This window comes from Bubalus kerabau, chromosome 11 (assembly GCF_029407905.1).
Source record: "Bubalus kerabau isolate K-KA32 ecotype Philippines breed swamp buffalo chromosome 11, PCC_UOA_SB_1v2, whole genome shotgun sequence".
In the NCBI taxonomy this organism is placed as follows: domain Eukaryota; kingdom Metazoa; phylum Chordata; class Mammalia; order Artiodactyla; family Bovidae; genus Bubalus; species Bubalus kerabau.
The window spans coordinates 13,305,056-13,429,858 of NC_073634.1; the positions used below are offsets into that span (position 1 = coordinate 13,305,056).

The window sequence follows — 124,803 nt, forward strand, 5'->3', positions numbered from 1 at the left end:
TTGCCATTAATTTTTATATTTATATTTGGTTAGGTATATTCAGATATAATTGATGTCCATAAGGATTGTTTTTGATCTGTACTGCTGAATCCACCTGTCCGCATACCATCAGAGGAGTTAATAGAAATGTAAGGCAAAAGAAGTAATTGAGCAATTTTATCTCCCTTTTTAAATTGCCATAATATTTGAGATGGCATTATAATTTGAATTTCTCCCTTATAATCGGAATCAAATACTCTAGGGTGAACAGTAATTTCTTTAGAAGTCAGACTAGATTGGCCAAGTAAAAGACCAAAGGTTTGTGGGGGTAGGGGTCCAAAAAGTCTGGTAGGTATTTTGGAAGGGATTACTTGAGGAAACAGGAGAAAATCATTTAAGGCTGGTATATCCATGGCAGCACTGCCGGATGTTGAGGGTTTGAGGGAAAAGATGGAGTTTGTCCCTGGTTTTTATTGATGGGGAGCTGGGGAATCCCCAGGTTGGAGTTTTTCAAAATAAGCTTTCCTTCAACATCATATTTAGACTGACATTCCCGGGCCCAATGTATCCCCTTATGGCAACGAGGGCAAATTCCTGGAGGTTTTCTAACAGTTTTAATTTTTTCTGTGTGTTTTTTTAGGACAATCTTTTTTTTTTTTTTTTTAATGTGTCTTATCCCCATAGGTAAAGCATCTGTCATTCCCCTTTTTAAAGGCAGCAGCCATTGTTTCAGCTAGTATTTGCATTTTTTTAGTTTCTGATCTTAAATTGCGACAAGCCTTCAAATAGTCAATAGTAGCCCCAGTGTCACGAATTGGAGCGATAGCTCTTTGACGTTCCTGATTTGCATTCTCATAGCAAGCAGTTTTTCTAGCTGCCTTTTGGCTTTTCCTCCCATAACACTATGGGAAATGGCAACTTTCAATCTAGCTAAAAAACCAGCATAGGCTTCATTAGGTCCTTGAAATATATAAGTGTAACTGTCTTCAGGTTTTATTGACTTCTAACATTCCAGGGGGAAATACGATGTTGGGGTTTACCCACATCCATAGGTTGGGCTCAAAATATGGACCATCTTTGTCAGAATTGGGTGGCTCAATTCTTCGGAGTTTATATTTGGCAAGGTTTTGTTCGGCTAAGGGCAGGTGTGACGTGGTGAAGGTTAGAAAGAATTCGTTTTCCATGTCTGTCTAGTAACTCATAAAGCTTTTGTCGTGAAGGAGAATGAGTAGAAAGTTTTTTCTTACAAATGTGAGTGTGTGTTAAAGGATTATCATTGTCATTTTAAAAAGTATTGTTAGCCTTAGTGTCAAAAAGAGCCTCAGAAGAGTCATTGTTAGAGCCGTTTTGTCCTTGAGTTGAGAGGACTTTCACTTTGGCGCCTGTTGTAAGAGGAGGAGGAGCAGTTTGGGCAACTGGAGCAGTGCTGGTGGGAAAATTCTAAAATATTTTATGTTGTTCTAATTGGGCCTTTTGTAAAGTTTTATCATCTAATTCATAGTCATGTTACAAGTGTTTTGCCTGTTGTCGAATATCAGGGGTCTAACATTTTTTTGGAAAGGTAAAAATCATGGCTTTCATGAGGGTCCATAAGGGCCAGAAATCTATTGGAATATTTTTTCCCTGTCTTGCGGCTCGTTTAACATTCTCTCTAATCTGGTTCCAAATCTTTAAATCAAAATTGCTTTCATCAGGGAACCAGGGATTATGTTCAATTACCGTTTGGAGACAAGCCTCTAATTGCTGACGCAAACCCAAAAGTCCTTGAATTTTAAATAAATAATGAATAGAAAAATGGTGGGGCTTTCCAGCCGTTTGTCCCATAACCCCACACTTACTGACCTCAGTAGGTCCACAGTCACTCCGCCCGCTTGCCAAGGGCGTACTCCAGGTCCCTTTTTTGGGCACCACTTGCTATGATCTTCACAGACCGGAACCTGGGGACAGGAGTCGACGAAAAGAAGGTGAAGAAAAGAAGGACGCGGGGGACCCAAGTCTCTAGTGGAACAAGGGTACTTTATTCATGGCAGTATGTGCTTATATATTGTTGTACAAGGAAGCTTTAGGCAGAAAAATAAAGTTGAATAAAAAACACCGAAACCAGATGCTTAACAACAGTAACTAAGGGAATAACAATAGTCACAGGCCCAGAAGACAATCCATGTATTGGAAATAGGAATATGACTAAGCAGTTTTACAGAAAAGTAAAAAGGTTACTGAAAGGAATCCATGTATGTGTTCTGCCTCATGACTTCAGTCCTGAGAACTGCATGCAGCTCTGCTTGTTCCTTTTTTCCAGGAACTGATAACCCTTGAGAAACAGAAGGGTTTCAGAAGACCCTTGAGAAACAGAAAACAACATACAGGATTCCTTAAAATTAAATGTTCCCTGACAAGTATCATATCTTTCTGCCTTTTCATACTGTTCATGGGGTTCTTAAGGCAAGAATGCTGAAATGGTTTGCCAATCTCTTCTCCAGTGGACCACGTTTTGTCAGATCTCTCCACTATGACTTGTGGCCATCTTTTGTGGCCCTACACAGCATGACTCATAGTTTCATTGAGTTAGACAAGGTTGTGATCCATGTGATCAGTTTGGTTAGTTTTCTGTGATTGTGGCTTTCATTCTGTCTACCCTCTGATGGATGAGGATAAGAGGCTTGTGGAAACTTCCTAGTGGGAGGAACTGGGGAGGAAGTGGGTAGGTGGGAGGAAGAGGCTGTGGGTACAACTGAGTCTTGCTCTGGTGGGCAGGGCCATACTCAGTAAATCTTTAATCTAATATTCTGCTGATTGGTGGGGCTGTATTCCCTCCCTGTAGTGTGGCCTGAGGTCAAACTATGGTGGGGTAATGGCAACATCCTTCAAAAGGACTTATGCCTGCACACAGCTCCCAGGACTGTTGTAGTCAGTGCCCCAACACTGTGGCAGGCCACTGTCAACCCACACCTCCGCCGGAGACTCCTGGACACTCACAGGCAAGTCTGGCTCAGTCTCTTGTGGGGTTACTGCTCCTGGGTCCTGGTGCAAACAAGGTTTAATTGTGCCTTCCAAGAGTCTGTTTCCCTGGGGTGGGGGGGGGTGGGCGGGCGGTTCTGAGTCCTTTTACTGGATCTGCAGGTTGGGAAATCTGTTGTAGGCCCTAGAACTTTTGCAACAGTGTGAGAAATTCTTTGCTATAATTGTTCTCCAGTTTGTGGGTCATCTGCTTGGCAGTTATATGGTGACGTACCGGGGTCCAGCCCCGGTTGGATCCAGGGATTCCCTCAGGATGACGGTGTCAGCGATTTAAAGGGATAGCATCAGTGGAGAGAATCAGAGGCCTAATTATAATTGGTTTATGTGGGAAATCAATATACCGCCACGCTCCAATTACTTTGGCCTGAAGAAAGAGTAGAGACAAAAGGAAAGAAAAGGAGACAAGAAAGAACGACACGGGGAGACCGAGCTTAGTGAGCAGGGTCCATAGCTTTATTTTTACCAGGGGCTTTTATACCTCAAGTTGTACATAGAAGATAATGGGGGATGCAAAGTCATGTAAAGTCAGCAGACCATAATCATTATCGCAAATACGAAGGCTTTGGGTGATTTACATCATCTTCTGGTCAGGAAACCTGCTAAAATTTTTCTTCTGATAAGAATTAGTCAACCAGAAAAACTTATTTTCTCCAAAGGTGACTTTTCTTAGAGTTTAGTACCACTCCCCAAAAGCACTAGACAGAGTTGCATTCCTATAGGGCAAGAGTGTCGTGGGGGTAATCAAGGGAAGAATTTATTAGCTTAGGGGTCTAGGGTTATTATTAACATTAAAGCTTCTACTTATATTTCTTATATATCAACTATAGTAATCAATACACTCCCAGGAACACAGTGGGTAAGAAATATGGAAACTTGGCAGCAGGCATTAACTCAACAAAGAAATCTTCTTTCAGTTCTATTTTAACAGTTTTCTAACTCCCCGAGAGGCTCTGCATTGTTAGAATAACTAAGTCTCCTTGTGCCTCACGTGGCTGGGAGGCCGTAAACAATCACATGTGTAGCTGCAAGAGTCCGGAAACCTGTTAGGCAGGTTAGAAGGCTTTCTGAGGGGAACACAATTGGAACACACCTTATAATACCCTGGAGACTTATTAACTAGAGCTCTAAGTTGCTTTTCTTACAGATAAAAATGGTTGGGGATAGCCGCTCATGACTGTCAGAGGAGTTGGTGAAAGTCATGAAGCAGTAAAACAGACAGGCTCAGGATTTGGGGTAGATGCTCAGGCAGGCCCAGAGGGGCACCCCTCGAGTTCTGGCTCTCCTTGCCCACCAGAACTCTCCCACATGACCTTGTCATGGGTGGGGACTCCCGTGCTGGCTCCAGGCAGTGACACTAATGCTGATCTCCTCCAAGAGGACTTATGCCACACGCCTTGTCTCCCAGATCTGCTGCAGCCAGAGCCCCTCTCCGTGTGGCAGATCACTGCTGATCCATGCCTCCAGAGGAGACACTCAAACACTCACAGGCAGGTCTGGCTTAATCTCTCGTGAGGGTCACTGCTCCTTTCCCTCAATTCTGGTGCACACAAGGTTTTGCTTGTGCCCTCCAAGTGTCTCTGGTAGGTCTGAGATTTGATTTTAAATGCGACTGCACCCCTCCTACAGTCTTGTTGTGGCGTCTCCTTTGCCCTTGGACATGGGGCGTCTTTTTTTGGTGGGCTCGAGCATTCTCATGTTGATGGTTTTCAGCAGCTAGTTGCAATTTTGGTGTTCTCGCTGGAGAGGATGAATGCATATCCTTCTACTCCACCATCTTGACAGTGAAAATAGGCAAAACCGGGAAAGGAGTACATCAGGGCTGTATATTATCACCCTACTTATTTAACTTATATGCAGAATACATCATGCAAATTGCCAGGCTGGATGAAACACAAACTGGAGTCAAGATTGCTGGGAGAAATATCAATAACCTCAGATATGCAGATGACACCACCCTCATAGCAGAAAGCAAAGAAGAACTAAAGAGCCTTTTGATGAAGGTAGAAAAGGAGAGTGAAAAAGTAGGCTTAAAACTCAATATTCACAAAACGAAGATCATGGCATCCAGTCCCATCACTTCATGGCAAATAGATGGGGAAACAATGGAAACAGTGACAGACTGTATTTTCTTGGGCTCCAAAATCACTGCAGATGGTGCCTGAAGCCACGAAATTAAAAGACACTTGCTCCTTGAAAGAAAGGCTATGATAAGCCTACACAGCATATTAAAAAGCAGAAACATCACTTTTCAACAAAGGTCGATCTGGTCAAAGCTATGGTTTTTCCAGTAGTCAGGTATGGATGTGTGAGTTGAACCATAAAGAAGGCTGAATGCTGACAAATTGATGCTTTTGAGCTGTGGTGTTGGAGAAGACTTTTGGGAGAGTCCCTTGGACTGCAAGATCAAACCAGCCAACCTAAAGGAAATCAACCCTGAATATTTATTAGAGGACTGATGCTAAAGCTGAAGCTCCAATACTTTGGCCACCTGATGCGAAGAGCCAATTCATCAGAAAAGACCCTGACAATTAAAGGCAGGAGAAGGGGATGACAGAGGATGAGATGGTTGGATGGCATCACTGACTCCTTGGACATCAGTTTGAGCAAGCTCTGGGAGATGCTGAAGGACAGGGAAGCCTGGTGTGCTGCAGTCCATGGGGTCTCAAAGAGTCAGACACGACTGAGTGAACAACAACAACAACAGCAACAGCAATAAAAACAAGGGAGTTATAGTGTCATCAGAATTGTTTCTCTACTTTCCTTTGATGTATTCCTCCACAGGTTAGGTGGGATTAGCCCTCAAGTTCATCAGCTTCACAATGCCAGAATCAGAACAAGGCAGTGTTTTTGGATGGCTCAAGTGGAAATGTCCTGGGAAGAATTCTGATTAGCCCAAATTTGAGCATGGGGTCATCTCTGAATCAATATCTGTGACTGGGGACTGGGAAGCATTTAATTGGCCAACCTAGGTCACATGACCTTTCCCTTTTGTGACTGGAGGCATTCTTTGTGGAAAAGAAGATTTGTTACTCAGCTTCTCTTTACTCCTCAGCTATGCCTGAGGAGGAAGATATCAACTTTCAAAAAAATCACAAACCTATAGGAGCTACCAGTACACATTAGTGGAAAACCAACTCTGCTTATAATTTTTGGTAACATTAACACATATTTTTATTTATTATGTACTGGGGTCCAGGCCCAGTTGGATCCAGGGATTCCCTCGGGAGGAAGGCGGTGGTGACTGAGAGAAATAGAGAAAGACATAAGGAAAGAATTTTGCAGTTAAGAAAATAGAGGAGAGAAAAGAGGCTGATATTCCTTGGTTTACGCAGAAAGCCAATAAAGCCCCAGCATGGGACTTACTCTGTTCACGTAGGCCGCAGGCACCCTCTCAAATAGCGGAAGGTGCCCCACCTTAAGCACCTTCTCGAGTAGGTCTTAGAAGCCCAGGCAGGAAAGTGAACGCAGAGAGCCCTTGCACTCCATGGAATCAGCCTGAATAGGAAAAGGAAAGAGAAAGAACGACATGGGGAGACCAAGCTTCGGTGACCAAGGCCCGCACTTTATTTTCCAAAGTAGTTTTTATATCTTAAGTTGTGCATAGAGGATAATGTGTGTGGGGGCGGGGGGGCGGCGGGGGGTGGTGTGTAGAGTCATGCAAGGTCAGCAGTCCTTGATCTTTATCGAAGCCAGGCTTTCTTTCTGCAAACTTATCATATGCAAAAGCTTTAGGTGATTTACATCATCTCCTGGCCAGGAGGCCTGCTAACATTTTATGACCCTTTCTTCAGAAAACTTATTTTTCTCTAAAGGTGATTATTCTAAAGTCAGGCACCACCCTCCGAAAGCGTTAAAGTTGCATTCCTATAGGGCAAAAGTGGTGGGCTATAACAAGAAAAGAATTAACTTAGGGGTCCAAGGTTACAAACATTAAAGCTACTACTTATATTTCTATACACCAACTATATTAATCAATACACTCCCAGGGACACAGTAGGTAAGGGATATGGAAACTTGGCAGCAAGCATTAGCTCAACAAAGAAATCCTCTACTAGTTCTATTCTAACGATTTTAACTCTGAGAAGCTCTGCATTGTTGGAATATCTTAAGCTTCCCATGCCTCTTGTGGTTGGGAGGCTGTGAATCTGAACAAACCTGTCAGGCAAGCTAGAAAGTCATCAGAGAGGTTTGAATTGAAACACTCCTATTATGCCCAGGAGACTTATTAACTAGAGTTTTAAGTTGATTTTCTTACAGAGAAAGGTGGTCGGGCATAGTCCCCCGTTAATGTCAGCAGAGTTGGTGAAAGTTGTGAAATAGTAAAACAGACAGACTGGTTTTGGGGTAGACACTCAGGCAGGCCCAGAGGAGCACCCCTCGAGTTCTGGCTCGCCTTGCCCACCAGAACTCTCCCACATGACCTTGTCATGGGTGGGGACTTCTGTGCTGGCTCCCGGCAAGTATTTATACTGACTTGCATAATGTACAATGATTGCTTTTCCCTTCTACAACTCTTTATTTTTGATAGAACATTGGTATCCTCTCAAAATATTCAAACACATCCAGAATATTGATTGTTCTAAGGATTCCCTTGGAGAAGGCAATGGCAACCCACTCCAGTACTCTTGCCTGGAAAATCCCATGGACAGGGGAGCCTGGTGGGCTGCAGTCCATGGGGTCGCAAAGAGTTGGACACTACTGAGTGACTTCACTTCCCTCATTTCACTTACTTCATACTTTATCACTGGAGAAGGAAATGGCAACCCACTCCAATATTCTTGCCTGGAGAATCCCATGGATGGAGGAGCATGGCGGGCCATGGTCCATGGGGTCTCAGAGAGTCGGACACTACTGAAGTGACTAAGCACGCACACAGGCAAGGATTCCCTTGGAGGCATTGTGTCCAGAGCCTGACCTAAGATACACCTGTTCCTCCCTGTACTGCTGCTTTCTTATTCTTTAAAAGTTCCAGGTTTGTTGCATTCTGCTTTTCATTTTGTCATGGATATGATGTTTTTCTCTAGTCCACTTGAATATGTTAATTGTATGGTTTTTTAATGGTTCTTTGGCTGCTTGCAGTGTTCCTATTTACTTGGACCTTTTCTTTTCCTGTTTGTTTTGGTCTGTGTCATTCTGGTGATTCGGCTGGCCATCATAATTTGGAGTAGAGCGGCTAAACAGTTGTTTGACAGCCTGAAGTTCTTGAATGATAGACTAAAGATGGGCAATTGGGTGGCAACTGGGGGCTTACCATTTTGTAGGAGATCTCCAGAATGGCAGAATCTTTAAGTCCTCCAACCTCCTCTCTGGAGTGTGTAATCTTCATTAGTATTCTAGGAGTCAAGTATTCAGAGGGCTGAGTGGCTAATGATCTTTAAGTAAATCCTTTTTTACCCCCAGTGAAATCACTCCTTCTTGCTCTCAGTTATTCGAGGGCCTTCTGAGCTAACCTTTCCATCTTCTGGGGTAGGGGAACCATTCTAGGAGACTGAACTTAGGGGAGAGATCTGAGGATTAAACTTAGTCCTTATGAAGATTTTCAACCAACCTTCCTGTTTTCAGCCGCATCCTTTATCCTGGTCTTCAGATATATTGACTGCCTCCAACTCCCCTTTCCTTTGAACAATTTTGTATAAGTTAAAGACTATGTAATACTTGATGGTTCAGGTAAAGCATTACAAAAAAAACTGTCTTCTTCTGGTGTTTATTTTTCTTCTAATTATAGAGCATTTTCAAACAATAAAAATAGAAAAAATAATAGATAAAATTATTTAAATAGAAAAAATAATATGATGATCCTTTTGTACCTACAAAGCTTTCAATAATACTTTTCAAAAGGCAGCATAACCGTTTCAATTAGTGTTGTTGTTGTTTAGTTACTAAATCATGTCTGATTCTTTTGTGACCCCTTAGACTATACCCTGCCAGACTCCTCTGTCCATGGGATTTCACAGGCAAGAATACTGGAGTGGGTAGTCATTTCCTTCTCCAGGGAATCTTTCCAACCAAGGATCAAACTCATATCTCCTGCATTGGCAGGCAGATTCTTTACCACTGAGCCACCAGAGAAGCACTTTCAATTAATGGTTACTGGTTAATTCAGGTTTTCTAATTCTTTAAAGTTATTTGATTATTTCCATTATTTTTCTAATCAAGTATCTATTTATTAGCCTTGTGTCTAAAAGCTTGTGTCTAGTTCCAGAAACTGTTTCAGACAGTCTGGGTTTGAATCCCTGTTCCCCCATTTAAGCAGTCAATAGAGCTCTCTGTGCCTCAGTTTACTCATCTGTAAAATGGGAATAATAATGTTACTTATTTCATAGCAAAGATTCAAGTAATTCATATATGCAGAGCAGAGCATTTAAAACAGTGCCTAGCATATTGTAACAGTAGTTGCTATTATTATCTAAGTTAAATATATTGGCATGAAATTTTTCAAGGCATTCACTTATAATTTTTAAATTCTCTACTATACTTGTAGTTACATCCTTTTTTCATTCCAAATTATGTTTACTTATGAATATTCTTCTTGATTAGTCTTGCATGATTTGCCTATTTTAATAATCTTTTCAAATAATTGCCTTCAGATTTATTAACCATCTCTATGCTTGTTTTCTATTTCATAATTTTTGCTTTCATCTTTTATATTAACATTCTGCTTTCTTTTCTATCTTATTCTTTTTGTAGGTTCTTTGGTTAAATGCTTATCATATTTATTTTCCTTCTACTCTGCTCTCTCCCTCTTTCTTTCCTTTCTTCCTTCTTTCTCACTCTAAGTATATTATACCCCACAAGTTTCAAGTTGTAATTGTTCACTTCTAAATATGAAATAATTTCCATTGTGATTTTCTATAAAATCCATCATTAGAGATTATTTTAGTTTCCACATATATGTATGTATAATACATTTATTATATATACATTTATAAATAAACATTTATTTATATATACAATCATTCTTTGGTATCTGTGGAGGATTTGTTTTAGGCTCACATCCTCCATACCAAAATCTATGATGCTTAAGTACCTTATATGAAATAACATAGTATTTGTATATAAACCATTTTCCTGTATGCTTTAAATCATCTCTAGATTACTTATAATATCTAACAATGTAAATACTAAGTAAAAAATTATAAATACAATGTAAATGTTATGTAAATAGTTGCTAGTGCATGACAGATTCAAATTCATGATTTGTGGAATTTATGAATGCAGAATCCACAGATAATATGTATAGTTTTTTGAGGGTTGTTTTTGTTATCTTATTAATACTATATAAGTATGATACAGATTCTTTAAAATTTACTAAAGGAGGTCTTTAGTAAAGGTCTTTCCCAAGACCTAGTTTATGTGCTCTCTTTGTGTGCTCTTTGTAAATATTCCATTTGTACTTTAAAAAGCACACCTCTTTTTTCAAGTACAAATGGAATATTCCCTAACATATGGCTTCCCTGATAGCTCAGTTGGTAAAGAATCTGCCTGCAATGAAGGAGACCCTGGTTCGATTCCTGGGTTGGGAAGATCCCCTAGAGAAAGGAAAGGCTACCCACTCTAGTATTTTGGTCTGGAGAATTCCATGGACCGTATAGTCCATGGGGTCACAAAGAGTCAGACACAACTGAGCGACTTTCACTTTCACTTTCCCCAACATACATATATTTGAGGTTCCTCAATTTGTTTATATGTTTTTTTTGTCTTAATTTTTTTCATCTGCTCTAAGGTCTTCCACTGTATGAATTTGACCATTTCTCCTTGAAATTATACCTTTTTATGTTGTGTACATTTTGAGGTTGTGTTCATCTTTTACTTTGTAGATATGAAGGTGGAGGAGGAAGAGGCTGGGGTAGGGAAGCTGGACTACAGGAGGCGATGTCAGGATCAGGAAGGTAAGTAAGGTCACTGTGAGAAATTGATGCAAATTCTCAGAGGGTCTAGACTTTCCTTGGATATCTTTATAACAGCCCCTTCAGTTGGGGGAAACTACAGAGCTTATCCCTTTCCCCTGACCCACCCATAGTGTCTACCCTAGATCTGGTGGGACTAGCTTTAACCATATCTTAAAGGGACCATGTGGTCAGGTTGGAGACCGGTAACTTGGATTTTGCTAGGATTATGGCATAGCTTCCCCAATATAAAATCAAACTTGATTTTACAAGCTCTACAAATCATACAAAATGCCAAATATCAACATTTTATAGATTTAAAAAATAGCAGCTCAGTTAAAACCAGTGAAAGAGGGTATTGAGTGGTGATATTTTTGTTGCTCCAGAATTTCTTACCCAGAGACCCTAAGTATCCTACATTCTACAGAAAAGCAGCCACAGAGTTTATAAAGAGGCACTACCCCAACCGTTTTGGAAGGAGATAGCAATCTTCCTGTCCAGCTTGATGCTCCCTGAGCTGCTGTTGATGGAGAAGAATGTGGTGAGGAGCTGGCACTGTCGTGAGCCAAACTACAAGATGTTCACAGGGAGAGAACAGGTCCTATGAGCAAAGAAAGAAGCTTTGGAGTGGGTTAGTGATTCCCTACAGTTCACCAGCTGAACAGCCACATTCTGATGGTTATCGTAGGAAAAATAAGACAAGTTAGATCCAGGGCAAAAACAAAATATGTCCCTGACAGCTATCTCCCCTGATTTTTTTAAAAAGGGTGCTCTTTGCAGTTTTCATATCATGTTCCCATTCACCATTCTATTCTGCCTTCTCAAAAACCATGCCTAGTTAGTAGAGAAAGAATTTTTATTCCTGCAGTTTCGGTGAGAACACTGAGTCCCAGATGCGCATGGTCATACAGAAAGGGAAGAACAAGCCAGGGAGCACCCAGGCCAGCTAACACTGGGTAAAGGCCTTTCTGATACATCTGCTGTTTCCCATTTCCATTCCTGGCCTCAGGGTGGAGAATACAATCTCATCATTGAAAGAATCAAGAATGCTAAACCTTTAGAATAGAACTGCCTGCCTGCCTACTAAGTCACTTCAGTTGTGTCCGACTCTGTGCGACCCTTTGGACTATAGCCCACCAGTTTCCTCTCTCCATGGGATACTCCAGGCAAGAATACTGGAGTGGGTTGCCATTTCCTTCTCTAGGGGATCTTTCCAACCCAGGGATCAAACCTGTGTCTCTTTGTGTCCTGCGTTGGCAGGTGGGTTCTTTATCATCAGCGCCACCTAGAGTAGAACTGCTGCTGCTGCTGCTAAGTCGCTTCAGTCGTGTCCAACTCTGTGCAAAACCCCATAGACGGTAGCCCACCAGGCTCCCCCGTCCCTGGGATTCTCCAGGCAAGAACACTGGAGTGGGTTGCCATTTCCTTCTCCAATGCATAAAAGTGAAAAGTGAAAGTGAAGTCGCTCAGTCATGTTCGACTTTTAGCGACCCCATGGACTGCAGCCTACCAGGCTCCTCTGTCCATGGGATTTTCCAGGCAAGAGTACTGGAGTGGGTCGCCATTGCCTTCTCCGAGAGTAGAACTGCTTACCTCTAAATATTGATATTCGTGGCTTACCTCAAATTCTAGCTTTGCTCAGGCTTAGGGTGGGGGACAGAAGGAAGGAAAAGCATCAGTCATTCTGATACTGGTTCACTAGGAAGTGAGGCTGCACTTCATAAAAATGTCTACCTCACATTTCTCATTAACCCCATTAACCCAAGGGAGACTGAGGATCCAGAAGAGCAAGCAAGGATGTGGTGGGGTGAGCTGGAATTCTAAAGAGATCTGGACACTAACATCCAGGTAACCTTACTCTCCAGTGCCTAGGAATGCACCTGCCAGAATAGGCACACACAAAATCTGCTTAGCAGAATGGACACCCAACATGTCTCTAAAAGGTTTAGACATGCTTCTTCAAGGTTCAGCTTCATGTGGTTTCACTGTGACATGTGCAGTCAGTGATGCCCAAGCATCTGGTATGTCAATTTCAGGAATTTGAATCAAGAGGTAGCCTCTCCTCCAGAAAAAAACTAACAAACAGCAACAATAGAAAAAAAAAAAAAACAAAGTTAATGTAGAGCTTGATGTAAGAACACAAAGTCTAATTTCTCAGTCTGCCACAGTCTTTCAAATTTTAATTGTTGGGCTTCCCTGGTGGCTCAGAGTGTAAAGCATCCGCCTGCAATGAGGGTGACCTAGGTTCGATCCCTGGGTCAGGAAGATACCCTGGAGAAGGAAATGACAACCCACTCCAGTATTCTTGCCTGGAGAATCCCGTGGACGGAGGAGCTTGGTAGGCTGCAGTCCATGGGGTTGCAAAGAGTCAGACACAACTGAGCGACTTCACTTTCTTCCTTTCTTGTTTTCTTTCTTGGGCCTCAAAAATAGTCATGATGATCAATAGTTGCTGATCAGCCCTAGGGAAAACTTCTATCACAAATTAATCAATGTGATATGCCACATTAATGAAATGAAGAATAAAAATTATATGGTCATCTCAATTCATGATTAAAAAAAAATTACTCAACAAACTGGTTATAGAGGGAATGTATCTCAATATAATAAAGGCCGCATATGACAAGCCCATACCTAGCAAAAGAAACTGTCAACAAAACAATAAGTCAACCTATGGAGTAGGAGAAAATATTTGCAAATCATATATCTGATAAAGGGTTAAGTCTAAAATATATAAAGATCTTATAAAACTCATTTACAAAAAAAAAAGACTACTCCATTTTAAAAAAATGGGAAGAAGGACTTCCCGGGTGGTCCAGTGGTTAAGAGACTGCCTTGCAATGCAGGGGATACTGGTTTGATCCCTGGTCCAGGAAGATCCCAAGTTGCCATGGAGCAACTAAGCCTGTGCACCACAACTATTGAGCCTGTACTACACAACAAGAGAAACCATTGCAATGAGAAGCCCGCACACTGCAGAGAAGAGTAGCCCCTGCTCACTGCAAATAGAGAAAGCCTGTGTGCAGCAATGAAGACCCAGTGCAGCCAAAAATAACTAACTAAATAAATAATTTTTTTTAATGGGAAGAAGAACTGAATAGAATTCATTCCAAAGAAAACATACAAATGGTCAACAGGTACATGAAAACGTGCTCAACATCATTAATCATCAGGGAAATACAAACTAAAACCACAAAGATATATCACTTCCCAACTGTTGGATGGCTATCACCTAAGACAAGGGATAACAAATGCTGGCAAGGATATGGAGAAAAGGAAACCATTTTGCATCATTAGTGGGAATGCAAATTGGTGCAGACACTGTGGAGATTCCTCAAAAAATTAGTAACAGAAATACTGTATGATCCAGCAATTCTACTTCTGGATATATATTCAAAGGAAATGAAGTCATTATCTTGAAAATGTATCTGTACTCTCATGTTCATTGCAGCATTATTTATAATAGTCAAGACATGGAAATAGCTTGTGTCCGTCAGCAATTGAATGTTTAAAGAAAATGTGATATACACATGAATATTATTCAGCTATTAAAAAAAAAAGAAATCTTGTCATTTGCAACATGAATGGACCTTGAAAGTATTACGCTATGTGAAATAAGTCAGAGAGACAAATACTCTATGATTTCCCTTACATATGGAATCTAAAAATCCAGACATAGAAACAGAGAACAGGTTGGTGGTTGCCAGAGGCCGGGGGTGGAAGGTGGGGAATTGGGTGAAGGTGGTCAAAAGGCACAAACTTTTAGTTATAAGATATCTGAATGTAATGTGCAGTTATGGTGGCTGTAGTTAATAATACCGTATTATATGCTTGAAAGTTGCTAAGAGACTAAATTTTGAAAGTTCTTATCACAAGAAAAAAATTCATAACTTTGTGTGGTGATGGATGTTGACTGAACTTATTGTTGTGGTTGTCATTTTGCAGATATACATATATCAAATCATTATATTATACACCTTAATATAATATTATATGTCAATCATATCCAAATTTAAAAATAATAATAGGGGAAACTGTGGAGGTGGCAGTATGGTTGAACTTAAGTACATGGAACTTAATGTACTATCTGCTCAATTATTCTGTAAATCTAAAATTGTAATAAAGAGAAAGTGAAAGTGAAGTTGCTCAGTCATGTCCAACTCTTTGCCACCCCGTGGTCTGTAGCCTACCAGGCTCCTCCATCCATGGGATTCTCCAGGGAAGAATACTGGAGTGGGTTGCCATTTCCTTCTCCAGGAGATCTTCCCGACCCAAGGATCAAACCCGGGTCTCCCGCATTGCGGGCAGACGCTTTACACTCTGAGACACCAGGGAAGCCCAACAACTAAAATTTTTAAATTGTACTAAAAAGCAAAAAATGGGCCAAAGAACTAAACAGACATTTCTCCAAAGAAGACATACAGATGGCTAACAAACACATGAGAAGATGCTCAACATCACTCATTATCAGAGAAATGTAAATCAAAACCACAATGAGGTACCATTTTATGCCAGTCAGAATGGCTGCTATCCAAAAGTCTACAAGCAATAAATGCTGGAGAGGATGTAGAGAAAAGGGAACCCTCTTACCCTGTTGGTGGGAATGCAAACTAGAACAGCCACTATGGAGAACCTTAAAAAACTGGAAATAGAACTACCTTATGACCCAGCAATCCCACTGCTGGGTATACACACCTAGGAAACCAGAATTGAAAGAGACATGTGTACCCCAGTGTTCATCGCAGCACTGTTTATAATAGCCAGGACATGGAAGCAACCTAGATGTCCATCAGCAGATGAATGGATAAGAAAGCTCTGGTACATATACACAATGGAGTATTACTCAGCCATTAAAAAGAATACATTTGAATCAGTTCTAATGAGGTGGATGAAACTGGAGCCTATTATACAGACTGAAGTAAGCCAGAAAGAGAAACACCAATACAGTATACTAACGCATATATATGGAATTTAGAAAGATGGTAACAATAACCCTGTGTATGAGACAGCAAAAGAGACACTGATGTATAGAACAGTCTTATGGACTCTGTGAGAGAGGGAGAGGGTGGGAAGATTTGGAGAATGGCATTGAAACATGTAAAATATCATGTATGAAACGAGTTGCCAGTCCAGGTTCGATGCACGATACTGGATGCTTGGGGCTGGTGCATTGGGACTACCCAGAGGGATGGAATGGGGAGGGAGGAGGGAGGAGGGTTCAGGATGGGGAACACATGTATACCTGTGGTGGATTCATTTGGATATTTGGCAAAACTAATACAATTATGTAAAGTTTAAAAATAAAATAAAAAAAAAAAAAAAGGAAGCTGTGGTACATATACACAATGGAGTATTACTCAGCCATTAAAAAGAATACATTTGAATCAGTTCTAATGAGGTGGATGAAACTGGAGCCTATTATACAGAGTGAAGTAAGCCAGAAAGAAAAATACCAATACAGTATACTAATGCATATATATGGAATTTAGAAATACGGTAATGCTAACCCTGTATGCAAGACAGCAAAAGAGACACAGATGTATAGAACAGTCTTTTGGACTCTGTGGGAGAGGGCGAGGGTGGGATGATTTGGGAGAATGGCATTGAAACATGTGTAATATCATATGTGAAATGAATCGCCAGTCCAGGTTCAATGCAGGATACAAGATGCTCGGGGCTGGTGCACTGGGATGACCCAGAGGGATGGTATGGGGAGGGAGGTGGGAGTGGGGCTCAGGATGAGGAACACGTGTTCACCCGTGGCAGATTCATGTTGATGTATGGCAAAACCAATACAATATTGTAAAGTAATTAGCCTCCAATTAAAATAAATAAATTTATAATAAAAAATTAAAAAAACATTTTAAAAAGCTATTAATTATTTTTAAAATTGTTGACCAACTCAAGACAATATAGATGAAAAACTGATAGTAGAAGGTCTTTCTGGAGAGCTGAGAGGATTCCAGTTGCCTCTTTGAGCACAGATTTAGTGGTGGCTTCTTAGTGGAATTCTGAATTAGGGTCCTTGCTAGCTCTTGAAAATTCTAGCTTACAAAATCATTTTTGAGAAATTCTTGATAACTCGCTTCTCTGATAAGTAGTAGTTCACATGGTCCTTGGTTGTTAGTGAAAATGGCCTTGATGGAAATGCATATGGTTTTCACATTAACAATCAAAGCTGAGACTTGGCATTTTGGACTAAATCTGTGACCTGCTAAAGGCCTCTCTCCTGGCCCATGTGTCATAAATCATATGTAATTATTGCTGCTCTGGACTAGCAAGAATGGGGAGATGGGAGTCATGCTCATTCTGAAAGAATTCTAACTATAGGCCCAAAGGTCCCCCTTCCAGCAACTGCTGAGTTGGTTCAGAATTGGAATTCGGTCAAGCCCAGTGGCCCCGTCCAGGAATCCCATGTCTTCTAATCTTTTCCGGTGGCCTCAGCTCTTTGTAACTGGAGGATATTAAGGAGAAATGCCAGCTTTCAGTCACTCTGCCTACCCTCTCTTTTATTCTGTGCCCACAGACTGCCGTTCCATTCACATCGGGCTTTCCGTTCCCAGTTACCCTCACAGGAAAAGAGACCAGAAGGGACAGCTTCCAGGCCTGCAAAAGGCCCACTGGGGCTTGCGGCCAGACAAGCCGCAGCAGGGGCTGGCCAGTGCGTGCAGCAGCGTGGACCGTGTCAGCAAGACACGTGAGTTTGGGGAACATTCTGGGAACCATCTGCTGGGGGGTCCAGACAGGGCAGGGCAGGGGAGGGGGACTCGCAGGAGAATGTGAGGAATGCCCTCGTGGCTCAGGCCTCTAGGCCCCTCTGCTCTGCTGCCACAGCAGACCAGCCCCTGCTCAGAGAGTCCCTTCAGTCAGGCTGAGCCCCTGTCATCTCTGGTAACTCTGAGACCTCCGCTCTGGCACATTCCACCTTGATTTCATGGTTTAATTCTCAGAATTATTTCCTGTTTCTAAATTCCTAAGGGCAAATTTCCAGCCGCCCTAAGAACCAATAACAAACATGACTGGTGAGAGGTGTTGTGCTCAGTAAATCGAATTCTTTGTTGCATTACCTCCACCCTCTCTCTTCACCTGAGCTTGAAGGAATGGTCTGAAATTGTCTGGGCGCTCTGCACCACAGTTTCCAGAGGCCTGGAGGCTTTCTCCCAGGTCAGCAGAGCCCCTGAGGCATGCCTCTGCTGCTGCAGGAATCAGTTCTGGGCTTGTTAAAAAGCAGTTTTTTGTTCCTTTCTGTGGAAAGAAAAATATCAATCTTGAGAGGAGTGAAAAGACTAGAGCACAGCTGCTGTGACGTTTTATCCTTTTGTGTCTTCCCTGGTTCTAGGGATATGATTTCACCTGCCGCACATCCCAAATCTGTGAAATAAATAGCATCTACTTGGTTTCTACTACACATTTCCATGGTCTTGAACAAAGCAAAATGAGTTATCTTACCATCTGAACCTTCAAAGGGATGTCAGGCAGTAGCAGCCTCTTAACATTCCTGTAGCAGACTGTGACATACACTCGGGCAAAGACCATTTGAGTCACCCCCATCCCATCACGGCCCTGAACAACTGCGGTTATTGGCACCAAGTCTACCAAGGCCTATGACTTCTCCTGTGCCCATGTGGGAGAGGGGTTAACGGGGAGTCCTTTGGCGGTGTCTAATGTAAGAAATGAGCTCTGATACACACATACACACAAACATGCATACACATACATATTTGGGAGTTGGCATATCTGAGACCCAAAGAAGGGCAAGCCTGATAGGGAGGCCTGCTCCCCAGGTTGGGTCTGGATGCCTCTCACTCACTTTCTGGAGCATTTCCCTGTCACCCCAGAACATTCAGGGATGGAGTCACCCTTTAAAAGTGGAGTCTGCTGGGTCCTTCCTCAGTCAGGAAAGAGGAAAGTGGGTTAGAGCTGGTACTCTCTGCAAATGGTATATATTGATGCAACATGGTACTTCACAGAAGTGGTCATGAATGGTGGATTTTGTGTTGTTTGGTTGGTTTCTGGTTGAGTTAAGGGGACACTGGTTTTAACTGGAAACCAAAAGGAAGAGAAAGGAGAATCCTTTGGTACATTTGCACATTCAGTCCATTCCCTTCAGCCTGCTGTCCCCATGCATGGCACATGGCATGGCTGTGGAACAGGGGAGACAGTGGGAAGGCATAGGAAGACAGGAAATTTCAGGCCACGTCTTCCAAGCTTGAGTAAAGTAAGAACTTCTTTTAAAGGGAAAATAACTTATTGTAGACTCATGAAAGTGCTTTTGTATATTTGTAGAGCCCCAAGGGACCATAAAAATCCTAGTTTGAGAAATAATATATTAACTCATTAAGGCTTTCTTCCATAAAATATCTTAGAATTTTGAATTATAACATGTTTTATCCTTATAGCTAATAAAATAAATCTTTTAAAGATTATCTTCAAAATGGAAACACGAACTTTAAAAATTCTGATAGAACCCACCTACGCCTAAGAATACTTTCCAGGCCCCAGTTACAGACATTCTTGATTTAAGGGGGCCACAAAGCCTGCAAGCAAAGTCAACAACCACAGTGAATTTTCACCCATGGCAGCTGAACTTGTTCCAGCCATTTGTTAGGGGTGGTAGAGGTCCACCCCTCTGTCCTTCACTTTTTCCAAATCAGAGGGGGCATTGTGTGTGTAATGCAAATATAAACCCTGCTCTATGAGATTCCCGGGTCAGTGACAGTGACCTGAGGAACGGAAAACAAAACAGTGCCCAAATCATTGTACTGCATCATCTAGATAATTGCCTGAATCTGCCACTTTTCTTTGCTGCAGGGCAACTGACCAGATGTGTTTTTCCTCTCTGAGTGCCTTGTCTATTCTGTGAATCCATTCAGACAGCCCAGGCAGGCATTCCAGCTGGCCACAAAGTCCAAGAGGACCTAGCTTTACAGAAGAGAGGAATTGTACAGAATGGGGTCAGGGGGTAGACCAGGCACAGTGGCTAGACATAGCTAAGCCTGTGTAGTTGAAGGATTGATAGGTGACTCCTTCAGTTCCTGCCTCACAAAACAACAGGAATCCAGCAAGATGATGTGTGTGCAAGAGATGTATACCGTGAAATGGTATTTCATAATAATTTTGTTAACTAAATGTGTCACATTAATAAAAATGAGATATTATTATCCTCATCTTCAGATTGGGAAATCAAGGTTCAAAGAGATGTAGTGTGGTACAGCAGGAATCAGTGAAGCTAGACGTTGAAAACATCAGTAGACTCCAAAACCCGTGTGTGCCTCTTCCACTACACTTCTGCCCTTTGTAAGTCATCACCAGTCAGTCATGACCAGCTGGACATGGGCTAAGAATTATATTTTTTCAAGCAGCCAAACTACCTTATGATGAAAGGGATAGGTAGATAGTAGTTACCCCATAATATAATATGCCATAGCATAGGATTATTTGCCCCACCTCCACCCCTTCCTCCAATATGAATATTATTTTGGCCACCCCTTCCTCCAGTTTTGACTCTAGCAGAACATATACAGGGAATAGAACCATCAAGCTGTGGTGAGAATCAGTAAAAGCCATGCTTCCTTCCCTTGAAAGAATGCATTCTCTGGCTCTGAGAGCCTCTGGAGAAGCTATTAGGAGCAAGAGGGTAAAGAGCAGCTGTAGAAACATGACTGCTCTTTGGCTCTTCTTGGCTGGTGCTAAGAACTGGAGCCAAGATCTAAGAGAAAGGAAACGGGCCAAGCCCAGCCTGGTGTGTAGGCTCTGGGGCCTCAGTGCCTTCATCTGCAGAATGGAAGATTGGTGTCGCGTGAGAAACTGTTGCCGTTTGCCTGGGATAGAGGGCTTTCCCAGGACAAGGGACACGGAACTGTCAGTGCTAAAGTCGGTCAGTTCAAAGAAAGTCAGGATGTTGGTCACGCTGAGCTGTGAGCTCCTAGATAGAATAAAAACAGACCCAAAGTCCTTCACATGGCGCATGGTACATTACAGGCACTTGACATATGTTACTTCAATTGATTTGTGTTAACCCAGTTTAAAAGCAAGGAGCCCAGATCTTTTTTCCTTTATGAGTAGGCCTCTAGTTTGGCTGTTCTCACTGGTACTGAGAAGCTAATGAGATCCTTCTGGTGGGAGGGGTGTGAAAAAGTATTAAGGTCGTCTTCTACTTGCCAAGCACTGAACAACTCTAGAGTCACTGAAAGATCAAAACCACCAAGATGAGCAGTAGGGGAGAAAGCGGCTGTTTTCTCCCCAGGTGTTTGAGCCTCGTGTGACTTCAAGGCTTTAGGACCAAAAATAGATTTCATATGGTCTTTCCCATTTCTGATAAGGAAGGTGTGAGGGTTGGGACAGAGAACAAATTTATCTCTAAAGCATCTCCTCCACTAAGGGACTCCTGAGACAGGCTTTGTTTCCAACATAGGAACAAAGACAATTGGATTTCTTTTATTTCCTGGAATTATCAACATATACAACATTCAAACAAACAAAAACCCCTATTGGAAGAGAATCCTGAGTTAGTGAACTTTACACCTTAAGGGGAAATTAAGGTTGAAAGTTCAAGTTTGCAAGTGAACCAATTAAAGTTCTGATAAATATAAAGTTATTAGGGCTTTCCTGGTGGCTCAGTGGTAAAGAATCCGCCTGCCAGTGTGGGTGACATGGGTTCGATCCTTGATCCGGGAAGATCCCGCATGCCATGGAGCAACTAAACCCATGTGCACAACTATTAAGCCCGTGCTCCAGAGCCCGAGGGCTACAACTACTGTGCTCACACGCCACAGCTTCCGAAGCCCAAGCGCCCTAGAGCCTGTGCTCCACAACCAGAGAGGCCATCGCGATGAGAAGCCCGCCACTGCAGCTAGAGAGTCGCCCCTGCTCACTGCAACTAGAGAACGCCGTGCAGCAAAAAAAAATTATATATATATAAAGTTATTATAACACATATGTTACTTGGATTTACCTTATTCCTTGAGAGTTAGCGTCCTCGCCTCTGCCTAAACTTCTGTGAGTTTCCAGAGGTGTCCAGTCCCAGTAGCACTCCTGCTGCAAGACCTGCGTGCTGGGCTCACAGTCTCACCGTGTCTCACTTCTTGTGCCTGTTCTCTGTTCTCACCTCCAGGCAAGCCACAGCTCAGGAATGGGGTTCAGTCCTCCTTTGGTCTCCCCCAAATGGGTCACATACCACATATAAGTGAGGAGCAGGCTTTCTTGAGGTTCAGAACCATAGAGCCTTTTCACCTTGCAGAGATACACAGTTTTTAAAGAGAGATACTAAATATTTGGGCTTCCCTTGTGGCTCAGCTGGTAAAGAATCTGCCTGCAATGTGGAAGACCTAGGTTCGATCCCTGGGTTGGGAAGAGCCCCTGGAGAAGGGAAAGGCTACCCACTCCAGTATTCTGGCCTGGAAAATTCCTTGGACTGTATAGTCCATGGGGTCTCAAAGAGTCGGACACAACTGGGTGACTTTCACTTCACTCACTAAATATTCCCTTTCTTAAAAATCCCCTTGTCACTTGAAATTTCCTACTGGCTGCTTTTCTCTACCATATTTTTGGCAACTCCCACCTCACCCCCACTGTGCCTCACCAGTCCCATCACATCTCCTGATTCTCTTCAGCCACCTCCAGCCCAGCTTCTCCCCTCCCTCTCAGTACATACACTCACTCCCCTCACCCACTTTTTGGTCACATCTGTTTCCCTCTGCCCCACCTCAGCTCACCACCCACTTCTGCACAGCTAAAGACACACAGAGTTGGATACAACTGAGTGACGGAGCACACACACAAACACACAACCTATTAACTAAAGTTAATACAGTCTCACAAAGTCTGTCTCGTCTAAGTTTAGCCCTTTAGCTAGACTTAACATTCTTTTATAACTCTTAAACTTGCAGTTTTTGAGAAGGAGTACAGAAGAAAATCTCCATGCCCTAGAATTTCGTATAAGGGAGACTCATGATTAAAAAAGTAATTTGATCACAAGTATCAGAACCTCCTGGAGAGGGAAATGCAACCCACTCCAGTAGTCTTGCCTGGGAAATCCCATGGACAAAGGAGCCTGGCAGGTTACAGTCCATGGGGTCTTGAAAGACTCAGACATGACTTAGCGACTCAACAACAACAATCAGAAACCTACTTGAGCTGTCTTGAGCAAGGAGGGAGTGAGGGAGAGTAACAGTTTATACTACATGAATAAAGGAGTTTCTCACAGTCCCAAAAGAACAACCAACCAGGCTCAGCAGGAGGATGAACACCCTCAGTCCCCTCCCTGAGACTCGTGGCCTTCCCCCTGCCTCTTCTGTAAGTCTGCTTTCTTTCTCGCTGTGTGTAGCCTTTACTGCCTCTCCGCGCCATCAGCTTTCAGTTTATATGCTCCTTGCATTAGGAAACACCCAGCTATCTCAGAAACCAAATTCAAAATTTCCAGGCTTGAGTCAGGTGTCCAATGAACTGTTCCTGGTTCAAATAACCACGGCCAAGAGGCACAGTTCAAGTACTCCACAGACATAGCCACAGAGCGTCATCCCTTGGGTGAGGGAGTGTATGGGCCAGCAGATGACCCGAAGCTACTGATGGGATGATTCCCGTAAACACTACAGGTTCGCAAATTCTCTTCCCTGCCTTCCCAGAGAGCACATTTTGAGTTTATGGACTGCTCTCTAGGAAAAAAAGAAAAAAAAAAAACCCTACTGTCCATGAAACTAGGACTTGGGGCCTTCCTGCCTTCTCTTGAAGACCGCCTCAGATGAATGCAGGCATGACTTTGAAGCCCCCCGTTTCTGTCTCTCCCACTCCTCAGAACTTGGGGGCCTTGAACTGTTCTTGATCCCCTTTGTTGCTGTTGTTCAGTTGCTCAGTCGTGTCCAATTCTTTGTGACCCCATGGACCACAGCACACCAGGCTTCCCTGTCCATCACCAACTCCCAGAGCTTGCTCAAATTCATGTTCATTGAGTCGGTGATGCCATCCAACCATCTCTTCCTCTGTCATCCCCTTCTCCTCCTGCCTTCAATTTTTCCCAGCCTCAGGGTCTTTTCTAATGAGTCAGCTCTTCGCCAAAGTATTGGAGCTTCAGCTTCAGCATCAGTCCTTCCAGTAAATATTCAGGGTTAATTTCCTTTCAGATTGATTGGTTGGATCTCCTTGCAGTCCAAGGGACTCTCAAGAGTCTTCTCCAACACCACAGTTCGAAAGCATCAATTCTTCGGTGCTCAGACTTCTTTATGGTCCAAATCTCACATCCATACATGACTACTGGAAAAGCCATACCCAGCTCCATTTCCTTGTTCACGGCTTCTTTCTGCTGAGGCTGGTCCCTGCTGATATACTCATGAGTGTTAAGCAGTGAAATTCATTCACCTGGAGAATGTTTATTGAATGCCCATGCTGTGAACCCTTTTCTGGGGCCAGTAACACAAAGCAAGACAGACCTTGACCTCACTAAGGTGGGTGTCCAGTGACTCATGTGGAGCCTGGGAGAGAGTGCTTCTGAGAAGACTTTGAGCTGAGGACCCCAGGCCCTCACACTGACTTCCTGGTGGTCTTAAACACCTCCTGGGTCTTCTAGGAGTTGAATACCTGCAGGTTGCAGTCCAGTTGCAATCCAGGTGATTTTGTGCTTTGCTCAACTAACTGGACAGGTACCCACCTCCCTGCCATCAGTAAAAGCACAATTCTCTTTGCTTCTTTTTGTGTGTTTCCTCAAGCTTGGTCCTGCCAAAGTTGGATTTCTCCCAGAAACTGCTAGTTTAGTCCACTTGGGCCATCACTGTGTAACTGTTGCTGTGAGCTCTCGACCAGAGGGGCTCTTATCTGCAGCCTCTCTCATTTGGGGATGAATTTGCGTGTGGGACGTGGAGTGCATTGGAGATGCAGTGAAACCCTGAGGCATGAACCCAGCACATCACTAGTTTTCTGTGGACCCGAGGGAAGGAAGATGGGGAGGGGTAGCATGGGAGTAGTAGTGTTCAGAAGTGAGAAGGATTGAGCTCTTGGAATGTTATGAGGGAGGAAAATGTCAGACCTGTTGGTGACATCAATCATAGCAATGTTTACTGGGTGACTGGCATATGCCAAGCACTGTGCCAATCATGTCACATACATCATCTCATTTGATGGTCACCATAATCCAGTAAAGCAGGGGTGACTATTCTCACTTTATAGATGGAGAAACTAAGGCTCAGTCTGCTGAATGCTTTGCCAAGATCCCACTGCCAGTAATTATCAGAGTCGGGAGTTGAACCCAGGTCTGAGCTCTTAAAGCACCACACGAATAAAGAGAATCCTCTGGCGTCCTTGGTGATCTCTCTGTGGGTGTTCCTCTGGGGTTTCGAGATCAGACACAGCCGCTGACTCAGTGTGGCGTGCAAGGTCTGCCCAGCGGTGTTCAGAAGGAAATGGGCTGGTGCCAGCCACAGTGCAGTACAAACAGTAGCCTGAGACCCTTTAGGGGCCCATCTCCTCACTGCCCTGCCCTGCCAAGGAGCCCGCCAAAGCAGGAACTCCTTGGTGGTGGCACTTGCTTGGGGCGTCCGACCTAACCACACAGCCCTGAGCCTCTGCTGCTATGTTCTCGGGTTTAAAGTGGGCACGCTTGATCTTTGAGTCTCGGCCTGAAGATGTGGTAAGGGAGCCAGTGGCAGAGGCAGGGGGTTTGGGGGTTGCAGTGCTGGGTGAGGGTGTCAGCAAACTGCTCTCCTCTAGGCTCCCCTAATTAGGGGCCCAGTTGGGCCTTCTGTGCTATAAACCAGTTCTCAGATTTCTCATCCGTGAAGTGTTTGGATTCAACCACCGCTCAGCTTTCTCCCAGGTCTGAGACTTGGCAAACTCAGGGTTCAGAGCTTCTTGGAGCAGCAGCCACTCATGACCTCTAATCAACCTTGGCACATTCTAAGTACTCAGTAAGTACTTGTTGAACTGAACCCAGGAGATTAGGAGTTTCTCAGCAGAGCAAAATAATTCCCCAGGGGGGTTCACCACTTACCCTGAATGACCAGTTCCCCTGTCCATGGGCTCTCAGAAAACACCCACCAAGTGATATTTGGCATTTTGTCTTGGAAGCAGACTTAGATGGAAAGGATCAGGAGTTGGGGAAGGGGAGAAACCAGCTTCAGGGGACATTATTGACCAAGGGCAGTTGCTGTGAAACCTGAGACCCCACAGCACCTCTCCTCATACCACCCCACCTCCACCCTGGGGCTGGAGGACTGAGAGAGGCTGGGCCAGGACCTGCTCCAGCCAGCTCACCTGCAGCCAAGGCCCTAAGGAAGTTCCGGGGAGTCTCAAGGAAAATCCTACCTCTGCCTTTATAAAGGGGCCTGAGGAGAGGTGCCCGGGCTCCCCTAGGGCCCCCAGGCTTGGCGGGAAGGGCTCATGGGGGAGGGGGCAAAAGGGCAGTCCTGCCAGGCCTCTCGGCGCCTGCAGGTGCCACCCCCCTGCTGCTGTGGAGACCTGGCTGCCTGCGAGAGGTTCTGCTCGGCCACCGAGACCTTCTCTCCCCAGTGCATCTGAAAACCTTAGGGTCTTTCCTCTCTTGCTCACTGCTCACTTGCTCTCTCTCTGTCTCTCTCTCGGTCTCTCTCTCTGTCTCACACACACACACACAATTCTCCTATACTCGGAGGATCTTTAATGCACTCTGGATAGTTTTTCCTCTCACGTTTACTACATCTTCTCACATAACGCTCTCCCCACTTCCCCAGTCTTTCACATATTCCTTCTCTCTCTCTCCCTGTCCCTCCCTCTCTCTCTCCCTTTGCCTCTCCCTCTTCTCCTCTCCCCTCACTTCCCCTGGTGCTTAACTGGAAACAAAAGTGAGTTTGTTGAGCCCTGCTGGTGGGGAAGAGGAGCCAGCGGCAGCAGCCAGGGTGGCAGCAGTGGAAACAGGCTGGGGCCAGAGGCAGTGTCCACAGCCGGAGACCCCAGCGCCCAGCTCTTCCGGGCAACAGGTAATGCTTCAGACAGAGCTGGCTCAGGCGTCCTGCTCTTTGTCCTGTCTCATCCTTTCATACCAGCTCCACTTATCTGCCTTCTAATTTGGCCTTGAAGGGGGAGGGGGATTGAAGATTTAGGGAATGGCAGGCACAAAAGGTCCAAGGAGTCACGTGCTCTCCTCCTCAGAGAACTGTGTGTGGTCTGATGTGGCTGAAATCCAGGACATGTGGGGTCAAGCAAGGGTAGCTGAAGTTAGAATATACAGGGTCCAGGGTGGCTGGGGTGTCTGGATGAGGAATGTGACAGAACCTACCCAGGCAGGTTTGGGCCAGATCCATGATGGATGTTTTGAGCCATGTCATAGACCCTACGCTTTAGATCCTAGAGAGCTATTGACTATTTTTCACCTGAAGAGTAACATGACCAAATATACATTTGAAGAAAGTAGTAGTTGAACTTTCATACCACGGAGAACTGGTTTACCCTTTCAGAATAAAGCAGTCCTAGCCTTCTCCCAATTTAAGGAAAAAATAAGGTTATTTGTTCAACTGTTAAATTTTCTTCTATAAAATTTCTGTAAACCTTTGATGCCCGCCAACAAGTATCAATAATCAATAAAGAGGATGTAAGTTTAAAGTAGTAGAAAAATTCAGAAGTAAAAAATCATTTAAGTAAATTCAGTTCTTTAAGCTACATACAGATAAATTGGTAGTATTTTCTGCTAGTAAAATTATTTCTAACTCATATGCACAATATTTTATGGTGCTGCCCCCCTGCCCCAGAATACCATGACTCCCAGGAGTGTGCCAAAGGAGCAGGTTTGAAATGCCTTTAAAGCTAACTCTCCTGCTATCTAGGGCACGGGATGGATGGGGCAACCAGAGACAGTGGGAGCAGTAGGTGGTTCTTGTGCTGACAGGAATATGAGACAATAAAAACCTGAATAAAGGTGGTGGCAATGGTGGGGAAAGGGAAGGGAGCCAAAAAAATAGTCAGGAAGTGAGTGAAAGAAGTTAGTGTCTGATTAGACATGGATGATGAGAGACAGGAGGCTTCAAGAGTGAGCCCCAAATTTCTCCTCTAGATGGCTGGATAGCTAGGGGCACCATTAATCAAAACAGAGGAGGATAAGGCTGGGGTGACAGAAGAAGAGAGGCAGAGCTATTTTGAATATGTTGAGGCTGACTTGAGAAGACTGCCAAACTCCCAGATGGAGCAGTACAGTTCGCCGTTGGAAACGCTCAGTACAGTTAGGACCTAGAGACGCTGGTGACCTTGGTTATAGGATGATGCCAGAAAGAATATGAGATGGTCCAGGAAGAGTGTAGAAAGAGGGGAGACAAGAAGGCCAAGGAGGAATCCTGAGGAAGATCAAGATTTAAGTGAGACATGCAAGAGGTGCCAGGTAAGGACATTGAGAAGGAGTCCTCAAAGAGATAGGAAAAAATATCTAGAAAGTACTGCCTTAAAGCAACCAAGAGCATTTCAGTTCAGAGGATGCAGTCAGCATCACTGATATCCCAGAGAGATAAGCCAGACCATAGCTTCAGAGTGCTGTTGATTATTTTATTTTTATTGACTTACTGATTTGAGAATGAGACAAAAAGAGAGACCTGAGAACAGAGTTAAACTTGGGTGCTTAGCATAAATGAGATTAGCAGGGTACAGTAGGGAGTAGTAGGGACTGTGGCAAACGAAAATGCACATGCTTATCTGTCACCAGCTCGAGCTGATTGTTGCCAAGTAGAAATACGGGCACTGTCACCAGGGTGTCTGGATTTTCAAGAAAGGTCTCTAGATTTTTGCATGAAACCTCATAATTCTTTATGTTAGCAACAATTAAAAAAAAACTATTATAGTCTATGAGAGCTGAATTAAACACATCTTTGTGCTGCCAGTTTAAAATCTCTGCCTTAGTCAACGTCCTTAGTGTGGTGGGGATGAACCAGTTGCAGCATATTGGGAAGTGATTGGTAAGGAGGAAGGAGAGACCTTCCTCCTTAGTGAGTGTTAACCACCTCTTCAAGAAGTTCAGGTGAGAGAAGGGAAAAAGAGAACAGGATCAGGTAGGAAGAGCTGTTTACAGGCTGAGAGGAAAAGGGTGGAGGAGAGAAGGTGAAGACCCAGGTAAGGAAAGGCTGGTTGAATAAATAAGAATCCAGTAGAAGGGAACAGATAGGGCCAGAGATGGGCTAGAGGAAGAATTCTTTTGTTCAGAGAGAGACTGCAGCAATGGTAAGGACACAGAAGGACTGGAAGGGAGGTAGTTGATGGATTTCATGCCTGGAGGCCTTATTTTCTAGGTGAAGTGGGGTAGGAGATGCATCAAGAGGCTTGCTTAGAGGGACATGGGAAAGGACACTGACGAGAATGAATGGAAGTGACTGTACTTCTGAGACCTGGTAACAGTGGGAACCCTCGTTTGTACAGCTGGGTGGTTTTATGCAGAGGGGCTCATGAGCCTGGGTGCTAGCGCTGATGGCAAGGGGAATTAGCACCTGTTATATTCCAGGCCCTGTGTCTTGTGTATTATTCTCCCTATCTGATTTATTGGGACAACAACCTTGTTCGCTCAGATTGAATTCACTCCTGAGTAAGTAGCACCTCTGAGATTCACACTGACATCTAGCTAGATTGAAAACCCAGCGGGCGCCTTGCATCCACCATACCATTGTGTACCACGCTGCCTCTCCCTGCACCCCAGGACACACCTGCAGAGGTCAAGACTGGGCCAATTAGTTCTTGTTTGGGCATCAGCTGTCTGGTGTTACTGGAAAGTCAAAGAGTAAGAGGGTAGAGTCTGTGATGAAACAGTAGCTAAAATTATTGACTGTTGGGAGTCAATGGGGAAATAAGGGAGGGCCAAATGGGATGATAAACTGAGGAAACAGAGAAGCTTGGAGGGAGAGAAAGACTTGATGAAGCCCAAAGACAGTCAAAAGCAGAGACATTACTTTGCCTGCAAAGGTCCATATAGTCAAAGATACTGTTTTTCCAGTAGTCGTGTACAGATGTGACAGTTGGATCATAAAGAAGGCAGAGTGCCAAAGAATTGATGCTTTTGAAATGTGGTGCTGGAGAAGACTCTTGAGAGTCTCTCAGACTGCAAGGAGATCAGTCAATCCTAAAGGAAATCAACCCTGAATATTCATTGGAAGGACTGGTGCTGAAGCTGAACCTCCAATACTTTGGCCACCTGATGCAAAGAGACTAAAGAGACTCTTTAGAAAAGACCCTCATGCTGGCAAAAATTGAGGGCAGGAAGACAAGGGGGTGGCCAAGGATGAGATGGTTGGATGGCATCACTGACTTAACGGATATGAGTTTGAGCAAGCTCCAGTAGTTGGTGAAGGACAGGGAAGCCTGGTGTGCTGCAGTCCATGGGGTCACAAAGAGTCGGACATGACTGAGCAATTGAACAGCAACAGCAAAAGAGAGTCAGTGAGAGACTGAACCAGGGCAGAGGCAATGGAATTGGTGAGGAAGAAAAGGATTCTCAAAAACTTTTAATACAGCAATGGAGCTGAGAGAAAGAGGTGGGATGAGAATGATCCAGGGTGTCTACCTATGCAGTTGGGTAGATGGCCATGCTTTTGATGTCACATGATATGTGTCTCTGGCTCTGGCTTACCATGCTCTGGGTACCCTGACCAGCACGCTCTACCTCAGACCTTAGGCGTACTCTCAGCACTTGTAGAAGTGGCTCATTCTCATTTTTCAAGTCACAGGTCAAATATACCCTCCTCAGAGAAGCCTTTCTTGATCTTGCTATCTAATGTAGCTTCATGGTCTTTTCTTTTTTTTTTTCAGAACACTTATCACTGCCTGCAATGACTGTTTATAGATTTGTTTACTTGTTTATTGTCTGTATCTGCCACTGGAGAGGCTCAGGAGATCAAGGATATCTGGGCCTTCTTCACAGCTTTGCTTCCTTGCACCTAGACCAGTGCCTTACACATAGTAGACATTCATTAAATATTAAGCGAGAGAAAGAAGGAAGGGAGGGAGCATGGGAGAGAAGGAGACAGGGAAGACTGGAGAAGTATGTTTGGGGAAGGGTATGTGTTCTGTGTTTGAGTGCTGACCTGAGGTGCCTGAGAGACCCCCAGAAGGCAACACCCCCTGGGCAGCTGGAAAGCAGACTGGAAGGTCAGGGACAGACTGTCATCTTGCCCGTGAAGAAGGTGGGCCCACACGGCACACAGGTGCAAGCACATCCTTTCACAGGGCTGATCGCCCCTTTAAGGCCAGTGTGGGAGGTGACTCTTTGGGGCCCAGTGGAAAAGGGATCCCTCCATTATTCTGAAGTTGGGACAGAGTTTTTCTCACCTCCTTATCTGTTCTGTTCCCTATCCTTACTGCTGCCCTGGCTTTGGCCATTTTCCATCTTTCTTCAGTGTCGACTACAAGTCCCTGGAGTCTGAATACGTACTAAATCCTCTCATCTCTTTTATCTGGGAGAATATCCCACCCACATCCACCCACATCCAACTCTAGCTTCACCCAGAAGGTGGACTTAGTCTTACTGAATAGGAAATACTTTCCCCTTGCCCTTGGCTCCTGCTCCATTTCAAGGGCCTCCACCTCCCATAGGGCACTCAGCAGAGCTTGCTGCCCTCCTTTTGCAGGGTCTCCAGCTGCTGAGCAGCTCCAGGACATCCTGGGGGAGGAAGATGAGGCTCCCAACCCCACCCTCTTCACAGAGATGGACACTCTGCAGCATGATGGAGACCAGATGGAGTGGAAGGAGTCAGCCAGGTGAGTCCCTCCCTGGAGGGCGGCAGAGGGGGGCTTCCCACGGCAATCTGCCTGGGCCCAGGCTGAGCTGACCAGGGGCACCTTGAGTCCTGCCAGGGCACTGCCTGGCCCCCAGAGACCCAACTACCTGCCTTTCCTTGGTGTCCAGAATTGGTGTGGACACTAAGGAGCAAACAGAAACGTATGACTGTTTCATCCTTGAAGAAATGAAAATCCAGGTGGGAAAGTAGAACAGACACCCGTGAAACCATGAGAGAATAACACAAGGGCATATGTCTTTTCACGTCAAACTAAATGTTGTGAAAGGGAGAACACCAAGCAGGCTGGGATAGATGCAAGTGCTGCCTGGAGGAAGGTGAATGTGTCCTGGGAAAAATCCAGTTGGGCGCTCCAGTGGGCACTGAAGCAAAGGGACTTGGTAGAGTTTGCGGCAGGACAAGCAGAGTGGACCTATAGAGGCGCATGGGGATCAGAAGGAGCTGTGTGTCGGGGCGACAGAAGAGAGAGCAGAGCCAGACGGCTGGAGGGGACCCACACAGTGAAGTCACGGGAGCCAGCAGAGAATCAGGGTAAGGAATAGTGCTGACCGTGCCCCGTGCCTGGGGCACAAAGGCATCTGAACTAGATCGATAAGCAATGCCAAATGCTGCCCAGGGCCCAGGGAGAAGGCAGGATATAGGAAGGGGCAGCAGGAAGGGCTGGCAAGAAGAGGAGGAGCCCTGGGACAGAAGTTGAGAGTCTGGAAGACAGAATATAACAACATTCTCCAACTTTTTTGTACTAATGCCCCCACACCCAAATTTGTAATTAAAATTAACTTTGCTCAAATAGAATTAAATAATTTTTCCTAATGAGAGAAATGCAATGCTAAGAAATTATATTTTTTCAGGTAGGGTTGAGCTTTGGAGCCCTACAAACAATATTTTAAACTTTTTTGCTCTCCTAAGCATGCATTTTTGCCCCCTGGGGCTGATATTGCCCCAGTTGAGAATGCCTGGACTTACTGCCAGCTGTGCCCAAGGTGGCTCTGCCTGGGGGCCACCACAGCACCCAGAACCTGGCAGCTGCCCCAATCAGAGCCTGGGCCCCATCCTCATCTACCAAACTCACTCACCTCAGTAGTTGTTCTATAGAACGAAGAGCAGATTTTGATATTGCCAAGCTTCACCCCCTCAAGTCTTTCCTGGGAGGAAAAAGAGGCCATTGAGTGACTAGCAAATTCCTGCAGGCCTCAGAAGCATTGAATTCCTAGCCTCATGGCTGGGCCCAATCCCTGTCAGGAAGGTATGGAGCCTCTTCTTATCAGCCCATTCAAGGAGCCCTTACGACATGCTAACAATTCACAGGCTCCTCTCATTCAATCTGCACAATAACCCTGGGGAGGCAGGAAATATTATTATCCTTATTTCATAGTTGAGGATAGTGAGATTAATAGTCAGATCAATGCAAGAGTCAGAGCATGCAGGTAGCCAAGTCTGGATGCCAGTCCAAGGCTGTCTGAGTCTCCAACTTGAGTGCATAGGCGCTTCTTCATGTTTTTCCCATTTTCCCAGCCACCTCTCTCCCCTTCCTTCAACTTCTAGGGACTCTGTTCTGATTTCCAGGGGAGGACTTAAGTCTGGAGGGAATTTGACTGCTGTGAGAGATAAACAGGGACAGCCACAGAGCCCAGGACATCCATCTGGGGCTGATAAGTGAGGGGAGGATATTTCAAATGCCCAGGGCCCAGTGTGGGCTACTGTGGCTTAATGCCTCTGAAGGACTTATAACTCCCTGGGCAAATGCCTTTCTTGTCCAAAGTGGGGCATATTGAGAGAACAAAAGTTGAGAAAGGCCTTCTCCAATGCCCAGTAGGAAGAGGGTGACTTCTCCCCATCCTGGGCAAGGTGTGCATTCAGAACCCCTGGCAGGCCCCCATGAGTGCCTGTCACTCGCACACACAGAACCTTTTCTGAGAAGGCCTGGGGCCCTCAGACACATGGCTGTTGCCATAGATGAGATACCCAGTTTCTAATCTGAGTGTGGAGCCTTAGAGCCTTGCACACTATAGACCCTGAAAGGAAAGTGATAAACTGTAGATAATGATGTTTGTGGAAGAAGGCCCCTTATGAAATATAAAGGGGCCTGACATTGCCGTCTGCAATGGGTGTGGGTGTTTCTCCACAGGCAGCTTTCCAAGGACAGTATTTGAAGAGACTTGAGAAGGACCCCCAGTATAACCCGAGCAGCTCCTCACACCCACAGTGAGAGGAACCTGGAGGCAGGAGGAAGTCTAACAGCTGAACCCAGTGCCAGGCTGATGGAAAGAGTAACATCTTGCGGGTCATTTTTGAGGAAGGAAGAATTCAGGGGAGAACCACTCAGTCCTCCTTATCTTGAGCTCCTTTCTCCACCCTTCTTGCCATTCCCTTCTCCAGGGGATCTTCTCTGTCCAAAGATCAAACCTGCGTCTCCCACATTGCAGGCAGATTCTTTCCCATCTCTCCAGCTCACCCTGGCTGGTTTGCAGCTCACTCTTGGAGGTCTGGGCAGAAGGCCTCTGCAGAGGTCAGAGACAAGATTTGGTTGCTGGCCAGCCAGTCCAACTTGGCCTGGACAGCGGTACTAGAGGCTCCTCCTGGCAGACTGCAACAGGAGAGGTGTGTGGGGGCCTGTGAGGGGCCTGTCACCCCCACCAGAGAATGGCAAGAATTGCCCTCAGCTGACAGGCTGTGCAATCTACTCAGGAAAGCCAGAGGTCTCAGAAGTTTTCAGAATCTAAGAACCAGCAAATCCCAGTGGGTTCTGAGCCTCCTTGGAATAACAGGAGAAAATGATAGGAGGCAGGAACAACCCCTCCCATGGACACTCAGACCCTGAGAGGGTTGCAGGTCTGTACCCACATCAAAGAGATTGGGGGAGGGCACCCTTTAACAAAAGTATTTAATTTGTTGGGAGAGTGCTTGCTTTATTGAGTTAGGAGATTAACAGATGAAAATCTCAAATCCGCAAGGAATTTTCCCCAGCACTGCTTTCTGGGGGTTATTAATTTAGGGGGATGTTTTGGGCCCTTAGAGAAGGAATCACCACTGGACAGATTTAAACGGCTTTTTGAGCTCCGCTGAGCCTGGTCCCTGTGTGGATGGTTGGGAGTGTGCATGTGGGCGTCATTTCTAACATGATCAATGCTGGTAGGTCAGGCTGTTAATAAAATAGATTTTTATTAAGTTTGTCTCTTTAGGGTTCCCGGGAGGGGAGTGCAGCTGGCTCTTTGCTGATACTGACCTTGCCTGAAGGGAGGGTTGGATGGGTGGGGTTGGGGGGACTCCCTCACTGTGAGCAAACAGTTTACCCAGGATTCTGTTGTCTCTCAAGCTTGGATCCGCCTGGCCGCAGGGGAGGAAGGGAAGGAGGATGATCTGAGCTGGAAGCCAGGCAGCGCGTGGAGGGGCTTTTGGGGTTACTCAAAAAATAGACATTGGAGCCTTCCCTGCACTCTGAAAGCGAACTCCAGATCCAAGTTGCCTCTGACCTCAACTCAGCAGACCTGAGCTGAACTTGCCAGAATGTTCTTATAAGGCACATACGCTTTGAAAATATTCCTGCCATGATCAGGAAAAGGCAGAAAGAGGGGCAGGAGAAGTAGGTCGGCTTAGTTGCGTCAGACCAAATCAGTACATTTTCAAAAGCCCTGAATGGTTCTCCACACACAGGCAGAAATGCTTTCTCACTCTGTACCTGATGGAAAAGGAAGCCTGAATTTTTTTTCAACCCTGAAACTGCTCCTGCTTACAGCCTTGTAGAATGTTCTCCTAACATCATCTGCCCTCTTCGTCTGCACCTCAGTCCTCTGGTCTAGCCACTCACCTGGAATCACCCTTAAAGGGCCTAAGATGCCCTCTCTATGTAGAAAGCAGAGGAGGGAGCTGAAAGTTCTTAGCGCAGATATCAACAAATGTCACTCATTCATTCAACTACTATTTAGTAAGCATTTACTGTAAGACATGAGCCACATGCTTAGAGGTCCAAAAAACATGGCAGATGCCATGCCTGTTCACTCAGACTCTCAGTCTAATGGAGCCCGCAGGTAAATAACTAGACACTTGGTGATGGGGTGCTAAGAAAGTGCAGTGTAGGGGCGCCTAACCCAGACAGGAGGGATCAAGGCAGGCGTACAGGAAGAAAAGCTGTTCACATAGACCCCTGAAGGGCGAGCCAACGCTGGCCAAGAGAGGGCACAGAACGGGGACGAGGCCCCCGGAACAGGCGGAGCAGAAACAGGGCAGAAGTTCCCCGTAGCTGCCCTAGATAGAGTGGGTAATGATGCGGCCCCTGTGCAGACCATGTTGTGGAGTTTGCACTTGATGCTGAGAACTTTGGAGGACCACTGTGGGGTTTGGGCTGGGAGAGGGACAAAACTGTCTGCTTGAGAGAGATCACTCAGGCTTCAGTGCGAGGCAAGCCTGGGCTGGTTAGGAGGCTGGTCCGGGGAGAAGTGATGAGCTGATGAGGTGAGGTGGTTCCCATCTGAATCAAGATGTTGACAATGGAAATAGAAGGTGTGAACTTGAGACACATTTTTTGATATATATGTGTGTGTGTGTGTGTGTGTGTATATATATATATATCTGCATTTCCTTTTAAATATACTTTATTTAAAGCAGTTTTAGATTCACAGAAAAATCGAGCAGAAGGTAGAGTTCCCATGTGTCCCCTGCCCCTACATATTCATAGCCTCCCCCATTATCAACATCCTCCACCAGAGTGGTGCATTTGTCTCTGCTGATGAACCTTGCTGTTGTTCAGTCACTAAGTCATGTCCGACTCCTTGCAACCACATGGACTGCAGCACACCAGGCTCCTCTGTCCTCCACCATCTCTTGGAGCTTGCTCAAATTCAGTCCATTGAGTCAGTGGTGTTTTCTAACCATCTCATCCTCTACTTCCCCATTCTACTTTTGGCTTCAATCTTTCCCAGCATCAGGGTCTTTTTCAAGGAGTCAGTTCTTCACATCACGTGGCCAAGATATTGGAGTTTCAGCTTCAGCATCAGTCCTTCCAATGAATATTCAGGGTTGATTTCCTTTTGGATTGACTGGTTTGATCTCCTTGCAGTCCAAGGGACTCTGGTCTTCTTGAAAATGCAATTCAAAAGCATCAGTTCTTTGACATGCAGCCTTCTTTATGGTCCAACCCTCATATCTGTACGTAACTACTGGAAAAACCAGTAGCTTTGTTGCTTTTTAATACTCTGTCTAGATTTGTCGCAAATTTCTTTCCAAGGAGCAAGTGTCTTTAAATTTCATGGCTGCAGTTAGCATCTGCAATGACTTTGGAGACCAAGAAAATAAAACCTGTCACTTTTTCCCCTTCTATTTGCCACTAAGTGATGAGACCAGATGCCATGATTAATGCTGAGTTTCAAGCCAGCTTTTCCACTCTCCTCTTTCATCCTCAAGAGACTCTTTGGTTGCTCTTCACTTTCTGCCATTAAAGTGGTATCATCTGCCTATCTGAAGTTGTTGATATATTTTTGATGAACCTAAATGGACATCATTACCACCCAAAGTCCATAGTTTACATTGGGGTTCATATCTGTTACTGTACTTTCTATGGATTTGGATAAACGTGTGGTGACATGTATCCACCATTTTACTATCACATGAGGTAGTTTCACTGCCCTAAAAATTACCCATGTTCTGCCTATTCATCCCCTTTTCCTTCTTAATTTTTGGCAACCACTGGTCTTTTTATTGGATTTGAAACATATCTTAATAGGACTTAATGACAGATGGCATGTGGGAGAGAAGGATAATCAAGGAGATGCTCAGGTTTCCAGCTTGAGCAAGTTGTTAACTCATGGTCTCAATTTAGGAAATACAAGAGGAATAGTAAGGTTTTGTTCTGTTGGGTGTTTTCTTTTCTTTAGGGGAGGTTGGTGATGAGTTCCATTTTGAACATGTTATGTGTGAGGAAACTCCAAGTGGAGATGTCCAGCAGATCACCATGTAGACACAGAGGTCTGGAGTTCAGTAGAGAAGCATAGGTTTGTGAGTCATCAGAATCTAAATGGAAATCAAAAGAAAGGATAAGGTTGTCCCCAATGTCTATGAAGTGAGGAGAGCACCCGGGACAGAACCCCCAGGAACAGTAATATTTGAGATGGGCACAGAAAGCAGAACCCACAATGGAGACTGAGAAGGAGCAGCCAGAGAGGTCGGAGGGTGAATGAGAAGAATGAGAAGAGTGAATGAGAAGAATGCTGTGACCAGGAAACAGGGGCAAGATGGAGGAGTGGCCAAAAAGTGGTGGGAGAACTGCAGAGTACCCATCGGATGAAGAGACATGGGGCCAGTCTCAGGGGAGGGGATGGGGACAGAGGGTGGAGAAGAGTCAGGAGGACCAAGGCAGGTTCTTTTGGATGGTTCTTCTAATGTGCTTGTCTGTGAAGGACAGGAGGCTGTCAAGGCGAACATGGGATCACGGAGGCTTTTGTTATTTGAGAGAGATCGGAGCATATTACATGCTGACAGAAAGGGTCCAGATGAAGGAGAGTGGTTTAAAGATTCAAGAAGCAGAGAGGACGTGCAGAATGGAAGGCTCAGGGCCCAGGGCACAGTTTGGGAGCTCCCCGCATCAGGAAGCCCGCTCTGGCCCCTATGACAGGCCTGAAGGTGCAGAGAGCTGAGCAGTTGCAGCAAGGTTTGGGGGCTCTGGGCAGGTATGGAGAGTTCTGAGCTGATGATTCCCAAACTATCTCTCATGTGGAGAGCAGAGTAGAAGAGCTGACTGGAGGAGTTGCAGGTTGCCACGTGGTCCTGAGGCAGGTAAGTAGCTCCAGACACTGGCTATAGTGGAGCCACTGCATGGAGATTTATGGTCAGAGGAAAGATTTTTAAGACTGTTTGACTCTGACTTGATGCTTATCTCCTGGTCTGAATAATCATACTATTCATCATTATCAAGCTACTTTCAGTAGCTCAATAGATACATCCAATATCTAACATGGTCCTTCCTTCTCTCTCTACTAGACGAACACTGATATCTGATGCTTATGCTATGAAGTGAAGTGAATGTGAAAGTTGCTCAGTCATGTCTGACTCTTTGCAACCTCATGGACTACACAGTTCATAGAATTCTCCAGGCCAGAATACTGAAGTGGGTAGCCTTTCCCTTCTCCAGGGTATCTTCCCAACCCAGGGATTGAACCCAAGCCTCCCACATAGAAGGTGGATTCTTTACCAGCAGAGACACAAGGGAAGCCCAAGAATACTGGAGTGGGTAGCCTATCCCTTCTCCAGCAGATCTTCCCATCCCAGGAATCAAACTGGGGTCTCCTGCACTGCAATTGGATTCTTTACCAACTGAGCTATCAGGGAAGGACTAGCTGGGAAAAGTGATTTTTTTTTCTTCCAGTTTTATTGAGATATAACTGACATATAAGTTTAGGATATAACTGACTGAAAAAGTTTAAGGTATAGAGCATATTGATTTGATTTACATGCATCATGAAATCATGATCACAGTAAGTTTAGTGAACAACAATCATCTCATAAAAATTAAAGAAATAGAAGAAAAAAATTTTCTTGTGATGAGAGCTCAGGATTTACTCTCTTAACAACTTTCATATGTAACATACAGCAGTGTTAATTACCTTTATCATGTTTACATTACATCCCTAGTACTTACTTATAACTGGAAGTTTGTATTTTGACTGCTTTTATCCAATTCTCCCTATTTCCCCCACCCCCTACCTCTGGTAGCTCCAAATCTGATCACTTTTACTATAAGTTTGTTTGTTTGTTTATATAGTTTTTTTAAAATTGTTTGTCTGTGATGGGTCTTCGTTGCTGCATGTTGGCTTTCTCTAGTTGCGGTGTGCAGACTTCTCATCGTGGTGGCTTCTCCTGTTGCAGAACACAGGTTGTAGGTGCATGGGCTTCAGTATTTGGGGCTCGCAGGCTCTAGAACACTGGCTCAGTAGTTGCTCTGAGGTATGTGGGATCTTCCTGGACCAGGGATCGAACCTGTGTCCCTCGCATTGCGAGGTGGATTTTAACCAGTAGACCACCAGGGAAACCCCTGTTTGTTTGTTTTGCTGCAAAAAGCATTATTATTTCAACTTGGTCCAAGGCATGAGAGAGGGCTCCAGGGTGTTAAAAGTCTGCTTAGTGGCTGCAGAGAGGGGCTTCAGGCAGCCCCAATATTAGGGGGGCACCTCAAAGGCCACTGGTCCCCAGAGGCTCCTGGTTGTGCTTGAGGGTGAGCCTTTCCAATAGATAGATATTCACCCAACCCAGCCTGGGGACCAGACAGCCTGCGGAGGTGGGTCAGGTGGTCACCCATCTTTCTTGATGAGTTTCATCTCCTCACCTAGGAAGTGGTTCTCCAGGAAGTCACAGATGTGGGAGTCTACATGGGCAGAAACCAGGCCATGCTGATCCAAAAGGGCCTGGCTCAGATTCTGCTCTAAGAGAAGGGTGGCTTCCTTAGCATCCTGGATTTTACCTCACTTATCTTGAGAGGCTTCTGCATGTTCAGGAAGAGGGCGTGGCTGCCACTCTGGTTTTACATTTTCAAGAGACACTGTGCACCCTGGCACTTCTCCTCGACCATCTCATGAAAAAAGCAGCCCATACCCTCCAGAACCACATCAGTCATGGTCAAAATAGAAGCCCAGAGAGAAGTAGGTGTAGGAGGCCCACAGATGCATGTTGACCGGGCAGTTGATGTGGCCTCCATCTCAGTGGAATAATTCTGACAAATCTGGGAGCTCATAGTTGATCAGTAATAAACAGTTCAGCTCAAAAAACAGTGGCTGGTCCCAGTGATTGTGTACAGCTGAGTGGCTGATTCCGAAGGCTGCGACTGGAAAAAGGGTTGGAGGGTGGTTGGAGGCTGGAGCAAGGGGCATCCCTGGGTCTGTTTCCTCCAAGCACTGTTGAAGCAAGAGAGATCCGCGGGGCTGCAAAGCGTACTTCCTGTTTGTTTTTGAAGTATAATTGACTTGCAATACTATATTAGTTCCTGTTACACAACATAGAGATTCAATATTTTTATGCATTTCAAAATATATAGATAAATCTAGTTGCCAGCTATCACCACACAAAATTATTATATAGATTTTGTCTATATTCCCCACACTTTACATCTGTGACTCATTTATTTTGCAACTGGAAATTTGTACCTCAATCTCTTTCACCTATTTCTCTTTCCTTCACCCTCCTCTCCTCTGGCAATAACCTCTTTGTTCTCTGTATCTATGACTCTGAATCTGTTTTTTATGTCTGTTCATTTTTTTATTAATAGATTCCATATATAAATGAAATCATACAGTATTTGTCTCTCTCTAACTTATTTCACTTAATATAAAATCCTCAGGTTGTTGTTCACTTAACATAAAATCCTCTGCCATGTTGTCACAAATGGCAAGATTTCATTATTTTTTATGGCTGAATAATATTCCACATAAATGGACTATCTATCTATATATATATATATATTTTATCCATTTATCTGTTGATGGACACTTAATGGCACCCCACTCCAGTACTCTTGGCTGGAAAATCCATGGACGGAGCAGTCTGGTAGGCTGCAGTCCATGGGGTTGCTAAGAGTCGGGCATGACTGAACGATTTCACTTTCACTTTTCACTTTCATGCATTGGAGAAGGAAATGGCAACCCGCTCCAGTGTCCTTTCCTGGAGAATCCCAGGGACAGAGGAGCCTAGTGGGCTGCCGTCTATGGGGTTGCACAGAGTTGGACACGACTGCAGTGACTTAGCAGCAGCAGCAGCAGGTTACTTCCATATCCTGGCTATTGTAAATAATGCTGTAATGAACATAGGGTTGCATATATCTTTTCTAATTAGTGTTTTTATTTCTTCAGATAGATACAAGGAGGGAAGAACTGATTTTATATGCATCAGATCCTGGACCAAGTCAGGTTCCCCCAGGCATTAGAGGTCCCGATTCTAGCCAGCACTCTCACCTGTGAGCTGTGTGAACACAAGATGGGGGGCTATGCTAGGCGCATTCATCCCCCAGGAACTTAGTGATCACTTACAGTTAACATAGCCAGGGCAGGTTTGTATGAGGCCCAGCAGACCAGAAGGAGCTACCTTCAAAGAGCCTGTAGTCACGTTGGGGATGCACCAGTGCATATCCATAGGGAGAGTGAAGCAAGACCTCACACAGTGGTCTGAGGATGGCAAGATTGGATTAGCTGGCCAGTGAGTGTGGTACTAAGTCTAGTTCAGTGAGCAGAGAGGGCTAGGACTCTTCTTGGATAGGGCATGACTGGCTGGCTGCCCCTTAGAATTCCTGGAAGTTGGTCAGCTGGAAGGACCACCTCCTCTCAACAAGGACATCCTTGGTCAGCTTCCACAAGTTAGAGCTGTCAGGATGAGATAAACCCCACCACCAGACTGTTACATGCCAAGACTCCAGTTGATCTACCTATATATATATATATATATATTTTTTTTTTTTACCCATTTGTTGTTGTTCAATACTGTCATGTCTGACTCTTTGTGACCCCATGGATTACAGAAGGCTCCTCTGTCCTCCATTATCTCCCAGAGTTTACTCATATTCATGTCCATTGAGTTGATGCTATCCAACCATCTCATCCTCTGCTACTCCCTTCTCCTTTTGCCTTCCATCTTTCCGAGTATCTAGGTCTTTTCCAATGAGTCAGATCTTCACATCAGGTGGCCAAAGTATTGGAGCTTCAGCTTCAGTTCTTCTAATGAATATTCAGGGCTGATTTCCTTTAGGATTGATTGATTGGATCTCCTTGCTGTCCAAAGGACTCTCAAGAGTCTTCTCCAACACCACAGTTCAAAAGCATCAATTCTTTGGCACTCAGCCTTCTTTATGACCCAACTCTCACATCTGTACATTACTGGAAAAGCCATAGCTTTGACTATAGGGACCTTTGTTGGCAAAATGATGTCTCTGCTTTTTAATACACTGTCTAGGTTTTGTATTACATATATAAATTACATATGTATTCAGTTCAGTTCAGTTCAGTTGCTCAGTCATGTCTGACTCTTTACAATCCCATGGACCACAGCACGCCAGGCCTCCCTGTCCATCACCAACTCCCAGAGTTCACCCAGATGGAGTTTGGACAGAGTTCATCACCGTCCATCGAGTTGGTGATGCCATCCAGCCATCTCATCCTCTGTCGTCCCCTTCTCCTCCTGCCCCCAATCCCTCCCAGCATCAGGGTCTTTTCCAGTGAGTCAGCTCTTCACATGAGGTGGCCAAAGTACTGGAGTTTCAGCTTTAGCATCATTCCTTCCAAAGAACACCCAGGACTGATCTCCTTTAGAATGGACTGGTTGGATCTCCTTGCAGTCCAAGGGACTCTCAAGAGTCTTCTCCAACACCACAGTTCAAAAGCATCAATTCTTCAGCGCTCAGCTTTCTTCACAGTCCAACTTTCACATCCATACATGACCACTAGAAAAACCATAGCCTTGACTAGATGGCCATATACAAATTATATATACATATATCTATCTAAAGTTTTTATGAAAAATTTCAAACACAAAAGTAGAGAAAATAGGGTAATAGTGAACCCCCATGTATCCATCATTCAGCTTCATCAGTGATTAATATTTAGTCTCCAAAAGCAAAATATTTTGTTTGCTTTTAGGGATTTTGTTTTGTTGCTTATTTTTGCTGGAATGTTTTAAACAAAACCCCAGATGTTGTAAACGTTTTAGTACACATCTTTGTGAAATTAGACTTCTTTTGTAAACACAATCACAATGTCATTATATCTCTTAACAAAATTAAGAATAGTTCCTTAATATGATGGGAAATCCAGTCTAGATTCGAATGTCTCCTCTTATCTCAAAAAACATCTTTTCACTGTTAGTTTGTACAATTTAGAATCAAAACAAGGTATACACACTGATTTGGGTGGTTACATCTCCCATCTTGTTAGGATCACAACCTTTAGACTCAAGAGGTGCTAAAGGAATGGTCCTCTCTGAAAATCCTTTGTCAGGAGTTCTAAAGTCAAGAGCCCCCACCCTCCCCATCCCCATCTAATATGTCCAGCTTTGCAACTAAGCCCAAAATCAGGTGAGCTGTCAGAGCCTGTGTATGATGTTCAAGGGAAAGAGAAGTGCCACTTCATTGACAGGATATTTTAGGCTGTAAGTAACAGAAGCCCATTCAAGCTAATTTATGCAAAAACAGGGAGCATCAGCAGAACACGGGATGACTTCATGGTACCCAGGGACAGTCAGATCTCTCAGGGGCTGGACCTGGGAAGTCAGGCTGTCTATCTCTGCTTCTGGTCTCTGCCTCTCTCTGGGTATCTTTTTTCAGTCTGCTGCAGCCAGCTTCTTCACTTGTTCCTGCCGTAGGCCATTCCTCAGCCTCTATACTCAAATCTACTCCACTCAAGGAGCCATCCCAGAATGTGTTCCTCAATCCATCAATTTGTAATTCTTCAGAGATACTCTAATTTGCCCAACTTTGGTTGTCCCATCATTGTGCCTCAGATTAGAGTTACAGGGAAGTATGAGAGGGCTGGCCATAGCCTGGAGACTACATCTATATGGGTGGCAGCAGAGCAGACACCCCAAACATACCTTTTACACACATGTGATAGTAAATCTATGAACTTTGTGTTATCTATTCATTGGCCACAGTTGTGCTCCTCATGACAAACAGAACTTTCAGAATTCAAGTTTCCCATGAGAGTATAGGTAGTGGAGTTTTGCAAACCCTTTTGGACAGGAACCTTAGGGGTGATGCCCTGTCTTTATAATGGACACCAGATGATGTCACAACACCACACTAATCCCCAGGGTAGTGGAAAAGTGGAAGCTCTAACCTGTGTGTCTAGGAGAACTTCAGGAATCTTGTCTTATCCACCACACATTTCTTCTTTCAGTCTAAAAACATTTTAGGGGCTGTTATGTTAGGTCCTGTGGTTGAATTAAAAGGATTAAAATATGAATCTGTTCTCGAAATGCTTCTTCTCTGGTACAGGTGTCAACAAATTTTTTTGTTAAGGGCCAGACAGCAAATGTTTCAGGCTTTTGCTTATATATGATCTCTTCTTCTTCTTGCTGCTCCTTCTCCTTTTTTTCCCACAACTCTTTAAAAATTTAAAAAGCGTTCTTAGCTAGCTGGCCATATAAAAAACAATACAGGCTAGATCGTCTTTTCCCAGCCTGATCTAGAGTAAAAGGCAGATAGGACTGAGCCACTTGAGCTGGAAACCACAGTTATATCTCTGGTTCTGCCCTCTTGCTTTCCCTGCATACCCATTCAGTAAGTTCAGAATGCATCCGTGCATGCTAAGTCACTTCAGTCTGTATGTGACTCTTTGTGACCCCCGTGGACCCGCCAGGCTCCTCGGTCCATGGGGATTCTCCAGGCAAGAATACTGGAGTGGGCTGCCATTTCCTCCCTCAGGGGATCTTCCCTACCCAGGGCTCTAACTCGAGTCTCTTATGTCTCCTGCACTGGCAGGTGGGTTCTTTACCACTAACACCACCTGGGTAATAGTCAGTCTTAAAAGCTGCTAAAATGTTCTCTCCATTCCCATTTTCTCTCCTGTATTATTGCTGCATTCTCCACAGGGCTCCTTTTTTCTAACCATTTTTGCTGCTGCTTAATTTTATCTTTCCAAACCATATCTTTGGTTTTATGTCTTACTACTGCTTGTTTTGGGCTTCCCTGGTGGCTCAGATGGTAAAGAATCTGCTTACAATGAAGGAGACCCAGGTTCAATCCCTGGGTCAGGAAGATCTCCTGGAGAAGGAAATGGCAAGCCACTCCAGTATTCTTGCCTGGAAAACCCCATGAATGGAGAAGTCTGGTAGGCTACAGTCCAGGGGTCCCAAAGAGTTGGACACAACTGAGCAACTTCACTTTCATTACCTGTTTCAGAGAACAGTGCATAAAGTGTTTTTCATGCCAGGTTACCACCCATTACTATTGATCATGAAGTCAAGTTAGGGGGCTAAATTAGCCTTTGAAAGTTCAGTCAGTCAGCCATGTCCGACTCTTCGTGACCCCATGGACTGCAATATGCCAGGCCTCCCTGTCCGTCACCAACTTCTGGAACTTGCTCAAACTCATGTCCATTGAGTTGGTGATACCACTAGCCTTTAAAAAGCAAAGTAAAATAGAATAGAGTGCATGGCACATGGACTGGGAAGTATTATTTAAGAAACATGTATACCTGTGGCGGATTCATTTTGATATTTGGCAAAACTAATACAGTTATGTAAACTTTAAAAATAAAAAAAAAAAGAAACTTAAGTTTTAAGCACGTCATCATGAATATAGATATATATATTATATAAGGATAAAAACAACAAAAGGGCAGTATGTGTGAAATGGTGGGAGAATGGCTCTCGTGAAGGCAAGAGGCTTGCCCTCAAACCCTGTCTCTTAGAAGCTGCCTGACCAGCCCCTCATCCTCAAAGAGTCTCCCTACCTATACAGTTAAAGTAGTAACAGAACTCGGGGATTGACTTGCTGATTAAAGGAAATAATATATGTAGTGTTTAACATAGCGTCTGGCGCATAGAAGGTACTCAGTAAGCTTTAACCATTGTTGGTATTATTGTGCATGTGACAAAGTGAATGGGAATCAGAGGAAGGAGAGGTCTCTTCAAGCTGGGCCCCTGGGATGCCTTGGTCATGAAGGAGGTGGCCTTTGAATCAGGCCCTGGAGAGCAGAAGTGGAATGTGTTTCCCCAGTGGCTCAGTGGTAAAGCATTTGCCTGCAATGCAGGAGATGCAGATTCGACTTGTGTCCCTCACGGACATGACTTAGTAATTAAACAAGCAGAAGTGGAAGAGAGAGCACCCAGGGGGAGGAAGGGGCTTTTCCTTGGAGGCAATGAGGAGACGGTGCTGGCTGACTCTAAGGAAGAGTCTATAGACTCTGACAAGTCTATAAATGACAGAACCATGAGGGAATTACAAAACCCCCAGACATCCAGACGAGTAACCTTCAGAGAAGTTTGGCTCCAGAAATCTATCCTGAAGGAGCCAGTTCAGAATTTGCTGTAGCTTTTTCTGTTGGCGACCACTTAGGCATGGCCTCCCCCTTACCCCTTAACGAAGATGTAATGTACAACAGGATGGGCCCTTCACCAAATGCATGAGCTGGGTGCACGTCCCCAAGCCCCATTCAATTCTTCACCGCTCCTGAAAGGCCACACTTCTGCCGTATCCCTGCCACCTGTGCTACTGGGTACACTTTTGGGGAAGAAGTGGTTCTCCAGTAATACGTGAATTGCACTGCATAACTGAAGGTCCTTGGAAGAGACTCCTAGGTTTGCAAGAGGAAAAACTTTCAATCACCAGGAGTTAGTCGGCCATGGAAGCTCATAGGTTCATTCCAGAACAGCCTAAGACAGAGTCTCTGCCTGTCTGGTCCCAGTCCCAGGCAAGTCTCACAGAGGATTCCAGGCATCTTATTCTGAGTCTATTAAACATTTGAATCACTTAGCTAATGTGCCTCATTCTGACTGTATGGTTTTCTAATGATAATTTGACTGTCCATGTATGGCTGTCTGTAAGGAGAGAATGCAGGGGCTAGAAGATAAGAATAAGTAACCCTTTATTATTGTTGTTGTTCAGTCGCTAAGTAGTATATGACTCTTTGCGACCCCATGGACTGCAGTGTGCCAGGCTTCCCTTTCCTTCACTGTCTCTGGAGTTTGCTCAGACTCATGTCTATTGAGCCCACGATGCTCTCTAACCATCTCATCCTCTGCCACCCTCTTCTCCTTTTGCCTTCAGTCTTTCCCAGCATCAGGGTCTTTTCCAACGAGTCGGTTCTTCACGTCAGGCGGCCAAAGTATTATAGCTGTTGTAAATCCTATTGTAAATTAAATAAATTGGCCTTTGGATTTATATCGCAACCCTTGTAAACTTGGTTAGTGTTTGTCAGTATCTCTGGACCTAATCATCTCTGGGATAACGTAAAGGCAAATTTCTGAATCTAGTCTGGAGTGGATATTCCAAGAAGCCTGTGGGGACTTTCTGGTGCCTTCAGCTCCTGTTTATACCTTCTAAATTCCTACATATGCTTGTTGACCCTTGACTCATGCCTCCTTGCTCAGTCTTACATACTTAAGTTCAGTTCAGTTACTCAGTCGTGTCTTTGCGACCCCATGAATTGCAGCACGCCAGGCCTCCTTGTCCATCGCTGACTCCTGGAGTTCACCCAAACTCATGTCCATCGAGTCGGTGATGCCATTCAGCCATCTCATCCTCTGTCGTCCCCTTCTCCTCCTGCGCCCAATCCCTCCCAGCATCAGAGTCTTTTCCAATGAGTCAACTGTTCGCATGAGGTGGCCAAAGTATTGGAGTTTCAGCTTCAGCATCAGTCCTTCCAATGAACACCCAGGACTGGTCTCCTTTAGGATGAACTAGTTGGATTTCATTGCAGTCCAAGGGACTCTCAAGAGTCTTCTCTGGCATCACAGTTCAAAAACATTAATTCTTTGGTGTTCAGCTTTCTTCACAGTCCAACTCTCACATCCATACATGACTACTGGAAAAACCATAGCCTTGACTAGATGGACCTTTGTTGGCAAAGTAATATCTCTGCTTTTCAATATGCTGTCTAGGTTGGTCATAACTTTCCTTCCAAGGAGTAAGTGTCTTTTAATTTCATGGTGGCAATCGCCATCTGCAGAGATTTTGGAGACCCCAAAATAAAGTTTGACACTGTTTCCACTGTTTCCCCATCTATTTCCCATGAAGTGATGGGACCAGATGCCATGATCTTATTTCCTGAATGTTGAGCTTTAAGCCAACTTTTTCACTCTCCTCTTTCACTTTCATCAAGAGGCTTTTTAGTTCCTCTTCACTTTCTGCCATAAGGGTGGTGTCATCTGCATATCTGAGGTTACTGATATTTCTCCCGGCAATCTTGATTCCAGCTTGTGTTTCTTCCAGCCCAGCATTTCTCATGATGTACTCTGCATAGAAGTTAAATAAGCAGGGTGACAATATACAGCCTTGACGTACTCCTTTTCCTATTTGGAACCAGTCTGTTGTTCCATGTCCAGTTCTAACTGTTGCTTCTTGACCTGCATATAGGTTTCTCAAGAGGCAGGTCAGGTGGTCTGGTATTCCCATCTCTTTCAGAATTTTCCACAGTTTATTGTGAGCCACACAGTCAAAGGCTTTGGCATAGTCAATAAAGCAAAAATAGATGTCTTTCTGGAACTCTCTTGCTTTTTCCATGATCCAGAGGATGGTGGCAATTTGATCTCTGGTTCTTCTGCCTTTTCTAAAACCAGCTTGAACATCTGGAAGTTCACGATTCATGTATTGCTGAAGCCTGGCTTGGGGAATTTTGAGCATTACTTTACTAGCGTGTGAGATGAGTGCAATTGTGCAGTAGTTTGAGCATTCTTTGGCATTACCTTTCTTTGGGATTGGAATGAAAACTGACCTTTTCCAGTCCTGTGGCACTGCTGAGTTTTCCAAATTTGCTGGCATATTGACTGCAGCACTTTCATAGCATCACCTTTCAGAATTTGAAATAGCTCAACTGGAATTCCATCACCTCCACTAGCTTGGTTCATAGTGATGCTTCCTAAGGCCCACTTGACTTCACATTCCAGGATGTCTGGCTCTAGGTGAGTGATCACACCATCGTGATTATCTGGGTCATGAAGATCTTTTTTGTACAGTTCTTCTGTGTATTCTTGCCACCTCTTCTTAATATCTTCTGCTTCTGTTAGGTCCATACCATTTCTGTTCTTTATTGAGCCCATCTTTGCATGAAAATTTCCCTTGGTGTCTCTAATTTTCTTGAAGAGATCTCTGCTGCTGCTGCTAAGTCGCTTCAGTTGTGTCTGACTCTGTGCGACCCCATAGACGGCAGCCCATCAGGCTCCCCCGTCCCTGGGATTCTCCAGGCAAGAACACTGGAGTGGGTTGCCATTTCCTTCTCCAATGCATGAAAGTGAAAAGTGAAAGTGAAGTCGCTCAGTCATGTCTGACCCTTAGCGACCCCATGGACTTCAGCCTACCAGGCTCCTCCGTCCATAGCCAGGCAAGAGTACTGGAGTGGGGTGCCATTGCCTTCTCCTTGAAGAGATCTCTAGTCTTTCCCATTCTGTTGTTTTCCTCTCTTCCTTTGCATTGATCACTGAGGAAGGCTTTCTTATGTCTCCTTGCTATTCTTTGGAACTCTGCATTCAGATGCTTATATCTTTCCTTTTCTCCATTGCTTTTCGCTTCTCTTCTTTTCACAGCTATTTGTAAGGCCTCCCCAGACAGCCATTTTGCTTTTTTGCATTTCTTTTCCATGGGGATGGTCTTGATCCCTGTCTCCTGTACAGTGTCACAAACCTCCGTCCATAGTTCATCAGCCACTCTGTCTATCAGATCTAGTCCCCTTAAATCTATTTCTCACTTCCACTGTATAATCATAAGGGATTTGAATGGTCTAGTGGTTTTCCCTACTTTCTTCAATTTAAGTCTGAATTTGCCAGTAAGGAGTTCATGGTATGAGCCACAGTCTGCTCCCGGTCTTGTTTTTGCTGACTGTATAAACCTTCTCCATCTTTGGCTGCGAAGAATATAATCAATTTGATTTCGGTGTTGACCACCTGGTGATATCCATGTGTAGAGTCTTCTCTTGTGTTGTTGGAAGAGGGTATTTGCTATGACCAGTGCATTCTCTTGGCGAAACTCTATTAGCCTTTGCCCTGCTTCATTCCATATTCCAAGGCCAAATTTGCCTGTTACCCCAGGTGTTTCTTGACTTCCTACTTTTGCATTCCAGTCCCCTATAATGAAAAGGACATCTTTTTTGGGTGTTAGTTCTAAAAGGTCTTGTAGGTCTTCATAGAACCATTCAACTTCAACTTCTTCAGAGTTACTGGTTGGGTCATAGACTTGGATTACCATGATATTGAATGGTTTGCCTTGGAAACGAACAGAGATCATTCTGTCATTTTTGAGATTGCATCCAAGTACTGCATTTCGGACTCTTTTGTTGACCACAATGGCTACTCCATTTCTTCTAAGGGATTCCTGCCTGTGGTAGTAGATATAATGGTCATCTGAGTTAAATTCACCCATTCCAGTCCATCTTAGTTCGCTGATTCCTAGAATGTCGACATTCACTCTTGTCATCTCCTGTTTGACCACTTCCAATTTGCCTTGATTCATGGACCTAACATTCCAGGTTCCTATGCAATATTGCCAACTTTTTTCACTCTCCACTTTCACTTTCATCAAGAGGCTTTTTAGTTCCTCTTCACTTTCTGCCATAAGGGTAGTGTCATCTGCATATCTGAGGTTATTGATATTTCTCCCGGCAATCTTGATTCCAGCTTGTGTTTCTTCCAGTCCAGCGTTTCTCATGATGTACTCTGCATATAAGGAGAGTGAAAAAGTTGGCTTAAAGTTCAACTTTCAGAAAACGAAGATCATGGCATCCGGTCCCATCACTTCATGGGAAATAGATGGGGAAAGAGTGGAAACAGTGTCAGACTTTATTTTTTTGGGCTCCAGAATCACTGCAGATAGTGACTGCAGCCATGAAATTAAAAGACGCTTACTCCTTGGAAGGAAAGTTATGACCAACCTAGATAGCATATTCAAAAGCAGAGACATTACTTTGCCAACAAAAGTCCGTCTAGTCAAGGCTATGTTTTTCCAGTAGTCATGTATGGATGTGAGAGTTGGACTGTGAAGAAGGCTGGGCGCCGAAGAATTGATGCTTTTGAACTGTGGTATTGGAGAAGACTCTTGAGAGTCCCTTGGGCTGCAAGGAGATCCAACCAGTCCATTCTGAAGGAGATCAGCCCTGGGATTTCTTTGGAGGGAATGATGCTGAAGCTGAAACTCCAGTACTTTGGCCACCTCATGGGAAGAGCTGACTCATTGGAAAAGACTCTGATGCTGGGAGGAATTGAGGGCAGAAGGAGAAGGGGACGCCAGAGGATGAGATGGCTGGATGGCATCACTGACTCGATGGACTTGAGTCTGAGTGAACTGGGGGAGTTTGTGATGGACAGGGAGGCCTGGCGTGCTGCGATTCATGGGGTTGCAAAGAATCGGACACGACTGAGCGACTGAACTGAACTGAACTGATGCAGTATTACTCTTTACAGCATCGCACCTTGCTTCTATCACCAGTCACATCCACAGCTGGGTATTGTTTTGCTTTGGCTCCATCCATTCATTCTTTCTGGAGTTATTTCTCCACTGATCTCCAGTAGCATATTGGGCACCTACCGACCTGGGGAGTTCCTCTTTCAGTATCCTATCATTTTGCCTTTTCATACTGTTCATGGGGTTCTCAAGGCAAGAATACTGAAGTGGTTTGCCATTCCCTTCTCCAGTGGACCACATTGTGTCAGACCTCTCCACCATGATCTGCCCATCTTGGGTGGCCCCACACAGCATGGCTTAGTTTCATTGAGTTAGACAAGGCTGTGGTCCGTGTGATTAGATTGGCTAGTTTTCTGTGATTATGGTTTCAGTGTGTCTGCCCTCTGATGCCCTCTTGCAACACCTACCGTCTCACTGGGGTTTCTCTTACCTTGGACGTGGGGTGTCTCTTCACGGCTGCTCCAGCAAAGCGCAGCTGCTGCTCCTTACCTTGGAAGAGGTCACATACTTCACAGTCCTTCAAATTCACTGACATGTTTGGTTTATGAACATATTACTGAACTCAGATTTGGCTGCTCAGCACTTGAAGGACAATACTCGAAAAGACAAGTGCTAGTAGGAATGGAAAAGTTGCTTTATTCAGGAGCATAGCAACCTGGGGAGATGGCAGACTCCTGTCCAAAAGCCAACTCCAAAGGTTCTGCTTGATCATGAAAGTTTTTTTTTTGTTGTTGTTGTTTGTATTTGTGATCATGAAAACTTTTAAGCGGAGAATTATTTGGGGAGTATATCAACATCTTCATTATCTTCCACTGTGTGCAGACTTTCTTCTGATAGGTTGGTGGTAAGGTAAAAGGAATCTTATGTTCAGCCTAACGTTACCATCCTCCACTTGAATGGAGGCTTTTGTTCCTACGGAAGAGCTCAAAAATATTGTTATGTATATTCATTGGGGCTTCCCAGGTGGCTCAGTGGGAAAAAAAACCCACCTTCCAATGCAGGAGACACAGGAGATGCCAGTTGGATCCTTGGGTTGGGAAGATGCCCTGGAGAAGGAAATGGCAGTTCACTTCAGTATTCTTGCCTGGAGAATCCCACGGACAGAGGAATCTGCCAGGTTATAGTCCATAGGGTCACCAAGAGTCGGACACAACTGTTGGAGGAAGGGGAACCCCTTCTACGATCTGAGAGTGGGCTCTTACCTAACACTTGGAAATGAATTGTCCAAGGTGACACACATGCTGACAAAGCAAGAGACTTTATTGGGAAGGGGCTTCTAGGTGGAGAGCAGTAGGGTAAGGGAGCCCAGGAGGAACCCAGGAACCCAGGAACCCAGGGCAGAACTGCTCTGTCACATGGCTCGCAGTCTCAGGTTTTATGGTGATGCAATTAGTTTTCAGGTTTTCTTTGGCCAATCATTATGACTCGGAGTCCTTCCTGGTGGTGCATGCATTGCTCAGCCAAGAAGGATGCCAGAAAGGATTCTGGGAGGTGGTAGGATATATAGTGATTCCTTTTGACCTTTTCCAAACTGTTCCGGTTGGTGGTGTCTTATTAGTTCCGTGTTCCTTACCAGGACCTCCTGTCGTAAAATAACTCATGAAAATGGTTACTAGGGTGCCTGGCCAGGGTGGACCGTTTCAGTCAGTGTGTTTCCCCTAACATGACTGTGTGACTGAGCATGAGCGCAGAGCTGCACGCATATTTCTTGAGGAGGAGCCAGGACCCTGCCTCATGGTGTACTATTGTTTCTTGTCGATTACGCCTTAGTTTCTGCATTCTTTCCCTCCCCTAATAAGCAACTACTTTAATCTGCTCTGTGGAATTCAGAGAAGGTCAAGGATACTGAGTGAAGCTTATTCCCTGTACAAACAAGAAATGGGGGACAACATGGTCCTGTTCTCTTTTGTCAGCTTAAAAAATATTCATAACCTAAAAGTTGAGGATTACGTTTTATTCAGCAGGAAATTTTAGGACTTCAAGTCCAGGAGATAGCATCTCAACCTCTCTCATTTCTCCCTGAGAGAAATGCTCTGAGATAACAGATATTCTCCTTCCCGATTGCCCTTAGGGCTCACGAGCTCCCATTCGAGGGCTGCAGTCACTGAGATTGTGACATCCTTGTTGACTGATATGGCAGGAAATATTCCATTTTTCACTTTTAAAAATACACATTATATGTGTAGTTCTAATCAGTTGTGTAAATAACTTTTTACATTATTTCAACTACACATTTTAATGCATGTGCTTGTGATCATGTAGTATGAATTTGCCAAATAAACTGTAGGAATGGGTTTAGGACTTCCTCTTTCAAAAAGTTTTTCCTCATCTCTTGGTGCTCTGTCAAAGACTGAACCTAAGAAGTATCTAACAGTTCCTCAGATATCTCTAGGAAAGCTCTTCATTGGTCCATATGAGAGAATTAAAACTGGCTTTTGGTTTCTGCTGGAAAATTCAGGGTGCTGGTTAAGACTCAGTGTTAAAGAGCTTTGCTGGATAGTGGGGGAAAACTGGTTACTTTTAAGAAACAATCTGTTAGAATCACAAAATTTATTACAAATCAGCATGAGGCAGAAACTGACAACACTGTGTTTTGATACTTTGTAGCTAATACACTGCAGTCAAGTTTTAGGAGGGTGGATGATGGGGTGAGGATGGAAGAGTTACAGGATGAAAGTGAATAAGGCCATGTGGATAGAGAACTACCAGTGTGTGTATGTACTTTACACCTTTGAGGTGAGTAAACTTCATCTGAGAAATACATTTATATCGTTTTAAATCTTAGAGCAAGTGTTTAGAGGCTATGCAATCTTATCATTAAAGATTGCATTCTATAGGAAATTACATTTTTTAAAAAATCTTTAAATCAGGATGTCCTAAGGGGAAATTTTCAACAAATTAGCCAGGGCAAACTTTAATGATAGTGATATGTAAAATAAGTGCAGAAGAAAGGGGCAATCACTCTAATTGATATATGTATACACACACATGGCAGATTTTACTCTTATTGAACCACACATAAGAGCTCTCCTGGTGGCTCAGCGGTAAAGGTCTGCCTGCCGATGCAGGAGATGTGGGTTCAGTCCCTGGGTCGGGAAGATCTCCTGGAGAAGGAAGTGGCAACCCCCTCCAGTATTCTTACTTGGGAAATCCGGTGGACAGAGGGGCCTGGTGGGTTACAGTCCATGGGGTCACAAAGAATTGGACACGACTTAGAAACAAAACAACAGCATCAACCACACTTAATGGTCCACTCATTGCTTTGTCTTCTCAAAGGCCTGTGTGTTGCTTTTAAAAAGTATTGATGTCTGATTCTCAGACCCCTAGATTCTGATGTCATTAGTCTGCAGTCAACCTGGATGTTGGAATTTCTTAAAAATTCCCTGATGATCCTTATGCAGCTAAGGGTGAGAGCCATGATACACATGCTAGTCAGGGCAGGGCCAGTGCGAGTTATATAATTTGTTTCCATCTGAGGATAGAACTAGACTTTAGGTTTGTCAGTTTTCTGCCCTTTTTGGTTCCTTAAAAGGAGACTTTCCTATCTGGTGATTTGGCAGTGCTTAATATTAATAGCTACCACTCTTGGAATTAAATGAAAAGCAACTTCCACTAATCGTATAGTGACCGAGTTACTAGTCACAGAAAAGGCCTCAGTTCTGGACCTCAATTCAGTCACCTTTGCGTGACTGAGAACTGCTTTCTGTGACATGTGACTCTTCAAGCTTCCATTCCGCTCCATCCCAGCTGGGAGGGGCATTGGTGCCTACCCTGGCCTGGACAAAATCTCTGAGAGTTCTTTTCCAGCCCAGAGATTTTCTTTCCACTTGACCTGCTTCTCCAACTCTAATTCCCCACTTTTGAAGCCAACCATGGTATAAAGGTCACTTTGCAATGAGCTGCTTGGGATTACATATTAACCATTTTATCAGGCTTCCAAGAGTTTTTAAGCCTAGCTTTGGCCAGAGGCTTTTTAGAGTCGATTCCTTTGAAACCCTGTGACTCAGATTGGGATGTGAATCCACACAGTCAGGACTCAAACCCGGCCAAAACCCAGCTTGGGACTTGAATCCACAATCTTTTAACTGAGATCACATATCTGGTTTCAGGGCTTAATGAGGCTCAGGTGCTTGATGTCTTATTGCAGAAAAAATTCAGTGAGAGGTAAACTGATAGCTAAGAAGTAGATTTATTTAGAGTGAAACACCCCACAGAGTGTGGGCCATCTCAGGTGGTGAGAGCAGTCCCCAGATATGGCTTGGTTAGTTTTTACGGGCTGGGTAATTTCATAGGCTAATGAATGGGAGGATTATTCCTACTATTTGAGGGAAAGGATTTCCAGGAATTGGACCACCACCCACTTTTTGATCTTTAACATGCAGCCTTGGAACTGTCATGGCACTGGTGGGTATGTTACTTAGCTTGCTGATGTGTTATAGTGGGTGTACACTGAGGCTCAAGGTCTAGAGGAAGTCAACTCATCTTGGACCTATTTGGTTGTAATCAGTGTAAGCCATGTCCTCAGGCTATATCATTCTTTGAAAGCTTGTGCCCTGCCCCCTTCCCTCCTGTTTCACCTTTATTCAGTATGAAAAGTGAGACTTTGCTGGTGGCTCAGACGGTAAAGCATCTGCCTACAATCTGGGAGACCCAGGTTCAAACCCTGGGTCAGGAAGATCTCCTGGAGATGGAAATGGTAGCCGACTCCAGTATTCTTGCCTAGAAAATCCCATGGATGGTGGAGCCTGGTAGGCTACAGTACATGGGATCGCAAAGAGTCGGACATGACTAAGTGACTTCACTTTCTTTCTTTTCTTTCAGTATGAAAAGTAGTTAAATGTTTTATTATGGAAAATTCAAATTTACACAAAAGTGGTTTGTAGCAGAATGACCTCCCTCAATGTACCCATCACCCAGCTTTAATGGTTACCAGCTAATTTCATGCCCAATCTTGTGCCTCTACTTCAACCCACTACTCCAGATTATGCTGAGTCAAATCCCACACACCATACCAATTCATCTGTAAATATTTTAGTAGATGACTAGATGATAAGGCTGTTTCTTTCTTCCATCATTTTTTTATTATGGTAAATATATGCTTAATATAAAATTTACTGTCTTAACTACTTTTAAGTATGTAGTTTAGTGGTGTGTGTGCTCAGTAGCTTCAATCGTATCCAACTCTTTGCGACCTTCCAACAACACAAGAGAAGACTCTACACATGGACATCACCAGATGGTCAACACGGAAATCAGATTGATTATATTCTTTGCAGCCAAAAATGGAGAAGCTCTATACAGTCAGCAAAAACAAGACCGGGAGCTGACTGTGGCTCAGATCATGAACTCCTTATTGCCAAATTCAGACTTAAATTGAAGAAAGTAGGGAAAACCACTAGACTATTCAGGTATGACCTAAATCAAATCCCTTACAATTGTACAGTAGAAGTGACAAATAGATTCAAGGGATTAGATCTGATATAGTGCCTGAAGAACTACGGATGAAAGTTCATGACATTGTACAGGAGGCAGTGATCAAGACCATCCCCAAGAAAAAGAAATGCAAAAAAGGAAAAATGGTTGTCTAAGGAGGCCTTACAAATAGCTCTGAAAAGAAGAGAAGTGAAAGGCAAAGGAGAAAAGGAAAGATATACCCATTTGAAAGCAGAATTCCAAAGAATAGCAAGGAGAGATAAGAAAGCCTTCCTCAGTGATCAAATGCAAAGAGATAGAGGAAAACAATAGAATGGGAAAGACTAGAGATCTCTTCAAGAAAATTAGAGATACCAAGGGAACATTTCATGCAAAGATGGGAACAATAAAGGACAGAAATGGTATGGACCTAACAGAAGCAGAAGATATTAAGAAGAGGTGGCAAGAATACCAGAAGAACTATACAAAAAAGATCTTCATGACCCAGAAAATCACGATGGTGTGATCACTCACCTAGAGCCAGACACCCTGGAATGTGAAGTCAAGTGGGCCTTAGGAAGCATCACTATGAACAAAGCTAGTGGAGGTGATGAAATTATAGTTGAGCTATTTCAAATCCTAAAAGATGATTCTGTGAAAGTGCTGCACTCAATATGCCAGCAAATTTGGAAAACTCAGCAGTGCCACAGGACTGGAAAAGGTCAGTTTTCATTCCAATCCCAAAGAAAGGTAATGCCAAAGAATGCTCAAACTACCACATAAATTGCACTCATCTCACACACTAGTAAAGTATTACTCAAAATTCTCCAAGCCAGGCTTCAATAATATGTGAACCGTGAACTTCCAGGTGTTCAAGCTGGATTTAGAAAAGGCAGTGGAACCAGAAATCAAACTGCCAACATCCACTGGATCATCAGAAAATCAAGAGAGTTCCAGAAAAACATCTACTTCTGTTTTATTGACTATGCCAAAGCCTTTGACTGTGTGGATCACAATAAACTGGAAAATTCTGAAACAGATGGGAATACCAGACCATCTGACCTGCCTCCTGAGAAATCTGTATGCAGGTCAGGAAGCAACAGTTAGAACCAGACACGGAACACAGACTGGTTCCAAATCAGGAAAGGAGTATGTCAAGGCTGTATATTGTCACCCTGCTTATTTAACTTATATGCAGAGTACATCACGAGAAACACTGGACTGGAAGAAGCACAAGCTGGAACAAGATTGCCAGGAGAAATATCAATAACCTCAGATATGCAGATGATACCACCCTTATGGCAGAAAGTAAAGGAGAACTAAAGAGCCTCTTGATGAAAGTGAAAGAGGAGAGCGAAAAAATTGGCTTAAAACTCAACATTCATAAAACTAAGATCATGGCATCTTGTCCAATCACTTCATGGCAAATAGATGGGGAAACAATGGAAACAGTGGCAGACTATTTTCTTGGGCTCCAAAATCACTGCAGATGGTGACTGCAGCCATGAAATTAAAAGATACTTGATTCTTGGAACAAAAGTTATGACCAACCTAGACAGCTTATGAAAAAAACAGAGACATTACTTTGCCAACAAAGGTCTGTCTAGTCAAAGCTATGGTTTTTCCAGTAGTCATGTATGGATGTGAGAGTTGGACTGTGAAGAAAGCTGAGTGCCAAAGAATTGATGCTTTTGAACTGTGGTGTTGGAGAAGACTCTTGAGAGTCCCTTGGACTGCAAGGAGATCCAAACAGTCCATCCTAAAGGAAATCAGTCCTGAATGTTCATTGGAAGGACTGATGCTGAAGCTGAAATTCCAATACTTTTGCCACCTGAGGTGAAGAACTGACTCAGGGGAAAAGAGCCTGATGCTAGGAAAGATTGAAGGCAAGAGGAGAAGGGGATGACAGAGGATGAGATGGTTGGATGGTGTCACTGACTCAATGGACATGAGTTTGCATAAGCTCCGGGAGTTGGTGATGGACTGCTGGCGTGCTGCAGTCCATGGGGTCACAAAAAGTCGGATACCACTGAGCGACTGAACTGAACTGAACTTATGTATGGGAAGATGAAAGCATTTCAACTCACAGAAATCATTCCCTTCATATGCATCTCAGCTACCTGGGACCAGCGTCCTGCTTCTTAATTTTTTTATATCCTTTGTTCCTCACCATAGGGAACGGTGGCAGCCAACAACTCTTGGATCAAAGACATTGTTCTCACACTTGGGCACTCTGTTTTTAGAAATTCATATTCAGAGGCCTGAAATCACTAATGGCTGTGACATCCTTGTTTACTGATAAGGTAGCAAATATTCCATTTCACAGTCCACACCCTGCATTTGGGAGGTTTATCTCCTACATCTCTTTCAATCTACAGGTCCCTTCTCCTTTATTTTTCCCTTGCAGTAGTCATTATTTCTTTCTTTTTTTTTTTTAATTTTATTTTATTTTTAAACTTTACATAATTGCATTAGTTTTGCCAAATATCAAAATGAATCCGCCACAGGTATACATGTGTTCCCCATCCTGAACCCTCCTCCCTCTTCCCTCCCCATTCCATCCCTCTGGGTCATCCCAGTGCACCAGCCCCAAGCATCCAGTATCGTGCATCGAACCTGGACTGGCAACTCTTTTCATACATGATATTTTACATGTTTCAATGCCATTCTCCAAAATCTTCCCACCCTCTCCCTCTCTCTCAGAGTCCATAAGACTGTTCTATACATCAGTGTCTCTTTTGCTGTCTCGTACACAGGGTTATTGTTACCATCTTTCTAAATTCCATATATATGCGTTAGTATTCTGTATTGGTGTTTTTCTTTCTGGCTTACTTCACTCTGTATAATAGGCTCCAGTTTCATCCACCTCATTAGAACTGATTCAAATGTATTCTTTTTAATGGCTGAGTAATACTCCATTGTGTATATGTACCACAGCTTTCTTATCCATTCATCTGCTGATGGACATCTAGGTTGCTTCCATGTCCTGGCTATTATAAACAGTGCTGCGATGAACATTGGGGTACATGTGTCTCTTTCGATTCTGGTTTCCTCAGTGTGTATGCCCAGCAGTGGGATTGCTGGATCATAAGGCAGGTCTATTTCCAGTTTTTTAAGGAATCTCCACACTGTTCTCCATAGTGGCTGTACTAGTTTGCATTCCCACCAACAGTGTAAGAGGGTTCCCTTTTCTCCACACCCTCTCCAGCATTTATTACTTGTAGACTTTTGGATCGCAGCCATTCTGACTGGTGTGAAATGGTACCTCATAGTGGTTTTGATTTGCATTTCTCTGATAATGAGTGATGTTGAGCATCTTTTCATGTGTTTGTTAGCCATCTGTATGTCTTCTTTGGAGAAATGTCTATTTAGTTCTTTGGCCCATTTTTTGATTGGGTCATTTACTTTTCTGGAGTTGAGCTGTAGGAGTTGCTTGTATATTCTCGAGATTAGTTGTTTGTCAGTTGCTTCATTTGGTATTATCTTCTCCCATTCTGAAGGCTGTCTTTTCACCTTGCTAATAGTTTCCTTTGATGTGCAGAAGCTTTTAAGGTTAATTAGGTCCCATTTGTTTATTTTTGCTTTTATTTCCAATATTCTGGGAGGTGGGTCATAGAGGATCCTGCTGTGATGTATGTCAGAGAGTGTTTTGCCTATGTTCTCCTCTAGGAGTTTTATAGTTTCTGGTCTTACGTTTAGATCTTTAATCCATTTTGAGTTTATTTTTGTGTATGGTGTTAGAAAGTGTTCTAGTTTCATTCTTTTACAAGTGGTTGACCAGATTTCCCAGCACCACTTGTTAAAGAGATTGTCTTTAATCCATTGTATATTCTTGCCTCCTTTGTTAAAGATAAGGTGTCCATATGTGCGTGGATTTATCTCTGGGCTTTCTATTTTGTTCCATTGATCTATATTTCTGTCTTTGTGCCAGTACCATACTGTCTTGATAACTGTGGCTTTGTAGTAGAGCCTGAAGTCAGGTAGGTTGATTCCTCCAGTTCCATTGTTCTTTCTCAAGATCGCTTTGGCTATTCGAGGTTTTTTGTATTTCCATACAAATTGTGAAATTATTTGTTCTAGCTCTGTGAAGAATGCTGTTGGTAGCTTGATAGGGATTGCATTGAATCTATAGATTGCTTTGGGTAGTATACTCATTTTCACTATATTGATTCTTCCAATCCATGAACATGGTATATTTCTCCATCTGTTAGTGTCCTCTTTGATTTCTTTCACCAGTGTTTTATAGTTTTCTATATATAGGTCTTTAGTTTCTTTAGGTAGATATATTCCTAAGTATTTTATTCTTTCCGTTGCAATGGTGAATGGAATTGTTTCCTTAATTTCTCTTTCTGTTTTCTCATTATTAGTGTATAGGAATGCAAGGGATTTCTGTGTGTTGATTTTATATCCTGCAACTTTACTATAGTCATTGATTAGTTCTAGTAATTTTCTGGTGGAGTCTTTAGGGTTTTCTATGTAGAGGATCATATCATCTGCAAACAGTGAGAGTTTTACTTCTTCTTTTCCAATTTGGATTCCTTTTATTTCTTTTTCTGCTCTGATTGCTGTGGCCAAAACTTCCAAAACTATGTTGAATAGTAATGGTGAAAGTGGGCACCCTTGCCTTGTTCCTGACTTTAGAGGAAATGTTTTCAATTTTTCACCATTGAGAATAATGTTTGCTGTGGGTTTGTCATATATAGCTTTTATTATGTTGAGGTATGTTCCTTCTATTCCTGCTTTCTGGAGAGTTTTTATCATAAATGGATGTTGAATTTCGTCAAAGGCTTTCTCTGCATCTATTGAGGTAATCATATGGTTTTTATTTTTCAATTTGTTAATGTGATGTATTACATTGATTGATTTGCGGATATTGAAGAATCCTTGCATCCCTGGGATAAAGCCCACTTGGTCATGGTGTATGATCTTTTTAATGTGTTGTTGGATTCTGATTGCTAGAATTTTGTTAAGGATTTTTGCATCTATGTTCATCAGTGATATTGGCCTGTAGTTTTCTTTTTTTGTGGGATCTTTGTCAGGTTTTGGTATTAGGGTGATGGTGGCCTCATAGAATGAGTTTGGAAGTTTACCATCCTCTGCAATTTTCTGGAAGAGTTTGAGCAGGATAGGTGTTAGCTCTTCTCTAAATTTTTGGTAGAATTCAGCTGTGAAACCGTCTGGACCTGGGCTTTTGTTTGCTGGAAGATTTTTGATTACAGTTTCAATTTCCGTGCTTGTGATGGGTCTGTTAAGATTTTCTATTTCTTCCTGATCGAGTTTTGGAAAGTTGTACTTTTCTAAGAATTTGTCCATTTCTTCCACGTTGTCCATTTTATTGGCATATAATTGTTGATAGTACTCTCTTATGATCCTTTGTATTTCTGTGTTGTCTGTTGTGATCTCTCCATTTTCATTTCTAATTTTATGGATTTGATTTTTCTCCCTTTGTTTCTTGATGAGTCTGGCTAATGGTTTGTCAATTTTATTTATCCTTTCAAAAAACCAGCTTTTGGTTTTGTTGATTTTTGCTATGATCTCTTTTGTTTCTTTTGCATTTATTTCTGCTCTAAGTTTTAAGATTTCTTTCCTTCTACTAACCCTGGGGTTCTTCATTTCTTCCTTTTCTAGTTGCTTTAGGTGTAGAGTTAGGTTATTTATTTGACTTTTTTCTTGTTTCTTGAGGTGTGCCTGTTTTGCTATGAACTTTCCCCTTAGGACCGCTTTTACCGTGTCCCACAGGTTTTGGGTTGTTGTGTTTTCATTTTCATTCGTTTCTATGCAAATTTTGATTTCTTCTGTGATTTGTTGGTTATTCAGCAGCATGTTATTCAGCCTCCAATGTTGGAATTTTTAATAGTTTTTCTCTTGTAATTGAGATCTAATCTTACTGCATTGTGGTCAGAAAAGATGCTTGGGATGATTTCTATTTTTTTGAATTTACCAAGGCTAGCTTTATGGCCCAGGATGTGATCTATCCTGGAGAAGGTTCCATGTGCGCTTGAGAAAAAGGTGAAATTCATTGTTTTGGGATGAAATGTCCTATAGATATCAATTAGGTCTAACTGGTCTATTGTATCATTTAAAGTTTGTGTTTCCTTGTTAATTTTCTGTTTAGTTGATCTATCCATAGGTGTTAGTGGGGTATTAAAGTCTCCCACTATTATTGTGTTATTGTTAATTTCTCCTTTCATGCTTGTTAGCATTTGTCTTACATACTGCGGTGCTCCCATGTTGGGTGCATATATATTTATAATTGTTATATCTTCTTCTTGGATTGATCCTTTGATCATTATGTAGTGACCATCTTTGTCTCTTTTCACAGTCTTTGTTTTAAAGTCTATTTTATCTGATATGAGTATTGCTACTCCTGCTTTCTTTTGGTCCCTATTTGCATGGAAAATCTTTTTCCAGCCCTTCACTTTCAGTCTGTATGTGTCCCCTGTTTTGAGGTGGGTCTCTTGTAGACAACATATGTAGGGGTCTTGTTTTTGTATCCATTCAGCCAGTCTTTGTCTTTTGGTTGGGGCATTCAACCCATTTACGTTTAAGGTAATTACTGATAAGTATGATCCCGCTGCCATTTACTTTATTGTTTTGGGTTTGGATTTATACACCGTTTTTGTGTTTCCTGTCTAGAGAATATCCTTTAGTATTTGTTGGAGAGCTGGTTTGGTGGTGCAGAATTCTCTCAGCTTTTGCTTGTCTGAAAAGCTTTTGATTTCTCCTTCATACTTGAATGAGATCCTTGCTGGGTACAATAATCTGGGCTGTAGGTTATTTTCTTTCATCATTTTAAGTATGTCTTGCCATTCCCTCCTGGCTTGAAGAGTTTCTATTGAAAGATCAGCTGTTATCCTTATGGGTATTCCCTTGTGTGTTATTTGTTGTTTTTCCCTTGCTGCTTTTAATATTTGTTCTTTGTGTTTGATCTTTGTTAATTTGATTAATATGTGTCTTGGGGTGTTTCGCCTTGGGTTTATCCTGTTTGGGACTCTCTGGGTTTCTTGGACTTGGGTGATTATTTCCTTCCCCATTTTAGGGAAGTTTTCAACTATTATCTCCTCAAGTATTTTCTCATGGTCTTTCATTTTGTCTTCTTCTTCTGGGACCCCTATGATTCGAATGTTGTAGCGTTTAATATTGTCCTGGAGGTCTCTGAGATTGTCCTCATTTCTTTTAATTCGTTTTTCTTTTATCCTCTCTGATTCATTTATTTCTACCATTCTATCTTCTAATTCACTAATCCTATCTTCTGCCTCTGTTATTCTACTATTTGTTGCCTCCAGAGTGTTTTTAATTTCACTTATTGCATTATTCATTATATATTGACTCTTTTTTATTTCTTCTAAGTCCTTGTTAAACCTTTCTTGCATCTTCTCAATCCTTGCCTCCAGGCTATTTATCTGTGATTCCATTTTAATTTCAAGATTTTGGATCAATTGCACTATCATTATTTGGAATTCTTTATCAGGTAGATTCCCTATCTCTTCCTCTTTTGTTTGGTTTGGTGGGCATTTATCCTGTTCCTTTATCTGCTGGCTATTCCTCTGTCTCTTCATCTTGTTTAAATTGCTGAGTTTGGGGTGTCCTTTCTGTATTCTGGCAGTTTGTGGAGTTCTCTTTATTGTGGCGTTTCCTCACTCACAACCCACCTGTGGGTTTGTACAGGTGGCTTGTCAAGGTTTCCTGATTAGGGAAGCTTGTGTCGATGTTCTGGTGGATGGAGCTGTATTTCTTCTCTCTGGAGTGTAATGAAATGTCCAGTAATGAGTTGTGAGATGTCTATGGTTTTGGGGTGACTTTGGGCAGCCTGTATCTTGAAGCTCAGGGCTGTGTTCCTTTGTTGCTGGAGAATTTGCTTGGTATGTCTTGCCCTGGAACTTGTTGGCCCTTGTGTGGTGCTTGGTTTCAGTGTCGGTATGGAGGCGTTTGATGAGCTCCTGTCAATTAATGTTCCTTGGAGTCAGGAGTTCCCTGGAGTCAGGGTTTGGACTTAAGCCTCCTACTTCCAGTTATTGGTCTTATTTTTACAGTAGTTTCAAAACTTCTCCTTCTATACAGCACCATTGATAAAACATCTACGTTAAAGATGAAAAGTTTCTCTACTGTGAGGGTCACTCAGAGAGGTTCACAGCGTTACATGGAGAAGAGAAGTGGGAGGAGGGAGTTAGAGGTGACCCAAATGAGATGAGGTGGAATCAATAGTGGAGAGAGTGGGCTAGCCAGTAGTCACTTCCTTATGTGCACTCCACAACTGGACCGCTCAGAGATGTTCATGGAGTTATACAGAGGAGAGAAGAAGGAGGCAGGAGACAGAGGTGGCCAGAAGGATAAAAGGGGGAAATGAAAAGGAGGGAGACAGATCCAGCCAGTAATCAGCTCCCTAAGTGTTCTCCACCATCTGGAACACACAGAAATTCACAGAGTTGGGTAGAGTAGAGAGGGGTTAGGGAGGAGATACAGGCGACCTGGTGGAGAAAACAGAGAGTCCAAGGGGAGAGAGAGCAGTCAAGCCAGTAATCTCGTTCCCTAGTGAAAAATGGGTCCTGAAGATTGGGTTCTTAAAGGTACAAAATTGGTAACAAATACATAAAAGCAAAAATTAAAAACTAGAGTAGAGTTTGGAATTTCAAAAATGCGATGTTAATGAAAAGAAGAAGGAAAAGAAAGAGAGAAAAAACGAACAAAGAAAAACAAACAAGGTTGCGAAAATTATAAAGAAACTACAGGTACAAAATTGATAACTAATACCAAAAAGCAAAAATTAAAAATCTAGAGTAGAGTTTGGAATTTCAAAAATATGATGTTAAAGAAAAGAAGAAGGAAAAGAAAGAGAGAAAAAACGAACAAAGAAAAACAAACAAGGTCACGAAAATTATAAAGAAACTACAGGTACAAAATTGATAACTAATACCAAAAAGCAAAAGTTAAAAATCTAGAGTAGAGTTTGGAATTTCGAAAATACAATGTTAAAAAAAAGAAGAAGAAAAATAAAGAGAGAAAACAAATAAACCAACAAAAACAAAGTCGCAAAAATTATAAAGAAAATACAGGTACAAAATTGATATCAAATACCAAAAAGCATAAATTAAAAATCTTGAGTAGAGTTTGGAATTGCAGATATACGATGTTATACAAAAGAAGAAGAGAAAGAAACAGAGGGGAAAAGAATCACAGAAATTATGAAAAAAACTATAGGTACAAAATTGATAACATATACCAAAAGGCTAAAATTAAAAATCTAGAGTAGAGTTTGGAATTTCAAAAATACAATGTTAAAGAAAAGAAGAAAAAGAAAAAACAAAACAAAACAAAACACGGTCAAAAAATTATAAAATATATATATGAAGTTTGCTGAAGAAGAGAAAAAAAAATAGGGTCTTTTTTTTTTTTTTGCAAAGTAATAGTTATAAAAGTGAAAATTAAAGGACAATAGAGGACTTAAAAAAATTTTTTTAATTAAAAAAAAAGAAAAAAAAGAAAGAAAGATTGATCGTAAAAATAGTAAAAATATATCTAGGTCTTTCTCTGGTTTTGTTGTGAGTATTGTGGGTTCAGTTCATTTTTGGCTAGTTCCTTGGTCCGACATAGATAGATATCCCACAGTCTGGTTTGCTAGCCCTAATTATTTCGCTCAGATAGCGCTCAGGACATTCGGGCCGATTCTTACTCTAAGGGACACAGCCCACGCCGCGCTTCCCTGCCCAGCCCCTGCTTGCTAATGCCGTGTGCAGGCGTCTGCGCTGCTTCTCCGCTGGGGGAGTTACCGTAGGGCTCACAATCTGCGATTTTTAATTGTTTATTTATTTATTTTTTCTCCCTTTTATGTTGCCCTCTGTGCTTCCAAAGCTCGGCACAGATTCGGCAGTGAGAAGGCTTCCTGGTGTTTGGAAACTTCTCTCTTTTTAAGACTCCCTTCCCAGGACGGAACTCCGTCCCTCCCTCTTTTGTCTCTTTTTTTGTCTTTTATATTTTTTCCTACCTCCTTTTGAAAAGTTGGGTTGCTTTTCTGGGTGCCTGATGTCCTCTGCCGGCATTCAGAAGTTGTTTTGTGGAATTTACTCGACGTTTAAATGCTCTTTTGATGAATTTGTGGGGGAGAAAGTGTTCTCCCCGTCCTACTCCTCCGCCATCTTGGCTCCTCCCCAGTAGTCATTATTTCTAAAGAAACTGCATTGTTTGTCCTATATGGTTTTCTAAATACTGGATTTTGTTAACTGCATCCTTGCAGTTGAGTTTTCCATGTTTCTCTGGCCCTGTTTTTCCTGAAAGTGCAGTTGAGTTCAGACTTATTTGATTCCCTAACTGACTTTTCCACAAGACTGTTTCATGGGTAGTAGTGTTTGCTTCCATCAGAAGGCAGCTCCTGCCCAGTTGACCTTTGTGTGGATGTTTGTGGTGTTACTAGACTCTGATGATCATTGCTTAGATCATTTTGAAAAATCTTTAAAAAAAAAATCTTTTTAAAAAGGTGGGGGGCACTTCTCTGGTGGTCCAGTGGTTAGGACTCCACGCTTCCAATGCAGGAGGTGTGGGTTCAGTCCCTGGTAGAAGAACTAAGATCCCACATGCCACTTGGCACAGCCAAAAGTTTCTTTAAAAAAAAAAAAACCACAGTTAAACCCCATGATTGTTGAGATCTCTTTTTCCCAGTCATTTCCTCATAGCCAGACTTCACCCAGAGTAATCATTGAGGCCTCACTACCTCAAAAAGGAAGGAGCAAGCATTTAATGGAGCTACTCTCGGTAGGAGACCAGAAGGGACACCAGAGAAGAAATGATGGTCCCTATCCTCAAAAAGCCTGATGTCTATTTGGAGAGGCAGGTATACACTGAAACAATTAGCAGAGACGATAGACTAAAAATTAAATGTCATTTTAGCCTCTGGGCCCCAGAAGTCAGGAACTTTACTTGGAAAAATCTGTAGCAGAGTTGCCTGTATCTGACCCATATATTCTGAGGTAAACTGGTCTAGGATAAGACCTGGACATCAAGATTTTAACACATTATTGACCGAAGGAGTTTTTGCAGAAACTTAACGCCTGTGGCGTTAAAATGTCTCTAGTCACTAATGTGTTAAAAGTATTCGAAGGGACTTCTAAGGTGGCGCAGTGGATAGGAATCCACTTCTCAATGCAGGAGACATGGGTTCAATCCCTGGTTCGGGAAGATTCCATATGCCTCAGAGCAACTAAGTTGTGTCACAACTACTGAGCCTGCACTCCAGAGCCCGCGGAGCCAGCCTGCTGCAACTACTGGAGCCCGCCCGTCTAGATCCTGTGCTCCACTATGAGAAGCCTGTGCATTGAAACAAAGAGTAGCCCCTGTTTGCAGCAACTAAATAAAAAGCCCACGTGCAGCAACAAAGCCCCAGTGCAGCCCACAAAGAGTATCTGAGGGGTTTTGTTTGTTTGTTTGTTTACCACCTCAGGTCTTAATTGCAGCTTGCGAGATCTTTTGTTGCAGCATGCTGACTTAGTTGCCTCATGGCATATGAGGTCTTAGTTCCCTAACCACGGGTCAAACCCACCTTCTGTGCAATGGAAGGCAGATTCTTAACAACTGGACCACCTGGGAAGGCCCATCTGAGGTATATTTATATGCAACTAAGTTTAAGAATCATCATCCTAGGATAGCGGTTCTTAAAGTGTAGAATATTACTCAGTCATAAAAAAGAATGAAATAATGCCATTTGCAGCAACATGGATGGACCTAGAGATTATCATACTAAGTGAAGTCAGACAGAGAATGACAAATAGCATATGATATCACTTATATGTGGAATCTAAAAGAATTATACAAATGAACTTATTTACAAACCAAAAATAGACTCACAAACATAGAAAACAAGCATGGTTACCAAAGGGGAAAGTGGGTGGGGGTAGGGGATAAATTAGAACTTTGGGATTAACAGATACACACTGCTGCTGCTGCTGCTGCTAAGTCACTTCAGTCGTGTCCGACTCTGTGAGACCCCAAAGACGGCAGCCCACCAGGCTCCCCTGTCCCTGGGAGTCTCCAGGCAAGAACACTGGAGTGGGTTGCCATTTCCTTCTCCAATGCAGGAAAGTGAAAAGTGAAAGTGAAAGTGAAGTCGTGTCCAACTCTTAGCGACCGCATGGACTGCAGCCCACCAGGCTCCTCCATCCATGGGATTTTCCAGGCAAGAGTACTGGAGTGGGCTGCCATTGCCTTCTCCACACACCAGTGTATGTAAAAAAGAAAAACAAGGACCTAATATATAACACAGGGAACTATAGTCCATATCTTGTAATAACCTACAGTGGAAAATAATCTAAAAAAGAATCACTTTGCTGTATTGTAAATCAACTATAATTCAGTAAAAAACTTTTTAAAAAGAAATGCAGAATTTGGGCCCCTTCCCAGACCTGCTGAATTAGAACCTGCATTCTAACAGGATCCCCAAGGTACTTGTGGCTCATAAGAGTTTGAGATATGCTAGTGTAGAGGTATGTACTCTACTTTAAAAATCAGAGAAAAGAAAGTATAGAATGACCAAGTTGGAAAAGAGCCTTTCCACTCCACCTCTTCAACTGGTGTTCTCAGACCATTCTAAGGGAAGAGGCCACATCACCGCTTATACAAAAAGAATGGGACCCAAGTGCACAGAGCTGTTTACCAGCACTGGGACCTCAGGCAAGTCCAACTATCCCTGAGCCACACAGTTCTATATGACTGTAGGGTAGAGGCACACACAGGACACAAATAACCTAGGAGCTTCTATGGCCAGGCTATCCTGCTCGTGGTGTGCATTCAGGCAGCAGTATTTTTAAAAATCTCTTTCAGTTCAGATCAGTTCAGTAGCTCAGTCGTGTCCGACTCTTTGCGACCGCATGAATTGCAGCATGCCAGGCCTCCCTGTCCATCACCAACTCCTGGAGTTCACTCAAACTCTCGTCCATCGAGTCAGTGATGCCATCCAGCCATCTCATCCTCTGGCGTCCCCTTCTCCTCCTGCCCCCAATCCCTCCCAGCATCAGAGTTTTTTCCAATGAGTCAACTCTTCGCATTAGGTGGCCAAAGTACTGGAGTTTCAGCTTTAGCATCATACCTTCCAAACAAATCCCAGAGCTGATCTCCTTCAGAATGAGCTGGTTGGATCTCCTTGCAGTCCAAGGGACTCTCAAGAGTCTTCTCCAACACCACAGTTCACAAGCATCAATTCTTCGGCGCTCAGCCTTCTTCACAGTCCAACTCTCACATCCATACATGACCACAGGAAAAACCATAGCCTTGACTAGACGAACCTTTGTTGGCAAAGTAATGTCTCTGCTTTTCAATATGCTATCTAGGTTGGTCATAACTTTCCTTCCAAAGAGTAAGCGTCTTTTAATTTCATGGCTGCAGTCACCATCTGCAGTGATTTTGGAGCCCAGAAAAATAAAGTCTGACACTGTTTCCACTGTTTCCCCATCTATTTGCCATGAAGTGATGGGACCAGATGCCATGATCTTCATTTTCTGAACGCTGAGCTTTAAGCCAACTTTTTCACTCTCCACTTTCACTTTCGTCAAGAGGCTTTTTAGTTCCTCTTCACTTTCTGCCACAAGAGTAGTGTCATCTGCATATCTGAGGTTATTGATATTTCTCCTGGCAATCTTGATTCTAGCCTGTGCTTCTTCCAGCCCAGCTTTTCTCGTGATGTACTCTGCATAGAAGTTAAATAAGCAGGGTGTCAATATACAGCCTTGACGTACTCCTTTTCCTATTTGGAACCAGTCTGTTGTTCCATGTCCAGTTCTAACTGTTGGTTCCTGACCTGCATACAGGTTTCTCAAGAGGCAGGTCAGGTGGTCTGGTATTCCCATCTCTTGAAGAATTTTCCACAGTTTATTGTGAGCCACACAGTCAAAGGCTTTGGCATAGTCAATAAAGCAGAAATAGATGTTTTTCTGGAACTCTTCCTTTTTCCATGATGTTGGCAATTTGATGCCTGGTTCCTCTGCCTTTTCTAAAACCAGCTTGAACATCTGGAAGTTCACGGTTCACATATTGCTGAAGCCTGGCTCGGAGAATTTTGAGCATTACTTTACTAGTGTGTGAGATGAGTGCAATTGTGCAGTAGTTTGAGCATTCTTTGGCATTGCCTTTCTTAGGGATTGGAATGAAAACCGATGTTTTCCAGTCCTGTGGCCACTGCTGAGTTTTCCAAATTTGCTGACATATTGAGTACAGCACTTTCACAGCATCATCTTTCAGGATTTGAAATAGCTCAACTGGAATAACATCACCTCCACTAGCTTTGTTCGTAGTGATGTTTCCTAAGGCCCACTTGACTTCACATTCCAGGATATCTGGCTCTAGGTGAGTGATCACACCATCGTGATTATCAGGGTCATGAAGATCTTTTTTGTACAGTTCTTCTGTGTATTCCCGCCACCTCTTCTTAATATCTTCTGCTTCTGTTAGGTCCATACCATTTCTGTCCTTTATCGAGCCCATCTTTGCATGAAAAGTTCCCTTGGTATCTCTAATTTTCTTGAAAAGATCTCTAGTCTTTCCCATTCTGTTGTTTTCCTCTATTTCTTTGCATTGATTGCTGAGGAAGGCTTTCTTATCTCTCCTTGCTATTCTTTGAAACTCTGCATTCAGATGCTTATATCTTCCCTTTTCTCCTTTGCTTTTCGCTTCTCTTCTTTCAACAGCTATTTGTAAGGCCTCCTCAGACAGCCAATTTGCTTTTTGCATTTCTTTTCCATGGGGATGGTCTTAATCCCTGTCTCTTGTACAATGTCATGAACCTCTGTCCATAGTTCATCAGGCACTCTATCTATCAGATCTAGGCCCTTAAATCTATTTCTCACTTCCACTGTATAATCATAAGGGATTTGATTTAGGTCATACCTGAATGGTCTAGTGGTTTTCCCTACTTTCTTCAATTTAAGTCTGAATTTGGCAATAAGGAGTTCATGATCTGAACCACAGTCAGCTCCTGGTCTTGTTTTTGTTGACTGTTTAGAGCTTCTCCATCTTTGGCTGCAAAGAATATAATCAATCTGATTTCGGTGTTGACCATCTGGTGATATCTATGTGTAAAGTCTTCTCTTGTGTTGTTGGAAGAGGGTGTTTGTCTGACAGAATGTGGTCCACTGGAGAAGGGAATGGCAAACCACTTCAGTATTCTTGTCTTGAGGACCCCATGAACAGTATGAAAAGGCAAAATGATAGAATACTGAAAGAGGAACTCCCCAGGTCAGTAGGTGCCCAATGTGCTACTGGAGATCAGTGGAGAAATAATTCCAGAAAGAATGAAGGGATGGAGCCAAAGCAAAAACAATACCCAGCTGTGGATGTGACTGGTGATAGAAGCAAGATCTGATGCTGTAAAGAGCAATATTGCATAGGAACCTGGAATGTCAGGTCCACAAATCAAGGCAAATTGGAAGCGGTCAAACAGGAGATGGCAAGAGTGAACGTCGATATTCTAGGAATCAGCGAACTAAAATGGACTGGAATGGGTGAATTTAACACAGATGACCATTATATCTACTACCACAGGCAGGAGTCCCTTAGAAGAAATGGGGTAGCCATCATGGTCAACAAAAGAGTCCGAAATGCAGTACTTGGATGCAATCTCAAAAACGACAGAATGATCTCTGTTCGTTTCCAAGGCAAACCATTCAATTATCACAGTAATCCAAGTCTATGCCCCAAACAGTAACGCTGAAGAAGCTGAAGTTGAATGGTTCTATGAAGACCTCCAAGACCTTTTAGAACTAACACCCACAAAAGATGTCCTTTTCATTATAGGGGACTGGAATGCAAAAGTAGGAAGTCAAGAAACACCCGGAGTAACAGGCAAATTTGGCCTTGGAATACCGAATGAAGCAGGGCAAAGACTAATTGAGTTTTTCCAAGAAAAAAAATCTTTAGGCAATTCTAATAAACAGTCAAAGTTGAAAACCAAGCTACAGACCTTGGGTTCTCTCCATGTTTCTATGTTCTAAGGTGAAAGGGAGCTTAATTTCTAGCTGTAGTCATTAAAAATACAAAATCAAGTTAGGTCTTGGGCTTACTATTTCAATATCTGGATTCCCAAAATAGTTGCAAGGACAACTAAAGACATATCCATAGTGAAGCTGTTGAGTATCCTGGACTTTTTGAAAAATCAAGTTCTGAAGGGATGCTGGTAGCAGGAGTCTAGTTCTGGCATTGCCTTGAACCTGGAAACAGATAACTTTGTTTTTCTGCAGACTATACTCAGGTTGGTTGAGACCTTGTCTGCATATAGCGCTTTTTTTTAATGAAGGTAATTTTTGAGATAAAAATGGGCAATTTGAGTGATTAAACAGGAGAAAGACTCTCAGGGAGAAGAGTAGCCATCTCCTGACCAGAACATTTGGACCTGTCCTTTGATTTCTTCCTTGCAAACCCTTATGTTAATACAAATTTTAGAAAAACTTTGGAGGGATATCATAGAGACTTGGATCTAGCATAATTTAAATAATGTTCTCCCAAACATATTTCCCAATTAAAGATGTCTGCTATACCTTTGTGAGTCTCCAAGGTAAGTCCCTGAGTCTCTGCTCCAGCCCCAAGTTTTTGGCCTTCACCTCCCAGGACTCCTCTAATCAAACTTTCCCATTCTTTAGAGTTTGAAATAGTAGTTGCAATCTATCATATATACAGTGGATAAACAACAAGGTCCTGTTAATAGCACAGGGAACTTTATTCAATGTCCTATAATAAACTATAATGGAAAAGAATATGAAAAGTTTATATACATATACATATATATATACATACACATATATGTGTATGTGTGTGTGTGTATATATATATATATCTCCCCTGGTGGCTCAGACAGTAAAGAATCCACCTGCAATGCAGAGACCTGGGTTTGATCCCTGGGTTGGGAAGATCCCCTGGAGGAGGGCATGGCAATCCACCCCAGCATTCTTGCCTGGAGAATCAGCATGGACAGAGGAGCCTGGCAGGCTACAGTCCATGGGGTCTCAAAGAGTCAGACACAACTGAGTGACTAAACAGAGCAAAGCACACAGCGTATTAGTTCAGTTCAGTTGCTCAGTCATGTCCGACTCTTTGCGACCCCATGGACTGCAGCACATTAGGCTTCCCTGTCCATCACCAACTCCCGGAGATTGCTCAAACTCATGTCCATTGAGTCAGTGATGCCATCCAACCATCTCATCCTCTGTCATCCCCTTCTCCTCCTGCCTTCAATCTTTCCCAGCATCAGGGTCTTTTCCAATCAGTCAATTCTTTTCAGGTGGCCAAAGTATTGGCGTTTCAGCTTCAGCATCAGTCCTTCCAGTGAATATTGGATCTCCTTGCTGTCCAATGGACTCTCAAGAGTCTTCTCCAACATCACAGCTCAAAAGCATCAATTATTTGGCATTCAGCTTTCTTTATAGTCCAACTCTCACATCCATACATGACTACTGGAAAAACTATAGCTTTGACTGTATGGACCTTTGTTGGCAAAGTAATGTCTCTGCTTTTTAGTATGCTATCCAGGTTTGTCATAGCTTTTCTTCCAAGAATCAAGAATCTTTTAATTTCATGGCTGTAGTCACCATCTGCAGTGATTTCAGAGCCCAAGAAAATAAAATCTGTCACTGTTTCCATTGTTTCCCCATCTATTTGCCATGAAGTGACAGGACTGGATGCCATGATCTTAATTTTTTGTCTTGAGTTTAAGCCAGCTTAAACAGTCAATAAACCCATGTGTATTAGAAAAAAAATCCTCTTCATCCTGTGTCCCTCTAAGCCCCCAAGGTCCTTCCAGGCTCCCAGTTAACTGTTCTCAAGTGAATGTATTGAATCAGGATGTTACACATTAATACAGCAAAGTATTCACACAACTGTGTGAAGAGGAAATCTGACAAAGGAAAAGATATTTAACCTCACATGTAGTCAAAAGAATGCAAATATGATATAATTTTTCAATTACTAAATGAACAAAGTTGAAAAGGAATGACAATATTAGAGTTTGACAGACTTCAGAGAAACATGAAGTCTCCTGTATGCTAGAGGAAATAAGAATCGGCATGGCTTTCTGGAGAACAGTTTGACAATGTATATCATACACGTAAAAATGTGCAGACAAGGGCCAAGGATATTCAAACCAACCTTATTTACAATACAGAGTCATTATAAATCATATACATGTCTACCAAATTAGGATTATTCACATAAATTTTGGTCTGCTCATACAATGGCATGCTAAAGAGCCTTTAAAATGATATGAATATTTACAGAGATAAAATGTCTAACAGGTAATACGGTTCTTTAGCGCTGCACACGGGCTTCCCTGGTGGCTTAGGTGGTAAAGAATCTGCTTGCAATGTGGGAGACCAGGGTTTGATCCCTGGGTGGGAGAAAAGCATGTTAACCCACTCCAGTATTCTTGCCTGGACAATTCCATGGATAGAGGAGCCTGTGAGGTTACAGTCCATGGGGTTGCAAAGAGTCGGAGATGACTGAGAAACTTTCATTTCATTTCATAGATGTGAAAGGATATCCATTGGATTCCATGTCCTTATACCGTAATCAATATAAAATGTGTGTGTGCATGTATATATTCGTGTACACAGAGATCTAATATGTAGGTCATCATAATATCAATCATAATGTCATCTGGTTGGGAGAGCCTTGAATGCCTTTACTTTCTTATTTGCTTATTGTCTCTAAGTTTACAAAAGCAATGTTCTTTCTTTTTACATTTACAAAGCTAACAGTAACAGAATGTGCATTATGTGCCAGGCACTTCTCTAATTGCTATAAACTATTATTATTCCTTAGGGCTTCCCTGGTGGCTCAGAGGTTAAAGCGTCTGCCTGGAATGCGGGAGACCTGGGTTCGATCCCTTGGTCGGGAAGATCCCCTGGAGAAGGAAATGGCAACCCACTCCAGTACTCTTGCCTGGAGAATCCCATGGAGGGAGGAGCCTGGTAGGCTACAGTCCATGGGGTTGCAAAGAGTGGGACACAACTGAGCGACTTCACTTACTCACTCATTATTATTCCTTGGAGAAGGCAATGGCACCCCACTCCAGTACTCTTGCCTGGAAAATCCCATGGACGGAGGAGCCTGGTGGGCTGCAGTCCATGGGGTCACTAAGAGTCAGACATGACTGAACGACTTCACTTTCACTTTTCAGTTTCATGCATTGGAGAAGGAAATGGCAACCCACTCCAGTGTTCTTGCATGGAGAATCCCAGGGACGGAGGAGCCTGGTGGGCTGCCGTCTATGGGGTCGCACAGAGTTGGACACGACTGAAGTGACTTAGTAGTAGTAGTGGTAAATTATTATTCCTGAAGAAAACAAAGGTGGTAAGAGATTGAGTAACATGTTCAAACTCCATAGCTAGTAAATGTGAAGCTGGGATTCAAAACCTGGTTGTCTTGTTCCACAGGCTGCACTCTCACTATACTGAAAGTGAAAGTGTTAGTCACTCAGTTGTGTCTGACTCTTTGCAACATCATGGACTGTAGCCCACCAGGCTCCTCTGTCCATGAAACTCGTCAGGCAAGAATACTGGAGTGAGCAGCCACTCCCTTTTTCAGGGGATCTTCGCCACCTAAGGAGCGAACCCAGGTCTCCTGCCTTTCAGGCGGATGCTTTACCATCTGAGCCACCAGGGAAGAAAAGTCCATAGCTGGTGAATGTAAAGCTGGGATTCAAACTGGTTGTCTTGCTCCGTAGGCTGCACTTTTACGATACTAATTAACACGGTAGAGTGAAAATGTCTTAAATCTTGCCCCCAACAACCTCATACCTCCCTTCAGAAGTAATCATTTAACCATCTGATAGGCATCCATCCAAAACTACTGCCGGATTTGCTCAGACACGTGTGTAAAGACCCCCAGGCACACCTGTATGTGTTTTTCTTCTTGTTATAAAATGGGATGATATTGTCCATCCCATCAGTACACATAGTTCATCCTCATACTTTTTATCTCTGAGGGGTATTCCGTGGCATGGACATATGGAACTGATATGACAAAGTCCTTACTGAACGCTGGTGGTTTCCAATTCTTCACCCTAATGACAAAGCTGAAGTGAGCGTCTCCTAGTATCCACATTACTGTGTGCAGATGTGCAATGATACTCCTGTGATAACTTCCTAGAATTGGAACTACTGGGTTGAAAGACAAAAGAGGCTCCCCAATTCCTCACCTCAAGAAGGCTGTGTGGCTGCACTATATATATATACATAAATGATATATATATATACAAACACACACTATATAAATATGCACACTATATATATACACACGTACTATGTACATACATACAGTATTTGAGTGTCCACCTCCCCATGTTTCCACCAACACAGGAAGTTGTCAATCTTTTAAATTTCTGCCAATATGAGAAGCAAAGGATGCTGTTTCATTTGCAACAACATTCATTTTAAATTTATTCATGTGGGGTTGTGCTGGGTCTTTGATACTGTGCAGACTTTTCTCTAGGGGCGGTGAGTGGGGGCTACTCTCTAGCTGTGAGGCATGGGCTTGTCATTGCAGTGCCTTCCCTGGCTGAGCATGGGCTTAGGGGCCTGCATGCTTCAGCAGTTGCAGTAGGTGAGCTCAGTAGCTGTAGTTCCTGGGCTCTAGAGCACAGGCTCAACAGCTATGGCACGCAGGCTAGTTGCTCCTCGGTGTGTGGAATCTTCTGGGATCAGGGATCAAACATGTATCTCCTGCATTGGCAGATGGATTCCTTACCACTGGGCCACCTGGGAAGCCCACAACAACATTCTTTAAGTGTTCCTGATTAGTAGGAAAGTTGAACATATTTTCAGAAGTTTATTGGCCATCTTCATTTCTTTTCAGAATTGTTCACTTTTCAGTTGGGTGATTTGAGTTTTTCCTATTGTTGTGAAGAAGCTTCATGGATTTCCCTGCCAGTTCAGTGGTTAGACTTGCACTTCCAATGCAGGGGTGTGGGTTCGATCCCCGGTCAGGGAACTAGATCCCACATGCCATGTGCTGCAGCCAGAAAAAAAATCCATCGATGTCCTGTTTGCGGCAAATATTTTCTGAGTATATTGCATTTCTTTGAACTTCATTTATGTCTTACTGTGTTATGCACAGGTTTTAGTATATTTTTGTATACCAAAGTGCCCATTTCTTTTCCTTTATGGTTTTACATACTGTTTAGGAAGTCTTTCTCCCCAACCAAGGATATAAGAATATAATATTATAATAGGAATTATAATATATATTATATTATAGAATATGTATTATAATATATTATATAATGTTATAATAAGAATATAATATTCCTCTATATTCTCTTCTAGTATATTTGTATTTGTGTTTATAGATTTTCACATTGTTATTTATTTAATTGTGGGGCAAAATAGATATAACATAGACTTTACCATCTGAGCCATCTTAAAGTGTACAGTTCAGTGACATTAAGTACATTCACATTGTTACAGAACCATCACTACCATCCATCTCCTGAATGCCTTCCTCCGGCAAAACTGAAACTCTATTGCCCTTAAACAGCAATTCCTCCACCCCCCTCTCCTCAGCCCCTAGCAACCACCTGTCTCTATGAATTTGACTACTCTATGCCCCTCATATAAGTGGAATCTTACAATATCTGTCCTTTTGTGACTGCCTTATTTCGCTTAGCATAATGTCTTCAAGTTTCATCCATGTTGCAGCATGTGTCAAGATTTCCTTTTATTTTAAAGGCTTAACAATATTCCATTATAGATTAATTTTTTGTTTAGCCTTTAATCCATATACAATTTAGTAGTGTTTGGTGAGAAGTAGGGACTTCATTTTTTTATACTTAGGTTGGTCATCTTTTAATTTTTATCACTGTATTTATTTATTTCTTGGCTGTGCTGGGTCTTCATTGCAACACGTGGCCTCTTCATTTTACACCGGCTTCTCTAAACGCAGTGCGTGGTTGTGGGCCATGGGTTTAGTTGCCCATTGGCACATGGGATCTGAATTCCCTGACCAGGGATTGAACCCTGTCCCCTGCATTGGAAGGAGTACTATTAACCACTGGACCACCAGGGTAGTCCCTAGTGGACTTTTAAACAAGTCCTCCATCAAAACGCAGACCCCCATGGGGGCTCAGGTCTATTTCTGGCCTGTTGTTTTCTAGATCCCTTTGTCTATATCTGGGCTGGAATTATAATGCTTTAATTACTCAAGGTTTTCAGTAAGTTTTTATATCTGCTAAAGGCATGTCCCATCCCCAGTCTTCTTTTTTAGACTTTTCCTAACTGTTCTCTGACATTCCCCAACTATCCTCTTTTTCAGAGGAACTTTAGAGTTAGTCACAGCCCAAAAATATTCCCATAGGATTTTGACTGGAATAGTTTGAAGCTACTCAGTAATTTGAGGTCGATATTTAATAAAACTGAGCAAGCAGGTCTCCGGCCAGGAGTCTTTGCCTCCCTGCGGCTCTACAGGCTGTCCAGTGCTGCCCTCTGCAGAGGAGTTACAGACCAGCGCTGCTTCTGCCAGCGGCCCAAGGCCTTCCCACATGGCCCTCCCCCTCAGCCTATGATCCCAAGGCTTCTAGAAAGGACAAATTCTTACACCTTTGGTTTAATTTCTTTCCTCCCATAAATTACATTTGGATTTTACCCTGAACTTTCAGAACCAAAATCTGAGTGTGATTCATGGAAACCTCAGGCCCTACAGTAGAACTGTGGGGAAATGATCGCCTCTCCCAGCAAACCATACCCTCATAAGGCAGGCACTGACACACATGTGACCAGTAGACAGGTAACTGGGATCCAGTGGATGTTTGTTTTTTAAAGAGCTCTATTATTGTAGGATACCATAAAGTTCCCTTGTTTTAAGTGTATTAATTAAATGATTTTTAGTAAATGTGCAGAGTTTTGCCACCATTGCCAATCCACTTTTGCAACATATCCAATAACGCAATTATCCTCCAATTAGAAAATAAATAAAAGGAAAAAAAGAATAGTCTTCACACCCATTTATGGTCATTCTCTGCTGCCACTTTGCCCTCAGCATGCCCTGAGCATGGCCCCATCAAGAGGAGTGAGGGATGAGTCCCCAGGAGACCCTCTGCCTATGAGTAGAGGGCCAATGCCCCCACAATGTGCAGAGCATGACCTGCAAGCCAGCATCCCTCTCCTGAAGAGGCCCAGCTGGGGGCTCCTCCTGAGGGCAAAGGCCATGCTGAGCCCCATCCTTACCTCTCCAGGTGGATAAAGTTTGAAGAAAAGGTAGAGGAAGGAGGCGAACGCTGGAGCAAGCCCCACGTGTCCACGCTGTCCTTGCACAGCCTCTTTGAGCTCCGCACCTGCCTGCAGACGGGAACCGTGCTGCTGGATTTGGACGGTGGCTCCTTACCACAGATCATAGGTGAGGCAAGGACTGCTGTGGCCCCCGCAAACCAGGGCAGCATCCCCCTTCCCCTGCCCCGTCTCTTGCCCACCCTTGGTCTATGTGGCATGCCCACCTCTGATGCCTGCCTAATTCTGCAGAGACCAGGTTTTGGGTCTGATGCTCCCAAAGCAGCGTCACAGTTACTCCTAGTCTCAGATGCCTATAGAGAGGGCAAGACCAGCCTCTGAAATGCCATTCAGCAATGGAACGAAATGGAGAGCGCTTCTGAGCCTAGGTGGAGACACCTGTTGCCATGGCAACCTGTCTCTTATCAGGGTAAATGGATCATCACTCATCTTCAGGAAATTAGCTCTCGTTTGATGGAGTGACAAAGGAAGGGAGTAGCTTGCCTTACTGTCCCTAAAACTCCTTGTGAATTTTGTTTTAGCACATTCAGTTTTACCAGAAGTATGCTGCCCCAAATACTTTTCTAAAAAGAATTCACACTGGGACTAAAACCACTTGGCATAGTACCTTGTGCTTCTTAGGGTCTTTCATGGTTACAATTTCATCTACTTTCCACAATATTATTGATAGAGCAGAGAATCCTATACCCATACATGCATGCACACATGCACCCACAATGCACTCACATGAACCACATCTGCACACATGCGCCCACATGCACATACCATGCACCCCCATGCACACACATGCAAGAACTTCCACAGAGATGCACACACACTTTTACATATAAGGAGCCTGAAGGTTCATGACTGGTCCAAATTTTCAGTTTGTGGCAAAGGTTGGGACTATTTCTACATTCCGTGCCTCCTTTAGTTCACTTTTAATCCCACAAGTAACAGGTGAAGCTGAAGACCCCCACACCCCTGGTCATTCTGTCCCCCGTGGACAAGGCGTGTTTGTTTCCCACTTAGATGATGTTATTGAGAAGCAAATTGAGGATGGCCTCCTTCGTCCAGAGCTCCGCGAGAGGGTCAGCTACGTCCTCCTGAGGAAACACCGCCACCAAACCACAAAGCCCATCCACCGCTCCTTGGCTGACATTGGAAAGGCGGTCTCCTCCACCAGCAGTGAGTTGGGCCGTAACGCTTGTTCTTTGCATGCATCTCAAATCTCCAACCCTCCACCCTTGATATCCCAGAGTCGAGATGCCCAGACTCTGGCCTCGCGGGACCTGTCAGATAAGCGCAGGAATCAGTACAAAATTGATAATGCTGCTAGCTGAAGAGACTTGAGGAATCTCTGTAGATCAATTCTTTTAAAATGGAAAACGTTTAGCCTGCAGCAGATACATACGCAGCACTTACCCTGCTCCAGGCATGAGTGCTCCCCAAGTGTAAACTCACTTCATCCTCACAAGAGGCCGTGACCAGCTATTGTTCTCATCATCCCCAGAGTGGGAGGCTGAGGCAAGGAGAGGTTAAGATACTTGCCTCGGGTCAAATGATCAGCATGTTGTGGAATCAGGCATGAACCTATGTCATCCACAGCACCTGATGCCTATTTCATCAATTGTGTAGCTATCCCACTTTCAACAGTACAGATATTTTCTCTAATCACATTCACACCATCCACTTGCTTCAAAAGATTCTGAAAAAAAATAAGAACAAAATCCAAAACAACCAAACCATCCTTTCTTCCTCGAAGGGGAAGAGATCTGCCTTGTAGCCTAGCTTTATTCAGATGAAGTGATTGTAAACGAGGACCGTGCTGATGTGCATCACTGCAGCAAGTCTGCTGGAGTTAAATCCCTTCTGTGCCTCCCAGGTCGAAGCCCAGCCCGGAGCCCCAAGGCCGGCCCGAGCCTACACCACTCCACTGAGGACCTGAGGGTGCGGCAAAGTGCGAATTACGGCCGTCTGTGTGAGTTTCTTCTTTCTCCGCTCGGTGCAGCCCCTTTGTTCTGGCTGGGTGCACTCGGAAGTCAATTTTCACGCTTTCATAGCAGAGGAGGTAAAGACCAGGGTCTGTCTAGAATTCTCAGGCGTCAGAAGAAATCTAACATTCACGCCAAACCCTGGCCTGCCCTCATAGTCTAACTTACTACCAAAATTTTCTAAATGATTTTTCCAAAAAATGCAACTCTAAATCAAGTCCTGTCATAATCAATACCCAGTCCCATGTGCTGGGCATCCTTAACTTGGTCTATGGCTTTGTTTTCACCAAACTAATCATTAATCCCGTTTTTGGTGAGAAGTCTTCCTAGAAACAGAATTTAAAGCAGGCTAGATCTGTCTTGTAGCCCAGCTTTTCCTCCAGGACAGGCAGAGAATGTTCTCATCCTGCCTGACAGTCTTGGCCCCCGAAGTGAAACACTGGTGGAGCTGCAGCCCCCATGGGGGCCTGGGGGGGCACGGCCACAGACCGGACTTTGCCAGGCAGTTTGTCAGGGATGGACAGATGGGTGAACCATGAGGCAAAAAAAAAAAAAAAAGAGGGAATTTGGGAAGTGAAAATAAAAAGCAGTGCAAAGGAGTATTTTCCTTTAAGCACTTTCACTAAAATGACAAGATATGAACAAGCACAGGCCAGGGCTGCGCCGCTGACCAGGCCAGGGGAATGCTTCAGGACCGCAGTGGTGATGTGACCACAGCGGCACCTGGGCTGTGCCGCGGTCTTTTCTGTCTGTTCTCAGTGACCCCAGGATGTGCTTAGCCTCCCTGGTCTTGGTTGTTCCGCAGAGCAGTGCTGGCAGTAGAGGCTGTGAATGGCTTTGGCATGAGCCTTCTGCTCATTTATTCTCTGTGTACGAAGTCGCCCTGTGCCAATGTTGCCATGGTGGGAACCTGGGTAAAAGGCATGAATAAGTGGTTACAGGTTTGTGTGCACACACACCCCCCACCACAAGACGGCACCTGGGAAGGCTCAGAGAGGAAGAGACGCTTGCCTGAGTCTTGGAGAATAAATAGAAGTGTTCCAGGAGCATGGTCTTTAGAACAAAGGAAACAGCAGGTGAAGGGAAGGCGCTATGAAGGGCACCGCATATTCGGGGAAATATAGTGATTCCGTTCACCAGGGGTGTAGGATATAAAGGAAAGAGGGTCCAAATCGAAGGGGGCCTATGTGTCTTACAAAAGGTCCTGGCCTTTATTCTGAGGGTAATGAGTTCTCCTGAGAAGTCTGATGAGGGCACGTATCATGATCAGAAATAAGCTAGAAGGGACTTAATGACTGGGAGCAAGAGATGGGGGCCGTGTGAGAGCAGGCAGTGAGAGCGAGAATGGAAAGAGAAGGACGCTGGTGGAATTCAGCGAATGATGGGAAGTGGGAAAAGAGGAAGAGAGGGGAGTTGAAGCTGGCTCCAAGGCCTGCTCTGATTGCCCATGGACACATGGGATAGGGCATTGGGTGATGTAGGGTCTATAGAGGGAGTGATTTGATGGAAGACAATGAGTTTTGTTTCCAAGTGTGTGGAGTCTGAGGTGCCAGGCGGGGCTGCTCAGAGAAATCTGGAACTTAAGGGAGAGATCTGGGCTGGAGACATAACCTGGGCACCCCCGGCACAAATGTGGATGGGGAAGAAACGGAAGTGGATGGGATTGACCAAGGAAGAGGGGGTCAGGGCTCTGAAGGGTTTGAATCCAAAGCAAGGCCCTGAGAAAAGCCTAGCCTGAGAGGATCCTGGATGGAAATAAAGGAAAGCAGAGTCTGGCAGTCTAGGGACTCCAGAGACCATAGAAAGCCTGAGGGGGCTCGCTGGATTTGGCTGCTGGTGGGAAATGAGAGCTGGCCTTCTCCTGCCTTCATGCAGCAAGGAACTGTCAGCCATGGGGAGCCCCACCTACCTCCCCTCTGCCAGCCCAAATGCCCAGCCCTCTTTAAAGACTTGCATGGGTCATGGCAGACAGACGTGAAACTGCTCTTTTCTCTCCAACAGAGTCGAAGCTTGGTGACGCCTGGCTCCTCACCCAGTAGGGTGTCCGTGTCCATCCCCACCTGCAGGGCCTGTGCAGAGCAGATATCTTAGTCTCTAAGAAGGCAGGGCAGCGGGCTGGGACCAGGGAGTAGCATAATGAGGAGTGAGAAGGAAGCAGTAGAACCTGGGGTCCAGCAACTCTTCTAAGAAAGCTGCCATTGAAAGGAAGGAAAGAGAGAGGATGCTAGCTGAGAGGGGCTGCAGGATAATGGGGGAGTTTGCTTTGGTTGTGAAGATGGGACAAGCCTGTGTAGAGACCAAGAGAAAGGGATCTGTGAGCACCCGTCTCCCCTGATGGACCTCCTTTTCCTTTTCTCCTAGGTCACGCCCAGAGCAGAAGCATGAACGATATTTCTCTCACTCCAAATACCGACCAGGTAGGAAACTCCTGCCCTTGGCTGCAGCGGAGGGCCAGGGCGGGAAGAAGTCTTTGGTTTTAGGGGTAGGGAACCCTATGGGCAAAACTCTAGTCCCTTGAAAAAGTGGGGTCCCCAGGAAGGACACAGGTGGGGCTCTGGGCAGCCATAGTGACTGACAATCCATCACTTGGTCTGTCCCCTGGAGACAGAGAAAGGTGATCAGATGAGGTGTCTGCTGCCCTTGAACTGGGGATTTATTGAAGAGACTGCCACACAGAGTTTGCCTCCTCCATGACCCATCCTCAAGCACTTTGAATGATGAAGCAGGGACTTGGGTGGGTAGAGAAGCAGTAGGGCCTCCCTATGGAGACATTAATTATAGTGAATCAGCTGGACTGCGCAATGGTGTATCTTCTCCATGGCTGGTGCAGGATAAAGTCAATTCTTGTTTCTCACCAGCTTGGCTGAAACCTTGATAAGGTCAATTCAGTTCAGTCGCTCAGTTGTGTCCGACTCTTTGCGACCCCATGAATCGCAGCATGCCAGGCCTCCCTGTCCATCACCAACTCCTGGAGTTCACTCAAACTCACGTCCATTGAGTCAGTGATGCCATCCAGCCATCTCATCCTCTGTCGTCCCCTTCTCCTTCTGCCCTCAATCCCTCCCAGCATCAGAGTCTTTTCCAATGAGTCAACTCTTCGCATGAGGTGGCCAAAGTACTGGAGTTTCAGCTTTAGCATCATTCCTTCCAAGGAACACCCAGGACTGATTTCCCTTAGAATGGACTAGTTGGATCTCCTTGCAGTCCAAGGGACTCTCAAGAGTCTTCTCCAACACCACAGTTCAAAAGCATCAATTCTTTGGCGCTCAGCCTTCTTCACAGTCCAACTCTCACATCCATACATGACCACTGGAAAAACCATAGCCTTGACTAGATGGACCTTGGTTGGCAAAGTAATGTCTCTGCTTTTGAATATGCTATCTAGGTTGGTCATAACTTGCCTTCCAAGGAGTAAGCGTCTTTTAATTTCATGGCTGCAGTCACCATCTGCAGTGATTTTGGAGCCCAAAAAATAAAGTCTGACACTGTTTCCCCATCTATTTCCCATGAAGTGATGGGACCAGATGCCATGATCTTCATTTTCTGAATGTTGAGCTTTAAGCCAACTTTTCAGTCTCCTCTTTCACTTTCATCAAGAGGCTTTTTAGTTCCTCTTCACTTTCTGCCATAAGGGTGGTGTCATCTGCATATCTGAGGTTATTCATATTTCTCCCGGCAATCTTGATTCCAGCTTGTGTTTCTTCCAGCCCAGCGTTTCTCATGATGTACTCTGCATAGAAGTTAAATAAGCAGGGTGACAAAACACAGCCTTGACGTACTCCTTTTCCTATTTGGAACCAGTCTGTTGTTCCATGTCCAGTTCTAACTGTTGTTTCCTGACCTGCATACAGGTTTCTCAAGAGGCAGATCAGGTGGTCTGATATTCCCATCTCTTTCAGAATTTTCCACAGTTTATTGTGATCCGCACAGTCAAAGGCTTTGGCATAGTCAATAAAGCAGAAATAGATGTTTTTCTGGAACTCTCTTGCTTTTTCCATGATCCAGCAGATGGTGGCAATTTGATCTCTGGTTCCTCTGCCTTTTCTAAAGCCAGCTTGAACATCTGGAAGTTCACGGTTCACGTATTGATAAGGTCAGAAGCCCGCAAACAGCCCGGGAGCCCCATGACTATGCCCCTGAGGGAAGCACACAGGAGGCTGCCCTCAATTCCAAACATGCACACCTCAGGGGCAGAAGGTCTCAAGGTCCCCTTGCCTCTGCCCCCCAAGAGTGGAAAGGAAGGTGAGAAAGGGCATCTGAAATTTGGTACCAACTTCTCAAGAGCTCAGGTGACTTCCAGGGGTTCAAGGCAGCCCCAAGTTTTGGAGAAGGCAAAACAAAAGCATTCCCTCAAGTCAATGAGGTCGGTGTCTGGATGGCCTTTTGGTGGCCAAAATAATAAAACAACAATAACAACATCAACCAACATTTGAGGTCCACATATTGCATGCACGACACCGTGCGGGCCATTTCCTGTGCATCATGAGGGTACTGTGTCATCTTCCCTCTACAGATGAGAACATAAAAGAGTTAAATAACATGCCCAAGTTCACGCAGCTGAAAGGTGGCATGGCCATGATTTGATCCAGACAGTCTGACTCTAGAGCCCTTAATTTGGGACTGACTTAGGAATGAGTACCTGGGAATATTATTTAGAGAAGAACCCCACTTTACTAAGGTCATGGGCAGACAGTTGAGCCGTGACAAGAAAGCACTGACTAGTGAAAGTTTTTCACAACCTATTTTTTTACTGCCTAAGTGGTGACAAGAATACTATCCACTACGTTCCCCAAGCAGAGCTGCCTTTTACTGAGGGACTGGAGCCCAACACCAGGCACCAGCGTCCAGTTCTCCTAACAGGTTGTAGGATGCTGCTTCTCAGTGTTTGTAGCAGCAGTTGGCTTGTTGCAGGGACAGCAGTTTTGTACAACAGTGGGTTTCTTTAGGTGCATCTTTTTTTTTTACCACTCCACATTGGCCCTGAGTTCCAGTGAGTTCCCAGTGGGCAGAGATGGATTCAGACAGCATGGCTATGTGCAGTGACTTGGCAGAGCTGGACTAGAGTCCCCTGGGTTTAGGCAGTGGGGTCAGCAGGACTCTGGTTAGACAGGCCCATGTCCAGACCATCACCCAGCCAGAACGCTCTCATGGTCCGTTGCTGGGGTACTACCACCCCGCCTCCTTACTGGGACCACAGGCCCTGTTTTCACTCCTCTCTGCTCCTGGGTACACATGTGCTACATGGGCTATCCCAGAGCACTGTGGTTTCAAAACCTTGTTCTCCAGGACATGCCTACCACCGACCTCTCCTCCAGTCCCCTAGAGCTTCTCCCTGCCTGGTGCCCGAGGACATAGAGTTGGCAGGGGCACAGTGGCTGCCCTGGCATGCTCAGCCCTCCATCCTGAAGAACCTGCTTATGAATCAGCTGACAGAGCTTGGGACAAAGGGACCTTTTGAGTCCTGGGGATTCTGGCCTTCCTATTAACACCTGCTGTTGCTTCTTCTTACTACATTAGGGTCCTTCGTGTTGTTGCCTGGGTGGTTATGACAGTTTTATGTTTCTGAGTGGTTTTAAGAGATTATAAGGGTGTAGCCCTTACTCACAGAGCCTCATCGAGTGCTGGTAGGGCCCCAGCTCAGTCTGTATCACGCACTCCATGAGTCAAATCAGGAAATGGCTGTGGGCCCAAAGGGGCAAGACCTGTTGGCCATGCCCATGCCTACAGCTGACCCCTCTTCAGGGACAGAGGAACTTATCTTCACTGAGCTTCTGTGCTCACAGGAGAGACTCCCATCAGGTGGGGAGTGGGTAGCAAAACTGAGGCACCCAAGGATCTCTCTGAAGCACCAGCTTGCTCCTCCTGGGCCCTTTCTTCCTTTGTCAGCTACTGTGGCCTCCCACCAGCCCTGTGCTACCCAAACGCCCCTCCCCACCTCTTTCTCTGAAACTGTCTCTGTCCCTCGCCCACCCCTTGCTACCTAGAGGGAAAGTGATCTGAAGAACTAATGCACCCTAAGATGTTCAAGATGAAGAAAAGCATGTGTGTGACCACCCCTGAGCGTTTTCTTTGTCTGAGAGAACTCGGGAGGAATCAGTGTCTTATTCATAGAATGGAAATCATAACCACAGAGAGTGGGCAGGGGGCTTGTCTCCAGCACCTCTCACATCAGACCCCACTCACTCTGCCTATTTGACCTTTCTGCCCTGAACAGACACCAGCCAGAGGGACTGGCTGGAGGGCACTTCAATAGTCTCAGCTGGAAAGCCTCAGAAGCTATGAGTTTCCTGGGAGGTTCCCTGGGAGTGACTTGGGGGCACAGAAGTCTCCCATAGACTTGGATCCACAGGTACAGGGATTCCCATCATCCGGAATGCTGGTGGCAGAGAGAAAACAATGTCCGTCCACTCTGCCCATCAGGATGGTCTTGTTCCTCCCATAGCCACTAGGGTGAAGGCAAAGATGAAGGGCTGGGCAATGGAGTGTATGAGCCAAGACCCCCATCGGCTTGAGCTGCAGCTGGGGGATGAGACCCGCTGTCCAGCAAGTCTGGCTCTCTTCTCTGACCCCTCAGCTCATACTTCAGTAGAACAAGAAATGTTCTGGGGGGGTCAAGTCATTGCCTGCTCCTTCCCGTCTATGAAAGGCTTAGTTGGTCCCTGAGGTTAACCAACTTTGAGTCTCCTCATCTGCAGACTGCAGGAGAGTGTTGGGCTATTTCCTTCAGTCTCTAGAGAAACGCTGGGAGAATTTTGTAAGGTTAGGCCTCCAGAGTAATCTGAATGAGCTGAGTAAGAGCCGAAACCACTGCATATGAGTACCCATGGGTATCTCATGTCCCCCTCACTGACCAGCGGAAAAACAAATTCATGAAGAAGATCCCCAAGGACTCAGAAGCCTCCAACGTGCTCGTGGGCGAGGTGGACTTCCTGGACCAGCCGTTCATCGCTTTCGTACGTCTCATCCAGTCAGCCATGCTGGGAGGTGTGACCGAGGTGCCTGTGCCCACCAGGTGAGAGCCGTTGACATCCGCCCACCACACCCACCCTCGGGTGGCCGGCGGTTCATGCAGCCAGCCAGCAGTGCTGCTGGGGACACCCCTAAAATGAAGAAGGAAAACTAGGGAACTGGCTGGGGAGGGCGATCTGACTGGGGAAGAGGTTTATAGAGTTTATTTAAAATAATCATAAACAAGAAGTAGCCAACAGGTAGGAGGGGGGTTGTTGGGTGAGTTCTGGGACCCCAGGGCATGGTGAGGGTGCCTAGGCAGAAGTGAAGAGGAATGTATCTCCAAAGCAAATATGGGATTCATGGGAGCAAATATGGGAGATGTTTATGGTCAGTTAAAAAGTTGAGAATGGATACTATTTCGGACCAGAAAATCCTTCTCTCCATCTGGTTTTATTTTTCCTTCTCGCTTTTCTTCTCCTCCTCCATCTTCTTTGCAGATTCCTGTTCATACTGCTGGGACCTTCTGGGAGAGCAAAATCCTACAATGAAATTGGCCGTGCCATTGCAACCCTCATGGTGGATGACGTAAGTGCCACGAGAAGCAGGTACTCCTGAATGTCAAGGCTCCTGCATCAAACATTGAGCCTTCATTCATTCACTTACTCAACAGTCACATTTGAGCATCTCCTGTATGCCAGGCCCTGTACAGATTATGACAACGAGAGAATAGTGACTGCCCTTTAGGAGCACCAATCAAGTGGGAGACACAGCCCAACGACCCAAGAGTGAACCACATGCCAACTGCCCAGGCAGTCAGGGGGCCCTTCACACACGATGGAGCTTCACAGTTCAGGATGAGCACAAGCTTAGGAGGCAGGCATTCCAGGCAAAGGGAACCGGGGCCACGGCTCAGAGATGGAGAGCTGGATGGGAGTGGTTTGATATAGGCTCAGTGGAAGAGTTTCAAGAGCAGAAGGTAACACCAAAGAGAGGAGCCAGAGCCTGTAGGCAGAGTTGAGAGTTGACCATCTGTGATGGGGAGACTAGGGGAGTTTAGAAACAAGCATGACCCAATCAGATCTGTAAAGTCAGAAAGAACATGCTGGGACAGTGTGTAATGATGCAGCATGACCCTCCAAAGATGAAGGGCTGGGACGTAAAACAGAGTTGAAATACCTGAGCTCCTTTGATTGGGCTGTCCACAGGTCTTCTGATGAGCTTGCTCTGTGGGAAACTGAGAGCAGGAAGGTACCTCAACCCAGGTCAGATGACTGGGATACAGAGACCTGGCTTTCAGGCCCAGGAGGCACCTTTCTTTGAAAGTATATGCAGTGTGCCCCAAGGAGGTGGATGAGATGGGGACGGCCGCAAGGCAGCGGCCCTCTCTCTTCCTACACCTCTCTCCCTGCCAGCTCTTCAGCGATGTGGCCTACAAGGCCCGGAATCGAGAGGATCTGATCGCAGGGATCGATGAGTTTCTGGACGAGGTCATCGTGCTTCCCCCGGGAGAATGGGACCCGAATATCCGAATTGAGCCACCCAAGAAGGTGCCTTCTGCTGACAAGAGGTGTGTGTGAATGAGCGGTGGCAAGCGGGGAAGTGGTCCAGAGGGAGCTTTCAGTCTGTTCCTTTCTTTCTTGGGTTTGAAAAAAAGACGTCAACATACATGGGTTTATACTTTTTTTTTCTCCAGTTTTATTTCTCAAAAAAAAAAAAAAATCAGAAGCAAATATGCTGAATGTGAGCATCTGTAAAACCTGGGTGACCTGTGAGGGGATATTGCTGGATCCTTTTCTGTATTTTTCTCTGTATTTGAAGATATTTGATGATTGTAGCTGAAGAGGTTAAGCCTGATGAGGCCAGTCCTGGGGGTGCTGAGCTCTTCTCAGGATTGGGAGCCCTACTGCCCCCTGTCCCCCTTCTCCTTCCAGGAAGTCCGTGTTCTCCCTGACTGAATTAGGCCAGATGAACGGCTCCGTGGCGGGAGGCGGCGGCGGGGCTGCTGGAGGCGGCGCTGCAGGCGGCGGAGGCGGCGGCGGGGCCAGTGGAGGTAGCGGCGCGGCTGATGGAGAGATGCCAGCAGCGCATGAAATCGGGGAAGAGCTGATCTGGACAGGAAGGTGCCCACTCCAGGCCTGCCGGCCACTCCAGCTGTCCTAGATTCCTCTGCTCCTTTTAGGAATCTTCTCCTCCTCTGTCTTCAGCACCCACTCCAGGCCTTGGGGTATCTGAGCGCTGCAAGCTTTTCCTCCCCCGCCTGCAAAGCTCCTCCGGGACAAGACAGGAAAAGGGGAAGTGCGCATAAAGTAAAGGAACCCAGACTTTTCTTAGCACACCCTCTGTTAACTGCATTCGTTTTCTAGGGCTGCGGAAACACATATCACAGACTAGGTGGCTTAAACAATAGAAATTGATTCTCTTGAAGTTCTAGAGTCTAGAAGTTCCAAATCAAGGTGCCAGCAGGGCCAGGCTGCCTCTGAGATTCTGGGCGGACTCCTTCCCTGTCTGTCCCTAGCTTCTGGCGGCGGCCAGCGGTCATTGCTGCTGCTTGCCATGCATCCTGCCTGTGTCCTCGCATGATGTTCTGCCTGTGTTTCTGTCTTCATATGGCATTTTCCTTTTCTTGTGAAGATACCAGTCATATTGGATTAGGGTCTGCCTAATGACTTCATCTTAACTTGATTTCATGTGCAAAGACTCTGCTTCCAAATGAGGTCACATCTACAGGTTAGAATTTTGATACATCTTTTTTGGGGACACAATTCAGTCCATAACAGTACCTTTTGAATTTTTTAACCTTGGTACCTAGTCAAAAAAACTTGTTTTAAAAGAAAACAATAGATTTTCCTGGCTCGTTTGGGTTTCTTTGCAAGCTTTTAGAATAACTTCGGTTGATCTGAATTTAGGAAAGGACAGAATCAGTCCTGCAAAGCTATGACTTTGAGAAGGGAGTCATGCTTTATATGCCTTTGGCTCTCTGCCAGCCAGTGTTTCCCAGGTTTACCCACTCCCTACCCTGATCCTCACCCAGGGGACATTTGGCAATTTTCAGAGACATTTTTTGTTTGTCCCAATTGGAGGGGAGACGATACTGTTATCCAGCAGATAGAGACCAAGGATGCTGCTCAATGTCCTCTGATGCACAGGACTGCCCCCCCCCCCCATTAACAAAGGATTATCCAGTCTAAAATGTCAGTAGAACCAAGGTTCTACTGTATGCTAAACCCTGCTGTATGCTAAACCCTGCTCACTGTGTTTGGAGCTTTGGAGAATAGCGTCCCCAGTAAACACTCTCCCCAAACCTTAAATTTCCCACTTGTTTGTTCCACGAAGTAAATAAAACAGTTGTAAGGTTCAGGATCTGCCCTTGATGAATCTGCTATAAACCAGGATCTCTCCATCTCCTAACGCTGGACACACGTTTACCAAGCACCGAAATCCTGCAGAAAATCAGGGACACGAGGAAGATAGCCATCATTGGACCCCAGGATTTTCATTCCCTGTAGAATGTTAGGTCTGCCCCCAAGACATGATCCCATAAGGCCTTCCCTCTCCCGCTCGGGCTGTCTGTGACCACCCTTCCCAGTGGAGATGGTGGGTCTAAGGAGCGAATTCTTCCCTGGTGTGAAATGTTCTAGTGAAAAGATCCCTTCCTCCATCCATCCCTAGTCAAGTTCCCTTCCTTGCCACAAGCCCTGCAGGCTCCTGGGAATAGCTCTGCCCCTACACTGGTGTTTGTGGTGAGAAAGCAATCTCTGGGCCTGTCTTGAGCAGGTTCTTTGGTGGCCTGTGTCTTGATGTCAAGAGGAAGCTGCCCTGGTTCCCAAGTGACTTCTACGATGGCTTCCACATTCAGTCCATCTCTGCCATCCTATTCATCTACCTCGGCTGCATTACCAACGCGATCACCTTTGGTGGGCTTCTGGGAGATGCCACTGACAATTATCAGGTGTGTGTAAATTGGAGACGTGAGAGCAAATCTCAGAAAAATCTGTTGCCACAAGGTGGTGGTAAGGAGCTACAAGCCATAATCCCAGAACCAAGGTAAGGATTCCATCTACCATTCAGGGTCAGTTCATCACTTTTTGCAATCCTTTACACTTCAAAAAAAAAAAAAATAATAATAATAGCAAGCTGACATAATTGAAAAATCTAAAGCTAAATCATATTACTAAAGACCAAATTTAAAGATGATATAAATAGATCAAATGTTTAAGGGGAAATCATCTGCTTTGGTATTTGATATTTTTCCTACCGATGCTTGAATGGATTTAATCATCACAATTAATTGAGTTGCTAATTGTGACCTTCTTCCTGTACTTTTTAAAAAACCTAACCTAAATTCTTAGCTTGCAGTTAAGATATTTTTAGAAATGTCTATCATGACAATAAGACAGGTCTCCCTGGGGAAAACAGTTCAACAGCAACATTAGCCTGAGACCCAGACAAGGGCCTTCTTAATGGGGGCCTTCAGGATAGCACCATTGGAAAGCTCAGAGCATCAAGGTGAAGACCCATTTTCCTGGATAAACTGAAATGAGTGCCTATCTCCAGCCCACACCACTCTCCTGAGCAGCAGGTTCAATATCCAGCTGCCTCCTGGGCATGTCTATATCGCTGCCCCTTGGGATTCCCCAACTCACAGGGCCAACATTGCATCTTCCCTCCAGACCTGATGCTACCCCAGCCAATGAGCAAGACCATGGTTGACCCAGATATTCACACATCATCCTTGACTCATGAATCCGGGGTTCCCCAGTAGGCCTCATGACGTGGTCCTGCTTGCCTCTCAAGCCCCATCTCCCAGTTATTCCCCTTCTCAGATTTCTGTCCTCATTCATCTGCATTGTTTTCCATCAATCCCGATCATCTTTCAGTTTTTCAAAGCCAGGCTCCCTTTCAGCTCCAGTCTCTGTACACTCTGTCCCCTCTTCCCAGACCACACTCTTTCTCATCACTCCACTTACCCTATGCTCCTGGTCTATTCTCGGCTCAATTTTGGGCTTCAAAATTCAGCTTCAGTCTGAAGTCTCAGCTTCAGTGTATCTACCTCTTGGGAGGCTTTCCTGACCACCCTTCACTCCTGCTGTGTGCTCCTGTGACTCCCTTATCTTATCCCAGCTTATCACATTCCTAGGCAGTGGTTCTTAATAAGAGATGATTTTGACCCCTAGGAGACATTGGGTAACATCTAGAAACAATTTGAGTTATTATAACTGGGAGGTGAGGTGCTGCTGATAAATCACTTCAGTCGTGTCCGACTCTATGCGACCCCATAGACAGCAGCCCACCAGGCTCCCCCATCCCTGGGATTCTCCAGGCAAGAACACTGGAGTGGGTTGCCATTTCCTTCTCCAATGCAGGAAAGTGAAAACTGAAAGTGAAGTTGCTCAGTCGAGTCTGACCCTCAGCGACCCCATGGACTGCAGCCTTCCAGGCTCCTCCATCCATGGGATTTTCCAGGCAGGAATACTAGAATGGGGTACCATTGCCTTCTCTGGGTGAGGTGCTACTGTGATGCTAATGAACATCCTACAATGCGCAGGGCAGCCCCCCCCCACCCCCCCACAACATAGAATGATCTAGCCTGAAATGTAAGTAGTGCTGAAGTTGAGAAACTCTTCTATATGGAAATTGCCTAGTTACTTGTCTGTATCTCCCACTAGAATGAAGATGTATTTACTTGTTTGCTCATGGGTCCTCAATACGTAGCACAATGCCTGATGCATAGTTGGCCCTTAATGGATTTTGAATGAATGAATGATCTGATCTCTAAAAGCACCTACTAGATCTTTGAATGAAAAAATGACTGGGTAGATGAGTGGGCTGTCCTCTGGAAGTAAAACGGGCACGGGATACAAGCACAACCATTGGAAGCCCTGTTTTTGAGGCCCTGCTGCTGCTGTTGCTAAGTCACTTCAGTCGAGTCTGACTCTGTATGACCCCACAGACGGCAGCCCATCTGGCTCCTCTGTCCCTGGGATTCTCCAGACAAGAATACTGAAGTGGGTTGCCATTTCCTTCTCCATTTGAGGCCCTAGCATGCCAAAAGGAAGTCATATGGGACCTAGAATTAGGGAGAGTGACGCTGGCAACTGTGGGAGGTTGTGAAGTCAGAGATGGGGAGCAGAATTTGAGGAGGAGAGGACCTAGGACAAAGGACAAGCACTGTGGCCTGAGCCCTTGCCAAGATAACTGGGTTCTAGCTTGTTGGAGAGGCCCCTTCTCATGCCTCTATTGAGCCTCACAGTCCTTGTGCCCCCAGGGAGTGATGGAGAGTTTCCTGGGTACTGCCATGGCTGGCTCCTTGTTCTGCCTCTTCTCGGGACAGCCTCTCATCATACTCAGCAGCACGGGACCCATCCTCATCTTTGAGAAGCTCCTCTTCGACTTCAGCAAGTAGGTGCCCTTCCCGCCTCCCCCGCTCCCGCCGATTGCTCCTCACTTGCAGCAGTTATGCGGGGGTTAGGGTAGGGGGGGAGCCCCGAGCGGGAGACGGGGTGAGAAGGTACCAAAACTGTTACCTGTAGGAGGCACTGTGAGGCGGTCCATCCTGACTCCCCTCTGCTACCTGCCTTAAAGCCATTTTAGTGCATATTAGCAAAGCGCATAGGGAGAAACCCAGGCAAGACAAGAAGAGAGCATTCACACCACTAGCAGAGTGAGCAAGTATGACTTGAAGCCAATGCAGTGTATAAAATGTTTCAGGCTGGAGGTCGGAAAGCTATACCCTGACTCAGGCAGCTCTGGGCTCAGTTGCTGCACCTACAACCTGAGCCCATTTCTAAGGCCTGCTCCAGCTCGGTCATTCTGAAATTCCCTGTTTTCATTCACTCTGGCTGTTTGTTACCAAATATTTCAGAATGGAAGTGTGTGAGCACCTTTTTGCCACCCCATGAGATCCTTGCCCCAGAATTCTCACAGACCAGACAACCCCACCCAGGACCTGCCCACGGTCCCAGTCCTCTTGTAGTTCCTAGGGGGGTATCTGTGCCACAGGAGGAGCAGATGAGCCCACCAGGGTGGGTCTGGGGAGCTGAGCACAGCCAAGAGCCCGGGCTGGAGGTCTTTGCTTCCCTCTGCCTTCCAGAGGCAATGGCCTGGACTACATGGAGTTCCGCCTCTGGATTGGCCTGCACTCGGCCGTCCAGTGCCTTATCCTGGTGGCCACAGATGCCAGCTTTGTCATCAAGTATATCACCCGCTTCACTGAGGAGGGTTTCTCCACCCTCATCAGCTTCATCTTCATCTACGATGCCATCAAGAAGATGATTGGTACCTTCAAGTACTACCCCATCAACATGAACTTTAAGCCTGACTCTATCACCACCTACAAATGCGAATGCGTCGCCCCTGACACAGGTGACCGGTAACCCCATAGGTGCCCTGGGCCCTTACCCACCACCCACTCCCCTCACAACATCCAGGCCCCTTCTGCCCCCTGTTTCTCTACTCAAATGCAGGAGAGTGAGGCAGCTTGGGAGGGGCAGTTCAGCCAAGGGCTTTCTGTCCCAAGGCAGCAAGTACAGGGGCTTAAACCAGTTTTTGGAAGGAATCCAAGGGGACAAGAGCTCTAATGAGGGTCAAAATCCCACAGCCCAGGGTTATAATCAGGAGGGAGCAGTGACAGTGATACCCCGGGAGAGGAAGAAGGCATGCTTGGCCTCAGCGTGGGGTGATGTGCAGGCTACATCTGTCAGGAGTGCTGCTCAGGGGTTCCTGCATCAGGCCAGAGGTAGACTTGATGGGACCTCAAGTCCCTCCCAGTTACATGAGTTCATGACACCATGAGCTCTCCCTGACACATCTCTGCCAGTGTTTACAGCTGAAGGGTGAACATCCCTGCAGATGGTGACATGTCCAGGGTAGAGGGCCAGTCAGGGTGAGGAGAGCCTGGTAACCATGTCGCTGAAGAATGATTGGAGAACCTGGGGTTAACCAGATCTTAGAGTGGTATGAGAGAAGAACTGTCATGTCACAGAGGGGCCAGATTCACCCTGTGTAACTATAAGATGCAGAAGGAAGCCTGAGGAATGAAAGCTCCAGGAAGCCAAATGCTGGCTGAATTCAAGGTATAACTTACAGTGGTGGGAGCCACCCCCCTGAGAGGTACGGGTCCCCTCGGTGGTAGCAAACTGCTTGGACACTACCTGGATATCCATCTGCCAAAGGTATCTTAGAAAGGACCCCTGCTCTGGGTGGGAGGCTAAATCAACCAACATCAGTCCGATAATACTCAGTGCCACTCCTGTGAAGGTCCTTCTGACCAAAAAAGCATCATCTGTAATGTTAGGACTTTCCATCCGTGAACCACTGGCCTCCTTTATAGTCATAATCACGCCCCTAGGAGCCCTCAGAGGGATGCACCCAGAGTGCCCAGGATGCTATAGAGCAGAGCCTAGAGGGACACCCACGTATCTCCTAGCACCACCAGGCTGGACTCACAGAGCAAACTGAGGTCCAGAGACACCCAAGGTCACACCAGTTTCTTAGCTGCAGAAGACGGGTATCAGTGCTGCTGGTCTCATAGGATGCTTGTGACGTTTTCATATCTATACTCAGATTGGGTGGGAATTGCACATAAGTAGACACTGTGTTGTTTAGCACCTTAATACATATGATTGATTAAAAATAATTAATCCTAAGTCAGCCAAAATATTTGTTGCACAATTACCATGCACTCTACTTTTGGCTAGGCCTTATAAAGTTTTCTGAGCTCAGAGAATGTGGTTTTGGTTGTACACTCTCACCCTCTGTCACTGCACTGAATTTGTAAAGATGTCTAGACCTAATTTTTTCTTTTTTTTCTCTATCATTAATTTTGAGGTATTTCATTAAAATCCAGCAGTAGGTAAAGCTGTCCTTCACCCTGATCCAGGGCATGTTGCTTGCCCAGGAGACTGAGGAGATCCTACCTGCTGGCTCTTGTCCTCATACCCTAGAGTAAATCCCGCCTCTGTGGGCCAAGCCCCACTGGGGTGCTTTCATTTTCTGCTCACACCCTTTGAACTACAGATCCATTGCATTAAACACACATTCCCACAAACATGGCTTTTAGTACTACACATGATTGATTTCTTTCAGAAATAGTCCAAATTCTGAGGTCATATGAACATTCTGGGAACCATCTATCCACAGGAGAAACCAAATATATGGGTTCCCTAGGAACAGGGGACCCACTCCAGTGTTCTTGCCTGGAGAATCCCAGGGACGGGGGAGGCTGGTGGGCTGCCGTCTATGGGGTTACACAGAGTCGGACACGACTGAAGCGACTTAGCAGCAGCAGGAACAGGGGATGTAAGCCTGAAAGGACATATAAAGTAGGATTTGAGAACCATTATCGAATCCACCTAATTCCAAATAGCATCTGGCCTGGCCTGGCCTGGCCCAGGTCCCTAATGTCACTGCATTTTTGGGGGTCATGCTATTGCCTTGGTTCTCAAAGTTGGTCCCTAGAAGCATCATCAATACTATCTGGGAACTTGTTAGGAATGCAGATTCTCAGGCACCACCCCAGGCCTGCTGAATCAGAAACTGGGGGTAGGTAGAGCCAGTTGTATATTAACAAGCCTTCTGGGTGAGTCTCATACTTAAGTTTGAGAACCACAGCTCTATTAAACCAAATCATTATTAGCAACTAGCCCTAGTGAGATGAGGTTTTCAGTTTCCTCATGAAAAGGAAAAGGAAAGGAACAGGAAACAGGACAAGCTAGTTTTGATTAGGAGAATATGAAAGGAAAGATTCTAGATGTTTAGCAGGCTGGAGTGAGGGAGCTAACTAGGATAGTTTCTTTCCCAGTCCATGGGCCACTCATTTTCCAACAGTTCCATAATCCTAGTGTTACTGCAAAACCCAGTTTGACCATGGCACTCTCACTCTTTATCGGAAGAGCTTGTTTGGGGGCACTCTTTTTAATTGAATCTTGTTTCCATTGTAACTGATTTGTATTCTATTTATGGATGCTGCATACACTGACTTGGCTGCTTTCAATCCCAAGTGAGTACCACTTTGTAAACACTAGAATTTAAAACTAGTTGATGGTTGGACCTTTTCTGGGATTTTCCATGTTATAGTTCTTCCTTCATCTCCAAGTGGCTTTCAAATAAACCTTACATTGTTCTCAATATCAAAGAACGATAAAGCCTAAGCAGAAGACATCACAGGAAATCTGGTCTGACAACTTGGGCGACTGAGCGGCGCTGCACGCCCCAGCTCAGGCGGTAGCTGGGGGTCCTGTGCATTTGTGCGAGTAGCCCGGGTCAGCCGTGCTGCCTGCCTTCTTTGCTCCACTGTTAACTGTGCATCATGTTCTTTTGGTCAGTTGTGTGAGGAAAGGCAGCAGCTGTCCTCGATTTCTCTTCAGAATGATTGTAACAAACCTCTGGGTTTGTAGAACTTCTCAGAATATTCTGCTATGGGTCAAGACTGAATTCCTTAGCCACTCCCAGCCCCAAATGCCCAAGTACGGGCCGCATTAAAGGGTCCTTGATCACATCCACCCCATGACAGTTTATTGGAGGTTGCAGGATGCTTCAAGAATAGCCTCTTCTTCCCTCTGGGTTCCTAACCAGAGCTAGAAGGAGCCAAATGGGGCCTATGATGGATTTCAGGTCATTGCCAGCCAGCTGGCTGGGCCTCCTTCCTTCCTGCTCAAGTCAGCCACAGAGGAAGAGCTGAGTCAGCCTTCATTTGGAAGGCAAGGAGGCTCCGGCCCTGTTCCTTCACTGGTGCAGTGCAGGAGCAAGAGGGATGGCAACAAGCAGCCCTCCAAAGCTGCCTTTTAATAAATGGCCGCATCCCCCAGGGACGGGGGTTATAGTTCCCCTCAACTCATCTCATGGCCCCTGAAAGGAACCCTCCTCTGCTCCACTCACTCAGGGACACTGAGGCTGGGGCAGGGGAGTGTGGACAAGGGATCCAGAGTGAAGGCTGAGAGCAGCACCTCTGGGGACCAGATTCTCCTTCAGGTCCTGGACCCAGCTTTAATTTTTCTCAGCAAGCACTTAAGGGGAAGATTAGGAAAGATATCAAACAAGTTCTTGCAGGCCCAGCTGACCTAAAAAAAAAACAAAACAAAACACATATGGAGAGCGCAGGAGAGAAGGGAAGTGTAATTTGAAAGGGAGCAGAACAGGAAAGGAAGCTCACTGTCTAGAGCTGGGAGGTGTGTTGGCTCCAGCCAGCCTGTCTGGGGTAGATAGTGGCTCCCTCGAGTAGGAGTTGTGTGACCTTGGGCAAAGGGCAGGTTACTTCGCTTCTCTGGGCCTCAGTTACCTCATCCTTAAAATGGGGAGATTTCTTGGGGATTTAGGAACTTAGCAAGATTATGTGTTTAAGCGTTTGGCATAACGCATGGCAAAGAGTAAGTTCTTTGAAAATGTTTTTTACAGTCTAAGAGCAGAGACATTGGTCAGGTGAGTGGTAGGGTTTCATAAGGCACATTATTTACCCACTTGTGTTAGAGTTTTGTCTTGGCAGCAGTTTTTAAAGCCAGCCCTTTGAGATCAGACAGGATCTGTCCTATCCTGATGCAGCTAGTCTATCAGAACTGTGGCCTAGGGTCCCTCCCCAGGCAAAGTGAGAAGAGTGAAGCGGGGCAGCTACCCTCACAGTGAAAACCAGTCTTTAGCCCTAAGGAACCGGAAGGAGATATGAGAGGGCGGGGCCCGGGGTGGGGTGCAAGCTCCCCACCCCGCAGTTGATGACCCTTCCCCATGCCCTTTGCTCATCCGCAGCAAATACAACCCTGTTCAATGCTTCAGCCACGCTGCCACCAAATACCAACACTTCTCTGGTAAGTCCTTTCCTCTTATTTCAGACATTTAAGGGCTTTTGTCTATTGGAGAACTGTGGGTATCACATTGCAAAGTGTGTGAACGTAGGGTAGCCTGATTCATTGGGGACCTTCCTTATATAAACTACCACACGTCTCTTAATACAAACATACATAATGGCTAGTGGCAAGCATCTGTGTCGTTCATTATGTAGGTTCCTGAATGTTTGCACATTAACTTTTCAAAATATAAATTTTTAAATACTCTCCTTTTACTATACTTAGAGACATGTATATGAATGTATGTACACATACGTACTTAGGACCATATATATATGAATATGTATAGGAATGTATATTATATACACATATGTAATTGTTTTGTGTGCCCTGGATTTTAAGCATCTGGGACACCAAAGGTCAAGTGACTGAAGTGACTAACCTCGCAGAGGTCTGACAAGGGTGGGGTGTGAGCCCCCGTATGTGAAAGGGCGTTCGAAGAGGAAGGAAAGGGAGGATACATGTGAGACACTCCAGGAGGGCGGTGTGGACAGGACCCACGGTTGACTGACTGGGATGGGAGCCAGACCTGCACTTTTCCTCCTAACACAGCAGTACCTCCTAGAACACAATGAAGAAGTGCGTGTCAGCTTCCGACCTCCCAGGGAGCCTCCTGCTTGTCATTCCTTGAAATAGCCTGTCCCCAGAAGCATAACTCTGTTGCTGGGCACCATCATGGGGCAGGAGAGCTGGGCTCCCCACCAGCATGGGAGGGCTGTGTGGGCTGCCTGGAAGCTGCAGGTGGGGGGACACAGCTGACCTGCCAGGAAGGGCCTGACTGTTTCTCTCCTGTCTTGGTCTCCAAGTACAACCCCCTTAACCTCACAGCGCTGGACTGGTCCCTGCTGAGCAAAAAGGAGTGCTTGAACTATGGTGGGCGCCTACTTGGGAATTCCTGCCAGTTCATCCCAGACCTGGCACTCATGTCATTCATCCTTTTCTTCGGGACGTACTCCATGACCCTGACCCTGAAGAAGTTCAAATTCAGCCGCTATTTCCCCACGAAGGTAACTTCACCCTGCAAGTAGAAGGGGGCCTCTAGTCAGACAGTTCACATGGCGGCCTCTGCTGAGTCCCTGAGAGGGTTCTGGTCCATGTGATGGGTCCACATCAGCCCTTGCTCACTGAGGGTTTTTTTTGTTAAGAGCACAGACTTTGTAGTCAGAGAGAACTGGGTTCCTTTGTTGTCAAATCTCCATGACAACACTCGATATTACGACTGTTTTCTTTAGCCTAGTAGCATATTGTGGTTTTCTTCATTTTATTTCCCCAGCGACTAATAAGTTGAAAATCTTTTCATGTGTTTATTGGCCATAAGACCATTGACTTTCTTCTTGTAAGAGGCTGTTTCAATTTCTTGCATATGTTCAACCGGATTGTCTTTCTCTTTCCAATTTGCAACTTGTTATACAGTCTGGATAGAAACTTTTTTGTGATCATATATCTTCTCCTGCTCTATGCCTGGCCTTGCTACTTTGCTAATGGTATCTCCTTTCTTTTTTTGGCTGCACTGGGTCTTCATTGCTGCACAGGGGCTTTCTCTAGTTGCAGTGAGCAGGGGCTATTCTCTAGTTGTGGTGCACAGGCTTCTCATTGCGGTGGCTGCTCTTATCGCGGAGCATGGGTTTAGTTGCTCTGGCGGCATGTAGGATCTTCCCGCGTCCTCTGCATTGACAGGCAGACTCCCAACCACGGGACCACCAGAGAAGTTCCTTAATGGTATATTTTGATTAATGGAGATTCTTAGCTTCACTGTAATCAAATGTATCAAATTTTTCCTCAAAGAAAATATTGGATAGGAAATATTCTATGTTATCTTCTAAAAGCTTCATTGTCTTTCCTTTCATGTTAAATCCGTAATTTTCCGGGATTGCTTCTGATGTTAAGCGTGAGAGAGTGGTTTTATTTTGATAGCCAATCGCTCAAGTACTCTTTTTTTTTTTTTTAAAGAGGCTATCCCTTCCCCACTGCTCTGCAGTGCTTCCCTTGAAAGTGAAAGTCACTCAGTCATGTCCAGCTCTTTGCGACCCCATGGACTGTAGTCCATGGAATTCTCCAGGCCAGAATACTGGAGTGGGTAGCCTTTCCCTTCTCCAGGGGATCTCCCCAACCTTGGGATGGAACCCAGGTCTCCTGCATTACAGGATTCTTTACCAGCTGAGCCACAAGAGAAGCAGTGTGTCCCTTGCTATATATCAAATGTTCATATGTGATGGGATCTGTTTCTAAGCTTTCTATTCCATTTCACTGATTTATTTTATGTCAATATCAGTCTTCATTTCTAAGACTGATTAATACATATGTATATCTTACAGACCAAACTTTCCCTCTTTGTCCTTTTTTTCCAATAATGCCTTGGCCTTTTGCATTTCCACATAAATTGTAGTATCTTAAGTTTCACCAAAATAAAAACGTGCTGGAATTTTGATAGAATTATGTTGACTCTAAATGTCAACTTGAGGAGAAATTCTGAGTCTTCTGATCCATGAATATGGTATGCTGTGCTGTGCTTAGTCACTCAATCGTGTCTGACTCTTTGCGACCCCATGGACTATAGTCTGCCAGGATCCTCTGCCCATGGGAGTCTCCAGGCAAGAATACTGAAGTGGGTTGCCATGCCCTCCTCCAGGGGATCTTCCCAAGCCAGGGATCAAACCCAGGTCTCCTGCACTGCAGGTGGATTCTTTACCAGCTGAGCCACCAGGGAAGCTCCCATGAATGTGGTATGCCTTGCCATTTATTAAGGTGTTTTTTTCTCTTCATAGTGTTTTATAAGTTTTTATCTTGAGGTCTTGCACATTTTTTATTAGATTTATTCTTAGGTTCTTCTTCTTCTTCTTTTTTTTTTTTTTACCTATTTACTCTTTCTAAAGAGTCTTTTATTTGGCCTTTACAAAATACAACTTGAGTGAAAAGTAGTGTACTTGCAACACAAATGCATTAAATCAAAGTCCTGGGACTTCCCTGGTGAACCAGTGGTGAAGACTTTGCCTTCCACTGCAGGGGGTGCAAGTTCGATTCTTGGTTGGAGCTAAGATCCCACATGCCTTGTGGCCAAAAAAAACAAAACATAAAATAGAAGCAGTATTGTAACAAACTCAATGAAGACTTTTAAAAAACCACCACCTTTTCCGCTGTCAAATTACTTACAAACCACCACGTTGCCTCTTGAAATTCAGTGTTGCAGAGAAGAGTAAGAGCATAGCCATTTCACAGCTGTCAGATTGGTAAAAACACAAAGGTTTTGGAAAACCAGGTGTTGGAGACGAAAAGCAATGGGTGGGAGTGTCGCCAGGTCCATCCAGCTTAGAGAACAACTGGCCCTCTCTGACACAGCTGAAGATGGGTGTTCTGACTCTGCAGCTCAGGCTCTCAGCAGTTCTCCTCTTTGCTGCTAGAGGATGATATCTGCCCGGAGTGGGCAGGAGCTTCTCTGACGTGCTCATCTCTCTTTTGCAGGTTCGCGCCCTAATAGCTGACTTTTCCATCATCTTCTCCATCCTGCTCTTCTGTGGAATTGATGCCTGTTTTGGCTTGGCAACCCCGAAGCTGCTGGTGCCCAGCGAAATTAAGGTTTGCTCTGGAACCCTGCTCTGGGCATTTTTTCTGCCTGCCCCCCAGCTGCAGACCTCTTCCCCTCTATGCTGATCAAGTTTTTAATGTACTCAGCCAAGAGACCACATTGGTTCTCTGTATATGCTTCACACTTTCACTACACAGCCTCCTGGGGGCAGTCCTTTGAGGTGGTGGCTTGCAGATAGATCCATGATGAATTTCTGCTGTGTAGCCGCAGGATAAAGGGAAGGTGCTGGAATCCACGCTCCAGTTCAGCTGAGGCCCTTGATTTCCACTTATGGGTCTACAATTCCCTCACTCATGGTAGTCTGTAAGATGAACCACTTGGGATCTGTTGAAAATGGTCCTTTAAAACAGTGATCCTCGAGAGTTCCCTGGTAGCTTAGTGGTTGGGATGCTGGGCTGTCACACCATGGCCCAGGATCAGTTCCTGGTCAGGGAAATGAGATCTTGCAAGGTGAGCAAAACAAACACAAACCAATGATCCTCAGAGTGTGCTCTGGAAATCTGGGGGTGGCGTTTAGCATTTTAACAAGTCCTCCAGGAGCTTCCAGGGCCTGCGTAAGTTTCATAAGTTTCCCATTAGTAGTGGTGGTTTACTTTCTAAGTGGTGTCCAATTCTTGTGACCCCATGGACTGTAGCCCACCAGGCTCCTCTGTCCATGGGATTTTCCAGGCAAGAATACTAGAGTGGGTTGCCATTTCCTTCTCCAGGGGATCTTCACAACCCAGGGATCGAACCTGGGTCTCCTGTGCTGTAGGCGAATTCTTTACTGACTGAGCCATTAGTCCAGAGTTGGTGCTATTTGCTTGTAGCTCTGCTTGAGCCCTGCTCCCTCACAAGGAGCACCGCCCACCTAAACTGAACTGGGAGGTAGAGGTTCTAGAACTGACCCTCCCTACTTTTGAGGGCTTGACTTTTGCAACATTATTTCAGCTTTAACATCTCATAAAAACTCATGTTGGCCTTGAAATTTAAAGTACTTCTTTCTCTTAAATAAGCAGAGTATAAACTTCAGCCTAGCTCCTGCACAGATAATGCCTTATTCTCAATATGCAAGTCTGAATTAATGTCTGGTGTTTTACAGACAACACTATAATACTCCCCAGACAGATGACTTAGAGGAGAGGCAGAAAGTGCCAGGCACTGGGCCTCTCATTTTCTTTTTTCTTGCTTTTAGGCCTCATTCCCATTTCTTGTTAGCATATTTTGCAATTAGTGACCACAAACTCTCTCCCAACTTCCTCTGACTCTCCACCACCCTGTTTCCCAAACAAGCCCAGGGCAGCTGCAAAAAATCATCTCCTTTGTTCTGTAGACACCACGTCCTTCCCAAGACCCCTGTGCCTCCTGGATCTCTTTAAAGTTGCAGGTGCCTAATGCTTTAAGGAGAAAGAATATACTTGAAAAGTACTCCAGGTGTGGGAATAGCAGAGGTCTGGGAGAGTGGGCCGGACAACAAGTGCTCGGGGACAAGGGAGAGAGGAAAGGGCCCTCTCCTTTGCTCTGTTCAGCCCACACGGCCTGACCGAGGCTGGTTCGTGGCCCCCTTTGGGAAGAACCCGTGGTGGGTGTACCTAGCGAGCATCCTGCCCGCCCTGCTGGTGACCATCCTGATCTTCATGGACCAGCAGATCACTGCCGTCATAGTCAACCGGAAGGAGAACAAGCTGAGGGTAAGCCTGGTGCTGGGAGGCAGGGGCACGGCCTCTTCCCACAGAGTCAGAAGGGATGAAGGAGGGAGGTGTTGCTTCTTGCAAAACGTTGGGCCATTTGTGAAGCAAGTATGAGGGCAGGAGACTGGAGTTCTGGTGGGGGTGGGGGGAGAGGGGCAGGGGGAATGTGACCTCCGGATGTGGATAAAGCCAGAAGGGTCAGGACCAAACCCAGATTGGGCCCTGGGCATGCGCTTCTTGCTTCTCCCAAAGTGACTCTCCCAACTCTGTCTCCCGACATTGAACTCGGAAGTCTGAACAGATGCTAACAAGGGGATTTTGATCCAGAACCATAGACAGAGGAGCAGTCTTCACCTTCCTGGCCCCTCCAGCTTCTCTCCCTGCCTCTGGGTCTGAGGAGACTCCAGCTATCCTCTCCCCGATCCCAATCTAGACCACTCTAGGCGTGGGCTACACATGCCCCATTTGGGGCTTCTCATTAGGGAATTGTAGAGATATTGCTTTGCTGGGTAGAAGACCCTGCTTCCCAAGGACCCAAACCCAGGGCCTCTCTGAGCCTGAACACCTCTCCTCCCTGACCTGCATCAGTTCCCTGGTTCACCAAACTCTGGGGGTGGTAAGGCCTGACCACCTTAGGGCGGCAGTCCTTCCAGAGTGCTATCTAGAAGGCTGAGGAGAGCCCTCAAAACCTCTTCTGCAAAATGGCTGCTTTGGGAGAGTTCTGTCTCTCCCACCCCACCCCAACAGGTGGCTGGGAGCAGGCTCCCTAGACAGCTTCCTCCCTCCCACTGCCTCTGCAGAAGGCGGCTGGCTACCATCTGGACCTGTTCTGGGTGGGCACCCTCATGGCTCTCTGCTCCTTCATGGGGCTCCCCTGGTACGTGGCTGCCACGGTCATCTCCATTGCCCACATCGACAGCCTCAAGATGGAGACAGAGACCAGCGCCCCTGGGGAGCAGCCCCAGTTCCTGGGGGTCAGGTAGGTGAAGGTCAGGGCCTGGGGACCACCTGAGCCGGAGTTGGGGTCAGTCTGGGGGGTGGGGAAGGGGGTTTTTCTTACCATTGAGGTATTTGGGTGAATAGGGCCCCTTCTCTAACAATCCAGGAGCCACAGGATTCACAGATTTCTCAGGAGTGAAAGCTCTGAAGGGAGGGAAGAGGAAGACAAAACTTCAGCTGTTGTGGCGTCTTTTTAAGATTCCCAGCATGCACCCCAGCCCCGTCACACGCTCTCCTCTCGCCTATATAGGCCACTCAAGGGTTCCCACAGAGCACCTTCTGACCTGATTTTTGTCCCCTCTTTAAGACTGCCTGCCATGCCATCCCTCAAACCCCCCAAATCAGGGTTCACGTCTCGCTCAATCTCATTCCTCCAGAAAGCCTTTCCAGGACCACTTCTACCCCTGGGCTGTGGCCCATGGCCTGTCACTTATGTTCCTTCCCTTGCCCCTCCACTCATGCCCAAGTCAGGTCCTTGACCTGTTTCAGGCAGGGAAGTGCATCTTCCACCCCTTAGGAGCTCTGGGGTGAGCCCACATCAGACACTGATGTTCTCATACATGGCTGTCCTGAGAACTTCTGCCCATGGCTTGAGAATACCTAGGCCACCCAGCAGGTCCCAAGCGAGGTTCCTGGGGTCAGGGCAGCGTCCTCTCCTGGATCCCCAAGCCCCAGATGTCTGGGCCTGAGCAGTCTGCCACAGAGCCCCAAGCTCCCTCCAGGCTTGTGCCTGCGTCTGAGCACTCCAGAAAACACATCTGCCCTGCAGCCCCCATACCTGCTCTGCCAGCAGCCTGGCCCCCTTCCCCTGCATCCTCATCAGTCATGTCCCACAGACGTGAGGTCCTGTTACAGTTGATAGGCAGGGATAATGAGCACTTCATCTCCCACTTCATCCTCACAGCAACCCCTCAGGTGGGTGCCATGAAGTACATTCTCCTCATGCTGAAGATGCTTAGGACCTTGACCGATGCCACATGGCTAGTAAGTGGCAGAGCCAGGATTAAAGCCAAGTCGGTCTGGCTCAAGCACCCCCTGAACAGCCTCCTGAAGGCCCCTACAAATGCCCTCACCTCAGTCAGATTCACTCTCTACCCATGTGCTGGGCAGCTGGTCCTCAGGTCACTGGTTTACTCTCTGGAATGGGAGAGCAAGGCAGAGCCCAGGGCCTTGGACACAACCTTCAAGTGCCCACAGAAGGCTGGAATGTCACAGAGCGCCTCCCAGCCCACCCTGACCATGTGCTCTTCTCTGCCAGGGAACAGAGAGTGACTGGCACCGTCGTCTTCATCCTGACAGGGATCTCTGTCTTCCTGGCTCCTATCCTGCAGGTGAGGCTCCGCGCCCTCTGCGAGGGCCCTGTCCATCTGTGAAGGCACTGGCCTGATGCTTCAGAGCGTGGAACAGGCTCTCCACCTGGCCCCTAATAGGCCAAAGATATCCCATCATCACTACTGTTTTCTGTAATATTGCATCCTTTACATCTCTGTTCCCTGGTGGCTCAGATGGTAAAGCGTCTGCCTACAATGTGGGAGACCTGGGTTCCATCCCTAGGTCAGGAAGATCCCCTAGAGAAGGCAATGGCACCCCACTCCAGTACTCTTGCCTGGAAAATTCCATGGACAGAGGAGCCCGGTAGGCCCCAGTCCATGGGGCCGCAAAGAGTCAGACACGACTGAGCGACTTCACTTTTACTGTCAGCACCAGGCCATCCTCATTGCTCTTTCTTACCCCTCCCAGGGTCCACCCTCACCTTTCTGCAGGACATTTCCACCCTTGCCAAATTCCATCCTTGCTTAAATCAGTAGCTTCTTAAGTTGGCTTTTTCCATTTTGTGGTTTTTGGCCTCCTCGTTCACATATTTTCTGAAGTTTAAAACTTGCGGGGGAGGCTTCTGTCACTGCTCTTGGGGCCTGTTTTCTGCTCCTCTGTCTTGCATGTCTTGGGCACATAAGTGACTTTTTACTCATACTATAGCTTCAAATAGTCCCTTTAGATCAGCTGGAAGAGGTGATCAGATCAGATCAGATCAGTCGCTCAGTCGTGTTTGACTCTTTGCGACCCCATGAATCGCAGCACACCAGGCCTCCCTGTCCATCACCAACTCCCGGAGTTCACTCAGACTCACGTCCATCGAGTCGGTGATACCATCCTGCCATCTCATCCTCTGTCGTCCCCTTCTCCTCCTGCCCCCAATCCCTCCCAGCATCAGAGTCTTTTCCAATGAGTCAACTCTTCGCATGAGGTGATAGCGATGAGGAATATATTTGGAGCATATATCTCCCAGAATGGCTCATTCAGGGGTGAGCTTATGAAAAAAAAAAAAAAAAAAAAGACTAATGAACCATGATGTTAATTGATTTATGATGGGAAAAATTTCTGGCTTGAGAATTGGTGCTAAACACAACCAAACAGTATTGAATAATTTTTTAAGGGATGTTTCCATTTTGCAGGAAACAGATTACATACAATGGGGGAGAGAGGGACGTTTTGTTAATTTAAAAGAATATTTTAAATGGTCAGGGAATATTTGCTTTTATGGAGAGGCTTCCAAAGAACCATTGTGCCTGTCAATCCCAATACTGTCTAACAGCTGAGTGTGTGTGTTAAAAAAGCTCCAGCAGGCACTTTAGGAGCCAAAAGTTCCTATGAACACTGCAGATGCAGGGCCTGCCTCCCTGTGAGAGAGTGACTACGGTGCCCCAGCTGTTGAGTGTTCAGCTATTTAGTCATTTCTCACAAGCTCTTGTATTTGAATGGAACATAAAACAATTAGAAAATTCCACTCATTTCCCTCCTTTTGTTCCATTTGCATTTTAATCAGTTATCTCATGGACACATTATGAGTATCAATCTTCTAGGGTTTTGTACTCATGTTTGCTGTGGGCTGTGCTTAGTCGCTCAGTCGTGTCTGACTCTTTGTGACCCCACAGACTATAGCCCGCCAGGCTTCTCTGCCCATTGGATTCTCCAGGCAAGAATACTGGAGTGGGCTGCCATGCCCTCCTCCAGGGGATCTTCCCAACCCAGGGATCGAACCCAAGTCTCCCACATGCAGGCGGATTCTTTACCATCTGAGCCACCAGGCAAGCCCTAATTTTAGTAAATTTTTGTTTTTGCACTAATATTGTCTATCTTAACATAAATATCAACAGCATGCCCAGGGAATATACTTAAAGTAATTGGGATGAAAATAGTTCTGTGCATTAGATACGCTATTGCCCAAGCCTCTGATGGTCATACTTTAAGTGATGTGTAGCCTCATTGCTCGTTCTTTGGTAAAATACAGTTTGCTATGGTAAGCAGCAATGGAAACTCCTTTCTGCTGCAATTTTCCACACAAAAGGCTTGTGGACTGTATTTATTTATTAATTTATGCATCTTATAAAAACAAATGAGGGGACTTCCCTGGTGGTCCAGTGGGTAATACTCTGGGGCTCCCAATGCAGGGGGCCCAGATTCAATCCTTGGTCAGGAAACTAGATCCCACACATGCCGCAACTAAGACCCAGCACAAATAAATAAATAGATATTTTTAAAATGAGGGACATTCCATTGTGTGTGCGTGTATATATATATACACCTCAATTTCCGCATCCATTCATGTGTCAGTGGACATCCAGGCTGCTTCCATGTCCTAGCTCTTGCAGTGTTGCTGAAGCAAATCCTGGGGTGCACGCTTCTCTTTCAGTTATGGTTTCCTCAGGGTCCATGCCCAGTAGTGGGATTGCTGGGTCACATGGTAGTTCTTTTCCTAGTTTTTTAAGGAATCTCCATAGTGTTCTCCATAGTGGTTGTTATCAGTTTATATTCCCACCAACAGTGCAAGAGGATTCCCTTTTCTCCACATCCTCTCCAGCATTTATTGTTTGTGGTACATATATACAATGTATATTACTCAGCTTTAAAAAAAAAAGAATGCATTTGTCAGTCCTAATAAGGTGGATGAACCTAGAGCCTATCCTACAGAGTGAAGTCAGAAAGAGAAAGACAAACGTTGTATATTAACGCGCGTGCATGGAATCGAGAAAGATGGCACTGCTGAGCCTGTCTGCAGGGCAGCAGTGAAGCCGCAGACACGGAGAACAGACTTGCGGCATGGTAGGGGAGGGAGCGGGCGGGGTGAATGGAGAGAGCCACGTGGAAACATACATCACCACGTGTGGAACAGAGAGCCAATGGGGATTTGCTGTGTGACTTGGAGCTCAACCCAGTGCTGTGTGCCAGCCTAGAGGGGTGGGATGGGGTGGGAGATGGGAGGGAGGCTCAAGGGGGAGGGGACATATGTATATCTGTGGCTGATTCATGTTGATATATGGCAGAAGCCAGCGCAATATTGTAAAGCAAACATCTTGCAATAAAAAAATTTTTAATAAAATTTCAGCCCTGGGAGGGGGTGGAATGAGAAAATTCCCTGGCAGTCCAGTGGTTAGGACTTGCACTTTCATTGCTGTGGCCTGGGTTCGATCCCTGGTTGGAGAGCTGATCTCACAAGCCAGGCAGTGCAGCAAAAAGAAGAGAAAAAGAGGCTCTGTAAACAGGGTAAGATGCCATCTATGGGGAAATGTTCATTATTGCGTTAGCTGTCATGAAAAAGTTTTTATGGGGTTTATTATAGCTCCAAATGCTCTGATACTGTTGTTGCATTCTATCACAAAAGGATTTGAAAAATCTGGCTGCCACTCTTTTACAATGAGTGGAAATATATATATATATATATAAAATCATTTGTCTTTTTGACACATTTTATAACAGGAAAGACATCTAAAGTCTTACTGACCATAAGATTTAAGATTTCTGATGTAATTATATCAAGGTATATATCAAGGATTTCAAAATTGTTCGATGATTGAAACATTATCACTAGTTTGTTGCCGTTGTTTAGTCGCTAAGTTGTGTCCAACTCTTGTGATCCCAAGGACTGTAGCCTCCCAGGCTCCCCTGTCCATGGGACTTCCCAGGCAAGAATACTGGAGTGTGGGTTGCCATTTCCTTCTCCAGGGCATCTTCCTAATGCAGGGATCGAACCCACACCTCTTGCGATGCAGGTGGATTCTTTACCCGTGAGGCACCAGGGAAGCCACTGGTTGACACCAGTGCTAAACGCGAGATTGATTTTAGGTAGAGATATTTGGTACAGCCAGTTCAAGAAAAATACAATTTTAAAACAGATTTGAGTTACTAGATAGAATCCCAGAATTTATTTCCAATCACGAAAATTTTCCATGAAGCTTGTTTAAGTTTTTGCAACTCTAAATTTTCCTAGTTCTATCAACATAGGCAAGTACTAGACTCATTGAGAACTCACACTAGAGAACTATTTACCCAAGGCCATGCTTTAGTTGAAAATTTTAGTTTTTATCTATGTAGCCAACAGAGAAGATGCTGCAGATTTTGAGGGTGTAAGTTATATCCTAGATGTTAGTGTTTTTATTGTTATTTTTGTTTCTATGTCATTTATTAACTTCACCTATTTCTGTACCAATTCCTCCAGTAGAGTTCTGTTCCAGGACTTCTCAAACTTTCATGTGTATTAAAAATCATCTGGAAATTTTGTTAAATGAAGATACTGACTCAATAGCTGTGTGGGGGGCCCCAAATTCTGCATTTTTAACAAACTCACCAATGGTACCAAATCATGCTGGTCCAAAGATCACACTTTGAAGAGCAAGGAACAAAACCACCTCCTACCCATCTCTCTGAACCAATGAACGGTTAGACTGACATTAGATACAGTGATGTTTACTAGAAGATCAGTGATAATCTTCAGTCCCTCCATCACCAATTTGCAAATATTTGGTTATCTTGCCAAACAAGGGCACCGGGGGATGAAGTGGCTGTGTATCTGATGGGCAGCATAAATGTCTTACAGACTCAGTTCTTCAGATTCTCAGTTCATTCCAAGCCCCAAAGGGTTTTTCCTGTTTTACTTTTTTGTTTGCAACTCATTACAGCTTGTCAGGATTGTGAATTTCTGCATACTGCCTCAGAGGAACTCCTGATCATATCAGAAGCTTCCCCTTTTGTCCCCATAGTGTTCTCACGGTCTCAAACTCAAATTATATAGGAAGGCCTTGTGTTTGCAGGACTCTGATCCTTGTTCTTTGCTTTAGCAAGTGGTATAAAGCTGAAACTAGAGGCACCTTTTTTGCCACTTTATTCCGTCATTAATATTCGAGAAAAGCTCCTCCCTGGATATCCAAGAAAGATTTGCATCAGTTAATCTAGAATTCTAGATCACCAGCCCCGTCACTGGTCAGAGTGTAATGTCACAGGCCTTTCAGATTTTCTGAGAAAGCTCTTTCAGACTGCAAATGACAAGATGTTGTTCAGTTGCTAAGTGGTGTTTGACTCTTTGCAATCCCATGGACTGCAGAACACCAGGCTTCCCTGTCCTTCACTATCTCCTAGAGTTGCTCAATTTCATGTCCATTGAGTCAGTGATGCTATCTTACCATCTCATTCTCTGCCACCCTCTTCTCTTTTTGCCTTCAATCTTTCCCAGCATCAGGGTCTTTTCTAATGAGTTGATTCTTCGCATCAGGTGGCCAAAGCATTGGAGCTTCAGCTTCAGCATCAGTCCTTCCAATGAATATTCAGGATTGATTTCTCTTAGGATTGACTGGTTGGATCTCCTTACAGTCCAACAGGCTCTTAAGAGTCTTCTCCAGCACCACTATTCAAAAGCATCAGTTCTTTGGTGCTCAGCCTTATTTATGGTCCAGCTCTCACATCTGTACATGACTACTGGAAGAAACCATAAGTTTGACTATATGGACCTTTTTTAGCAAAGTGATGTCTTTGCTTTTTAATATACCAATGACAAGACTGGAGACAATTCCCTAGGCTTAATAATGAGGTGATGATAATCAGTCACTGGTAACTGCAAACTAAGACAGTCCAGTTCTTCTGTTTGATGTGGTTTTCACCCTCGTTAGAGCGAAACAGAAGTTTTAAGCCATATTAAATTTGTGTCAGACTTCCCTGGTGGTCCGGTGGTTAAGAAGCTCCCTGCCAATACAGGGGACATGAGTTCGATCCCCAGTCCCAGAAAGATTCCACCAGCTGTGGGGCAACTAAGCCCAAGGGCCACAACTATTGAAAATGTGCTGTACAAAAAAAAAAGAAAAGAAAAGAAAATGTGCTGTATGACAAGAGAAGCCGCTGCCATGAGAAGCCTGCAGACTGCAACCAGAGAGTAGCCCCACTGTCCTCAACCACACGCAGTGACTAGGACCCAGTGCAGCTAAAAATAAATTAATTAAATTTTTGAAGATTTGTGTTGTTACAGATTATAGCTTAATCTTTTATTTAAGATTTCATTTCTCTCTTAATTGCTCCCACACTTTGAGGCTGATTAGGCCAGACTTTTTTCAGACTATTTTCCATTATAAGTTATTACAGAATATTGAATCTTGTTCCGTGTTGTACTGTAGATCCTTGTTGTTTAAATGTTGTATATACAGTAGTGTGTATCTGTTAATCCCATACTCTAATTTATTCCTCCCTCTCCCTTTCCCCTCTGGTAACTGTATGTTTCTTTTCTTCATCCGTGAGCCTGTTTCTGTTTTATACAGATTCATCTGTATTATTTTTTAGATTCCACGTGTAAGTGATGTCATATAATATTTGTCTTTGTCTGACTTAGTATGGATATTCTCTAGGTCCATCCATGGTGTGCAAATGGCAATATTTCATTTTTTATTGCTATGTAATAGGATAATATTTCATTGTATGTATGTATGATATATACATATCTGTAGATATACAGAAAGATACCCACCACATTTATTAAACCAATTGTCTGTTGATGAGTTGAAATTTTTGCCTTATTTAATAATAAGGCAAAAACCTCCTAAGTCATATACAAATGGAATGATGTCATGGACCCATGTTTCCTTTAAGTTCAAATGTCGTAGAGTGACGTTTATAGCATGTGGGTCCAAATCATGCTTTGTGTTTAAAAAATAGCCTGCTGCTGCTACTGCTAAATCACTTCAGTCGTGTCCGACTCTGTGTGACCCCATAGACGGCAGCCCACCAGGCTCCCCCATCCCTGGGATTCTCCAGGCAAGAATAGCCTAGTTTATTTTAAATGAGAGGTTGTTGATTTGTTTGGATTTGCCAGCATTCTTAAATGGACTTCTAAAAGTTGGATATAGTACTTTGTGTTCTTGCAAGTGTTCAGCACAGCAGCCCTGGGAGTGAGCGAACCAGCCTTGTGCAGGTAAAGGGAAGGAGAAAAGAAGGAAAGACACAGCTTAGACAGTGGAGACGTACCTCAGAAATCTTCTAAAGAGTCACATGCCCACTGTAGACCAGTATGAGTGATATGATCCCATGTTTGAAAAAGCAAACTACCCGAGAGCATGATGGGAAGGACAGCCCCACGAAACCATCAGCACTTGGTTGTCGCCCAGTGGCGGTGACTTCATACACTCTGTTCTGTTTCTTTTTTACCTGATTGTATACATTGCATGAGTTTTGTTCCTCAACAGGTACTCCCCACTAGTAGGTAAGCTCATCAAGGGTCGCCAGCCCCCCTGCAAAGCCGAGCAGTGCAGTTTAGGGGGGCCCTTAGCTGGGGCTGGAGGTGGGAAGGGGCTGGCATGAATGAGCAGTCTGTAGATATTTGCCATGTTCCAGAAGGTTAATCTTCAGCCGGACTACACGGCTTCTGTAGGGCATAAAGTTGGGGGTGGGGAGGGGGGAGGCTGGGAGAGCAGCTGTTCACTGGGCTAGAGAAGGGGCAGCAGAGCCCCAGAGACCATCTCCTCTCCCACGGACACTCTGGCTCCAGATGTGCTCACAGACACTTCGTTCCTCCAAAATTCCAGCTCTTTCAACACTTGGGGAAAGCTGAGGCTGACCAGGCTGCCTCCGTGACCTGGCAGACACTGCCATCCTGAACAGAGTGGCCAACAGCCTGCTGTGGGCGCGGCCCAGTCCAGAGCTCTGCCTCCCCTCTCATTTCAGTACATCCCTTTGCCGGTGCTGTATGGAGTCTTCCTCTACATGGGTGTGGCCTCCCTGAATGGCATCCAGGTAAGGACCCTTAGGTCCTTAGGTCCTCAGTTTACAGATGAAGAAACTGAGGTTCAGAACTCAAAACCCAGATCACACTGATTCCTATGAGCATTTCACTACCCCTCTCTGTTTGCTAAGGCAAGCTGTACAGAAGAAAACATTTTGTTATTTACCATGATATACCAGATAGCTTGTGTTGCTTTCAAGTTGCATTTTCCTTGGAAGTGGAGTGTTTACTGGGGCCTGAACCAGGGCTGTACCCTTCCCCAAGAGCTCAGCACCGCCCCCACCCCCGCCCAGATAAAATCTCACTATACCTCCTCCTAGACCTCCATTCCCCCTCCTCTGCATCCTCGAGACCTGACCAGGGGCTCCCCTCAATGAGACCCTGCTGTGGCACCCATTCTACCAGATCCAAGCCCCCAGCAGGGCCAGCAGTGTCCCCAAAGCCTGGCTGAGACTCACACTGTCCTCACCAGTTCTGGGATCGCTGCAAACTCTTCCTGATGCCCGCCAAGCACCAGCCAGACCATGCCTTCCTGCGGCACGTGCCGCTGCGCCGGATCCACCTCTTCACCCTGGTGCAGATACTCTGCTTGGCTGTGCTCTGGATCCTCAAGTCCACAATGGCCGCCATCATCTTCCCAGTCATGGTAAGATGGGCACAGGCTTCTCCCTCCTTGCTCTGCAGGTTCAGCCAGGGAAGGTGTCCATGGGGAGACCCACCCTAGTCTCCTCCACAATGGCCTAACTCTCTCGGGGTCACAAAGGCAGGCACAGATCAAGATTCGGGTTGTGACTCCAGGCCAGATGGAGCTGGGGGGTTGATGGTGGAATGGAGAGGCTTAGAGGGGGCAGAAGTTGTGTGTGGTGGGTGGATACTGTAGTGACAATCCACACGCCTGCCTCCACCCAGCTCAGGTCAGGGCGGCTCAGTGAGAATGCAAAAGCCACCCAAACTCCCCTTCTCTGTGGTGTGATGGAGCTGGGAAAATTCAACAAGGAGACCGAGTGCCCCACTGCCAAAATTCAAACCAAGTGCAGAAGTAGATCTATGTTAAGTATAAGTATATACCTTTCAATATAATTGAATTTGAAAAATGAATGGGGGGATGGGATAGGGAGAGCCAGAATCAGAGATTTAGAACTTCAAAGTTTAATGTCATTAACATGTCATCGTTTGGAGAGGCTGGAGAAAGTACGTGAGAATTCTTTGGCTATTCTTGAAATTGTGGGTAAGTTTTAAATTATTCCAAAATTAAAAGTGAAAAGAAGAAAAGCCCACAACATGTTGTATCTGTCCCCATGTGGAGCAGTGGGCTCTGCCCCTGCTGGGGCCTGGGAAATGGAGGGGGTTACTATGGGCTAATGCTTTGGGGAAGCCTTAGATGGGCCCCAAAGCCTGCAGGGCTGGATTAGGGGCCAAATTGAGATCATTGACTCGATGGACGTGAGTCTCAGTGAACTCTGGGAGTTGGTGATGGACAGGGAGACCTGGCGTGCTGCGATTCATGGGGTTGCAAAGGACACGACTGAGCGACTGATCTGATCTGATCTGATCTGAGGACACAGAGTAGATCGGAAATATCCTGAGGGCTCTGAGTCAGTGCTTCTTGACCCTGGCTGCTCATAAGAGTCACTTGGGAACTTTATAAAAGTACATGTGGGCCTCACCCACAGATCAATTAAGACAGAATCTCAGAAAAACCCAGGCATTGGTGTTTGTAGTAAGTTTACAAGTAAGCATAAATCTGCATCCAAGGTTGAAAACCACCACTCCAGGGAATGTGAAATGGATCCTCTCCAACAGTGGGGAGTTCAGGGGTGATGCTGCGTGCTGAATCACCCCTGAACTGGAGAAGTTTTGAGAATGTTCAAAGATACCAGCAAAAGTCCCTGAACATAGCTGACTGAGGGAGGGGGGAAAAAATGCTGGAGTTTGGGGCCTTGAACCCATGGTTTTCTCTGAACTCTCACCACAGATCCTGGGTCTCATCATTGTTCGAAGGCTTCTGGACCTCATCTTTTCCCAGCATGACCTGGCCTGGATTGACAACATCCTCCCAGAGAAGGAGAAAAAGGAGGCAGATAAGAAGAAGAGAAGGAAAGGGGCCCATGAAGACAGTGACGAGGAGGTGGGGAGGATGGGAGGCCTCAGCTGGTGGGAGGGATCAAGACCCTCCCTCCACCTCTGCCATGGCCAGGGAGGGGTGACTTCTCAGGTATCCAGGGGGCACTGCCCGGGCCCAGCCTTGGTCTGATGTGCTGAGATCACGTCTGATTCTGTGAATACCATTAGCGTAGGCCAGAATGTATGAGCCCCCTCACCCAGGGAAAAGGTTGGCCAGGCCCACTGTCTCCAATTCCTGTGGGCCCCTGGGCTCATTGTAACAGCAGTACAGGCCCCAGAGGGGACAGCACAGAAGCCTCGGCTCCATCATCAAGGTTATGACGACTGACCTCCAAACGACAGAGCAGGCCTGGCAGGGAGGGTGCTAATGGGGACTCATTAGTAGACTGGATTCCTGGGCAAGTGGGAAGACTGGGGCCGAGTCTTGCTTGGAGCTGTCCCTAGGGTCCTGGGGAGGGAGGTGGGGGAAGAGGCACAGGTCCTCACTGAAAGAGTGACCAATTCCCCAAATGTCTGGGACCTCTCAGTTGCCCCATCAGCCCCTCCCTTCTCCCATGTTCCTCCCCATCTCACCCTAAAACAGGGAGTCAACAGACAAGAAGCCAGTCCTGAATTTATAGTAACTCACAAAATATTCGGGGATAAGATTGTCTACTTCAAGTGTTTATTGCAAATGATGAAACTGTCCCCAAAATGGAAGTGATTCACCCAAGATGGTCATGTCTAGGAGGGAATAAGAAAACCATTCCCCACTTTGGATCTGATCATTTCCCATATACTGAGCTGCCCATGCCATTCCTAATAACCATGTCTGGCTCCCATCCTTCCAGTCTGACCCAAACCCATATCCCTGCCTCCACCATTAACTATTCTAGCAATCTTGCCTTTTGCAGATCAAAGTTGCTCATAGGCAAGCCCTTGCTGACTGACTAGTGACAATCAAACCACCTTCTGATGATAGTGATAGGCCCAAACTCCCCTGGTCCTTGATTACTGTCCTCTTCCAGGAAGGTAAGAGGCCCATAATCCCAGTCCATATGTTTTTCATTGATTTCCCGCCCCCGTCCAAAGGGCTGTGCTGCACGGCTTACAGGGCCTCAGCTCCCCGACCAGGGAATTGAACCTGGGTCACAGCAGTGAAAGCCCAGAATCCTAACCACTAGGCCACCAGGGAACTCCCCTGTGTGAATGAGTTAGATGATTTGAAAGTTAGGTTCTGCAAACAAAGAAACCGAGAGTCTAAGTGCCTTTTAAAGACAAATATTCTTTCATTGATTCATTCAATAAATATTTGAGTGCCTACCACATGCCAGGAACTATTTCAGGGGAGGGAAAAAAGCTTCCTTTATATATTCAAAGGAAAACTGGGATCCAATTTACATAAATTCATTTTACACACTTCACAGTTGGTGTGAGGTTCACTCCCAAATGACTGTTATCATGACAGTTGAAGCAGTTCTAATGAGTAACATTCCTGCAAGAGTAGAGTCCTCTCCAGTGTCCTCAGTGGGCCCCAGGGTATTTGCAGTACCCACCACCTGTCTGGGTGTGAAGAGGATGGCGATTTGCACACTGCGGATGCACGTGTTTTCCATCCTGGCAAGAAAGCCAACACTGTTGTGCTGGTGGTGTTTATCAGCTCTTCCCACTGTTGCTCTCCAGCCCCAGTTCCCTCCTCCCTCAGTTATAAAGATCCCCATGGAAAGTGTCCAATCAGATCCCCAAAACAGTATCCACTGCATTCAGTTCAGTTCAATTCAGACAGTCACTCAGTCGTGTCCGACTCTTGGCGACCCCATGAATCACAGCACGCCAGGCCTCCCTGTCTATCACCAACTCCCGGAATTCACTCAGACTCATGTGCATCGACTTGGTGATGCCATCCAGCCATCTCATCCTCTGTCGTCCCCTTTTCCTCCTGCCCCCAATCCCTCCCAGCATCAGGGCCTTTTCCAATGAGTCAACTCTTCGCATGAAGTGGCCAAAGTATTGGAGTTTCAGCCTCAGCCTCAGTCCTTCCAATGAACATCCAGGACTGGTCTCCTTTAGGATGGACTGGTTGTATCTCCTTGCAGTCCAGGCAACAGTTCAAAAGCATCAATTCTTCAGCGCTCAGCTTTCTTCACAGTCCAACTCTCACATCCATATGTGACCACTGGAAAAACCATAGCCTTGACTAGATGGACCTTTGTTGGCAAAGTAATGTCTCTGCTTTTTAATGTGCTATCTAGGTCGATCATAACTTTCCTTCCAAGGAGTAAGCGTCTTTTAATTTCATGGCTGCAATCACCATCTGCAGTGATTTTGGAGCCCAAAAAAATAAAGTCTGACACTGTTTCCCCATTTATTTCCCATGAAGTGATGGGACTGGATGCCATGATCTTCGTTTTCTGAATGTTGAGCTTTAAGCCAACTTTTTCACTCTCCTCTTTCACTTTCATCAAGAGGCTTTTTAGTTCCTCTTCACTTTCTGCCATAAGGGTGGTGTCATCTGCATATCTGAGGTTATTGATATTTCTCCCAGCAATCTTGATTCCAGCTTGTGCTTCTTCCAGTCCAGCGTTTCTCATGATGTACTCTGCATAGAAGTTAAATAAGCAGGGTGACAATATACAGCCTTGACGTACTCCTTTTCCTATTTGGAACTAGTCTGTTGTTCCATGTCCAGTTCAAACTGTTGCTTCCTGACCTGCATACAGGTTTCTCAAGAGGCAGGTCAGGTGGTCTGGTATTCCCATCTCTTTCAGAATTTTCCACAGTTTATTGTGAGCCACACAGTCAAAGGCTTTGGCATAATCAATAAAGGAGAAATAGATGTTTTTCTGGAACTCTCTTGCTTTTTTGATGATCCAGCCGGTGTTGGCAATTTGATCTCTGGTTCCTCTGCCTTTTGTAAAACCAGCTTGAACATCTGGAAGTTCACGGTTCACATATTGCTGAAGCCTGGCTTGGAGAATTTTGAGCATTATTTTACTAGCAGGTGAGATAGTGCAATTGTGCGGTAGTTTGAGCATTCTTTGGCATTGCCTTTCTTTGGGATTGGAATGAAAACCAATGGTTTCCAGTCCTGTGGCCACTGCTGAGTTTTCCGAATTTTCTGGCATATTGAGTGCAGCACTTTCACAGCATCATCTTTCAGGATTTGAAATAGTTCAACTGGAATTCCATCACCTCCACTAGCTTTGTTCGTAGTGATGCTTCCTAAGGCCCACTTGACTGCACCTTCCAAGATGTCTGGCTCCAGGTGAGTGGCCACACCATCGTGATTATCTGGGTCATGAAGCTCTTTTTTGTACAGCTCTTCTGTGTGTTCTGCATTAACAGTAAGTAAAACACATTGTGTCTCTCCCTTTCTACTTACTACTAATCCTCCACCTCTTCCTCAAGGAATTTTCACTTTTAACTCAGATCTGTTGGTCTTAGGACTCCTGTGCTAGGCAGAATTCAAAGAGAACTGGGCTATAAGAATTGGGACTCCAACCATATGGAAGCCCCAAATCAGACTGTATAGATTTCAGTGATCTTCACTTTAGTGTGGGCAAACCCCCTCTTTCCTTCCTTACCCCTTGTACCCCAGTTGCCCATGGCACCAGCCTGCCCCCTCTTGCATTGTTTCAGATGCACTAATCCAAACATGACCTGTTGAGCCTCGCATGTTGCCTGTGATTGTTGAAATGATTGAGAGCTCAAATCCCAGCTGAGCTGCTCCCTTTAGGAGAGCAAGTAGCATCACGCTAGGATTATAAATTAGTCAAGGTCCTAGGGGTTGGTCCCCAAGATTCTGAATGAGTGACAAGCACCTTCCACATGTTGAAAGGGAACCTGCCCCAGAAGGACCAGATGTGGCTTATGAAGACCCTGGGGGATTTTTTTTGCCGTCTTTACCCACTCCCAGCCTCAGCTTCCTATTGGTGGACAGTCCTGTCATCAAGACAACACAGTCTATCCTGGGCGTAGTCTGAAAGATCCCAACATGAGTCCTGACCCTGGTGCTCCTAAGGGCTTGCCACTTTCCCATTTTAGGGATCCTGCCAGCCCCCACAAGGGCCTTCCAGCAAAGGGGCTTCCCATTATATTCTCCCACAGAGATACTTCTTCCTTTTGAATTTCCCATTCTCCTTCTCCTTTCCTCTTTGTATACGTCCATCTCCCTTCCTCATTTTCCCCTGGCCCTTGCCATGCCTCCCACCTACCTCTGGGTGAAGGAATAACTGAAGTGGAAGCCACCCATCTCCAGGGTCCCTGTATCATCTTGTGTAGCACTGGCCATGGGGTTAGAGAACAGAAGGGAGAGGAAATGGGTGAGGGAAGCACTGGAGAAAGAGTATTCTCCAGAACAGTTCTCAAACCTGCTCCACATCTGACACTTTAATTTTCCTGCCAGGACAAAGATCTTCCAGTTGGAGTTACTCACTCTGATTCTTCCTTCAGTGATTCAGAACTTGACCGAAGGTAATAGCCATGAGACAGACTCTTTGGGTGTTAGATAAGAGAATAAGCAATGGCTTGAACGACTAGGATTTCTAAGCCAGTGTCTCAGTAAAAGGCCTTTGCTGCTCCACCACAGGACATAAAGGCGCAGACCTGATGAAGTATCAAATAACAAATCTGTCCTCTTACTGACATAATGTGACAACAACACACAAGGGTATTCATGTTTGGTAAAGGAAATTATTATAAAATATGAAGTAGAATGAAAATTGAAAGTAAATATTGAAAAAAAGACAATAGAAACTAGACATGATTTAAGTATATATTACTGAAAGCCGGGATACGTGAACTTTAAGGATCAAAACACCAAGCACTTTAATGCTCTGTGGAATAAAATAACAACATGGTTAATTAGCAAAGGTGAGAAAAGGTATCAAGGAAAACTAAATATCAATGATCAAGTGGAGATAAAAATAGTCAAGAAAGAATTCAAGGCCCAGTTTCCAGCAACTCCCATGCCAACGATGTGATTCCTTGCTGTTTTTAATGAGATCAGATCAGATCAGTCGCTCAGTCATGTCCGACTCTTTGCGACCCCGTGAATCGCAGCATGCCAGGCCTCCCTGTCCCTCACCAACTCCCGGAGTTCATTCAGACTCACGTCCATCGAGTCAGTGAAGCCACCCTCTAAAAAGGTGGGACTACTTGATGACTGAAAACAAGGAAAGGGATCAAAAATGGAAAAGAGGAATTCAGAGTCAATAGAGTCTGCCTCAGTCATCACTACGGAAGGTGGTGAGGGCAGTCGTACTCCCACAGTGCACCCTAAACTGGACCAGAGTCACTCACTGTGCTAGATCTAACGGGAAAAGCATGGGCTGTCCAAGACTCCAGATATAGATGGCACCCACCCAGAAGATTGCAAGACACATGTACAAGCGAGTGTAGATCACCCAAGGGATCTTCTGAGTTATAAGTCAAAGCTGTTATCACGTTGCCTGGACGAGATTTATCACCAGTACAAGCGTTAGGCCCAAGGCCACCGTAACCCAGGAGTGTCAAGTCCAAATGACATATCTGCCTGCCCTTGCATCCCACTTCCCGAGCCAGGGCTCCTGGGCCCCTCATGCCACTGATCTTTATAAATAAATGTGTTAGGAGAAAAGCACTCTGTCTATCTTGATTTATTTTCATTTTAAAGTAGCCTATACAAAATTGAATCTCCAATTGCTCCAATTTCAGTTAATGAGAGAGAATTTGGATCAGGATAGAATATCTCCAAAACCCTGTTAAAGGACACAAAGCATAGGACATGGTCAAAAATGCAGAATATTTCATAAACGGTAATGGTACCTCAACTACACTGGTATTTTACTGAATCTATGAAAGTAGATGGAAGCAAAGATGACTAAATAGCAGGATTCCATTTCAGTGAAGAAAAGAAACTCAGCAACATGATCTAGTTTGGCAGATTAGCATCCATGATCTACCAGGCATGGTGCTTAATCCCTGGGACTAGAGAAAGACAGACATATGAACAAAGATATACACCACCCTGTGCCAAGAACAACGAAGCACATGCAAGAGAAAGGACAGGAATCTAAGGGAGGGATCAGCCTTACCCAGAGAATCTGGGAACGATAAATAGGAGTCTACCGGGTGTGTACAGAAAAGGAAAAAAGAGAGAAAAGGCACTGTAGGTGCCGAGAAGAGGCCTGAAATACTGCAGAGACACAGGGCCAAGAACAGGGAAAACTGCAAGCAGGAGTTCAAGCAGAGAAGGTTCTTGTCTCGCCAGGCTAAGGAGCATGAATTCTCTCCTTTGAACAATGGGGGACCAGTCAGGTTCATGATCCAGAAGTT

General features: G+C 44.9%; 1 protein-coding gene across 1 annotated transcript; it reads left to right on the forward strand.

The window, feature by feature from the left end:
• The first annotated feature begins 2,819 nt into the window (after positions 1–2,819).
• On the forward strand, positions 2,820–120,846 carry SLC4A5 (solute carrier family 4 member 5). The gene is made up of 25 exons (XM_055539584.1): positions 2,820–2,957; positions 10,815–10,886; positions 17,410–17,580; positions 31,439–31,568; positions 80,290–80,450; positions 81,353–81,505; positions 82,206–82,301; positions 84,676–84,731; positions 89,169–89,326; positions 89,763–89,850; positions 90,678–90,832; positions 91,197–91,385; positions 93,040–93,214; positions 95,531–95,664; positions 96,356–96,627; positions 101,002–101,060; positions 101,906–102,106; positions 104,559–104,672; positions 106,191–106,352; positions 107,153–107,331; positions 108,610–108,682; positions 116,328–116,396; positions 116,858–117,031; positions 118,361–118,513; positions 120,172–120,846. The coding sequence occupies exons 2-25, from the start codon at positions 10,817–10,819 to the stop codon at positions 120,466–120,468; spliced, it is 3,489 nt and encodes a 1,162-aa protein (XP_055395559.1). The 5' UTR covers positions 2,820–2,957; positions 10,815–10,816; the 3' UTR covers positions 120,469–120,846.
• The last annotated feature ends 3,957 nt before the right edge of the window (positions 120,847–124,803 follow it).

Excerpts from the sequence above, each read along its gene's own strand:
- SLC4A5 (XM_055539584.1), top strand. The coding sequence starts at position 10,817 with ATGAAGGTGGAGGAGGAAGAGGCTGGGGTAGGGAAGCTGGACTACAGG. Across the intron at positions 89,327-89,762 it reads GAGGTGCCTGTGCCCACCAG|ATTCCTGTTCATACTGCTGG; the intron begins GTGAGAGCCGTT and ends TCTTCTTTGCAG. Across the intron at positions 95,665-96,355 it reads CTCCTCTTCGACTTCAGCAA|AGGCAATGGCCTGGACTACA; the intron begins GTAGGTGCCCTT and ends TCTGCCTTCCAG.